Here is a 144,179-nt window from a genome sequence, read left to right on the forward strand (position 1 = left end):
GGGAGCAGTGGTAAGATAGTGTGGGACTTGTCACCCGTATGCACGCTTGCAAGCATGCCACTTTTTAGACATCTGTTCCTTCAAAAAATTGGCTGCTGTAGCACCATGCGACCTAATCATAGGGGATTCCCCCAATGGCTCGTTGACAACACACTTAGAAAGGGGTGAAAGCCTGTTTGCGGAATGAACTACTAGCAGTAAAATGGAAGGAAAACGTAATGTATTCATCTTTTCTATTCACCCAGTCCTGAAAATCCAAATTCACATGGTGTCTGGTGTTGTTAAAAAGCCTGCTTGCATTTATAAATTATAATCTAAATAAGGGAGGTGTAGACTTCAATTGCCAAATTAAGCTGTATTTAGCCTCCCACAGAGCTAGACACTGGTACTAACAAAGTGTCTATATATTTATTTCAATTGGCTCTATACAATTCATTTGTTATTTACAAAGGTACTGGAAGAACTGGATCATTCCTAAAATTTCAAGAAGAGATCATCTCATACCTTTTGTATCCAGAAGGTGCAACCACTTTAACAGTGCCAGAAAACAGGGACTCAAAGCAATATAACTGGTGGCTATAAAGGAGGCTGTTGTGGGTTGGGCCAGTTAGTTGGTACCCAATATGGAAGAATGGCAGACAGAGACCAAGTAAGGTGGCACAATTATTATTTTGATAGATTGATTCATACTCTGAATGGTCTAGGGTTGTTAGTGGTGTATCCCAAGGTTCAGTGTTGGGACCCTTACTTTTTAATATATTTATAAATGATATAGGGTCTGGGATTAAAAATACTGTTTCATTCTGTGCAGATGACACCAAGCTTTGCAGTGATATAACATAACAGGATGTCTCCAATTTATAAGCTGACCTCAATGCACTGTTTAATTGGGCAACTAGGTAAATGAGGTTTAATGTTGATAAATGTAAAGTTATGCACTTGGGGGCTAAGAATATGCATGCATCATACATACTAGGGGGAGTACAACTGGGGGAATCAATCTGGGAGTTCTGGTAGATCATAAGTTTAATAATGACATGCAATGCCAAGCTGCAGTTTCTAAAGCGAGCAAAAAATTCTCTTGTATTAAAAAAAGTATAGACCCTAGAGAGAGAGATATCATTTTACCCCTGTTCAAATCATTAATAAGACCTCATCTGGAATATGCAGTTCAGTTTTGGGCACCAATTCACAAAAAGAACATTGAGGAACTGGAGACAGTGCAAAGAAGGGCAACCAAACTGAAAAGAGGAATGGAGGAGCTAAGCTATGAGGAAAGATTAGAGGAACTGAATTTATTCTCTTGAGAAGAGGATATTAATGGCATAAATACATAAGTGGTTCATATAGTGAACTTGGTGTAGAGTTATTCACCCTGAGGTCATCACAGAGGACAAGGGGGCACTCTTTACGTCTGAAGGAAAAGAAATTTAATCTCCAAACATGGAAAGGTTTCTTCACAGTGAGAGTTGTGAAAATGTGGAATAGACTCCCTCAAGACTTGGTTCTGGCCAGCTCAGTGGATTGCTTTAAAAAAGGCCTGGATTCTTTCCTACATACACAGAATATAACTGGATACTAACATTTATATGTAAAGTTGATCCAGGGAATATCAAATTGCCTCTCGGGGGATCAGGAAGAAATTTTTTCCCGTGCAGGAGCAAACTGCACTATGCTTTGCTGGGGTTTTTTTGCCTTCCTCTGGGTCAATTTTTTTTTTTTATGGTTGAACTGGATGGCCTTAGGTCTTTTTTCAGCCAGGCTAACTATGTAAGATGAAGGCAGCAAATAACACTTGAAGAACAGCAGCAAAGTAACAGTTTCAACACTATGGTGTAGCAATACAGTCAACACAGGTGTAGAATTTCTCAGCAATGTTAGGGGCACATTGCAGTAGTTCAAGATGCAGGCTTCTCTTTAGTAAGGCTTATGCTACCAGAGCAACATTTGAGAAGAGGTAGGCTCTAAGCAAAGTAGCGGTACTTAAAGAACAAATCCAGATCTTGTCACAGCGCCAGTCCAGGAGATAGCAGAGTCGGCATAAAATTCCTAGTCTGTCCCTCCTCGTCAGAAACCTCTCCCTAGGGCTAAATAATCTGTCCGTATCCAGCAAGGAACCTGTCCCTACTCTATACACTTCGCATCTGTGCACCAACTGCAGTGGGGCACTGTTATTTATTAGCTTTGCCTTCACTAAAGATGTCTACTGAGGTTATCCACTGTTGCATTGTTCAATCAGACCACTGCTCCCTTGATGACACCTAAGATAGCTGCAGAGGACAGCGTCAGCAACCCAGTGCCACCTACACAGGGGAGGGTAAACTACACCTACCTACACGCTAAAGGGAAGATTTTAACAAGAGCCAGTAGCCTGTAGGGAATGAGATACATACATACGCTATATTGCCAAAAGTATTGGGACACCTCTCCAAATCATTGGATTCAGGTGTTCCAATCACCTCCATGGCCACGGGTGTATAAAATGAAGCACCTAAGCATGCAGACTGCTTCTACAAACATTTGTGAAAGAATGGGTCACTCTCAGGAGCTCAGTGAATTCAAGTGTGGTACCACGATAAGTTGCCACCTGTGCAATAAATCCATCCGTGAAATTTCCTTGCTACTAAATATTCTACGGTCAACTGTTAGTGATATTATAACAAAGTGGAAGCAACTGGGAACAACGGCAACTCAGCCACCAAATGGTAGGCGACATAAAATGACAGAACAGGGTTAGCACATGCTGAAGTGTGCAGAAGTGACCAACTGTCTGCAGAGTCAATAGGTAAAGGTCTCCAAACTTTGTGTGACCTTCAGATTAGCACCACAACAGTGCGTAGAAAGCTTCATGGAAGAGATTTCCATGGCCGAGCAGCTGCATCCAAGCCTTACATCAACGAGTGCAATGCAAATGCAAAGCATTGGATGCAGTGGTGTAAAGCACACCACCACTGGACTGTAGAGTAGTGGAGACGTGTTCTCTGGAGTGACAAATCACGCTTCTCTGTCTGGCAATCCATTTTTCAGGGTTTGAGCTTGGCCCCTTAGTTCCAGTGAAGGGAACTCTTAAGGCATCAGCATACCAAGACATTTTGGACAATTTCATGCTCCTAGCTTTGTGGGAACAGTTTGGGGATCGCCCCTTCCTGTTCTGACATGACTACTACCAGTGTACAAAGCATAGTCCATAAAGACATGGATAAGCGAGTTTGGGGTGGAGGAACTTGATTGGCCTGACCTCAACCAGATAGAACACCTTTGGAATGAATTAGAGTGGAGACAATGATCCAGGCCTTTTCATCCGACATCAGTGCCTGACCTCACAAATGCGCTTCTAGAACAATGGTCAAACATTTCCATAGACACACTTCTAAACCTTGTGGTGGACAGCCTTCCCAGAAGAGTTGAAGCTGCTATAGCTTCAAAGGGTGGACCAACTCAATATTGAACCCTGCAGACTAAGACTTGGATGCCATTAAAGTTTCCCATGCGTGTAAAGGCAGGATTCTCAATACTTTTGGCAATATAGTGTATATACATAACTGATGTGTTCGGTGATGTATCCCCCAAAAAATAGATTTGATTGTAGGCTGTAACGAGCAGGGCCCACTTATTCTTCCTGTATTCAATTGTATTGTAACTGTACTGTTTGCCCTCAAATTGTAAAGTGCAGCGCAAAATTGTTGGCGCTATGTAAATCCTATATAATAATAATAGCAATTTTTTTTAACATAATTTACAAATATAAGTAACATATCTACTAAGATTATGGGGATGAACTTAAAGAATGTCCCAAGTGTCACTTACCTTGAGTGATGGAGTTGGCCATGCATTTCCTTTCTGTTTATCGGTGCTAGTGGCCATGCATATTTTCACCTGCCCCCACAAAAATGTTGCCCATTTGTTGTGGTTTATTAGTTGTAACAGGAAAATCATTCAGCTGTAAATTCAAGCAATGCTCCTGAATGAGTGGGTTTAGGAAAGAACTCTTGAGAAGAATGTTGTGTTTTCTGTTAGAAGAGATGCTTGGATATCTACAGGTGAAACTCGAAAAATTTGAATATCGTGCAAAAGTTCATTTATTTCAGTAATGCAACTTAAAAGGTGAAACTTAAATATGAGATAGACTCATTACATACAAAGTAAGATAGTTCAAGCTGTGTTTTGTCATAATTGTGATGATTATGGCTTACAGTTCATGAAAACCCCAAATCCACAATCTCAGAAAATTAGAATATTGTGAAAAGGTGCAATATTCTAGGCTCAAAGTGCCCCTCTCTAATCAGCTAATTAGGCCATAACACCTGCAAACGGTTCCTGAGCCTTTAAATGGTCTCTCAGTCTGGTTCAGTAGGAATCGCAATCATGGGAAAGACTGCTGACCTGACAGTTGTGCAGAAAACCATCATTGACACCCACCATAAGGAGAGAAAGCCTCAAAAGGGAATTGCAACAGAAGTTGGATGTTCCCAAAGTGCTGTATCAAAGCACATTAATAGAAAGTTATGTGGAAGTGAAAAGTGTGGAAGAAAAAGGTGCACAAGCAGCAGGGATGACCGCAGCCTGGAGAGGATTGTCAGAGTGGACTGAGGCTGGAGTCAGTGCATCAAGAGCCACCACACACAGATGGATCCTGGACATGGGCTTCAAATGTTGTATTCCTCTTGTCAAGCTACTCCTGAACAACAAACAACTTACCTGGCTAAAGAAAAACAGACCTGGTCTGTTGCTCAGTGGTCCAAAGTCCTCTTTTCTGATGAGAGCAACTTTTACATCTCATTTGGAAACCAAGGACCCAGAGTATGGAGGAAGAATGGAGAGGCACACACTTCTAGATGCTTGAAGTCCAGTGTGAAGTTTCCTTAGTCTGTGTTGATTTGGGGAGCCATGTCATCTGCTGGTGTTGGTCCACTGTGCTTCATTAACCTCCCTGGCGGTATGATTATTTCAGATTTTTGGTGCTGAAAGCGGTACAATCATTTTGCATGGAAATATGTAGTTTTTTTATTGTAGGCCTGTAATTTTTAGGAATAACTCACTGAAATCTGTCCGAACAAGAGTCTAGTAAACATTCCGGATATGATAAAACTTGAAACACGAAATCATAAATTATAATTTAATAAATAATCATAAAAAATAATATAATAATACATTTAATTCAATAATATAATCAAACCAAAAACACTGAAATTTGAAATATAGTGCCAAGTTCGCACATCGCTGAGCAAAGTCGCAAAATCGTTTTCAGTGTCTGATGACGAATTTCCCCACAAATCATTACCACTCAATTCTGCAAGTAGTTCTGATTTACTATCGCTGTTCTCTAGCCAGTCTAAAATCGCTGTTGACCTAACAGGACGCTTTTTGGATGCCATGGACTTTTCTAAGTTTCCAGGCAGAAAGAACAGTCAAAAGGCAGGCAGGCAGGGCACAGGCCAAAGCACTAGGGACAAAATGTATGTGAAATGCTTTGAAACAGCAATGTTTTGCTATGTAATGTTTGTTTCCAAAAAAATGACAGTTTTTAACATTTTTAAATTTGCCGCCGGTTCCGGCCCCGTACGTCCCGACGTCACAGGGACCGGAACACAGAAGCCGGATGCCGGCATCAGCCGGTGGAGATGGCCGGGGATGCTGCAGGAGGGACATCGCAGGAACAAAGGACAAGGTAAGCCCTGCAGGGAATCCCTGAGCAACGCCACATGGTAAGCCCGAGTGTAGCTCGGGGTTACCGCTTTTAGTACTGAAACTTTACCTGGAGCTACACTCGGGAATACCACCAAGGAGGTTAAGTCCAGGGTCAACGCAGCCGTCTACCAGGAGATTTTGGAGCACTTCATGCTTCCTTCCGCAGACGAGCTTTATGGGGATGCTGACTTCATTTTCCAGCAGGACTTGGCACCTGTCCACACTGCCAAAAGCACCAAAACCTGGTTCAATGACCATGGGATTACTGTGCTTGATTGGCCAGCAAACTCGCCTGACCTGAACCTCATAGATAATCTATGGGGCATTGCCAAGAGAAAGATGAGAGACATGAGACCGAACAATGCAGAAGAGCTGAAGGCCGCTATTGAAGCATCCTGGTCTTCCATAACACCTCAGCAGTGCCACAGGCTGATAGCTTCCATGCCAGGCCGCATTGAGGCAGTAATTGCTGCAAAAGGGGCCCAAACCAAGTACTGAGTACATATGCATGCCTATACTTTTCAGAGGTCCGATATTGTTCTATGTACAATCCTTGTTTTATTGATTGCATGTAATATTCTAATTTTCTGAGATTGTGGATTTGGGGTTTTCATGAGCTGTAAGCCATAATCATCACAATTATGACAAATCACAGCTTGAACTATCTTGCTTTGCATGTAATGAGTATCTCATATATTAGTTTCACCTTTTAAGTTGCATTACTTAAATAAATGAACTTTTGCATGATATTCACCTGTATATGTAGCAGCAATGAGGTGGATTTACTAAAAGCAAATAGACTGTGCAAGCGCAGTTGCACTCATTTTCCTCAAATCTTAGTAAATGAGGTAAAGCTCTGCTGCTTTCCATCTTCCAATCATGCAAGCCAAAATGCTTTATTTTTTTTGCATCTGATTGAGTATTCATTACAAAACTAACCTTTATCACATTTACTAAGGAAAATTAGTGCAATTGCACTTGCAAAGTGCACAGTATATTTGCCTTAAGTAAATCATTTTTGAAAATCGTAAAGCTACTAATAATGTTATCTTCTAAACCATGCAAGCATTTTTTGTTGTCTGTACTCACCTTACCTTAATGCACTGGAGCCAGTAGATTATCTATTCTTTACTCTTAACTGACTTATGGACATTTGTTGCAGTTTTTCTATATTAGTGCGTTTTCTGTTGTCATTGTGAGTGGCACCCCATCACATTGTACAGCACCACAGCACACTAAAACAGATATACCATGCATTGCGGTGTGCTGCATTTTTTTAGATACTCTAAAGGGTAGCCTCAAAAGATAGTGTAGCGGGTCTAGGGGAAGGGTGACATTAAGTACTTGCTCCAAGACCATTTTAACCGTAGCCCAATAACCCGCAATCTGTGGACAAAACCAAAAGATGTGTGCCAAGGTGCTCACTCCTTCCATGCACCTCCAGCACCTGTCAGACAGATTTGGGTTAATCGTATGAAGCACTACAGGGGTCTTGTAACAATGCATCAATATTTTATATACATTTTATTTATACACAACATAACGAGAGGCCTTAGTAACAGAGTCTCAAATCATCTGCCAACGTTTCAAAGAGACTGGGCATTGAAGTACGTCTTCCCATAACGGTGAGGATTATCAACAAGAGAACCTTTATTGAGGAGTAGCTGATATAAACTGCTAATAAGATGTTGTTGGGAGGGAGGGACCTTTAGCAGCTATCCTCTCGAAATCGTGAAGAGCATATAGGAGCATATAGTACAGAGGACAACACCTGAATAGGGAAACCTTTTTTAATAAGAATAGCGACACCTGCTTTACCAGTGCCATCCATAGCGGAATAGGCTATAGCAAAATACTTGAGGGCAAAGTTAAATGAGCTTCCCTTTTTGAAATGTGTTTCCTGAATAAGAATAATATCGACTTTAGACTGATGGAATTCCCTTAGAGCTATCAACCTCTTCCTCATTGAATTTAAACCCTTATCATTACAAGAGTATGGTCGTAAAGACATGTTGGTGTGTTCTGAATATGAAGCAATTGTATGAAGGACAATATGACAAATAAACTATGCTGTTCTAACAAAGAATAGCACAAAAAACATTGACTAAAAAAACGCATCCAGTGCGTCGCAAAAATGCTAGTAGACACAGAATAAACAATTCCAAAAAAAAATTTGCAGACATAGTAGGATACCAAAATATTCGGGAGGCCTGAGCAACAAAGGCTGCCCAGGTATCTACAGCAATAGCTGTAGATGTTTGGGGACGACATAGGGAGGGTGAAAACCAGGCGGTAACTTCACTCCTCTCTTCCAAATTAAACAGCAAATTACAGGACAACATCTGAGAAGATCCCAATAGGGTGTCGGAGTTATCCTAAAGGGGATATCAAAATTGACAGGGAAAACATGTCTATAGACATTGAGTCTTAAGTGGCATCAGCTGCATTTCGCGTGTTGTCATCAGGTAACAGAAGATAACCGGGAAGCAGGAGACCGTTGAGGAATCGGGAGGTGCGTCTTGTTTCTGGTTCTTGCCAGGGTCCACATCTTGTTAGGAGTGTTGACTGCTCTTGGCTTGGGTAGGGGTAGTGCTAAGGCTTCATCCGGGAGAGGGGGTAGGCCTAAGGTAAGCAGAAATGCCTCTCCTTCTTAAAGATCTCTGATTGTGTGTTGAGTGGCATCTTTGGTTACAGTTAACCTAAACGGGAAGCCCCATCTGTATATAATGCAATGCTTCTGAAGGTGGTGAGTAAGTAGATGAAGTGTGATAGGGGACTAATCACTATAGATTTGAATTTTTTCCCCCCTCAAGTCAACCGAGGTAGTGTTACGCATAGAATTCAGCAGAGATTCCTTACCAACATAGTAATGAAACTGGACAATGATGTCTCTTGGTCTCCCGCCCAATGGAGGTTTTGGGGCAAAAGAGCGGTGGGCCCTATCCATTCGCCAATCTATGTCCAGAACCGCCAGGGCCAATGAGGTGAACAGACCCCGTAGATAATCTTGCAGATCCGTGTCTCCTATTGATTCAGGAACGCCTCGTATACGGAGATTCTGTCTCCGCTCCCTATTCTCCAAATCTTCTTGTAGGGATTGTAACTGGGACATCTGTTGTTTCAAAGTATGATTGTCTGCCTCCAGTATATGCACATACTGCACCAGATCATCATATTTGGTTTCTAGGTGATCTGTACGTTCTTCCACCAATGCTATCTGCCCACTGAGTTCCTGTGCTATTTTCCCCACTGCCGCAGAAATAGTATGGGACAAACTCTGCAGAAGACCATGTAACTTGTCATCCAGAATGTCTGCTGTAAGATAGGGGATAGGAGAAGGGGGAGATAAAGCAGTGTGATGTGTTACCTCCGCCTCACGACCTGCTGGATCATCCGGTTCTGCCGCTGGGAGTGCTGCGTTTTTAAAAAGGGTCATACCCTTTTTTTTAATCCGTTATGGTGCATTATGAATGGACTGCCTTAACGCAATACACACGCACCGACCACTTTATTAGGTACACCTTGCTAGTACTGGGTTGGACTTCCTTTTGCCTTCAGAACTGCCTTAATTCTTTGTGGCATAGATTCAACAAGGTGTTGGAAACATTCCTCAGAGGTTTTGGTCCATATTTATAGCATCACGCAGTTGCTGCAGATTTGTTCTCCCATTTCACCACATCTCAAAGGTGAGATCTGGTGACTGTAGAGGCCATTGGAGTAAAGTGAACACATTGTCGTGTTCAACAAATCAGTTTGAGATGATCTGAGCTTTATGACATGGTGCATTATCCTGCTGGAAGAAGCCATCAGAAGATGGGTACACTGTAGTCATAAAGGGATGGACATGGTCAGCATCAATACTCAGGTAGGCAGTGGCATTTAAAAGATGCTCAATTGGTACTAAGGGGCCCAAAGTGTGCCAAGAAAATATCCCCCACACCATCACACCACCACCACCAGCCTGAACTGTTGATACAAGCCAGGATGGATCCATGCTTTCACGTTGTTTATTCTGATCCTAACATCTGAATGTTGCAGCTGAAATTGAGACTCATCAGACCAGGCAATGTTTTTCCAATCTTCTGTTGTCTAATTTTGGTGCGCCTATATGAAATGTAGCCTGTTCTTAGCTGACTGGAGTGGCACCTGGTGCGGTCTTTTGCTGCTGTAGCCCATCTGCTTCAAGGTTTGAAGATTTGTGCATTCAGAGATGGTACTCTGCATACCTTGGTTGTAATGAGTGGTTATTTGAATTACTGTTGCCTTTCTATCATCTCGAACCAGTCTGCCAATTCTCCTCTGACCTCTGACATCCACTAGGCATTTTTTGTCCACACAACTGCCACTCACTGTATATTTTCTCTTTTCGGACCATTCTCTGTAAACCCTAGAGACGTTTGTGTGTGAAAATCCCTGTAGATCTGCAGTTTTTGACACTCAGACCAGCTCGTCTGGCACCAACAACCATACCATGTTCAAAGTCACTTAAATCTCCTTTCTTCCCCATTCTGATACTCGGTTTCAACTTCAGCAAGTCGTCTTCACCACATCTAGATGCCCAAATGCATTGAGTTGCTGCCATGTGATTGGCTGATTAGCAATTTGTGTTACCAAGCAATTGGACAGGTGTACCTAATAAAGTGGCCTGTGAGTGTATGTTTATGCATATCTATTAATGTGCTGCAATGGAACACTTAAATGTGAATGGACACTCCTTCCCACTGCAGCTGTCACATGGACAGTTGTATATAATGGATTGCTTCCTTTCATGCCATCCATTGTATACAAGTGTGTCTAGCTGTGAATGGTAATCACATGCACAGGCTGTGCCATTCAGCTTTTTTTGTTGTGATTAGCTGTGGTTGGCCACGTCTAATCACATGACACAGATGGGCTGTCATCTGTGTCATGTGATTAGACGTGGCCAACCACAGCTAATCACAACAAAAAAAGCTGAATAAATCAATTTCATTCAGTTAAATGCTTGCTTATAGTGAAAAAAGTCTTTGCTATAAACAATCAAATTGTGTGAAAAAAAAAATACACTGATCACTTCCCCAAAGTAGTACAATATTACTATGGTAACATTATACTACTTTGGTCATAGTGTAATATGAAAAAAATCTTAAAAAAAGAAATATATATATATATTTTTTTAAATTATCAATTTTTTTTGTTCGTGCTGTCACCAGTCAGGGTCCCTGATCACCACCACACCAGTTATATGATGATGCTGTACTGCACTGGCGTGGTGACAGTATGTAAAAATAAATTGTGAAAATAATTTTTTTAATTTCTTCATTTTCCGAAAAATTATGCCAAAAAAATTACAACTTAAAAAAACTCACCATGCCTCTTATGAAATAAGTCGGACTGTCTACTTTGGTCGTCAGTACTTCAGGATTGATCAATTTTCAGATATATACCATAGTTTGTGAAATCTATACATTTCCAACAGACTACGTAAATAATAAATACTGATTTGGGTTATTTTCACCAAAGAAATGTAGCAGAATACATCTTGGCCTAAATTTATGAAGAACAATTATTTATTTGCAAACTTTTATAACTGAAACAAAGAAACGTGTTTTTTTTTAAACTTTCTGTCTTTTTTAGCAAAAGATCAAAACCCCAGTGGTGATTAAATACCACCAAAAGAAACCGCATGACCGCGCAATTGTCATTCAAACTGTGAGAGCACTGAAACCTGACAATTGGCCTGGGCAGGAAGGGGGTAAAAATGGCCAGTATTTAAGTGGTTAATAAATCCTTAGTGTAGTAAGCACCTGTGTCAGTATGTTAACATGGGGGAATCGCACGCCAATAGATTTGTATTGTTTCACATGTGGGCTTGCGCTGCCAGTAGGCCGGGGGCCAAACTAGTTTATGGGACCTCACATACAGAAAGATCATCCTGTACCTTGCCAGTGACACCTGCCCTGGCACTGACTACAGAGACATTTTGAGGGGAATAGTGTTGAGCACTGATTTCCCTCTCTACAGGATTCTGTTCTGAAGTGGGCCTTAAGATAGGGACCCAACCACTTGGTGGGGTGCATCAAGAACCAAGTCAACACTACCTACAGAACCTCCATCACTGGCCACCACTGCTCCCTCTTCTGAACTGACTTCTCTTTCTTATCACTCTTCACTTCATAAACTTTGTTCCCCAGTTCATCAGTGCACAGTGAAAGCACATTCTGGTTCAGTCCTCAAATGTAAATTAGACCAGACATCTTCTCTTAACCAGTAACGTGTTATACTGTAGAAATTTAGTTGCCGTTTAGTCTTCAACAGTTTCTATAGAGATACATTTAATGTAACATAGTAGATAGTCATCATATTTCAACTCTGAAATGCTGTACAGGGTTCAGGCTATGCTGTAACTACATTTAAGTATTTTTAGAAGAACAGGTGTTAATTCAATGTAACATCTAGTTACAGAATACTCTCCTATCTTCCCTTCCTTTTGTAAGTGTTGTGCTGTGGTGCTACCTTTCAATACATTAAAGTGTTACTAAACCCAGGACCCTGCATTCATTATATCTGATTCCCCACAATACACAGAACATGGAAATGCAATTATTTTAGTAAATATAAACTGCTATATACCTTTTCTCATCAGCAGTTAGAGCAGTATTGTGACCTCAGCAGAGCACTGGTTAAAGCTTGTAGGAGGAGTTTTCTTTCTGCTCTAGAAGGATGTGAAACCCCTGACCCTCTGTCTGGACAGTGCTGATTGGCCCTGTGCTGATCACATAGACCCTCCTAAGAAAAAAATGCACCTCTCTAGCAATACACACCTAACTGAGCATGTGCATGTGACCACATGTTCAGTTTGGTGTTCAGTACTGCTCTAATGTAACTGGCAATTGCACAGTCATGCAACAATGTATACAACTGAAATTCATATCATTTTTTTCACACAAATAGAGCTTTCTTTTGGTGGTATTTGATCATAAATTTAGGCCAAAATTTATAATGTTACATGTATTTGCTAAAAAAAAAACAATAAGTCTACTGTATATTACCGTATTTCGTGCTCAATAAGACGCACCTAGATTTTAGAGGTGGAAAACAAGAAAAAAAATATTCTGAACCAATGGACTGCAGACATAGTACAGGAAATGACCAGAGACTGCGGACATAGTACAGGAGATGACCAGAGACTGCGGACATAGTACAGGAGATGACCAGAGACTGCGGACACAGTACAGGAGATGACCAGAGACTGCGGACACAGTACAGGAGATGACCAGAGACTGCGGACACAGTAAAGGAAATGACCAGAGACTGCGGACACAGTACAGGAAATGGACCAGAGAATGCGGACACAGTACAGGAGATGACCAGAGACTGTGGACACAGTACAGGAGATGGACCAGAGCATGCAGACACAGTACAGGAGATGACCAGAGACTGCGGACACAGTACAGGAGATGACCAGAGACTGCGGACACAGTACAGGAGAAGGACCAGAGACTGCGGACACAGTACAGGAGAAGGACCAGAGACTGTGGACACAGTACAGGAGAAGGACCAGAGACTGCGGACACAGTACAGGAGATGACCAGAGACTGCGGACACAGTACAGGAGATGACCAGAGATTGAGGACACAGTACAGGAGATGACTAGAGACTGTGGACACAGTACAGGAGAAGGACCAGAGACTGCGGACACAGTACAGGAGAAGGACCAGAGACTGCGGACACAGTACAGGAGAAGGACCAGAGACTGTGGACACAGTACAGGAGATGACCAGAGACTGCGGACACAGTGCAGGAGATGACCAGAGACTACGGACACAGTACAGGAGATGACCAGAGACTGCAGACACAGTACAGGAGATGACCAGAGACTGCGGACACAGTACAGGAGATGACCAGAGACTGCGGGCACAGTACAGGAGATTGCCAGAGACTGCAGACATAGTACAGATGACCAGAGACTGCGGACATAGTACAGGGAAAATACCAGGGTCATAGTACAGATGACCAGAGACTGCAGACAGTGCCGGGGATGACCAAAGACTGTGGACCTTTGGGGAGGGAGGGGGAGCAGGTACCTGAATTTGACAGGTACCCGCTCCCACTTCCGCGGAGTTGTCCTTCCCTCTTCTTCCCCCCGCGGACCTGTCATGTGTCCCAGAAGACACCGGACCATTCACATAGCGCAGCGCTTCTTGCGCCTGCGCAGTGGGCACCCTGCTGTCACAGCGCTGGAGCGAGGAACAGGTAAGGTCCTGCAGGAGAGAAGAGCTGAGCGGCTGGCCCAAAATTCTGACATGGTGGCGGCAGAAATACCGGACCGGCCGCTTTATATTCGCTCCATAAGACGCACTGACATTTCCCCCCCTTTTTGGGGGGAAAAAAGTGCATCTTATGGAGTGAAAAATATGGTAATTGGTTTGTGTGAAAGTTATAGCATCTACAAACAATGGTATTTAGTGTATATTTGAAAATTTATCAATCCTGATGTACTGATGGCCTGATCTCTTTTCTTGAGACCCTTAAAATGCCAGGACAGAACAAATTTCCCCCAAGTGAACCCTTTTTGGAAAGTAGACAGTCCAAGGTATATGGTAAGAGGCATGTTGAGGTTTTTGACGTAATTTTTTTGTCACTATTTTTTTGAAAATGAAGACATTTAAATAAACTTTGTTTTTTTTTTACAATTTTTATTTACTTTCACAAGTGCAGTACAGCATTATTATGTGACTGGTGTGGTGGTGATAAGGGATTTTTAAAATCAATCCTGAAGTACTGATGGCTTATCTAATTTCTTAAGGCTCCTAAAATACCAGGACAGTACAAATTCCCCTTTTTGGAAAGTACACAGTCTTAGGTATTTAGTAAGAGGCATGGCAAGTTTTTTTGGAGTTGTAGTTTATGGCCACAATTTTTTGGAAAATGACGAACTTAAATAAAACTTTTCATTTTTTTTTTCTACATAATATCACCAGCACAGTATAGTGCCGTCATAATTATTCAATTGTTAAACTATTTGACATTTTTTAAACTTTTTTTTACATACTTTTATCTGAGTATTTCAGTGTCACCGTAATAACACTGTACTACTCCGGGAGTGTAATCAGGGATTTTTTTTTCCTTTTTTTTTTTACACTTTGCTGATACAATGAAGATCGTTATACAAGCAATGCTTTGAACTGTCATGAATCAGTTTCATGTATGGCCGCTGCTGTGATTATAATGATCTGTGGTTGGCTGCAGCCAATTACATGGTACAGGGTGCTGTGATTGGCCCAGGTACCATGTGATAGCTGTAGGCCAATCACAACTCACTAGTATAGGAAGCAGATCTGTTATGAATAAAATTTATTCATAACAGTTTTCTTGACATTGTGATCATGTGATCACATATCAATCACGATTGCCAGGCTTCTCAAAACGGCCTGGTACTGTAAGCCGCAATCCGCTGTGTCTGGTGAAGACAGCGGTTGCAGGGGGCGCATGGTACCCCCTTAGCCAATGCAGGCACATTGACATATATGTACATGATTGCGTCTGCATGTGCCGCCCCACTGCAGTATATTTACTGCGGAGGATCGGCAAGTGATTAAAAAAAATGCCATAAAACCCAGTTGTCCTGCATACATGCAAACATACACCCAGGGTGCGCACGCATATGTAAACTGCGGTTGCACCACACATGTGACATATCACCCTGAACATCAAAATGAGAGCAAGAATTCTAGCACAAGAACTTCTGGTTAACTCTAAATTTATGAGCTGTAAAGGCTTTTAAAGTGTGACTTCTGGGCACCATAGTTGTTTTGCAATATCACAGGTGCACGCATTTTTAAGATCTTTTATATTTTACCAATTTAAAAAAAAATGAAGATTTTTGCATGTGCGCAAAAAATGAAAAAAATTGCTCTAGAGCCAAGCTACTTAAAAACTCAAAAACATCTAGATATGTGTGGATTTCTGAAAGCATTTATTCTAAATAACATAGACTGCACACAAATGTAATATATACAAGCAATATGCAACTTTCATGGTTATATATTATCATTATCCTTGTTTATGCAAAGTAATCATCTCTATGACACACTGCAGCTTCTGTTCACCACATCTCTAAATGCATTACAACACCAGATGCTGTCATAAATGCTCCTTGAAACATTGGAATACATTTGCTATTATGGCAGAATTAACACTTTGTTGCATTTAACCCACTGTGTTCCCATCCAAATAGTCTTTGTAGAGCTCTACAGTATACTCTAAAGCAGTGGTTCTCAACCTGTGGGTCGTGACCCCTTTGGGGGTCGAAAGACCCTTTCACAGGGGTCGCCTAAGACCATCGGAAAAAACATATTTCTGATGTGTAAAGAGCAGCTACTGTGTAGAAAGCAACTGCTGTGTTGAAAGCAGCAGTATTGGAGGTAAAATGACACTTCATGAATTATAATTACTGGGTAAATAATGTTATGGTTGGGGGTCAACACAACATGAGAAACTGTATTAAAGGGTCATGGCATTAGGAAGTATGAGAACCACTGCTCTAAAGGTTCCTACTAAGCCATTCAGTGATCCAGATCACACCATCTGATCCCTTGCAATATAAAATGACATTGGGAACACACCACCTATCCGGGGAGGGATTGATCTAAAAGTTAGTTAGTTTGTTCCCCAAGACCAGGACGGGGGGGGGGGGGGGAGGCATGAGGGGCAACTGCCCCAGGTGTAGCAAAGGTTTATTGTAGGGATAGGGGTGCCCTGTTCCTTCTGCTACAAGGCTAACAAGAGTAATGAGAGCAGAAGCTCTGCAACCCAGTGCTGAAAGCGGTGAGGAGAGAGGGAGAGAGCCAGGAGGAGGTGTGGGCTGCGCTGTCTTTCCCCCTCCTCCTTCCTGTCAGTGAAGAGCTCCTGTATTAACCGCTTTAGGACCGCACCACAGTACATTTACTGCTACAGGGTGGCCAATGTGTGCAGGATCTATATATATGTATATATACGTGATTCTGCATTTTCGGGTAGGGATCCCAGCCGGTGATTACCCGCCGGTGCCCGGCGATCACCGACAGGGAGGAGGGCTGCATTGTTTACCAACAGCCCTCCTCCATGTCAGTTTGGGCACACTGAAGTGAAGCACCCCCCCTCCCACCCCCTAGTAAAACACTCCCTTCACACAGTTAACCCTTTGATTGTCCCTCATGTTAACCCCTTCCTGCCCAGTGCCATTAGTACAGTGCTTTTTTTAGCACTGATCACTGTATTGGTGTCACTGGGGATGTCAGTGACACCAAGTCAGTTCCCCCCAGTGTCAGTATGTCCGCCGCAATAAGTTGCTGATCACTGCCATTATTAGTATAAAAAATTCCTGTATCTATACCACCATTTGTAAATGCTATAACTTTCATGTAAACCAATTCATTTACACTTTTTGGGATTTTTTTTTAGCAAAGACATGTCGTAGAATACATTTTAGCCTAAATGTATGACGAAATTTGATTTTAAATTTTTTTTACTATTTCTCCTACTGACAACAATGATGGGGCACTTTTCCTACCACTGACACCAATGATGGGGCACTATTCCTCCCACTGACACCAATGATGGGGCACTATACCACCCACCGACACCAATGAAGGGGCACTTTTCCTAGCACTGACACCAATAATAGGGGAACTATTCCTCCCACTGATACCAATGATGGGGCACTATACCTCCCACTGACACCAATGATGGGGCACTATTCCTCCCACTGACACCAATGATGGGCACTATACCTCCCACTGACACCAATGATGGGGCACTATTCCTCCCACACTGACACCAATGATGGGGCACTATTCCTCCCACTGACACCAATGATGGGGCACTATTTCTCCCACTGACATCAATGATGGGGCACTATTCCTCCCACTGACACCAATGATGGGGCACTATTCCTCCCACTGACACCAATGATGGGGCACTATTCCTCCCACTGACACCAATGATGGGGCACTATTCCTCCCACACTGACACCAATGATGGGGCACTGTTCCTCCCACTTACACCAATGATGGGGCACTATTCCTCCCACTGACATCAATGTTGGGGCACTATTCCTCCCACTGACACCAATGATGGGGCACTATTCCTCCCACTGACACCAATGATGAGGCACTATTCCTCCCACTGACACCAATGATGGGGCACTATTCCTCCCACACTGACACCAATGATGGGGCACTATTCCTCCCACACTGACACCAATGATGGGGCACTATTCCTCCCACACTGACACCAATGATGGGGCACTATTCCTCCTACACTGACACCAATGAAGGGGCACTATTCCTCCCACACTGACACCAATGATGGGGCACTATTCCTCCCACACTGACACCAATGATGGGGCACTATTCCTCCCACACTGACACCAATGATGGGGCACTATTCCTCCCACACTGACACCAATGATGGGGCACTATTCCTCCCACTGACACTAATGATGGGGCTATTGATCTTTTATTGAAAAGAATCAAGCAACATAATTTTATACAAAAGTAAAAAAACATAACCATTGTACGGTCATACAACAGAAAACAAAAGGAATGTAAATTGGAGGCCTATGGAGGCCTCGTCTGGACCTATTCACCCAGACCGAGCGGGCGCAGAGGCGGAGGGGTCGGTATGCTCCTACCACCGCTGAGCACCTTCCAGGTCCTCCCTAACCCCCCCTCCCTATCCTTCTCCTCCTTCGAGGCCCACTGCATCCGGCTCTTCTCTCCCACCCCCCTAAGGATTGTGGTAATCTATCGGCCTCCTGGTTCCGCATCCCCCTTCCTAGACGACTTTGCCGCCAGGCTTCCCTTCTTCCTCTCCTCCGAGCTACCGACCATCATCCTAGGCGACTTCAATATCCCGATCAACGCCAACAGCCCGGCTACTTCGCAACTCCTCCTTCTAACCTCCTTCTTCGCGCTTACACAGCACACTCAGTCCTCCACCCACTCCAACGGAAACACCCTGGACCTCGTTTTCTCCCACCTCTGCACCCCCATGACTTCACTAACACCCCCTCTCTGACCACCACCTCCTCACATTCTTCATCTCCCCCCCCCTCAACTCCCCCCCCCCTCCGAAGCGTCTAACTATCACCCGCAACCTCCGCAATCTGAACCCGACCCATCTCCACCCGGCAGCTGACCGTCTGTATGACAGTATCCTCCCTCTGTCATGCCCTGACCTGGCCACTACTGCATACAACGACTCACTGTCAGCTGCCGTGGACTCCCTGGCACCCCTAACCACATGTAGCATTAGACCCCGACCGCTTCAACCCTGGCAAAACGACCACACGAAATGCCTCAAACAACGCAGTCGCGCGCTGGAGCGCTTATGGCGGAAAACCAGATCCCCTCGCGCGTTCTCCCTCTATAAAGCCGCCTACCTCGCCTACACCACCTCCCTCCACGCCGCCAAGCAAGCCTATTTCATAACCCTTATCAACACTCTCTCCACCTGTCCTCGCCGGCTCTTCTCCACTTTCAAATCCCTGCTCTCTCCCCCCCACCTCCACCCAGCACCTTACTCACCGCCCACGAGATTGCCAATCACTTCCAAAACAAGATTGACGCAATTTGTAAGGACATTGTCAACTCACAATCCACCTCCCCACCCAGCCTCCCGCCCACCTTCAACCCCTCAACTGTCCCCTCCCCCGACCTCATAGCCGCAGTACCCCCCACTATACCTAATGCCCTGCACACCATCACCTCCCCAACACTCCGCTCCTTCAGCCCAACTACCCCTGAGGAGGTCTCTAAGGTCTTCACTGAAGCCCGCCTCACCACCTGCCCCCTGGACCCTATCCCCTCACAGCTCCTCCAGTCACCCCCCCCCCTCCATCATTCGCTCCCTCACCCACATCTTCAATCTCTCCCTCTCCACCAGCACCTTCCCCTCCCCTCTAAAGCACGCACAAATCACCCCCATACTCAAAAAACCCTCCCTTGACCCCAGTAACCTTAACAACCTTAGACCCATCTCCCTGCTGCCCTTCACTTCCAAGCTCCTTGAGCGCCTGGCCTACAACCGCCTAAGCACCCACCTCACTGATAACTTCCTTGACCCCCTACAGTCTGGCTTCCGTCCCCTGCACTCCACCGATACTGCCCTACTTAAAATCACCAATGATCTGCTAACCGCCAAAGCCAATGGCCACTATTCTATCCTCCTGCTCCTCGACCTCTCCGCGGCCTTCGACACTGTTGACCACCCTCTCCTCCTTGCCAAACTGCACTCCCTTAGCATCAGGGACGCTGCTCTCTCCTGGTTCTCCTCCTTCCTTTCCCAATGCTCCTTCAGCGTCACCTACAACACTGCCACCTCCCCCTCCCTCCCCCTCTCTGTCGGGGTCCCCCAAGGCTCTGTCCTCGGGCCCCTCCTCTTCTCCATCTATACCTCCTCCCTTGGCAAACTTATTAACTCCCATGGCTTCAATTACCACCTCTATGCCGACGACACCCAAATTTACCTCTCCACCCCCCACCTCACCCCCTCACTCTCTGCCCGCATCGCCCACCTCCTAAACGACATATCAGACTGGATGTCGCTCCATTTCCTCAAACTTAACCTATCCAAAACCGAGCTCCTGGTCTTCCCCCCACCCCGTGCCCCCCCCCATCCTCTCCATCACTACTAACAACGCCACCATCTCTCCCACCCTACACGCCAAAGTCCTGGGTGTCACCCTGGACTCCCACTCTCCTTCCTATCCCACATCCAACTGCTATCTATATCTTGCAGGCTCCACCTCCGCAACATCTCCAAGATACGCACATTCCTCACCCTAGACACCACCAAACAACTCGTACACTCCCTCATCATCTTGCGCCTGGACTGTTGCAATTCCCTTCTCACTGGCCTACCCAAACGAACGCTATCCCCACTCCAGTCGATCCTAAACTCAGCGGCTAGACTCATCCACCTCACCAACCGCTCCACATCTGCCTCCCCCCTCTGCCAATCCCTTCATTGGCTCCCAATTGCCCAACGCATCAAATTCAAACTGCTAACTCTGACTACAAAGCCATTCACAACGCCGCCCCAAACTACATAACTGACCTGATACCCAAATACTACCCTACCCGTGCCCTCCGCTCCTCACAGGACCTCCTACTCTCTAGCACCCTGGTCTCCTCCTCCCACGCCCGATTGCAGGACGTCTCTAGGACTTCCCCTATCCTCTGGAACTCCCTACCCCAATCCATCAGACTGTCACCTACCCTCCTCACCTTGAGGCGCACCCTGAAAACCCTCCTCTTCAGGGAAGCCTACCCCAACCTCACCTAACACCTGACCTCACCTAACAACTAACCTCCTCCACTCCTCCCACCACTCCATCCCCCACAGCCATTTCCTCCTGTACCACCTTCCCCTCCCTCCTAGATTGTAAGCTTGAAAGAGCAGGGCCCTCGAACCCCTCGTGTATTGTATTGTTACTGTCTTGTCTCATGTTCTGTCCCCCTTACTACTGTACAGCGCTGAGCATACCCTTTGGCACTATATAAATACTGTATAATAATAATAATAATACATCCATGTCCAGAATATATACAATATATACATAGTTTACTACCAAAATTTTCAGACAATTGAAAACTATTTACATAAAGCAGCAGAGAGGGCCTAAGAGGCACGACCCATCACCTATGTACGCAGCCATTTTTAAAAAATTAAGCATCAAGGAAAAAAAAAACTAGGGTGATAAGATACAGACAGCCACACCCCAGAAAGAGACTCCTGGTAGTCAGGAAGGCTTAAAACCCCTCCATGCCGACCCCACTTCTCTCTCTGAAGCACCCGAATCTTCCCCACCCCATGCAAAATGTCACACACCACCACCTGAACAGGAATGATTTTACGCTGAGTGGTGACCTGACACCGTGCGTTCCAGGTGAAATAACGGACCACTAGACTAACTAAAAAAAGTGTATCCAAACAAAAAGCCCCACCAGTGCTGAATGCTCCGTACACCCAATCAGCATAACCCAACCTTGAGAGGAAAGGAACACTGAGGGCCTGCCCCACCTGCTTGTATACTTCTATGTTAAAAGGGCAATGAAGCAGAATATGGTCCATACTCTCCTCCTCACCTACACACTCCTCCCGAGGACAACTACGATCCATCTCACTGCGATATTTCAAATCGCCCCAAACATAGAGCCTCTCATGGAAGCACAGCCAGGCCAGATCCCTAAATTTAAGGGGGACTCTATCCAAATTAATCAGCCTTAACCCTTCCCTTATTATTTCACCTGGCCAATTCCTTAAGGCCAGTGGGTCATGAAAGACTTCGCTCAAGACCCAGCTCATAAGGACTTTCCTCGGAGTGGATCTGAGGTCTTCAGCCGACAATTGCCACTGCCGCAGTAACTTCAGGCACGGAGAGACGTAGGCTGGAAGCTGACCACGATGACCTCTGAGATTCTTCACTTGACCACCTTCTTCCCAAAGTCGTAGAATAGGCCTAAACCAAGATCTACACATGCCTGCCCATCCAGGTGGTTCCACTGCAAGCATATTACCAATGTTAAACTTGAGAAAAAGCAGTGAAAAGAAAAGAACTGGGTTGACCATACCTAAGCCTCCCTCTCTCCTGGAAAGATAGGTGACGTTCCCCTTGATGAGGTTCAGTCTGTTCCCCCACAGCATCTGGAAGAACACACTAGAGACCCTAGCATCGAGAGACACTGGCAAGATGCAGACAAAGCTGACATACAAGAAGATCGGAATCAGGTAAGTCTTAATCAAATCAACCCTTTCTCTCAGAGATAACTTCCATCTTTTCCAGCTGATCACCTTAGTATTGACAACTTCCAGCCTGCCTTCCCAATTTTTAAGTCCATAATTGCCAGGTCCAAATTCAATGCCTAGTATCGTAATTTTTTTCTGGGACGTTGGAAAGAAAACTTTACTCTTTTCCCTATTGATCTTGGAAACTGATGTTTCAGAGTACCGTGATGTCAGAGAGACCACCTCCTCTGCTTCATCTGTCCCAGTGACAATCACTGATACATTGTCAGGCAACAACCCTCAAAGGTGGCTTACCCGGGAGCCCCACTGGTACCCCCACAAAACGTGCTGCTCTCTAGCCTCCTGATGAAGGGGTCAATTGCAAACACATAGAGCAGGGGACTCAGAGGACAACCCTGGCACACCCCAAAGCCAACCTCAAAGGACTGCCCAACCCAACCATTAACAAGAGGAAAGCTTTCTGCCCCCTTATACAAGACATTCAACCAATCGACAAAACCACCTGGCAGACCGTACTTACTAAGGAGCAGCCACAGGTACTCATGGTTGACACGATCAAAAGCCTTTGCCTGATCCAATCCAGCAAATACTTTCCCCAGCCTACAGCCCTGCACTGCTCCAGGGCCTCCCGGACAGCTAACACCGCTGTGAAGGTGCTCCTACCCTGGACCGAACAGTGCTGATGGCGAGAAAGCAAAGACTCTGCTACTGACGATAAGCGCCAAAAAAATATCTTCGCCAGCACCTTTCTATCGACATTGAGAAGGCTGATGGAGCGCCAATTCTCAATCATTGAAGGATCCTTACCTTTTGACAGGAGAATCACAGCTGAGTGCCTCATGGAAGGGGGAAGAGTCCACTCAGCGAGGCAGCTGTTAAAAATCTCTACTAAATGCGGGGCCAGAATAGACTTGAAAGCTTTGTAAAACTCAGCCGTCAAGCCATCCGGTCCAGGTGACTCATCACCTCTTCAATTGTGATCTCCTCTGTCAAATTCATCAGTGGAACATCTCCACCATTTAGACCTGGAGTAGAGTCCAAAAAGCCTTCCATCTTGCCTTGATCAAGCTCTTTCCTCCCAAGAAATTCAGCATAAAAGGACCCCAATGTCACGATCATGGCGTCAGACCCCAGACCTTCTCACCATCTTTCATAATTCATATTCTGGTTCATAACTTTCCATCTGCACAAGCGATAGTCCACTCGCGGGTATATTATTACACAAACAAGTCTGAGGATTATTTAGATATGAATTATGAAATTATATATTGCACGGTTCATGAGTTCTATGTTTCGGCTCCCCTGATGGTCCGACATATGCGAGTGACCCATCAAACTGTTCGCCTGCTCATTGGCCATCTGACGAGGTGTCCGGTTTTTATGTAAGTCTTCCATATTCCAAGAAATGAGACACAGGGGAAAAATTGATTTTAGAAGTGTTCATCTAATTCTGTCACCTACGCTGAGCTAGGTTATTAGCTTAGAGTCCCTTTCAACCCTTGGGATGGCTCTGGTATCTTTTTATGAGGTGTGAAATTACACAGGTTCTCAGGACAGTGGGACTCCAACTCTCCTGGGGGGGGCTTTGTAGCTCTGGGCACCCTGCTGCTCTAACCTGCCAGTGACCCACAACCAGATGTCACTGTGACTGAACAGAGAGGAAGGGGGAAGGATGAAGGAAAAATATATTCAGGAAAGTTAACCCCTTCGTCAAGATGGAGATTGAAGCCAAAATGGTTGAACCGCGTCCATTGCTGATGCACACGTTTGTGACACCCACGACCTCCAGGATCCCTCACCTGGACTTTGTCAAGGAACCTGTACTATCCTTAAGGCCAACGACTATCTTAACCGCTACACTTTGTTAGCAGTTCCGGTAAGGGTCGAGCGAGTGGTACTCTCCAGAACCAAAGAGGCATGCCGATCATATTGACACTTCCTGAGGAGGAGTTTCACCTTAGAGATTGCCCCAGGATCTCCTCCTCTCGAGACAAGAATATCCAGCTTCCTCAGCAACCTTTGGTAGGTCCTGTGTGTATCAAACTGTTTTCTATTAGCTAGGCCCCTGAAGAATCCAGCGATCCTCTTTTGGTCAGCTCCCACCTGTCAGGAATGGACTTGCCAATAATGGTGGGACTCACCTGCCTTGTGGGCTGCAGTACCAGGGCTGGCCAGCGGGTGCTCTCAGCAATCAGAGACTCAAGCCTGCAGTCAGCCAAACACCTGAAGCTGATTACGGAGGTGTATTTAAGGGATGGCCAGACCTGCAGTCTGGGCTTTGGTGTGTGTTTTTCCATGGGCCCCTGTATCTTGTTACCTGCATTCCTGTTCCTGTTCCTGCCTGACTTACTCGTTGCCTACCCTGCCTGATCCTGACCTCTGCTGTCTTCTCCTGTTTGATCCTTGGCTTGTGACCCCGACCATTCTCTGCCTGACCCCCTGTTCCTACCTGCCCGATTGTTATTGACCCAGCCTGCCTGACTACACTTGCATTGTATGTATTGTTATCTGTGGGTGGTTTGGTTTGGTTCGTTTGCACTGTGTTTATGTTTTAGTATTGCACTGCGTTTTGTATTGTTAGTATTAATAAATTATATTGTTTATAACATATCTGAAGCCTGCGTTTCCCTGCGTCAGTCACACACCTCTGGTCATACCTGGAGCCCTGACACCACCACACAGCCTTGCTGCTACAAAAGTCCAGGGTGGTCACCTGTGCCTGAAAGAATTCCTCAAAGGATTGTCTAATGTGTTCTTCCTCGAAGAGAGTCAAATTTTTTTAAAAAAAACAAAAACCTATCTATCCTTTTCTGGCTATTACCTCGATGAAAGGTGAACCCTGTGTCATCTGGGAGGTGCTTAATGTGCACATACACAAGACCAGCATCCCTAACCATACTATTCAAAAAAACACTATCAAATCTCAGCTTGTCTTTGAAGTCCTTCCTGTCCTTGGGCCAATCACAGTATTAAAGTCACCTCCAAAGACCACTTGCCGGGATGTAAAGAGAAATGGCTTGATCCTTGTAAAAAGGCATTTCCTGTCCCACTTTGTGGGAGCCCCATAAACATTAAAGGTGCAGGTCCTGCCCTCTCACAAGGATGTCTAAGACCATACATCTCCCAACACTTACCATGCTGGTTTTAAACAACACAGCCACACCACTGTAAGAGACCAGTAAGATGGACCATACCTCCACTCTCTCTTGGCCATATGAATATCTGCTAAGGAGGTGAGCCTAGTCTCTTGGAAAAATAAGATTTCAGCATCTAATTGGCTGAACAAAAAGAAGGCTATAGAACAAGCTCTTACTGACTTAATGCTGGCGACATTTATTGTCTCCACTTTTAGCGGAGGGGGAACCACCATTTGGGTTATTGGTTGGATTGCTTCTTAGCTCCCCTTTGCTGCTCATCACCAGAAGCCTCTCTCTTTCTTGAGGCTTTCTCAAACTTCATTTCAAATTCTGAGCTACATTCAGAAGAAGTGCCTGATGGAGAAATATTTAAATTGGAAAAAACGGTTGGAGACAGTCACTGGAGCTTCCCATCCCTGTTCCGTCCCCACCGCCCGCCTCTTCTGCCTCACAACCTTCCTTCTCCCCTCTAGATACTGCTAGTCAGACTCAGAGATCCTCTCATCTCTTGCTTTTTTTTTTTTTTAGAATTCTTCACAGAAGACTTCTTTTCAGAAGAGATGGCAGCACAATTTTTGCCACCCTCCACCACTTCTGGTGGGGGGACCTTCCTTCAAGTCAGACTTGGGAGGAGAAGACTCACAGGAGATAACTGACTCAGGGGGCACAGGTTTGGAAGGCTCTGACACAAGGGGAGCAGGCACAGTAGGTTGGGGGGACACAGAGACAGGAACAGAAGGAATACTTACAGACACAGGAGGGGTGGCCAATGGAACTGGGGAGGGATCCTGAACAGAATCAGGGGAGTCAGTCGCCGGAGAGGAGGATGTTACACCAGGGGCCTCACCCTACATCCTGTCCAGCCTCAACAGTTCATCCATCACCTCTTTCTCCACATTGTGCCAAGCCTCAGGACATTGTCTGTAGGAGTGGCCAAAGCGTAGGCACAGGTTGCACCTTATCTGGGTGCAGTCCTTGGCCACATGACCCTTACCCTGACACATACATATCAAAGCTGAACAGGAGGAGCTAAAGTGCCCCTTTTCTCCACACTGGTGACACAGTTTTGGCTGACCAGGATAGAAAATAGTCATTCTGTCCATCCCTATAAAAGCAGAGTAGGCCAGGTGATGGACAATGTTCCCATCCCTGGCCAACCTGACCGTGACCGACCAACTTCCAGTCCAGATGTTGCGTTCATCATGAATTTTATCCGGTTTTGTCAAAACCTCCCCTTAATGCCTCAACCAGACCTCTAGGTCCTGAGCAGGAACACTCTCATTGCTGAGGATGATGGTTATTTGGTATGATGGTATGATGGTATGATGAGGCATTATTCCTTCCACTGACACCAATGATGGGGCACTATTCCTCCCACACTGACACCAATGATGGGGCACTATTCCTCCCACTGATACCAATGATGGGGCACTATTCCTCCCACTGACACCGATGATGGGGCACTATTTTTATGTCCTTTTCCATCTTTATAAAGTTCCATTACCCTGTTACACAGGACTTTTGATAAGTCTTTTCTGATCCCCATGGCTCAGTATCTAGCCTAGTCAGTGCTTCCACATAAGAAGCTAACAAGACTATTTATACACTGACACTAAGTGCAATTTAAAAAGCCACAGTTGTGGGACATTAACCTCTAATTGGCATTTTAACCCTTGTGTGTGTCACCTTGTGTGTCTGTACCAGGGCCAAACATTCCAGGGTATGTAAGCTTTTGATCATGGCCATTTGGGTGATTTCTGTTATCATTGTGATTTCAAAAGGAGCCAAACAACTATTTGATAATAAATGGCTTCATATGATCATCATCCTTCAATAAAAGAACATTTTTTGGCATGAGCAGTCATAGTTTCAATATCAATGCCAAAATTTCACAATTTCTGCCAGGGTATGCAAAGTTTTGAGCACAACTGTGTATATATATATATATATATATATATATATATATATATATATATATGTGTGAGTCCACGCAGGCAAGGTGGACCAATGTCTCGACTGCAGAGAAGGAGTAAGACATGGTCAACCTAGTCTCTCCTACAAAGGAGAGGTAAGATTCACCCATGACCAGGGCACTAGAGATCATGATAAAAATGGCCTACAGGTGAGACAGCAACAGTAACAGTGGTGCATGGACCAATTTCAAAACAGAAATGGTAATGGCCCATCACAGCTATGTCACCATAGGCCAGGAAACAAACAGTATGCAAGTTAAATAAAAGATAACTTACACACACTTGTTTTCTCTCTTTGGTTCTCAATTATTTTCTTTCAATAATTCTCTCTCTCTCTGTCTCCAATATCATTGCTCTTATTATTTTGAAGTTCATTTTACAATAATATCTTAAATTTATCCTAGATGTCATTCTTTATAGCTGCATGTTATGTATTGAGAGAGTTTAAAGCTTAGCTTCACCATCCCCCATCGGGTCTCCCTGTCTGAGCATATATTTTCCCTTTTTGTATAATTTTTTTTATCAAAAGTCTTAAGGCTGGTCCCATGATGTGCTGCATCCTCTGATGCTGGGTGATCCTAAATGATGCAGAGTACGTCACTGAATCATTATACTATTTATTCATCAATGAGCTGCATGGTAAACAGGACTCACCATGTAGTCATTTATAGAATGTTGAATGAATTTGTTAGGCCATTTATTGAAGCCAGCTAGAAGTGAACAGCCTTTGTCAGGCTTATAGGGAGAGGGAGTTTTGGTGGATTGAATATCATATAGACATTGTCCTAAAGTGACAGGAAATGCCTATATTTAGCTAAATGTTAAGTAGAGTGCATGAAATGATCACTTTTTTCAGAATAAATTTTCTCTTGTCTATTTTTCCTAATTTCACTGTGCTACAATGAAAATTTAGAGGGTAATTTCCCCCCTTATTTAAATGCATTTATTGGAAAACCGCTAGTTTCATTATGCAGTCAAGCTAGCCAAATTTTGTGCTCATTCTTATCTTACACTGTATATGTATACATTAGTGGCTGCATATCAAAAAATTTAAAGCAGAAAGTCTATACACAAGATGCAAGGAGAGGAGAATGGGAAGCAAAGAACAGAAGGCACATGAAGGGGTTAACAGTGAAATACATGGGCTAAAAACACAAAATCCGCTCACATTAGGATTATATCCAGGGACATACATAGACTACACAAATCAGCAGTGTACAGTAGCAGTCCCAAAGGAAAGAACTCTACTGATGAGTTGTCATCTGAAAAAGCCAGTCCTGGCATGCTGGACCCACTAAGTAGTAAGTAGGAGCAAAGTCAGGAAGCCTGGGTGAACACGTGCAGAATGAAAGACTGGAGAAAGGAACACATTTCAGAGCTACCACTCATTTGTCAAGCCTCCTGTGGAGTCTGCGCAAGTCTTTGCATACAATCCTAATGTGAGTGAATATTGTGTTTTTATCCCATTAAATGTATTTCACTATTAACCCCTTCCTGTTCTTTGCTTCTTTTATCAGCTGGATTCACTCTGGTCCTTCTGGGCACTGCAGGATCTGCCTTCTAATCTGATGGACTATTTGCTTTTTTTGGACTTGTAGAATCAATCAATTAATTGTGCTGCTCTATCATTGTTCTTTATGGAGAGGAGAATGGAATGCCTTATGCAAAATGCATATTGGGAAAATCATGTGAATGCTGAGGAGTTCTCTTGCCTTGAACTTCACCTCTGTGGGCATATTTATATAGATTTGGGTGTGCTAGTTACTTTTGCATGGTAGATACTGTACCTCTGACATAACTAGTTTCTCAACCAAAGTCATCATTCATTCAGTTTTTGTGGTTACATTAGGGTAAACCTTGTATGTTTATATCATTTTAATAGGGTTATAAAGTGCTACAGAATATGTTGAAATTATATAAATAAAGGTATTTATGACCACCAAGTATTATATGACACAGGTCTTGTTCCATAGCAGGTAAAGAATAAATACTTGAACATTTCTACATTTGTAGTGCTACAACACAAAATTATAAAGGATTTAATTATTGGGGTGTTACCATTTAGCTTCATAACATACCTAATACTTTGAGGGTCTAAAAATTAGATCATGCTCTGTCAGGTTGGATAGATACTGCAGCAATTTTCACATCTTGCCATATTCTTAGTAGGACAGAGGCCTAAATTTTGAATTTTTTGGTGATTCCAAGATATTCATATTTTTAGCTTAAATCCTACATTTTTAGCTTTGTATGTGTGTTTAGGGTCATTATCCTTATATATACCAGATGCCAGGATTATATAGATTGGCACCAACATCCCTGAAATTACTAATAGCCCAAGAACAATTTCTTACAGATATGGGACTTTTAAGGAGCCCAATAAAGCATGAAATATGCTACACTGTTAAACTGCAATCATTTATTGAAAAATCATTAAAATATAACTAATTTTGATTTGAAAATACTAGTTTCACAGCTCAGTACAGTCATGGTACATGCACTTTCACTTCTGTTTACACTAAAGACTATAGAATCTGGCCACTGGCAAACTTGTGATTTCTTTAGGCCTCATGCACATGCAACTCTCCTAGAAGCCCGCAGCGCTTTTGCAGAGAAAACACCTGATGCATGTAAAAGTGTCAGAACACTTTTACAAGCGTCAAGCTCTTGGGCATTAATTCATTTTATTGGCCAGAATTAATCATTTATTTTGTATATTAAAAGTAAACAATGCTCACGCGCTAAACTCTGCTAAAGTTAACACACGTTTAGATGTTTTTACAATGTCAAGCGGTTTTTCTGCCCAAACTTTGCTACGACTGGATGCACTGGCAGAGGGTTCTTTTCCTGCCTCTGAACTCTCCTGTCATTAAACTCTGCTAAAAGTCTGTATGCAGACCTACTGAGCGACATATCAGACTGGATGTCGCTCCACTTCCTTAAACTGAACCTCTCCAAAACCGAGTTTCTTGTCTTCCCCCCAGCCCGGACACCACCCCCCATTGACTTCTCCATCTCATCCAACAACGCCACCATCAAACCCGCCCCGCAGGCCAGAGTACTTGGTGTCATTCTGGACTCCAACCTATCCTTCCAGCCCCAAGTCCAATCTTTAACAAACTCGTGCAGACTCCACCTCCGCAACATCACCAAAATACGCACGTTCCTAACCCCAGAAACCACTAATCAGCTCATCCACTCCCTCATCATATCACGACTCGACTACTGCAACTCCCTCCTCACTGACCTGCCTTGCTGCTGGCTATCCCCGCTTCAGTCGATCCTGAATACGGCTGCCAGACTCATTCACCTTTCCAACCGCTCCATCTCCACCACCCCCCTCTGCCAATCCCTCCACTGGCTTCCGATTGCGCAATGGATCAAATTCAAAATCCTAACACTGACGTACAAAGCTGCCCACCATACTGCCCCAAACTACATCACTGACCTAATATCCAAGTACCACCCAAAACGCACTCTCCACTCCTCACAAGACCTCCTTCTCTCTAGTTCCCTGGTCTCCTCCTCCCATGCCCGCCTCCAGGACTTCTCCAGGGTGTCACCCATCCTCTGGAACTCCCTGCCCCAACCCATCAGATTATCACCTACTCTCCTCTCCTTTAGGTGCACCCTGAAAACCCATCTCTTCAGGGAAACCTACCCCACCCCCTGCTAACTTGCCGACCTCCTCCACTCTTCCTACCACTCCATCCCCCACAGCTATCTCCTCCTGTGCCACCATCCCCTCCCTCCTAGATTGTAAGCTCGAAAGAGCAGGGCCCTCGATCCCCTCATGTTTTGCATTGTATTGTTGTTGTTCTGTCACATGTTCTGTCCCCCTTTGTAATGTACAGCGCTAAGCGAACTATTGGCGCTTTATAAATACCGTATAATAATAATAATATATTGCACAGATAAGAAAAATATAAAAATATAGTGAGCGCTCTCAGTAATTTAGCAGCTGAACATTCAAGGAAAACGCATAAAAGTCCCAAGAAATATATATATACAAAAATGCAGCCCTATTAATATATCATGGATAATAATGATGAAACACAGTCCAAAAAAAGGTGCTCCTTGATTCCCGGTGCGAATGATAAGAATGCGCACTAACCAGAAAGCGTATAGGTAATACGCATGTGAATAAATATCCTGAAGATTCCCCTCTCCTTTCTGGTCTGATCACGGGAATAGCTGGAAAGAATGAAGATCAAGCGCCCTCGTGTGGTGAAGGAGTGGTCAAGCGGGTCAAAGAAAACTCAACCAAGATAAAGTTCCCCCTCTCAGGAGCTGACACAGGAATCACTCGGGGCTGTAAAGGTTGAAGAAGCTCCTCACAGGAGACACAGGGAAATACTCATAGTGTAGTAGGTAACAGACTTTATTTAGAAAAGCATGGGTGCATGATAAACACAATGGTGTCAAGTATGGGTGAACACATTGACCCTTTAAATACCAAGATGGCCGCCGGGCCTCCACGTGGCACCGGCGGCTTAGTGTCAACGGCGTCCTGGGCTCCATCTGACGCGTTTTTATAATATTATATAGACGAGGAGACGGTCATGGCGGTCCTATGCTCTACCTCTGAAGAAGTGTGTGCGCACGAAACGCGTCAGTGGAGCCCAGGACACCGTTGACACTAAGCCGCCGGTGCCACGTGGAGGCCTGGCGGCCATCTTGGTATTTAAAGGGTCAGGTAATACATGTGTATTACCTATACGCTTTCTGGTTAGTGCGCATTCTTATCATTCGCACCGGGAATCAAGGAGCACCTTTTATTGGACTGTGTTTCATCATTATTATCCATGATATATTAATAGCGCTGCATTTTTGTATATATATATATATTGCACAACATTAGTATATAAAAATCCTTTACATATATTTCACAGCGAAATGCTTATACATTCCCCTCCCTTTAACATTACTTGACTTCCAGATGAAATTGGAGTCAAATTGGGGAAAGCAATACAACGAATCACAGTCCGTTTCGTGGGTGTCCACCACCACTTCCTCAGGTTCTATGAAACTATAAATAACAGTCAGTATACACACCAACAAATTTTATAAATGTATACATAAACTATTTTTATATTTTTCTCAATACCTTATGTTGAAGAATATAATTATTATGTTGAAGAATATATTTATCCAGGCCTGGAATTATGGGCTGAACAATCCATCCTAGTATGAAGTCTCTTGAGAGCAGACTTTTCCTGAAGAGTTGCTTTTTGTTTAACTTTTGTTTAACTTGTTTAAATCTTACACCCAATCCTTACCAGTTTTCAGCTTCTGTCACTGAAAACATCCCAACAATGTAATGCTTCACCAAGATTGCATGAGAATGATATTCTAATTTGTTATGGTTTTTAGGCAATGGCTCACTCAGTTATAAAGCACAGATATGTGGAGTGGTTGGGTTATAGTTGCCTAAGCATCATTTTAAGCCATCTCAGCTGCAATCTCTACAGCTTCTTTACAGTTATCAATGTTCTTTTGTTTCTCTAATGTCCAGAGTTACGGTGGCTGGCTTTATTTAGGAAGAGTAGCAGTTGTGCACTATTATTTGCATTTTAACAATGGATTTAATACTACTCAAGGTGATATACAGTTTGAGACATTTTTATAACACAAAATTGATTAGCACTTCTCCCTATTTTGATAGCTCTAGGTCTTTGTTTAAAGGAAGAAAAAATGCACTATTATTTTGGCTCCCACTCCCCAGCCTAAAAGATCCCACCTTCCCCTCCATAGATACTCCTGTATTTGTTCACATCCAGTGCCGCAAATCCTCTTGCCCTGGCCACAGTAGAGCTTCATAGAAGTCTTTGGGTCTCGTCTCTCTGTTAACCACTTGCCTATCGGGCACTTTTACCCCCTTCCTGCCCAGGCCATTTTTCACCTTTCAGCGCTGCTACACTTTAAATGACAATTGTGTGGTCATGCAACAGTGTATCCATATGACATTTTTATCATTTTTTTCACACAAATAGAGATTTCTTTTGGTGGTATTTAATCACCACTGGGTTTTTTATTTTCTTGTACTATAAACGAAAAAAGACTGACATTTTTGAAAAAAAATTCTATTTTCTATTTAATTTCTGTTGTTATTATTATTATTATTATTATTATTATACAGGATTTATATAGCGCCAACAGTTTGCTCAGCGCTTTGCAATATAACGGGAGACAATACAGTTCAATACAAGAGGGAAAGGAGGGCCTTGCTCCTTGGAGCTTACAATCTAGGAGGGAGGGGCTAGTGGTACAAAAGGTAGTAACTGTGGGGGATGGACTGGTTGGAAGAGTAGAAGATTCCATTATTAGCTGAGGGCAGGATAGGCTTCCCTGAAGAGATAGGTTTTCAGAGAACGCCTAAAAGTGAGCAGAGTAGGTGATAGTCTGATAAATAGGGGTAGAGAGTTCCAGAGGATGGGGGAAGCTCTGGAAAAGTCCTGGAGATGAGCATGGGAGGAGGAGACAAGGGAGCTAGAGAGCAGGAGTTCTTGCAAGGAGTGGAGAGTACGGTTTGGGTGATATTTAGAGACAAGATCGTTGATGTAATTTGGGGCAGAGTTATAAATGGCTTTATATGTTATTGTTAATGTTTTGAATTTTATCCGTTGGGCAATGGGAAGCCATTCGAGGGATTGGCAGAGAGGGGTGGCAGATACAGAAAGGTTAGTAAGCTGGATAAGTCTGGCAGCAGCATTCATGATAGACTGAAGAGGGGATAGCCTGTGATGAGGTGGGCCAATGAAAAGGGAGTTACAATAGTCAAGGCGAGATATAACAAGGGAGTGAATAAGTTGCTTACTGGTTTCCGTGGTTAGGAACGGCCGTATCTTGGAAATGTTATAACAATTTGCAAATAAATAATCTTTCTACACAAATGTAGGCCAAAATGTATTCTGCTACATGTCTTTGGTGAAAATAACCCCAAATCAGTGTTTATTATTTGGTTGGTAGGAAAGTTATAGACTCCACAAACTATGGTATATATATCTAAAAATTGATAAATCCTGATGTACCGACGGCTGATCTCATTTCTTGAAGCCCAAAAAAGCTAGGACAATACAAATACCCCCCAAATGACCGCTTTTCAGAACGTAGACCGTCTGAGGTATTTAGTAAAGGGCATGGCGAGTTTTTTGAAGTTGTCATTTTTTTGTCATAATTTTTGGAAAATTAATTATTATTTTTTTTATATATACTGTCACCATAAATGGTGTGGCGGTGATCAGGGACACTGACTAGTGACAGTAGTAACATTGTATTACTCTGGGCAAGTAATCAGGATTTTTTTATTTTCTATTTTTACACAATATGATTAGTTATACCAACAAATTACATTAGTATAAGCAAGCATTTTTACTGAATGAAACTGATTCATTCAATAGTTTTTTTTGTGATCAGCTGTAATTGTCCATAACTGATCATATGCTACTGCTATGATTGGCCCAGTCTGTACATGTGATCACTGTGACCAATCACAGCTCGCAGCACAGTTGTAAACAGTGAATGGCATGAAAGGAAGCCATTCACTGTTTACAACTGTCATGTAATCTGCTGTGATTGGTCGCAGTGATCACGTGACACTGGCAGTGGGCCAGTGTAGTGATCTGTTATTAGCCATGTCCCGTGAACACAGCCGGTGACAGATCGCGCTGGAGCGCGGCCCGATCCTGGGAGGATATCATATGACATCCTCCCAGGATAATAGGGTTCATTGTATGATAGGCTGGGTGGGAAGAAGTTAAATCAGCCAGAACTCAATCTGTGGGCAGCCTTGCTGGCACTACCTGGCCTGAAAAAGTTCAACCTTGCTGCCGAACAGTGACTGCAGCCAATAAGCTGCACTTACTGTTAAACTATTACAATAGCCATGGCCACCAGCTATCAGAACACAATAGCTGGCAGGGGAGAATCATGCTTCTGTGCTGTTTAGCATGGATGGAGGAATCTGTTTAGGTGGTCATACACACATAGAAATCTTGTTCAGTCTGCAGGCTGAATGAGAGAAATCTAGCAAACTTTTAAGCCTTCCTGAAACTAATTAAAGTGTTTCTAAAGCCATGACCCTGCATTCACTATAACCAGTCTTCCACAGGAAATGGAAATACAATTATTTTAGTAAATATAACCTGCTAAATACCTCTTCTCATCAGCAATATATAGCAGTCTTGTGACTTCTATCAGTGTCCAGCCGAGCACTGGCTAATCATGTAGGAGGAGTTTTCATTCTCCTCTGACTGGCCTATGAGACTGCACAACCCCCGACCATCTGTCTGGACAGCGCTGATTGGCCCTGTGCTGATCACGCGCACCCTCCCCCCCAAAAAAAAAACCAAAAAACAATACACACTTAACATAGCATGTGCAAACACGCTGCTACTGCTCTAATTATGGCAGATGGATTGGGGACAGCAAAAGAAGGGGAGGATCAGAGGAGACAGGACCAAACAGCCTTTTTACACAGTGTGGAGGATTAACCCCTTAGGTTCCACAGTGAGTATAAAAAACATGCTTAGCGGCATATACTGACTGATTTTACTGTTGCGGGTTTAGTAACACTTTAATTAGTATGAGATCATGTGACATGTTCATTGCACAAAGATGAACTCTGTTCAGTGAATTATGTGACCCATGAAAGTTACCAATTGCCTCAGAGCTTTTTTTTTTGGGGGGGGGGGGGGGTAGTTGAAATTGAAACATCCTTATTGCATTGTTCAAAATGCTTTGGAACAATATTGTTTTTCCACTTTAGAATTATGAAATATTTTTATATAGATCTCCTAGATTGTAAACTCCGAGGAGCAGGGCCCTCCTAACCTTTTGTATTGAACTGTATCGTTGTTGTATTGTCTCCCGTTATATTGTAAAGTGCTGAGCAAACTGTTGGTGCTATATAAATCCTGTATAATAATAATAATATAATAGATCAGTGACACAAAATCTGCTAAAAAATCATTTTCATCACAGGCTGGAATGCTACTATATGTTGAAATGACCCAGGGGTGAAACATTTTGTAACTGTAACTGCTATTTGTTTGCTCATAAATCATGACCCAGGTCTTTTTCCTTGAAAGAAAGAAATGATACAAGCAGCCTTGTGCTTCAAATAGTTATTATTCTTAACTGTTAATAATTACATTTTAGTGCAATCATCCTTTCACTAACCTTCTGGTCCCCCCCCCCCCCAAAGTCTTATACTCATCTGTTCCTACTCCTCCAAGATCCTCAATGGGAGTTGCATGTCTGCCACTGCAGAAGTGTCACGTGTCATCTATAATGCAACTCAACAGAAGTCCAAAGGAATAAATGGGGAATGTTATTTTGAAGGAGACCCTGGCCAGGAGACTTATGCAGCTGCAGCCACACAGCTTCTAAAGGCCTGCACAGTGAAGATCATAGAGGGGTGAGGATCAAGAAGTGGGATTCATTTAAAGAATGACTGGACTAAAAGTAAACCTTTAAGTACAGTAATACATAAAACGCAAGCTGAGAATTCATTTTAAACCAATCTGGAATTGGAAACATTGAATACTGATTGGTTGCTATGGTTAACTAGACTTTAGTAGATACCTCTTTATGGAATAAAGTTTAGAGATGCTTTTATGGGCTTTTGTTAAAAAAACAAAACAAAAAAAACCTTTTACTGTACAGTAGATGGCGGTATGAGCAATATCAGTGTTTGGAAATTTGGGAAAGTATGCTGCTGGATAACATACATCTATTGATAAAATATGCCCAAACCCAAGCTTCTGACAAGGAAAACTCACTTGTCTCTCTTTTATGTAATTATTGTTGCATTTTGTTTTGTTGTGAAATGCAAATGAAACACTTTTTTCAAGCAACCTAGTAATACTTTATTATTCATCACACAGTGGGATATATATCTGACAGCTTTATATTTTGTTTATGTTTTATTACAAAAATTGATTATACAGATAAAACCTTTGTATAAACATACTAATCAATACACATACCTGGTCTGCTAACCATGCATGTTAAAATCAAGAACAATGCATTTACAGCTTTAGGTTTATTCCTAAACCTGAATATATAATCTATATGTATGGCATCTTGTATTGCTTTAAACTACAAATATATACTGCACTTTTATTAAAGCTGAACTCAGATTCTATTTGATGTTTTTTAGTTTCTTATAGAATATACCCTCAGCTGAAAAACAGTAAAATATTTATTATCTGGCTTGATCTACAAGTATCCAATAATTCTAATGGAGCCGTTGATTCTACAGTTGAATATGTCTCCCTTTGCTAATCCATAACAAACAATTTTTGCAATTTCACAAAAATTCCGATACTGGCTACCCATGTATTATAAAATCATCTTGATACTTTGCTGAGACGGTAATACTATGTCATTCAAGTATGGTTACCTAATTCTTTACAATGTTCTTACTATAGATTGAAGGAATTCCACCTCAAGTGATATCACATATTTATTTTGTTAAATGCCCATAATTTGTACAAAGGAATACATTTATATTATCAAGATGATACAGAACATCCCTATTTTTATTGAAACTTTCGCAGTTTAATATCTCAGTGTACTCTGAAAATAAAGTATAGTATAAATACTCAATTTGACATAAAAAAGAAATCATGAAATTGTTTTCTTTAACAAAATATAATATAAATTTATGATTAATCAAAGTAGCCACCTTTTGCAGGTATAACAGCTGAACACATTTGTGGTATTCTTTCTACAACAGAAATTAAATATTATTTGAAAAGTTCTTCCAACACTGTTGCAGAAGGTCCCACAGATGTGTTGCACTTGTAGGTTGCTTTGCTTTCACCCTTCTCTCCAGTTCATCCCAACCAGCTCAATGGGGTTTATGCCTGAAGACTGTACTGGCCATTCCATGATTTGAAACCTACCATCTTGTTTTTTTCTTCTAAGTTAGTTCTGACACAGCCTAGAGGTATGTTTTGGGTCATTATCTTGCTGTAGAATGAACCCTGACAAACTAGGCATACTACATGGCGTTGCAAAATGATGTGGTAGTGGTTTCGGTTCAGGATTTCACTCACTCTCTGCAGCATGCTGACTTTGGATCCTGCAAACGAACCTCAGACCATCATCCATGTTTGACAGTTGGTGTCACACACTAAGGAACCATCCTTTCACCTACTTGATTTACAAAAACCATGTGTGATGAACTGAAAATCTCAAACTTTGATTAATCGCTCCATAAGGCCTTCTTCCAGCCTTCAGTAGTCCACTGGCAGTGCTTCATGACCCAGGCAACCCTCTTTTTTTATTTTTTATTTTGCCATCTTAGCAATGGCTTCCTTACAGCCACTCACTCTGTCAAACCTGCAGTTTGAGGTCTTCTCTTCACAGTTAAAACTGAGACTTGCTTATTTCGATCAGTGTTAAGCTGTGCTTGAAGCTGTTATCCTGTGAGCCGCCTGTCATGCAAGCTATTGATTCTGAGAAACTTGTCTTCAGATTCTGTTGTGGCTTTGGGTCTGCCAGATCTCTTCCTGCCAGTTTCCAAGAGCCTTCTGATGGTGTAGGAAACTGTATTCACTGACACCTTGGATTTCTTTGCAATTTCTCTAAAGGAAATCTACACTTTTAAGGATTATAATGTTCGGTCAGTCCTTCCTTTGGTAATTGTCTTTTTCTCACCATTTTGAGAGCAATATACTACTTCCTGCAGTACAATACTATCCAAATATTGCTTAAGAGGGTCTTTTATACAGACAGAGAGCTTTTAAGTAATCAACAAAATCTGGGACACCTGTAGGAATTGTTGGCATAGTCTTTTAAGCCATAATTTTCTTACATTGCTGCAGAAGAATCCATAGCTACTTCCCTGAAAAAGGCCTTTTTGTATAAATTTGAAATGTACATTATTATTCAGTTTTTGTTAACCAAAACTTTTTTTCACCTTTGGCAGTTTATCACTTACCTATGTGCCATTTCAGGTTATTCACTGGACTTTAACTGTTTAAATTTCAATAAAAACTGTAGAAATTTGGATGTTCTAAAACTATATATATTAAATTTGGACTGTGCTCCCTTACACCTAGTTACTGTATATAGGAATGAACCCAGTATCTTAATCCCTTTGGCATCCATACCACAACAATGAATAAGATGAACATTTCTAATCTAATTTCTGTTATTGACATTATGACATTATGATCTAGATTTACTTAAGGCAAATAGGCTGTTCACTTATTGCTCGGTAATTTCCATCTTGCAATGGAATGTTCCCTTACCTTAGTGAATGAGGTGAAGTTCTGCTGATTTCCATCATACAATCATGTACAAGCAAATTTTTATTAATTTATTATTTTTATTCCAGGCAATTCGGTATACTTCGCCAAAGTAATTGACACCACATTCACTAAGCTAAGGGAAAATTCTCTTGCAAAGTGAACTGCCAATTTACCTTTAGAAAATCAACCGCTATGATTCATCCCCTACCCATGGAACTATTTGTTTGTCACTAGCCTAAAGGTGGCCAGAAAAGCAAGTAACAGACCTATGCATAGTTATGAGATTGAGTCATGTCGGATTAACTAGTGGGCAATTACATTTTTTAGTAGCATAAGCACTGGTGATTCTGCACAGATTTGAAACTATCTGCACAACTAGATCTTAAATCTTCACTTTTGTATCTATAAAAAGGAGCAAACCCTTCAAAAGACACAAGAACATATTGATCAAGTTACAGTTGCTGTCTGTATCCAATTTGGTTTCTCATCAACTACTGCCCCCCATTGGAGGATTTCCCCTCTTGTTGCAGTGAAAGAATATAAAATGTTTAACTTTCAGCACTTCCTGTACCAATGACAATCATGATCAGGAGAGATACAGGAGGCTAAATCTCTCCAGCAGACACCCACACAGCAATAAAAAATATGATAGGGAATATAACACTTCCCCCTCAAGCCAAAAGCTTTGGCTTTAGATATATTATAAATGCTAGTTTGACCTTTCGCAGCTATGCCAAAATTGGTTTTCGATGCCAGGACCCACAAAGCAGTGAAGGTTTTGCAGCAGAACTATCTTGCCTCACGCCACTCAAAATGCAGAAATCTGTAATCAATGGAGCTGCTCTTTACATTTTATATTGTGACATTGTTCCTAGCTCATAGCCAATCGTCAAAAAAAACATCAAAATAATTTATATTAAACAAATTTGTCTGTATTCCTTTTACATGGTTAGCAGTCTAAGATCATATAGATAATCTTCTGTATACCAATGCTCACTATTCTACTAGTAAACAATCTGATTCCCTCAGTATAGCAAAAGCGGTGCTTTTTCAATCTCTCAGCTAACAACCACATTACAATACATAAACTTTAGTCAAGTCTCCACCACACTCAGCATTTCTACAGCGGAACTAGGGACCTGGTTTACTCCTCCTATTGCATACAATCTATTTTTTAGGACAGTACAGGCACAGGCACACCGTGGCGTTGGCATCGGGCTTAGACTTTCCCACCGATTCTTCAGAGGATGGAATATCTCTGCTGTTTCCAAGACTGTTGGCTGGTTTCCTGTATGAATTGATCATTAAAGTTATAAAAATTGTGATAATTTCTTTTGTTGCTCATGAACCAATGTTAGTCAAATTAAAATTAACTTCTTAAACCACCTAATTATATTCATTTCTGTTTTTATTAACAGTGTAAGAAGAATGTTATTAATTGCCTCTAACATTCTGCTTGTATTGCAGGTGTTTAACATTCTGCTTCATTTACCAATTTTAATGGCAGAATTTAGGAATTTTAATAAATTTTTGCTTGTTTAAATATGGGATCTTTAAGGAGGAGCTGCAGTCTGATTTTTCAACATTAAAAGTGAACAGCTACAAAAACTGGAGCTTCTCACTTTTGATAAAGAGATACTCACATCTTCCATGATCACGCACTGTGCTCACCTGAGCCCACCCGTCTTTGGTCCCCAGCGATGACATCTTGACTGTTGGCCCCCAGCTGTGACATTTTGCAGCTTCACAGCCAGGTACCCACTGTGCATGCGCGAGCTGCGCTGCACATTGTAATTGGTCCCACAGTCTACTGGGACCTCTGACATGTCCCAGAAGACTCCAGGGAGAGAGGGAGGGAGGAGAATGCCTGCATGATCTGAGCAGAAGTGGAAGTGGGTACCTCAAAAGCAATCATAAACCAGCAGAAATAAATAAATGTATCACTGGTCCGAAATAATCTGTAAAGTGATAATGGTGCTTATAAAGTGACCATAGATAATGACATATAAAAGTCCATAAAGTGAGAAAGTGAATGATATAAATCAACGTAATGCCACTCAAGGCGGCTAATAGTGCTTAATATAGTGACAAAGTCCAAAAAGAAAGGTGAAGATCCAATGTTAAGATCTCAGGGTATGGTGATCCACTTCCTATCTCCAATCATATGGTGATATATCAGGTAATAGAAGAATTGCGCACTCACCAGATGCGCAATAACATCACACATTTGAGAACACAAACTTCTCAACAGGTCAGCCAGATCCTCTTAAGGGCATGCACAACCTGGTCTGGACTCCCCCTCTAGATCATCGGTGGGCAGCAGCACCTCTGCCCTCCTCCTTACACAGCTCTGTGGGTGGTTAAACTCACAAGGAGCCCAAAGAAAGGATGCCAAATAGTGTGATTAATATCAGTGCAGTTCCTTATAATTCTAAGAAACTGCCCTTTAGGATATTAATATTAATACTTACTATTCCCAAGCATCTATTTTGAAGGATAGATTTCTGGAGAAGGGATATGATGAGTCTGCATTGAACTATACTTTGGAAATGGTGGCCAATAGTAATAGAGAGGAAATGTTGGGAGATGTAATGAAACAAAGGCAATCTAAAATATATCCTTTTATTACCACTTTCTCCAGTCAGCATAAAACTGTCACTAAGATTATTAACAACAATTGGAAGATTTTAAAAGCAGATCCCGTTTTGGCCAAAATGTTACCCGACAAACCTGAGATTACTTTTAGAAAAGCTATGCCTTTGAGAAATAGGATAGCTCCAAACGTGGCCAACCCCTCGTTAAATACATCTTTCTTTGCTGAGATGAAAGGTTTTTTATCCTTGTAAAAGATGTGTAATATGTTTGTGCAATAACAGCAGGACAAAGAAGGTTGAGAATTTTACTTCTTCCACAACAGGGAAAACATATGACATTGATAGTTTCATCTCATGTAATAGTAGGTATATTTATTACAGTGCCCGTGTAAAAAACAATATATTGGGCGCACCATGAGCAGACTGAGGGACCGTTTAAGAGAGCACGTGTATAATATTAAAAGGGGCTACAAGGATCACTCTCTTTCTAAACATTACAGGTTATGTCACAACAGGGATCCATCTTCGTTAAGATTCATAGGCATTGAGGTTATTAAAGCACATTGGAGGGGAACCAATAAAAGAAGGGCTGTTTCTCAGCTTGAGTCCAAATGTATTTTTGAAATAGGTACCCTATATCCTAAAGGGCTTAATATTGAGATGGACATCAATTGTTTTATAGACAATAGCTGAGCTGAGATATTTCTTGTCCTCCCACATTTTATATTTTATATATGGCTATTCTATTGTATATTTTGGGCTTATTTTATAATTTTTTAATTTTTATTTTTTATTTATATTTAACCATTTTTTGATTATATTAACTGGATTTATCTTAATAAAGTTATTTTAGTTACTCACAGAGGTTTTTAACATATGATATAGATCATATCTGTGTTATTGATCATATATGTTGATTATTCCGTGATTGTATTGTGATATCTCACTTTTAATTGTATTCATTTTAACTGACCATACCAGGATAGAAGTTACATGGATTGTTGATTTACTAATTTCAGCATGTTATCATCCTATTAATCAGATTGTAATATCATAATGCCGCTATGCTCACCAGGAGGAATATTTATATTGACCTCTCCCTCTTTTTTCTGGAGTACATTTACTCTGAGGGTATACCCATAACCTTATTTTAAAAAGTCTAACATAAGCATATGAATCACAATTCAATAATATAGATTTGTTACATATGCAAAATGGGGTTGCGTTGACTGCGCATTCACAGGTAAAAGCTACTTGAGGGATTACGTTGGTAATGTGGGTTTTATATGAGTATGATGTTTGCCCCTCTTTGCAATTCATTTTGTACTGCGAGTATCCCATATCTGGAGTTTTTGAATTGATAATGTTTCTGTTTGGTCAATCCCTGGTGATCAATGTGGCATTCAGATACAATATCCTTAGGAAAATGGCGCCCATATGCGCATGCACTCTGTCTACATAAAGATGGCTCTTGTGCTTTGTAAATGATCCACAACAAAATGGCACCCACGTAATGCGCAGGTGTCGAAGTCGACAAAATGGCGGGCGCGGACGCGCCTTTTACACTATAAATAGGGACATGAGACGTCAGATGTTGCAGGCACACCCCCTATGAGTATGTGCTAGAGCAAGAAATGTGTCTGGGAGGAGCTACAACGTCGTGACGTCACGCCGCCGAGGCCTCTTGCAGGTCTGACGGCCATCTTTGGATAGACATGGTCAGTTCTGTTTTCATTTGTATTTACCTGTGATGGAAACAATAAACACCCTCTGTAGCAGTATCACACTATTTGGCATCCTTTCTTTGGGCTCCTTGTGAGCTTAACCACCCACAGAGCTGTGTAAGGAGGAAAACAGAGGTGCTGCTGCCCACCGATGATCTAGAGGGGGAGTCCAGACCAGGTTGTGCATGCCCTTAAGAGGATCCGGCTGACCTGTTGAGAAGTTTGTGTTCTCAAATGCATGATGTTAGTGGGCATCTGGTGAGTGCGCAATTCTTCTATTACCTGATATATCACCATATGATTGGAGATAGGAAGTGGATCACCATACCCTGAGATCTTAGCATTGGATCTTCACCTTTCTTTTTGGACTTTGTCACTATATTAAGCACTATTAGCCACCTTGAGTGGCATTACATTGATTTATATCATTCACTTTGTCACTTTATGGACTTTTATATGTCATTTATGTCATTATCTATGGTCACTTTTTAAGCACCATTATCACTTTACAGATTATTTCGGAACAGTGATACATTTACTTATTTCTGCTGGTTTATGATTGCTTTTGATGTTTGGTGGATTTATTCCACTTTATTTTGTTATTCGGATCTCAGCGCTGCACCTACTAGGATTCGGAAGGTTTTTTGGTACCTTTTTGGTATCACGGCAGCTTGCCTGTAGTGCTCACTTTATCTTTTGTGCTTTTATCTGGGAGTGGGTACCTGTCAAAAGTAAATACCTGCTACCCCTCTCCCCCATAAAAAGTGCCATTTATTATTGAGGAGTGGGAGAGGAAGCCTTAAAGCAGAACATTCCCTTTTGAGTGAAGCTCTGCTTTAATAAATGTCTGTCGGTACCTACCTTTCATTATTTTATTTACATGCCAAAATAGGGGGGCCTGTTTGTACCATTTCATGTTAATTATAAAACCGTATTTAAATATGTTTATTATCCATCAATTTCTTAGAACAAAAAGCAATTGTTAAAAATATATAAAATTCTCATGTATCATTTTTTTTAAAATAAAATTAACGATTTCTAAAAAGGCAGGTTGTGACTCTTCATAGCTTTTTTAACATGTTTTCTGTAAGTTCTCTTCATTAGAGAATATAGTCTTGTTAGGGCTGTTTGCCACTGCTGGTTTGAACGAGCCCTAAAGAAGCTTCATAACTGATAAAGGTCCTTTTTTCAAACAATATCTACTGTATCCCCACCATCTTTTTCCAAATATCCAAAAACTACCCCAAGGCTGAGCTTGCTGCACAATACGGATGCTTATTTGTTCCCACGTTAAATGTACAGTGGTGTACTACCACCACTGAGAGGAAACCATCCTCAGTTTCTCCTCCTCTTCTTTACACACCACGATAGGGAATTTGAGGGTACAGGTGAACCCACTGTAACCTGTCCCCACCTTGTGAGAGTCACAAGCAGGCTGCCTTTAGCCTACATAGGGTTCATCAGCTAAGATAGTCCTCAGTTGTTTGGGAAAAGAAAGTGGGTGGAGAAAAATTAGAATTTTAGGGAAAATCACATTCTCAGATGATAGGAGCATAGAAAATTATAACAGTATATGAATCAAAATTACATTTTTTCTATTAAATATTTTTTAACTCTTCACTAAATAGTTTAAAATTTTAAATGTAGAGAGGCTTTGAACATATTTTCTTCGCTAATATGCATGCATACAGCATACAAATTTCAATAGCTTGCACTAAACATTTACATGATTTACAGGCATAAACATAACAAAAATGTAAACAAAACTTATATTTTCCCTGCATCCAACTGTATTGAAACATTATAGAATGTTTAAAACTAAGTTACTTACCAAGACCCCCTGAAACGATAACTCTTCCATGTATTGCACCCGAAACAAAATCAGCTCTTCTTTTCCTTAGAAAGCAGGAGCGATCTATTTTCACCCAGCCTCCTAAAATAATAATGATAATTTACACATAGCTGGAGTATTGTAGGTGAGGTGAAGGTTAATTAAGATTTAGGTTTTAATATTACCTCTGTGCAGGGTTCTACAGTTCTAAGTCCCACTGAGTACAATTCTTTTTGCAGTTCTTCAGTTATAGTAAGTCTGGCTTCACATCTGTGGCCTGGGGTAACATGCAGTAAAAATGCATGTTTTACATGTTACTGCATAGTACAGAAATGCACAATCACTGGTGCATTGCAATGCCATTAATTTGTAAATGCATCCTGATACACCGTGCAAAGTTTCCCCCAATGCATATGCATTGCAGTGCTCCACAATGAACAGATGTACTGAAAAAAATGTACATGTTCCTTTTTGTATGTATGGTGGTGCACTCATGGCCCATTCATTTTGAATAGGCCAGAGTGCAATATAATGTACACAAAAAATACACATCAACACATAAAATACTACACGTTAACAAAGAGTAAAGCACTGCAGTAAGGGGGCCTAAATCTCTAATACCACAGCAGGTTAAGCTGCAAGGGGAATGAACTTGATAGAAAACAGGGCTTTAGAACGGTGACCCACATGACAGAGGACCATCCCATTTAATCTTTACCTTAAAACATCTACATACCGTTTACACATCTATGTCTAACTTAAAGCATGGGGTATAATTACATTATCTTTCAATACCTATGTGCTATAAACTATCTAAAATATCAATATACATAAAGCAGAACACACATAAAAAATAAAATTAATAATAAATTAAAAATCTCTACAAAACACTGTAACTTTATAAGAAAGCTGTAATAAGCAAATGCAGGTTAGCTTGTCCTCTTATGCCTATGGATACCTGATTACATGTTATATATCACACTTGCACAATACATTGTGTGCACAATTATTAGGCAAATGAGAAATCTGACCAAATCATCATTTTTATGAATATTGTCCAACTTTAAGCTGTATAAACTTGACTGCTTATTGGATTTAAGTATATCAGGTGATCCAAAAAAGAGATTTAACTGACTCTGAAAAGTCAAAAATTGCAAAAAGAGGGATCGAGGGGTGCAACACTCTTGAAATTGCTAAGATATTGGGGTGTGATCACGTTTGCAAAATAGTCAACAGGGTCAAAAAAACGTGTTGAGAAAAAAAGATGCAAATTAACTGCCAAAGATTTGAGAAGAATCTAACGTAAAGCTACCAGGAACCCATTATCTCCCAGTGCTGTCATATTCCAGAACTGCAACATACCTGGTATACCCAGAAGTACAAGGATTTCAGTGCTCAGAAACATGGCCAAGGTAAGGTAGGCTGAAACCCAACCAGCACTGAACAAGACACATAAGTTGAAATGTCAACACTGGACCAAGAACTATCTAAAGACAGATTTTTTAAAGGTTTTATGGACCAATGAGATGAGATTGACTGTTGACGGACCAGATGGATGGGCCCGTGGCTGCATCAGTAACAGGCACAGAGCTCCACTTTGACTCAGACTCCAGCAAGGTGGAGCTGGGGTACTGGTATGGGCTGGTATTATTAAAGATGAGCTAGCTGGACCTTTTTGGGTTGACTATGGACTCAAAGTCAACTCCCAAACCTACTGCCAGTTTTTAAAAGACACTTTCTTCAAGCAGTGGTACAGGGAAAAGTCTGCATCTTTCAAGAAGACCATGATAGCTATGCAGGACAATGCTCTATTGCATACATCGAACTACTGCACTGCGTGGTTAGTCAGTAAGGGCCCTAAGATAAAAGAATAATGATATGGCCTCCTTCAACTGACTTAAACCCTATTAAGAACTTGTGGGCCCTTCTTAAATGGGAGATTTACAGAGAAGGAAAACAGTACACCTCTCTGAACAGTGTCTGGGAGGCAGTGGTTGCTGCTGCACAAAAAGTTGATCGTCAACAGATCAAGAAACTGACAGACTCCATGAATGAAGGGCGTATGACTGTTACTGAAAAGAAGAGGGGATATATCAGTCACTGATTTTTTTTTTTTAAATATCAGAAATGTTTATTTGTAAATTTTGAGTTGTTTATTGATTATTCTATTTTCACTTTAAGAGATGAAAATAAACAAGTGAGATGGGAAAATAATTGTTTTTCATTTAGTTGCATAATAATTCTGCACACTATTAGTTACCCAATAATTGTGCACACATTCTCCTGAGAGTGCCAAAACCTCACTTTAATTTCTTAAATATTCAGGTTTGAAGTTTATTAACAATTTGGATTGACCAAGAGCACTGTAGTTGTTCAATAATGAAAATAATCCTCAAAAATACAACTTGCCTAATAATTGTGCACATGATGTATAGCTATAATCGAGCAAGGCTAAGAAAAGATCCTCATTTGTTTTTTTTAAATGCAGGGGAGGGCTTGTAAAGAATGGCCATAAAAAGTATACTGTATAACCCTCCAACATTGTTATGACGTAGCAATTCTTTATAGTGGAGATGCGAAGTGGACTCCATCACAGTGGATTAAAGTAAAGAAGGAATGTTGGGGGCGCTCACGAGCAGTGAACCAAGATGGCCGCGTGTTAATCTGGCTCCTCGCTGCCCAGACACATCTGCCATCTGCTTGCCCATCTGTAGGGCGGTCTGGTAAATTCCCAAAGCACCTGATGGGGAAAAAGACAGTCACTACCCGGATTTCCTGCACACAGAAATCAGATCAGACAGTAGACAAGGCCTTCCCGCCGAATGCCATCTTTGAAGTCCCGTCCTCGAGCCCAGATCCCTTTGCATTTCTGCTCCTGGAATCTGACCAGCTCCTTGCCTTGAAGGATGGCCTGGAAGGGGCCCCAGAGCCTCCACAACCAGTACTGCGGGATGCCGACTTTCTGCTGCATTTTAAGGCCTTGCTGCAAACGGCACTATTGACCACAACGTCCAAACTAGCGGTGCAGCTAACGAAGGAGATCAGGGACCTGGGCTCGTGCACTAATGACCTGGAGGAAAGAATGGACACCATGGCCTCTGTCATGGAGAACCATCAACAGGATTTGTCAGACCTCCATAAAGAGCTGGAAGTTGCTCTTTTGCGCATGGAGGATTTTGTGAACAGATCCCATAGGGGGTAACTTGCGCCTTTGGGGTATCCCTGAGACCATAACTGATCTCATCTCCACAGCCATGGCCTTATTCTAAGAACTAGTGCTGGCTATACTCATAGATCAATTGGAGTTCGACCGCATCCGCCCCAAGGTCCCAAGAAATCTAATGGTCCTCCACGTAATATCATAATCAAGTTTACCTTCTATCAAACCAAGGAGACCCTTCTTTGGGCAGCCAGGGATAAAGTGGACCTCACCTTTCAAGGCCATCGGTACCAACTATTGCTTACCCAGCCCTGTCCACCATTCTAAAGCACAAGCAGAGGAAACCATATACATCGGCACTGTTAAACCACCAAATACGGTACTAATGGAGCTTTCCCTTTAAACTGACTTTCTCCTACCGAGGCCATACCCACATCCTACACTCTACTGATGAAGCCAAGACCATCCTGGAATCACTCCGACTCTTACCGTCCAGTGAGTCCGCCTGTTCCCCAGCTGGATCTTTACCTCCCCGGTCTCCATCCAACCTCCTGGGATGAGCCTGGGAGAAGGCGAAGGGCCACAAGCAATCTCTCCCTCATACACCACCAATGGCCGGCTCCTCCAAAGATGACCCAGGCTGACTGTAAGCTTTCGGGATCCTTGTACCCGCTGCAGACTGGACATTTTCCTGTTGGTGACCACTCACCGGTAGTGGCTGGGGGATAATTTTTCCCCCTCATTGTTCCTGGTTTGTGACATTGTTGGGCCCCTTGGTTTCCTCCCCTGCACCTCGCATGGTTGAATTGCAGGATACAGAGTAATCCCGCCACTAATATGTTGGGCTCGCAAGACCTAATCTCCCCTGCTTCCTGACCCATAACACCATTTCAGTGGACGAGCTCTCCTATGGACCTAATTTTGTTTACTTTTATGTGTCTACAAGAGCAGGACGACTCTTTCTGTGCTATAATTAGCCAGTCCTATGCTCTCCCCTATACCTCCAGGCACCCACAACTTATTTTTCACAAGGGTTCTGTTTCAGTGAACCTATGGCTATGATTGACTAGATCTCTATCCTGTTTATCCCTCTCCACTCCCCTTTTCTTCCCACTCCCTTCTTTTCCCTTCCCCATCCCTCCTCTAACTACACCCCCAGTCCCTTACATTTGATTGCTTCTAGAAACTCATGCCCCTATATTTGTTCTGACTGATATAGCCTTTAACTGTATGTCTTCTACAATACATTTGATAGCTACCATATTTGATGTTTGCTTTCCCAGACTCCTGCCTCCTTGGGTTTAGTTTGGGGGGTGCTGGCCTTCGGGTACCAGCTCAGCTTGGTGCGCCCCAGGCCCCCCGTTGACCGGGAGCATTCCCTGCCGGGCAAGTTTACTTGACTGTACAAGTTTTCATTTTGGGTTACGTTATGATATTATCTGAACTGAGCATTCTTACTGTTCAACTCTCCATGCCCATCTTTTGGTCTCTACCCAGAGATTTGGGACTCCCCAGTCTCATCTGTGTTCACCTTTGTTTCGCAACAAACCTGCATGCTCCTACTGGAGCTGGCAGCGGAGACCTGTACTCCTCCCCCACCTCAATTGGCACCCCCCCTTCTCCGAGTACCCCTGCAACAGACGTCCTACATTTTGGGATGTTGTAAACAATCCATACCTCCTTAATCTTTTAATTTTTTTCCTTTCTTTCTGCCTTTGCTTTCCTAGTTCTCCCTCCCCCCTTTCCCCTATCTCCCTCAGTTCTGCAAGCTTAAGTTGCTAACATCCTTACAGCATTCCCAAATTTGAGCCACTCTGAGTCTGAGCCAGGGTCATCACAGCCCGACAACTCCCCTTCACCATGGCTAGCAGAAATCTGAAAATATACTCTCACAACATGCAAAGGTTTATTTGGCCTGTCAAGCAATCAAAAGTCTTTCACCACCTCAAAACCAGTCAGGTTGATATTGTGTGCTTACAGGATACCAGTTTTTCCTTCACATCTTCCCCTAAGTTTCTCTCCTCGCTTTACCCTACTTAGCTTTAGCTCCAGAGAAGTACTGGGGAGTGCTGATAGCGTTCATCTCCTATTTCAGTGCAATAAGGAACTGGCTGACCCTACTGGCAGATACCTGTTACTTTAGGAAATGTTTAATGGCCAGGAAACCACCTTGGTGTCTTATTACACCCCAAACAGATTCCAAAACAAATTCTTCTCTCACCTTTTGCAAGCGGTTGCACAACACACTAAAGGAACATTAATCCTTATGGGGGATTGTCACCTTACATTCTTCATTGGACAGACGCTATGCTCCAGGCTCATCTCATGATTCCACTATGGAACCCCAGATGCGGACCCTCCTTTAGTCCCATAGCCTGCTGGATGTCTGGAGGGAGCTCCGTCCCAGGGGCCGTGAATACACTTTTTACTCGAACCCCCATCATAGCTTTTGTAGAATTGACCATGTCTTTATGCATTTACTCTGCATTTCCCTGGTTGATGCAATCACCATACCCACCTCTTCATGGTCAGACCATGATCCTTTAATTTTTTTCTCTCACACTTTCCAGCCTCACCCGCCCTTCTTTTCAATGGAGGCTCAACGAGTCTCTCCTCACCTGTTCTGAGATTCAGTCCCGCATCTAAACCTTTTTTTCTGATAATGTCAGCTCTGTCTCCTCAGCAGTCACTCTGTTGGAGGCCCACAAGGCTACTCTCCAGGGCCAATTGATTCAGCTAGCTTCTGAGAGGAAGCGAACGAGAACACAATTCAAGGAACTATCCCAACAACTTGCCTCAGCGGATGACGTATGGAATTCCCCTCAATGACCTCCAACCAGGAAAAGTGTGACTCCTTAGAGCAGAGCTAGACCTTTTAGCCACTGACCAAGCCAAAAAGGACCTTAGATGGGCCAAGCACAAATTCTATATCTGTACCAACAAACTGGGTACAATGCGAGACGCTCTTACAACCCGATTCACTTGCATACAGCTTTTGGTCTCGGGACTTCAGGCTCCTACACACATTATTCTATGTACCTATCCGAAAAGATGCTAAACTGGCACTACTGCATTGTCTAATCCCTAGCTTATTTTCATATCAACGGAAACTTGCCACCTATTTGTTTATTGCCACAAAGCGTGCCATAGCTATGGCTTGGAAGACACCCTATGTCTCGTTTGCAGTGGTGAAGGGCAACCTTACCACCCTTATGATACATGAAAAGATGTCAAGCATCCTTCATGACTCCCGTGCCAAATTCTTGAAAGTTTGGACTCCTTTGTGGTCGTATGCCCTATCCTATTTGCATCCGACCAGCCTTGGCAGCTTTTAACTGCTGATACTACTATCCAAGCCTGCAGGAACCCTCCCTTCCCTCTTCCCCTCCTTCAGTGCCATCCTCTCCACATTTTTCTTGGTATATCCCTGGACCCTTGGGCCCAGGGAACATATGTAGACCGACGACCTTGTTCGTGTGGTCGCCCACTAACAAACCTAAAGGTAAAATAATTGTTGCACACCATTTCGCTCATGCCTACTTAATTCCATTCTTGTTGCATTTCCCCTGGGTTGGTGATCTACTGTACATTATATCTTTGCTGCAACAATAAAAAATGATTTTACCAGAAAAAGGAAAAGTTGAATAAAAAAAAAAGAAATTAGAAGTGACAGTAGAAAGAGAAAGCTAACTAGCTGTGGAAAAACTCAGGTACACATTATGGGTCATTTGACGCGGGTGACATTGTTTCCATCATTATTAGTTATTCTTTATTAATACAAGGTGTTCAGAATTTCTCTCTTCAAAGTACAGTGAACCCTTGTGGTTATGGTTGCATTCCTGTTAATTTTGTAATTTTTGGTTAAATATAATAGTCACATGTAGGCTAAAGCATACATATATGATACAATGGACTTAAAAGAGGAGAACAGGGTACAATATTTATTTCCTCTGCACATTTCTATTTACAACCTATAGCCATTAGTTGACACTTAACTCTGAGCAGTAATAAAATTATTAAAATTGTCCCATCACCACCAGCTGATGAAGAATACAATCTAGGAATAAACTGTTGGCACTGTATAAATGTTGTATCATAATAATAATATTAACACAGAATAATATTTATCTTATTCCATGTGACTTGCTCCCCACCAGTTCAGGTTTTGACAACTGGTCCCCTGAAGCCACTTTCCTGCAAGTCTCTTACCAGTCTTGTTGCTAGCCCTCTTGCTATCATCATTACATACTATGCAATGACCAGTGGTCATGTCCAATATTGGTGAAGAGGCAACTGGTCCTACTTTCTAGTGCTGATAAAAGGAGTGCCAGTCCACATTTCACTTATGGAGAGCTGAGGAATGGCCTTCCAGCTGTTATGGGATTGTAAAGTAAGCCAAGTATTACTCTGTTAGAAAAACATGAGCAATATAATAATCAGCGTTAGGGGGTTGGGGTATTTAAATTTATCACTACTCAGAGTAAGGTTTTAAAATAACACAGAGTGGCTCATATATGTCCTTTCTTGGTTAAGGACTGGCTTACTAGTCTTACTATTCTGCACAGAAATAGTAGTAACACCTCTCAGCAGCCAAGATTATCCAACGCCTGATGTAATGGCAGATCTGAATTATTATATACAGTATATGAAACTAGCCCTTGTTTAACAAAAAAACGTCCAAATGAGTTAAAATATCTGAGTGAGTTGCTATGAAGCATGAGACTTGTGCTAATATATACAATTATACCTCTTTTAACTTATTCATGTTTGTGTAATTTGAGCTTCAGTTATTTGACTCTGGAGCCAGGCTTTTTTAAACATAGGAGTTAAAGCCCATCTTAGTGGCCATATGACACTTCAGCACTGAATCTTTCTCCTCTTCCATTTACTTCCTGCATAAGTACTTTTTCAGGTGTCCACATCACTGCCTGCAAGATATGGGAATTTTCTATGCATATTTTACAGTATGTCAGCTGCGGGTTCCAGAAGAAGGTTGATGTTAGCCTTTGGGGAGTGAAGGGGACTGGTAAATTCAAGCCCATTTGTGGCACTGAATTAGAGGTCCCCACAGCCTGTAATAGTATCAGCAAAGAACCTGGATGGGGGGACGTAGGTGAGTAGAATTTCTTCACCATGCTTCACCAGGTAAAAAAAAATAAAACACCTTGTGGAATGGGTCAAATTTCTGGACTTAGGGTTCTCGGCAAATAATGAATGTATCGACACTGGTTATTTTTTGGTAATTTAACTGTACATACATATATTGATTGTCCTATGTATACTTGAAATTTAAAACAGTATTTTTATGATTATTACCCAGATATTCTAATAGAAGTTTAACAAGGCAACATTTAATGCCATCACTTGCAAAAAAAAATCTCCATTACTTGTTGTTGGTATCCTTATCTGACAGTCAGATCAATGGTAGTACTTGAACCAAAATAGCAGGGAACAAACTGTGTGAGCATTCTATATGTCACTTCCTGCAAGACAGAGCAATCTCCATCATATCAATAAAGATCACTCTGTAGAAGGGCAACCTGAATTGATTGTGCACAATTCATTCTGCAGCACTCCTTTGCTCTCAGTACTGCCTTTCACACTGTGCTGCAATGTAATCCCTTGGTGACAACAGTAGTTTCTTACCTTGCTCCATATCAAATATATCCACAGTCTTGGTAAATTTTGGCCTGCGATATGTACCACCTTGTCGCAGTCCTCCTAAACTGTAGACGGAGCCATCATTTAGGACATATCTTGAATAGGCTCTTTTGTTTGGTATATTGGGGAACTTTGTCCAGGAACGAGTTTCAATGTCAAAGACTTCAAAAGCATTTACTGCATATTTAGACTGCCTGCCACCTGTAAGCATGGAAGCTGTTGTCAGAAAATGTAGCTTATTATTTTAGGGAAAAAGTAGGAAAAAAGAAGAAGCACAAGAGAAAACATGGAAGGCAGAAAAGGAAGGAAGGAAGGAGGGATGGACGGAATGGTAATAAAAAAAGAAAAAGAAAAGAATGGGGGAAAAATGAGAGATGTCAGGCTGAAGATCTGTAATTTTTTTCTTTTTCTATGAAGGTTTATGTACCTACCTAATTACCTCTTCTACTTACCTAGTGAAACAAATTAAAATTGCAGACAGAAGACTGGTTTATTCATTTCTGCTCTTGATATCCAATTCAGGCCTCATTTAAAATTTAAGGGATTACTTGACTTTTATATGCCCTAACTATTGACAGTCATGACTTGGAGGAGATGTGGTTTTTCCTTGTGTATATGAATGTTAGAGATATTGAGATCCTAGAGTTGACAGTTTATTTTGCAAAATAACAGTTTCCCCAGCAAATAGACAAATTATATATTTATAGGTGTAAACATTTAATTAAATATAATTAATCTTCAATTAAAAAACTATAGATTTTTTTTTACTTTGAAACCTTCTCTTGAAAATAAATTAAATATAAAACAAGGGGGGAATTAAGCAGCTGTATGACAGAAATAGCTCATGCAAAGATGTAGCTGAGTCTAGGTTTCTTTCAATTAGGCAAACTATGAGCTTGCAGTTTATTTTTGTAAATTCTCCCACTAGTGATCAGAAATGGTGTTATGCCAGCTGCTGATACAATGATACATTTGTCACAAATATTTACCTGTAAAGATTAAAATGATGGAATGAAGTAGTTACAAATTAAAGAAAACAAAAACAACTAATTACTATACTAAGGCAGGCCATACATTATACGATTTTCTTGTATAATTTTCATTTAAATTTACCAAAACCATATAATATTAGCTCAAACTTAAACACCTTCAATTTGTATGCAATCAAGCAGGCCCTTGCACTACATAAGCTATATTGCCAAAAGTATTGGGACAAACCACCAAATCATTGGATTCAGGTGTTTCAATCAATTCCATGGCCACAGGTCTATAAAGTCAAGCAGCTAGGTATGCAGACTGCTTGTACAACCATTTGTGAAAGAATGGGCCGCTCCCAGGAGCTCAATGAATTCAAGCGTGGTACTGTTGCCAGCTGTGCAATCCAATCCATGAAATTTCCTTGCTACTAAATATTCCACAGTCAACTGTAAATGGTATAATAACAAAGAGGAAGCAACTGGGAATACCAGCCATGAGGTCGTAGGCCACATAAAATGACAGAGCGGGTCAGCGCATGCTGAAGTGCACAGAAGTCGCCAACTGTCTGCAGAGTCAATAGCTAGAGACCTCCAAACTTCATGTGGCCTTCACATTAGCACAACAACAGTGCGTAGAGAGTGTCATGGAATGGTTTTCCATAGTTGAGAAATTGCATCCAAGCTTTACATCACTAAGTGCAATGCAAAGTGTCGGATGCAGTGGTGTAAAGCATGCTGCCACTGCACTCTAGAGCAGTGGACATGTATTCTCTGGAGTTATGAATCACGTTTCTCTGTCTGGCAATCCAATGGACGTGTCTGGGTTTGGTGGTGCCAGGAGAATGGTACTTGCCCGACTGCCTTGTGACAAATGTAAAGTTTGGTGGAGGGGGAATTATGGTGTGGGGTTGTTTTTCAGGGGTTGGCTTGGCCCCTTAGTTCCAGTGAAGGGAAATCTTAAGGTGTCGGCATACCAAGACATTTTGGACAATTTCATGCTCCCAACTTTGTGGGAACAGTTTGGGGATGGCCCCTTCCTGCTCCAAAAGGACTGTACACCAGTACACAAAGCAATGTCCATAAAGACATGGATGAGCGAGTTTGGGGTGGAGGAACTTGACTGGCCTGCACAGAGTCTTGACCTCAACCCGATAGAACACCTTTGGGATGAATTAGAGCGGAGACTGCGAGCCAGACCTTCTCATCCGACATCAGTGCCTGACCTCACAAATGTACTTCTGGAAGAATGGTCAAACAATCCCATAGACACACTCCTAAACCTTATGAACAGCCTTCCCAGAAGAGATGAAGCTGTTATAGCTGCAAAGGATGTGCCATCTCAATATTGAACCCTACGGACTAATGGGATGCCATTAAAGTTCATGTGCGTGTAAAGGCAGGTGTCCCAATACTTTTGGCAATATAGTGTAATTTTAGGTAAATCTAAAGGAAATTGAATAAGAAAATTGTATAATGTATGGCTGCTTTAAAACTGTTCTAAGCCTAGCCTAGTTGCTAGTTCACATTATGACTCTTCATTGTACAGTGTATTTTAAAACGTAAAGAAAAAATGGTTTAGAATGAGCAAACCAATAGGAAAACAGTTGGGGATGCGGTGCAAATTATTTCACAATCAAAACATCTCACCATTTCATGGAATGTGGAAAAGCAGGTTTTGGTTGGATTGTACAGCCGTACCTCTAATTGATCACCTGAAATTCTGTTTTATAATAATTAACACTAATGTCTGGCAGCTAACAGGCCCTAGGCAAACACATTTTATTAGTATTCAATGTACTAGACAACAAACCTACCGCCTGATGCCATATATCTCACGTCATTTGTGTACTGTAGCATTCCATTACAACAGTGACCCACAGTTTAAATAATAAGACCAGGACAGCAGATTCAATGTTAAATAGGGTATTGCATCAGCAGATCTTCTACATTCCATTGAGTATAAGCTCATTCTGTTTATTATTGGAAAAACAGCACTTGGTCTCTCCCTCTATTGTCAAAGGATACCATGCATTTTTGTAAAGTTAATTATAATAAAAGCAATATGTTTTCATTTATTATTCAGTTATTAATTAATATTTTGTTAAAAGCAAACAGATGGTTCCTTTTCATTTATCTAATTTTATTTTGTACATTAATGGTTAATACACTTCCCTGTCCTCACCAATTTGCTCAAGCTGTGGGTATTGAACAATGAGGCTCATTTAATAACATGTTTGTAAATCATCTGGGAACTGAATTCTGGAAATATGAAATAAGATTGGAAGCTATCTCACCCCTTATCATTACCACTGCCTGTAGTCAACATTTGTTTGCTAATGATTCCTGCGCAAAGCAATTTAATGTAAAAGCATTTACATGCCAAACATATTTATTGAACCGTGGCTTAAAATAGTAAATTGTGGATTGAAATTCTTTTCTAAGTATACATCTGTTTCTGTCATCTTGGAAACATCTTAGAGTTTCTCAGGATAAATTTGAATTGGTTGGACACTAGAGAGCCTGGGCTGGATTGCTCAGCCTGCTCCCCTGTGATGCCAGCTTGACAAGCAGCTGCTGTGTCCTTGACAAATGCCAGCCATGACTCTTAGCTCTGTAATATACAGATCATACTTTGCAGAATGAAACAGACTGGAGTTTTAGTAATTACAGTGTTGGTGTAGGCAGTTATGAAAGACCCCTATTTAATCCAGTTATATATTAATATAAACCTCTGCGCTTAAATGTATTTTAATTATTACGTGATCTATCTTTGTAGCAGCTTAATGTAATGCCCTGCACATCAGCAATCCAACTGACAGTGAAAGGAGCAAGGAGGCTTTACTGCACTGCACTGTTCTGTAAATATAACAAATGGCACTTGCTGATTGGAGGAAAAAACACAGATATTACCACTTTAGTGAGCTGCTGATTTTTCCCTATCTAGTCACAGCTTTGACCAAGCTCTATTGTTATTATAGTGGGGAGCAGAAAACTCTTAAAATTTGGCTATAGCTTCTGGTCAGGGATGGACTTTGGGGTGTGTGACCTGTAGAAGCCTGTTTTGCACATTTTTATTTGGTGGATTTGCTAGGGGGATACTTTTTCTGAGGCCTGGGGAGAGTTTTGCTGGGTGGAAGTTTTATTATTAAAGTATTTTTGCTGGGGCTGACTGAATTTGTGCTAATAGAGCTGTCTGTATATTGTCACAGTTGCCTGATTGTTACCAGCTTATTTACACCATTTCTCATTCTGCCTGCATATCATAATGATTGCCCATTTGTTGACCCTGTATTACAACAGTTGCCTGTTTGCTGCCTGTGCATTATAATTGTTGCCTCTTTTGATAAGCTCCAAGGAGCAGGGCCCTCCTAACCCTCTTTTATTGAACTTTTATTGTTGCTGTATTGTCTCCCTTTAAAGCACTGAGCAAACTGTTGGCGCTATATAAATCATGTATAATAACAATAATGTATTGTAAATATTGACTGTTTCATGCTTGCTAATGATTGCCCATTTGTAGCCCACGTACTGAAGATTATTTTTCCTACATATTGTCAGGTTACTGCTGCAATTGTGCCATGTTTGGTATCTAATTACTCAATTCAAGAAAGTGTATTTTTCCCCAACAAATTGTGTTTGACTTTAATTCTCTACTTTAAAATATATATACTGTTTAGGGGTTCTAAGACATTTTCTAGCAAAAAATATTGATTGTTACATGTAAACAAAAAGTGGCACAAAAGGCTTGGTCTTCAAGTGGATATTGTAAGGGTGGCCCATTTGTTACCCTGTATTGTACCAGTTGCCCATTTGCTGCCTGGTATTATGATTGTAGCACTATCCCTTCAGGGGCCGCTGAATAGTTTTTGAGTTCCCTGTTTTTATTGATCCCACTCTGAAAGCCCAACCCCTGCTGACACCACCTTAAAGCTTTGGCCAGAAGAACCCTCTGGCTGTAACCATAAAACAGACTCACACAGAGTTTAGAGTGACCAGATATTTTGATTGTATAGAGGTAAACTGTAAGCACAATATAGCAGCATAGGAATATGTGCATGAAATGACAACTCTCACTCTCAGTAACTTCAAGTAAAGTTCATAACACAGGAAAATCCTGCAATGTCCTGCAATTCAGAATTTAAACGATAGCCCCAGTCCTGAGATGTTTCTTCCGCAGTGAGCCAAAAAAAAAAAACTACTAACAAAGAGGCTAACTTACTTTGAGCTCCCAGTGGCTGATGGCTGGGTTTAATTCTGAGGAATGCAGAGCTCTTCGATTAAATAGGCCAATGTCCCTTGAACTGCAATGTCTGATCTGCGTGCTTGATGGGGCCCTAGTTGGTGCACATAAGGATGCAAATCTTCCTTGAGGCAATGTTAGAAGTTCTTCAATGAAGGGTAAACACAAAGGAAGGGATCTGTCCCTTTAAGTGATGTTGAACTTAAATGGTACCCCATTAACACACACAGGGTGAGATGCAAAATTAGGCTGAGATTAACAAAAAATGGACACAAACACACTTCTGCAGGGATTAGTTCTTCCTTGGGCCTCAGTGGCAACCTGCAGCAATTCAGGAGCTCCTTAGCGAATGGGGCAGACTGTAGTGGGAGCAATAATACAGCTTGATCTGCGAAGGGCAGATATTTCAGTAGACTCTTGTGATTGGATATGCTGAAAGTGTAATAACTGAACAACTTGGGCCTTAACATGTGTAACTTAAGAAACAATGGTAGTCAAACTGAGTAGAAAGTAACTGCATTAGGTAATGTCATGTGCAGCTTGAGTATGGATCTCTCTCGCCTGCACTCTGGTCTGCCTGCTTGCAGGGCTGTTCGCCAGACTTCTCAGTGGTGTCAGAGGTCAGCAATTTCTCCTTTCTTCTCCATTTTCTGCGATCTGCCCAGCTTGGATCTCCAGCGTTCCACACGGTCTTCTCCTTACACCTTCTCTCCTGCGTCCACTTCCTGTCCTCTGGTTGCCGGGCTTCTGTAAGTATCTGCCTCCACTTATTAGTTAGCTTTTCTGGGAAATGTAGTTTGTTAGCTCATTATTAAACAGGGAAATCCTGCTATCAGCCTATAAGTCCAGCAAAGCTTTTCTCTGACAGAGTCTGTATAACTTAGCTGCAGAACACTGACATCTTGTATTTATTTAACTTCCTGCAGTCAGTATTTCTGCAGGGTGTTACAGATGACTGCCCCTTTGTTGCCCATGTATTGTAACGATTGACTGTTTGTTGCTTGTTACTAATTTTCCACTTGTAGCCCATGTAAGGAAGATTGACATTTTTTGCCTACATTGTCAGGTCACCCGTTTAGAAGATTGTTTTACTACCATTTACCACTGTCTTATTTTTTAATGACCATTTTTATTATTTAACTTCATGATTATTATTGAAAATACTTTTGACTATAGGGGAGGAGGTGTTAAAAAATAACCTGCGATGGGTGTCAAATATGCTAGGTATGCCAATGCCTGTAGGTGATTTACTGGTTATATTATGTCATTGGTTAAACTGTATGATGTATCAGTTAGCACAGGATGCAATTAAAGTACTAGGCATGATATTCTAGTTATTTTTCTGTCTAATATGTTGGCTACTGTTGGGTATAACATGCAACCCATCGCAGGTTATGCACCTTTAGAAATATATTAGAAAAATGGTGACGTGTTCAATACTTATTTTACCCACTTTCTATGTATTGTATTTCAAAGTGCCTATTTAGCTTTTTTGCCTGCAATATACCTTAAAATGTTCTGTTCTAAGTAAGTTTATGTTTTAAATTGGCAGTGGTTTATTTAGCTTAGATACAGAATTAACAAGCCACTTTCTATAATATTGGAAAAATAGCAACCATTTCTATTAAAACTAGTTTGTTATTTCTGCTTTTCACTTTAAACAACCATGTACTGTAGATAGGTTTGATTTTTTTTTTCTGTTTATGGACCCAATCAGAAAACCAGGGTCTATAAATCTAAAGCAGAAACAAATGTAAATTGCTAATAAAATGACCTGATTTGGAGGTGTACATAAACAAAAATAGAGGTCAGGTCCTGGACTATAGGTTACAGGAAACCTGTCATAAGAGGTACACGCTGACTGGGATTCCTAAGCTCTCCTTTAGCTGTCTTATTGACACTGTGGCTTCAATGTCTCTCACTTGAAAAGTAAAATATGCAAATGAGGACTCCTGACTTTCCTGATCTGCAGCCACCTATTTCTCTCATGATATGTTAATTTAACTGCTCTTCTGTTGCAAGGAAAGTAAGTTAAAATGTTAAGTGATAGTATTTATTACATTTAACAGGTACTCTGTTTAACCATACTGGTGATTTTGACCAGAGTTCTTTTTTAAGACAGAGTATAAAGCATTGGTGTGCACTTTTGATCAGTTTACAGTAGTCAGAACAATGAAAGATAATTGTATATTAATATGAATCACTGTTCTTACATAATACATTTTTTGAATGCATAAAATCAGATCTGAAAAAAGCAGCTTAAAACAAAAATGGTGAAAGTGCTTACCTAGTACATAAATCTTTGTTCCTCGTAGGAAGGAGGTAGCACCATACCGAGGTGTTGGCATTGGGGCAAGGTGGACCCAAATGTCTTTTAGCATGTCAAATTGCTGAAGGAAACTATGTGGTCGCAGATCTGAACCCATGCCTCCTGCTGCATAAACCCTGCAATCTGAAATAAAAATAAGAATTACAGGATATAATTAGGCATTGGTTCCACAACAAACTGAACATAGGCTCACACGTAAGTAAGCCCAGATTCAAATTAAACAGGCCTTGTCTTGGGAGGCAACCTCTAGTGATGTCACTTTAATTTCTGGCAACAAGCACACAAACTACCGGAAATAGACAAATATGAAAAGGTGATCACTAACCATTATAAGATGGAAAAGCTTTCCAACTATATTTAATAGATGTCTGCATGATTTTTGTTACCAAATGCTTGTACTGTGAGGACCAAGTCAAGAAGGACCAGGGGTAAAATAGAATAGTTCTCAAAATGGTTGAGATACAATTAGGTCCTTTCTTATAAAAAAAAGTGGGCTCCAAATGTTTTTATCTCCAAACATATTAAGAAATATATGTCTATGGATTATAAATAAAAGTTTTAATTCTTTCGATAGGTAGATACCTGAAAGTACAAAGAAAGTTAGCAAATACCGTATATAGTATGCAATGAGAGAAGTTCATTAACATCCAAGGTGTGCTTTCAATTGAATGACCTCTTGGCTGTCAATAGGTTGCTGGAATTAAAAAAAAATACAAATCTTGTCAAGCTTCTTGTTTCTCTACCCCCATCACAGATATTACTTAGCTCTGGATGGCATTTCAAGGACATTTATTGTGAACATGAACAATTTTCACATTTTAGCAACAATATAGAAAGGGCATACAGGCAGTACAAGAGAATTCAATGCTTTACTCAACTTCCAAGCTCAGCAACTGTTGTGATGAGATGCCAGACACATAGGGTGTTTACTGTTTTCAGTGGGATGACAGAAAATACTTTACATTTTAAACAATAGCCATTTTCTTGTTTATTTACAGAAATATAAAGCTTCTCAGCAGCGTATGTAGTTGCCCATATTAGACACATGAAAGAAAAAAAAATAGATACTTCCTGACAGTTACCTCTCACAGTGATTGATATACCCATGGCTGGCTCACGAAGGGAGCTCTTCTTCTTCCACTTGCCGTCATCAATATTGTAGACCTCTACCACTTTTAAAGGTGACTGGTTTTCTCCCACTCCTCCAACTACCATAATTCTCTTGCCCAACGAGACCACCGCCACCCCTGCTCTAGCAGATGGCATTGGCGCTAGGCTGGTCCAGCGGTTGGCTTCTGGAGAAAACAGCTCAAAAGTGTTCATTGGATTTCCTGCCTCATCACATCCTCCCACAGCAAAGATCTGTCCTCCAGCTTCCACAAGAGAACAGTACACACGTGGGCTGGAAAGCGGTGCTAGTGTTTGCCACTGGAAGTCTTTGGCAAATGGCACCTCCATGCTTGATCATCCAAACAGTAGAAGTTCATCTGTGTGTGCAAAACGTGGCACCCTGAGCACAAAATAAAAGGGGAAAGTTCAATTTAATTTTGGTCTTACTTTTTTCTACTTCTAAAGGATCAATCTAAACAGTTTTTGTAACTTTACAGCAGATATTGGTGGCCTTAATCACCCACAATAGTTTCCAACATATAACATGCATGTAATATTTTGGCAGGGACAGCTCTGAACCTGAATTTGTGAACTTACAGCAGATATTACATGAGTTTTGTACTCCCTGATTGTTAATAATTTATTTTAAACAGAAAAGTAAAAATCTTTCAGAGTAAGCCCCCGGTCACATCAAAGCTGATTTTTAAATCATGCTGCTTACAGTGAAGTTGCACGATTTCAAAATCGGTTGACCTACCAATTTCAGTTGCGATCTGCCGATTTCAGTTGCAATCTGCAAGACATCTAACACAGATGTCTATGCAAATCGCAACAAAAGTAGTGCATGCACTACTTTAGAAATTGGTGCTCCGACCAATTTGGAACCACACCGATATGACCACTCTAATAGCAGACAATAGGGTGCAACTTGGCAGACGATTTGCAAGTCGAACCGATGTGACCGGGGAGTACATTTCCTGGACAAAAAACAGACTTTTCATAAGGTACAAAGTATTGTACGCTGTCTTTAGTGCTGATCCTGCACTTGTAGGTTTCATTTTTATCTTATATTAAAAAAGTGTATGCACCCTGCGATGCTACCAGATTGACACTGTAAGCAGGGGCATCAGCTGTGTGGACTCCTGTCCTTTAGTAAAATAGTGGCACTGAAGTATCAATGCTCATGTAGGTGGACACTAGATTCTTCACCACCCCTTGCCCATTCATTAAAGGTTACCGGCATGAGAGGGTATGTGTGCAACCTACCTGACTGCAATTAAGGACAAGAAGACTGTCAGCCTTCTCCTTGGTATAATGATCAATAAATCATTTGGACATCTTAGTCATTCATCACTGTTTGATATAAATGATTCATGTTCCCAATTCAGTTATGAATAATGTTCTCTAGGGACAACCTTGCTGCATTACAGGCCTTCTCTTCAGCTGCGGCAGCCAGGCTCTCCCTTCCATGCTCCTCAGTCTAAGAATTATAAGGACTCCTTGCAAGAGTATGATTTTAGTGCCTGAGTTTTGGGGTTCGTGATCTCTTATGTTTAAAACCTATAGTATATTAGGTTTCAGCATTGATCAGCGCTTGTAGTTTTTTGGATTTAAACCCCTTGCACTAAAAGTAATGCCATATACCCTAAGAACCCCACCTCACATTAGCCCTAACACTAACCCTTCATAACATAAATGCACCTTTTTTGTGCTGGCATCTTCTGTGCCAAAAACCGCTTCCTTTGTTAATAAAGATACCAGAGCTGTATGCATGGTGTGTAAATATATATTTTCAAGTATTACAGGCCATCAATGTCAACTTGAAAATGTCAACTATTTATTTCAGTAGGTGTGTTTTTTAACTATTTACAAAAAGGACCCCATTATTAGAGAGCTGAGGTCCGCCATTCACCTTTCCTAGGTAGATTACCTATAACCTTAAATGTAGCACCACCTTGTGGCCACCAAGGGTGTTTAAAAAACCAAGACCTATCTGTTTTTGTGAATGAAAGGTAGATGAAAAGTAGCCAGTATGTCACTGGGTTGTGACATAGTGCCATTACAACCCTCTTCTAGACTCATGTGACTACAGGCTGAAAAACAGTGATTTCATATCATTGATTAGTGACCAAAATGCTACCCAAAGAATATATAAGTGCCTGGAGGTAAGCTTTAATAAAAGATGATACACCATTTCAGTTTATGGGATGAATTGCACCTTTCTATGAAAATATTTACTGCACATCAGATATTAATAAATAATTCACAGGAATGTTACAGATCACTTTACTTCTTGTTTTGTGTATATTTACTGGTGTTGCTTCCTGCATTGCTTTCTGCACACTGAAGCTGTGTAGAGTCGGAATTTCCCAGGCTGCTTGTCCTCACGTTGAAAGGGTAATTATATTCAGTATTTTTGCTCCTATGTGATACAGCACTCTTTTAGCCTGAGTAGACTCATGGCAAGGTTTTTACTATTGGTGTACCTGCCTTCCCTCCGAATATTTCTCTCCCTTAGCATCCATGTGCCTGGCTCAGCTTGGAGGGGATATTGCCAGAGAGGTTTATCTTCAAATGGCTTTTAACCTCTTCCTCAGCAATTTTTTATGAGTAACTCAATACAAAGAAAATTTAATGTGGAGGGAGAAGGGTTTTAAAGCTTTTCTGACATAACAGCTATTAGGGACTACTAATTTAAGCTACATTTGCACGAGCATTTAGCCACAGTGCGAATGGCAGCAGCAGGAATCTGTGAGCAGTTAGCTGCAGCCGCCAAGCCTGTACAGTACACTATAGTGACAGGTTACTGGGTGCTACAGCTATTCCTGACTGTTCACACAGTGATTACCCGCAGTTCATAGATTCCTGCTGCTCCTGTTCACCGTGCTGTCTAAATAGAAGAAACTACTACTTTAAAACAAGGTTTGGTAACAACTACTTTAGAACTTCTATTAGGAACTACAACTTCCGAACAGATACTGTTAACTACCACCTTAGAAAAGGGAATTAGGGAACTGGGATTCAATTCTCCAATTCAAGTGCATATTACAGGCGGTAAAAAATATGTAAAAAACTTTTCGCGCTGCTACTAGAAAAGATGAGACTATTGGGACAGCAACACACACCTGGCTATACCACTAGCAAAAAACAACAAACAGAAATCGATGTTGCGCTAATCACAATAATGCCACAGACATTCCAAAACAAATAATGAGATGAGAAGACAATAGATAATACACCATAACATAATCAGTAAATGGAAGGAATATGGGTGTGAAGGGAAAAGTGAAATAATAAAGGTCCAAAATGAGGACCAAAAGGTGTAACAATAAATCGGGACCGTGGGCAAAATGCACGGAAATGATCAGGGAGAAATAAAATATTAACTAAATCACAGTAATAGTGGGACATATGAGTCCGTCACAACATAAATGAAATAACGTGAATACAACTGATGAGAAAGTAGAGCAAAATGTGAAAAATACAAAATGAAGTGCTTAATATTAAAAGTGGACAAACCACTTATCACAGAAGAATGACAATAATAACGCACAGTGAAGCCAAAAATTGTGACAATGTGACTAAAGAGTCATACCACATAGGCATCAAAAGGCCATGTGACATAAAACGACTAATAAGTGACCATATAAATCCCATAAATTAATGTGGCAAACATATATAGAGTGCAACTAGTATAAAACAGAATATGGTGATATAAACGCACAGTGAAACCAAATGAATGTATTACTGTGCACCGTAAAATACAATAACACAATGAAGAAATAAATAACATGTGACTAAAATAATCATAAATACGACATAAAGTCTATATGCAAAGACGTCCAACAAAAATGATGAAAAAAAAAAAAAACACACAACGTGGATAGGTAAATGATTGTTGAATCCCACACCGGCTAAATTGCCTCAAGGGGCCTCAAGGGGCCAAAAGGCTTTCAGGACACTTTCAGGGCGATCTGAGGTGTGAAGGTGCAGGCATGAGGGCTGATTTAGGGTCTGAAGGTGCAGAGACTGGGTTTTATCTGAGAGAAATTTATTACCTCACATTTCATTTCCAACTGTATATTTTGCAGAAGTCCTCGGTTGACATATTCATTTCAACTCTACCATACTTGCCTCACAGCACGTGTTCTGGAAAAAGGGTAAATTACCATTTACCATCCTTGAAAGCGCAATGTTTTCTTACTAGTATTTTTTTATATATACAGTGAAGGAAATAAGTATTTGATCCCCTGCTGATTTTGAATGTTTGCCCACTCACAAAGAAATGATTTCTTATTTCTTTCACTGTACCTGGCACTCTTAATTTCATTTTTCGGCATGCAATGTTTGAAAGGTTGCCTACCCCTGCTACAATCATTGTAATTGTTCACAAATGTACTGTAGGGTAAAGTTAGGTTAGTGCCAATTGAGCTTGTAATGTTTTGTACTGTGGGAGAAACCTTTTTATATAATACTTGTTTTATTATGCAAATTAAAAATAAGCACAATGTTTCTCATAGAGTCTAAAGCTAACTTTGTAATTAAAGCGGTTTTAAACCCAAAACCAGTAATGTAATATATTGCAGCTTACCAATTATGAGATGTGGTGGCTGCATAAGTTTTCCTTTTTTAGGCTGGTTTCCCTGGTGATCTGGCCAGTACCAAACTTCCTGTGTTAGAGTGCCTACACTCTGGATTAAAGGAGTAACATAGACAACTTTTGGACAGCAGCATTATCAGTCTGGGGGAATTGTAGCATTAGAATAACTACCAGATTTAATTACACTAAGCAAATTGAAGCCATGTTATAAGCAGTTACAGCAACAGTTTTGTTCCTTTTGGGATAAAGTTTTTACAAAATTAAATAAAAGCTGACCATTATAAGCACCCGTCAGCGGTAAATTGTTTCTCCCAACCTTCTAATTTCTACATTTGCAGTATATCTTGTTCATCTGAAAAACAACAGGGGTTGCCGCCTCTCATGTCCCACGCCTCTCCATTCTTAAAAACCCAGCATTTACCCATTGTTTGTTGCACCTAAGTAATTTCATATCTAAACTACTCTTAACTCCGCTACATCACCTGGCTGCATCTTTTGCCCTGAAACCAACACAAATTGCCAGCTTTGAAATATTGTGTTATCTCCAAATCAAACATTTCATTGACAGCTTTGACTTTTGTGGTTCTTGATCAGATGACAGTGTTTGACAGTGCCCCAGGGCAAATATCAAAATTATATTGACATCTGGTGTCTTACCCTGCTAAATGTGCACCTTCTTATGCAAAGCGTTGGGAGGCTGACCTTAACGTCACTTTGGAGGAGGAGGATTGGACAAATATTTGGTCATGGACACAAAATGTATTAGCATTTATAAGGTGTTGATCCACTGGTACCTAGTTCCAGCACATATATCTAAATATATACCAAACTACTCCCCATCATGCTTTTGTGCTGTGTGGACCCAAGGACTCACCTACACATCTGTTACACATCTCACAGCTGCTGGGCTTCACACTTCTCGCGGTGCACACACAGGAGGTGAGTGGCGGGAGTAGAAAGAGCAGATCGTCTCTCATCTGTGTGAGAGAGGAGGGAGGGAGGGGGGAACTGCCAGTGCAGGCTCTGGGCTGTATGAGAGACCTTCTCAGTTCAGAGTCCTGCTGAGGAGGCACTAATGAGGAGGCACTGATAGGTAGCACTGATGGGTACTGATAGCCAGCACTAATAGGCTGCACTGATAATCAGGGTACTGATACAGGCTGGAGGAAGGTAAATCAGGGTTTCCAGAGCAGAGATCCCCTTTATATTCCAGAATCCACAGAGATCCCCCTTATAGTGTAAGTGGATGACTCTGTAAGGGAGAACTCTGCATACTGTGATGTAAAGAAGAGCTCTGCAGACTCTGATGTTAGGGGGTCTGTGGACTCTGATGTAAAAGAGAACTCTACAGACTTTGATATAAGGCAGGCTTTGGGAACCCTGATTAAAGGGGAATACTGGGAACTGTGATGTAAGTTGGAGCCCTGGTTACCAGAGTCTACAGCATTTCCCCTTGCATCGGAGTTCAGTCCATACATCAGAGTTCTCAGTGTTCCCCTTAGAGTCCCCAGAGTTCTCCCTTATATTAGAGTCTGCAGAGTCCCTCTGTACAATGTAAGGGAACTTTGCAAGTTCAGATGTTAGGGGAGCAGCACAGTGGCTAAATGATTATCACTTCCACCTGGCAGTACTAGGATCATTAGTTCAAATCCCAACTACGGCACCACCTGCCTGGAGTTTGCATGTTCTCCCTGTGCTTGCGTGGGTTTCCTCCGGGTACTCTCACACTCCAAAAAGAGATGCTGGTAGGTTAATTGGTTCCTGTCTAAATTGACCCTAGTATGTGTACGTATGAATGTGTGTTCGGGACCTTTGATTGTACGCCCCTTGAGGGTTAGGGACTGATGTGAATGTACTATATATATATATATATATATATATATATATATATATATATATACACACACACACACACATACATACATGTAAAGCACTGTGTAAATTGACTGCGTACCTGTAATGAAATAAAATAAAACTCTGGGGATTCAAATGTAAAAGGGAAATTCTGTGATGTAAGGGTCCCCCTTGTAATTAAATTCATATGATTAGAAAGGTTATGTAATCACATAAGAACTATACAAAAAACCATGTGGAGGGAGAGATGACCTGCAAGCTTCGCCTTTGAATTTCCATTGTATCAACAGCTGATTTTGGCCACATCAAGCATTAACATGGAGACGGCTCTGGAGTGGTAAGACTGTACCTTCTTACCTGTCCTGACCAGCATCGAGACTATTACTGCCACAACTGGTAACATTGAGCAGACCTGTTCATTACTGGCCATGTGGATAATGATTGCCTCAGCTCCTGGGATGATTTAGCACCATAAGTGAGCTTGAAAATTATACACATTGCCACTGGCCTTATTAAACTTCTGTATGGACATTGAGGCTGAGTTTTTGTGCCCTCTATTTCAATGCTGACTGGCTATGAACTTACCGATTCACTTTGTATATTCATTGCTGTATCAAATGGGCAATCTGCTATTCCCAGAGTCCGCCGATTTGCTTTATATTGGCCAAGCCAATGACTTTATTTTTGACCAAATTGGATTGGGGTTATTGGCTGCACCTTAGATGTATTATACGTCAACCGCTATCTTACCAACCATTTCCTGATCCTTTATAGCTCTCACTTTTTGGGTCACTGTTGGTGACCTTGGGACTGTTTCCAGTATCCTCGTGATATTTATTTAGCAGGGAGAAATCCCCCTCCATAGAGTACTATCATTATTGGAACCATCTATTGCTTATGGGCCCTAGGGCATGTATGTACAGTTGTGTTCAAAATAATAGCAGTCAGACATCACTAACCTGATCAATCACTGTTTTTGGTAGAAATGATATTTCTACATGGCAAATAATTTACTAGCAGGTGTAGTAGAGTAATAGAAATCCAACAGACGCAACAATCATGACATGCATGCTGCTGATTCTGTGTAATTGAATCACTAATTGAAAGGGGCTTGTTCAAAATAATAGCAGTGTGGAGTTCTATTAGTGAGGTCATTCATTCTTTGAAAAACAGGTGGCAATTATTGCCCTTATTTAAGGAAGGAAGGCAGCAAATGTTGTACATGCTGGTTACAGTGCATTTCTCTCTGAAATTCTGAGGAAAATGGGTCGTTCCAGACATTGTTCAGAAGAACAGCGTACCTTGATTAAAAAGTTGATTGGAGAGGGGAAAACATATAAAGAAGTGCAGAAAATGATAGGCTGCTCAGCTAAAATGATCGCAAATGCTTTAAAATGGCAACCAAAACCTGAAAGACGTGGAAAAAAGCAAAAAACTACTATTCGAATGGATAGAAGAATAGCCAAAATGGACAGGAATCAGCCAACAATCAGCTCCAGGAAGATCAAAGAAGGTCTAAAAGTTACCTGTGAGTACTGTTACAATTAGAAGACACCTATGTGAAGCCAAGCTATCTGCAAGAAGCCCCCGCAAAGTCCCACTGTTGAAAAAAAGGTGTGCTGAAGAGGTTACAATTTGCCAAAGAGCACATTGACTGGCCTAAAGAGAAATGGTGCAACATTTTGTGGACTGATGAAAGTAAGATTGTTCTTTTTGGGTCTAGTGGCCAGAGACAGTTTGTCAGACGACCCCCAAACACTGAATTCAAGCCACAGTACACTGTGAAGACAGTGAAGCATGGTTGCGCAAGCATCATGATATGGGGATGTTTCTCATACTACGGTGTTGGGCCTATTTATCGCATACCAGGGATCATGGATCAGTTTGAATACATCAGAATACTTGAAGAGGTCGTGCTGCCTTATGCTGAAGAGGAAATGCCCTTGAAATGGGTGTTCCAACAAGACAACGACCCCAAACACACCAGTAAACATGCAACATCTTGGTTCCAGACCAACAAGATTGACGTTATGGAGTGACCAGCCCAATCCCCGGATCTTAATCCAATAGAAAACTTGTGGGGTGACATCAAAAATGCAGTTTATGAGGCAAAACCAAGAAATAGAGAAGAACTGTGGAATGTAGTCCAATCATCCTGGGCTAGAATACCTGTTCACAGGTGCCAGAAGTTGGTTGACTCCATGCAACACAGATGTACAGCAGTTCTCAGAAACAGTGGTTATACAACTAAATATTAATTAAGTGATTCAAAGGAAAGCAAAATCTTCAAACATTTTTCAGTTTATATAGTGAATGTTTGAGTTTGTAAAGAAGAATACAAACACTGCTATTTTTTTGAACAGTCGAATATTCACTTTTCTTCAATTGTTTTAGAGGAACAACACAAATTTGATATATTTTTCTTCATGTTTTGATTTGGAATAGAATGTGTAGTGTTCCCAATGCATTTGTGTGTATGGAAATAAAAGCTATTAGAAGGATTTTGAGCTTTATTCACTTTTTTCAACATACTGCTATTATTTTGAACACAACTGTATATATGTCCTGCAATGCAATTTGTACTGAACTACTGCTAGCCACAAATGTGTGATGAGTATCTTGCAGGGGATATATACATACATTGTATATTACATCTGGATGTCTTTACATTTACGGTACATTATTTTTATAATTTTGTTTTATGCATTGCAATTTTTTCTGCCACGAATAAATAATAATTTTTAACTACAATTTCTGATACAAGCCTGGTTTGCTGTCAGATTAACCACTTGTCTCATATAGGGGGCTTTGCCCACTGTATGTGACCTTGCTATATTTATTTAATCACATAATATACACTATATTGCCAAAAGTATTGGGACACCCCTCCAAATCATTGGATTCAGATGTTCTAATCACCTCCGTGGCCACAGGTGTATAAAATCAAGCACCTAGGCATGCAGACTGCTTCTACAAACATCTGTAAATGAATGGGTCGCTCTCAAGAGCTCAGTGAATTCAAGCGTGGTACCGTGATAGTTTGCCACCTGCGCAATAAGTCCATCCGTGAAATTACCTTGCTACTAAATATTCCACGGTCAATGGTTAGTGGTAGCATAACAAAGTGGATAAAGTGAAGAATCTTGTTTGATGCTATGCCAAATAGTGATACAAAATAATAAATGGAAAATAAAATATTGATAGAAAATGAAAATAGAACTGTGAATCGCTCACACCATTCACATTCCCATACAAAATGTGTTATATAACATAAATATCAATCAAATGACTGATTTAAACCAAAACAATCAGCATAAGCGTCTCTTAATAAGTGTCCATGCATTGGTGTTCTGCATGGATGTATGTCTTCACAGATTCTTGAATAGCAAATAACTTCTTAGAACACCTCGTGCAATTATACACTGCAAACCAATGTGTGTACATCTTCACCAGATGTGCCCTCACCTGGTGTATATATCCAAAGCACTAAGTGAGGTCATATATAGCATGTGTCTCTAATATGGACTGATATAAAATGTCCGATAAGTCCAATAAGCATGAGTCTCCTCCAGTCTCCTAGCTGTCCTCCTCCATAAGATAAATGCCAAAAAGAGATGACCAAAACATGGTTCTTACAAAACATTTATTGATAAAACAATATCCAGTATTCCACTCACATGTATAATGTATAATATCTCGTCTTACAAAGTAACTCCAAAAAGGCACAGCTACTGGTATAGATCCTCCAAGCACTAATCTGCAGCCAGATGCACTACTCTCTCCTTTCCTATGAGCGTTGTGACGTCAAAGCCCCTCCCCTACGTGTTACGCCACCGGGTCACGCGGCTTCATCAAGGAGAATGATTGGACAGCACAGCGCTCATCCTGTGTATGTGTATATATTTATATATATATATATATATATATGGTCTTCCTGGGTGCCATATTGTTGTAGCCTAAAATGTGAGTAGCCATATGCCCTTAGTCTGCTACCTTGTTTATGGACGCTGATAAAAAAAATTCTATATAAAAAACGTATTTTAACCACTAGCCTACAGGGCACTTCCTGCCCAGGCCAATTTCCAGCTTTCAGCGCTCTTGCACTTTGAATGACAATTGCGCGATCATGCAACACTGTACCCATATGAAATTTTTATAATTTTTTTTGTGACAGCTAGAGCTTTATTTTGGTCGTATTTAATCACCTCTGGGTTTTTTTTATTTTTTTCTTAAACAAACCAAAAACCACTTAAAATTTTGAAAAAAAAAACTTTTTTCTTAGTTTTTGCTATAACATTTTGTAAATAAGTGATTTTTCTCCTTCACTGATATGCGCTAATGAGGCTGCAGTGATGGGCACTGATAGGTGGCACTGATGGACACTGATGAGGAGGCACTGGTAGGTGGCACTGATGGGCATTGAAAGGCATCACTGATGGGCACTGAAAGGCAGCACTCATATATGGCACTGATAGGTGGCACTGACTGGCACTGATAGATGGCACTGACTGGCACTGTTAGGTGGCACTGATAGGCAGCACTGACAGGCACTGATAGGCGGCACTGATACACACTGATGGGCGAAACTGACTGGCACTGATAGGTGGCACTGACTGGCACTGATAGGTGGCACTGATTGGCAGCACTGATAGGTGGCACTGACTGGCATTGATAGGTGGCACTGACTGGCACTGATGGGTGACACTGAAAGGCAGCTCAGATGGGCACTGGTATGTGGCATTGATGTGCACTGATAGGCACTGAAATGTGGCATTGATGTGGCACTGGCAGGTGGCACTGATGAGCACTGACAGCTGGCACTGATGGACACTGACAGGTGGCACTGCTGGGGCTACACTGATCAGCAGGGCACACTGATCATCAGTGCCCTGATGATCAGTGTACATGTCCCCTCTGAGGGATGCCGATTACCAGCTCTCCTCTCCTCACGAGCTGTCAGCATGACAGCTTGTGAAGAGAGAAATGCCGATAACTGGCAATTCCCTATTTACATGCGATCAGCTGTGATTGGACACAGCTGATCACATGACCGAGCCAGCATCTTCGGCTCTTTCTGTTGATCAGTGATCTGCTGTGTCCAAGGGACACAGCGCACCACCGATCGCTGCGTGCTCCCGGAGCCGCGCATGCGCAATTAGAATGGGAGGACATCATATAACATCCTGCCAGAACGAGAGAACCGCCTTGCGCCCATCATTGTACTATATGGCGGGCGGCGGTTAAACACAAATTATGAACCTATGTAAGTTGTGCTCACCAGCCACGTAAAATGAAAGAGCGGGTCAGCACATGCTGAAGTGCACAATGCGCAGAAGTCGCCAACTATCTGCAGAGTCAATAGCTAAAGACCTCCAAACTTTGTATGGCCTTCAGATTAGCACAACAGTGCGTAGAGAGCTTCATGGAATAGTATTCCATGGCTGAGCAGCTGCATCCAAGCCTTACATCACCAAGTGCAGTGCAAAGTGTCGAATGCAGTGGTGTAAAGCACGTTGCCACTGAACTCTAGAGCAGTGGACACGTGTTCTCTGGAGTGAGGAATCACCGGCAGTGAGGATGTCCGCAGTCTCTGGTCATCTCCTGTGCTGTGTCCGCAGTCTCTGGTCATTCCCTGTACTGTGTCCGCAGTCTCTGGCCATCTCCTGTACTGTGTCCGCAGTCTCTGGTCATCTCCTGTACTGTGTCCGCAGTCTCTGGTCATCTCCTGTACTGTGTCCGCAGTCTCTGGTCATCTCCTGTACTATGTCCGCAGTCTCTGGTCATCTCCTGTACTATGTCCGCAGTCTCTGGTCATCTCCTGTGTAGCAATTGTGCACACAGAGATGGACATTGTTATCAATCTTGCTAAGGATCCTCCATCTTGTATCACTCCCCCTCCAATCCCCACTCCTTCTCTGTTGACTGACACGTGGTCCCTGTGTATGGGTTCAGAAGTGCACAGGCAATCAGGCACAGTGGGACAGCTTCATGGTTATAAATCCCAAATTAGCTGGTGCCCGGGTGTCTGTTAGCTTCTCTGAGAGAATCGTAAAACCATAAACCAGTCCTTCACTGGGCTTCAAAGACATTCCAGCTAGCCGTAAAACAGACAACACATTTAAAACCCACTTTTCCATATCATTTTATATCTGGAGATGGGAAATAATTACATAAAAACCAAGCATATATTCGGATAGCTCAGTTTAATGCGAGTCGACTGATATCTTACACCCCCTAGTTGAAGTCTACAGGAGAGCAGAAAGCCATATAGTTCTAGCTGAAATAGTGAACTATGCCATGTTTGATATCGAGACATTCAGCATATTAATTTACCTGTGGATAGAATGTTACATGTACCTAGGGAAGGTTATGGCCCATGGTATAACTTGGGAGGGATTTTGGTTCTAGTCTGAGTCCCCCGCCTACAATGCCCCTCCCCAAATGAGGCAATTGGTTCTCTGCTGTAAGGAGACACCCTGCTGAGTTCCTAGAAAAAGGCTGTTATGCATGGAGCAGTAAGTTGAAGAATTCTCCCCTTTTAACATCAGGAACCAACTTGGGAGATGGTACCCTTTGCTCTGAAACTTCATCTGCTTAACCCAGGACTTTTGGCAAGTACTCTACCTCTCCAAAACGTCTTTCTGTTATCTCTTTGCTGTGTTATTGCTCTCTGTATTTATATATATATATTGGCTACATCTTTTTCTGTAAATATTGTTATTGCACCCTTTTGACCTTTTTAGTAATAAATCCTATTATCTGAAAAGTGTTGAACTGTTTCTAAAGCTTTTTAATGCAAACTAAGAACCCCGGTCTCTGAAGAGCGCTACTGTGTGTTTTAAACCTCTATATATCTCTGCCTGTGGTGACAGTGGTATACAGATGATTATTCAAACACCATAGTGTTATTGCTAATATTGGCGAGTTTCCTCCTTTTCTCTACAAAACGACGGTGGTGGCAGTGTGAAGGGTTAATTGCGTAATTAACCTGACCCAGTAACAATCGCTCTCAGGCTGCAGGTACATAGATTGTGGTCCATTAGCTGGAAAATCATTGAGCAGGGTGCAGCTGAGCGTGGCATTGTTGCGCACGTGACAGCTCAGCTTTAGATTGGCTAGCCCTTCGATCACAAGTTGGTGAGAAGGGCTGGGGTCTGACGCCGCGATTGTCACATCCTGTACTATGTACGTAGTCTCTGGTCATCTCCTGTATTGTGTCCGCAATCTCTGGTCATCTCCTGTAATGTGCCCGCAGTCTCTGGTCATCTCCTGTAATGTGTCTGCAGTCTCTGGTCATCTCCTGTAATGTGTCCGCAGTCTCTGGTCATCTTTTGCACTGTGTCTGCAGTCTCTGGTCATCTCCTGTAATGTGTCCGCAGTCTCTGGCCATCTCCTGTACTATGTGATGTGTGCAGTCTCTGGTCATCTCCTGTACTGTGTCCGCAGTCTCTGGTCATCTCCTGTAATGTGTCCGCCATCTCTGGTCATCTCCTCTACTGTGTCCACAGTCTCTGATCATCTCCTGTAGTATGTCCGCAGTCTCTGGTCATCTGTAGTATGTCTGCAGTCTCTGGTCATCTCCTGTACTATGTCTGCAGACTCTGGTCATCTCTTGTACTATGTCCGCAGTCTCTGGTCATCTCCTGTACTATGTCCGCAGTCTCTGGTCATCTCCTGTAGTATATCTGCAGTCTCCGGTCATCTCCTGTAGTATGTCTGCAGTCTCTGGTCATCTCCGTTAATGTGCAGTGGGTTGTGTAATGTGCAGTGGGTTGTGTAATGTGCAGGGGGCTGTGTAATGTGCAGGGGGCTGTGTAATGTGCAAGGGAGCTGTGTAATGTGCAAGGGAGCTGTGTAATGTGCAAGGGAGCTGTGTAATGTGCAAGGGTTTGTGTAACGTGCACGGGGCTGTGTAATGTACAGGGGCCTGTGTAATGTAAATCTCTGGTCATCTCCGTTAGTATGTCTGTAGTCTCTGGTCATCTGTAGTATGTCTGCAGTCTCTGGTCATCTCCTGTACTATGTCTGCAGACTCTGGTCATCTCCTGTACTATGTTCGCAGTCTCTGGTCATCTCCTGTACTATGTCTGCAGTCTCTGGTCATCTCCTGTACTATGTCCGCAATCTCTGGTCATCTCCTGTACTATGTCTGCAGTCTCTTTTCATTTCCTGTTCTATGTCTGGAGTCCATTGGATAAGAATCTTTTTTTCTTGTTTTCCTCCTCTAAAATCTAGGTGTGTCTTATAGTCAGGTGTGTTTTATGGAGCAAAAATATGGTTAGTTACATAGTTAATCTGGTTGAAAAAAGACACAAGTTTATCCAGTTCAACCAACAGATTAGAAAAAAAAGACACACACAAATAGAAAACATCCACATACATTATCTTATACCCATAGTTGATCCAAAGGAAGGTAAAAAAAAACCCCCAATAAAGCATGATCCAATTTGCTCCAGCAGGGGGAAAAAATCCTTCCTGATCCCCCAAGAGGCAATCGGATATTCCCTGGATCAACTTTACCTATACATATTAGTATCCAGTATGCTGTGCCTGAGTAAGGTAGGAGGGGGCAGCGCTGCAGAGGTTGTATAAAGTGAAGGAGGGGAATAACTACAGGGGGCTGGGTAATGTGCAGGGGGTTGTGTAATGTGCAGTGGGTTGTGTAATGTGCAGAGGGCTGTGTAATGTGCAAGGGAGCTGTGTAATGTGCAAGGGAGCTGTGTAATGTGCAAGGGGGCTGTGTAATGTGCAAGGGGGCTGTGTAATGTGCAAGGGTTTGTGTAACGTGCACGGGGCTGTGTAATGTACAGGGGCCTGTGTAATGTAAAGTAGTCCAGAGGTGCAGGGGCTGTGTAACGTGCAAGAAACTGTTCAATGTGCAGGGGCTGTGTAATCAAGGAAAGAATAAAAGAGGGTGCACTCTCCTTGTGCATTACCGTGATAAAAAGGATATTTATTGTATTGAAACAAATAGAGGAAAGGAGTTCGACTCCCAAAACGCGTTAGCATTTTCCACTACAGGATCCCTGCTACATGGGACCGTTAATTGTGGCTCTCTCAGTTTTTACACCCATTGGTTTGTGAGTATCTATTTGTTTCAATAAATTTCCTTTTTATCACAGTAATGCACAAGGAGAGTGCGCCCTCTTTTATTATTTCTTTGCTTGCACCAAGATTTCTCTATCTTTGGAGGACTGCACCTTAGCGAGTGATGTTATCCGTGATCCTGTGTTGTATGAAGATTTGAGCGCTGGTTTTTGGAATATATAGGGGCTGTGTAATGTAAAGAGGTCCAGAGATGCAGGGGCTGTAAAATGTAAAGCGGTTCAGAGGTGCAGGTCCTGTGTAATATAAAGTGAACCAGAGGTACAGGGGCTGTATAATGTGAAGGGGGCCAGAGGCTGTGTAATGTAAGGGGGGGTCAGTGGTGCAGGGGGCTGTGTACTATAAGGGGGGTCAGAAGTGCAGGGGATGTGTAATGGAAGAGGGGTCAAAGGGGCAGAGCACTGTGTAATGTAAAGGGGGGCAGAGGTGCAGAGGACTGTTTAATGTAAAGGGGTGCCAGAGTTGCAGGGGGCTATGTAATGTGCAGGGGGGTGCAGTTGCAGGGGGTTGAGATGTGAAGGGGAGGCAGAGGACACAGCTGTGGGGAGGTGCTGTGAAGGGGGCCAGAGGACCATTATTTGTGATATGAAGGGGGACTGAGGAAACTGATGTAAGAATGGGATGGTGAAGCAAAAGAAGGGACTGTGATCTGATGAGTCATCACACAAACATGCAATTTGGACTGGAATAAAATTTTACTGATCGGACCTCCATGAATTTTAATTCAGTACTCCTGCTCTAAAACCTTTAACGTTGCCATGACTGTGGAGTGCCCACATTGCTTCTCCAAAGCTTCAAGCTCTGCTCTCTTGTGTGCAGCTTCTGCTTCCATTTGTGCTTTCTTGTGTGCAGTTTATGCAGCTTCTGCTTCCATCTCTGCTTTAATTAGTGCATCCCTGCCTGCAGTTTCTGCAGCTCCTGCTTCCATCTCTGCTTTCTTTTGGGCAGAAACGCTTGAATTTTAGAAGCTTCAGCATCGGCCGGACTTTATTAAGTTGTTGTCTGAGAGTGGAATATCTTGACTTGGCAGAGCTGGAGCAGTGACTCAAGATGTAGAGCAATGAGATTTAGATTCATGAAGTGTGATTCATGCCTTTTTCTTTGTATCACTAAACTATCTGTAGATTAAGCTCATCAAATCGATTTTAATTCGTTCTATGACTCTTAAGTGTTGTACTGCTTTAAAAGATTAGTATATTAAGGTACAGTCTTTGATATCTTTCCTAGGTAGTAATGAACTGTTTAAGAACATCCTTTAGTCGCAGTACCTCATGAAAATTCTGAGAAAGGTATGACATGCAATCAGCTGTTTTGTACCATAGGTGGTTAACCTCAACCAATAGTTTGTCTTTATCAGCTTCATAATTCTGTTGAACCTTCCAGATTGGTTTAACCAAGAATTTACCTTGTCTGCTTACTTCCTGATATGGAAAAATTCTCTCTTGCTTTCAGCCTCCACAGAAAATATAATGTCTTGTTGTGACTTTATGCTAACGATGCTTGAGGTCATTGTAGCCATGTTAGTGCACTTGCTCCAGAAACAATTGAGTACTGTCCGTGATTTTTGGATTTGTACTAACACATCCCTTGAAATTTCCACTTGCCCACTCGCATTGGGCGAGTGAAAATAAGGTGGGGGCAAGCAGCGCTGGGACTAGAGGTGTGAGGGGGAGGGGTGGTGGTGAGAGCAGTGACAAGCAGCGATCTCCTGTATGTCTTTCAATGAAGCAGCTGAAGGCCGCGTGAGAGAGAGGAGGAGAACGGTTTCCAGATACTTAATTGAAAGACATACAGGAGATCGCTGCTTGTCACCGCTGCATAGATCGTACCTGATCATTCCGTTTCTTTCCTGCCCCCCCCTACCAGAACAATCAGGTATGATCTGTGCAGTGGTGACAATCAGCGATCTCCCTGTATGTCTTTCAATGAAGTAGCTGGGAGCCGCTCTCCTCTCCCTCCTGAGGCTTCCAGCTGCTTCATTGAAGAAGGAGGGAGGAGAAGAAAAGGCTGGATCTGCTCTGCCTCCCCCTGTGCCCGCCCATACTTCAGTCGTGCAGCTTCAGAGGATGTTTGGGCAGGAAACTGATAACAGAGCATCCGGCAGCTCTGATGCTTCTGAATAAGCATCATACTGACCTACCTTCCTTCCTTCCTTCTACTCACTCCTTCCTTCCTTCCTTCCTTCCAACCCACCCTCTCTTCCCCCCACCCACCCCTTCCTTCCACCAACCCTTCCTTCCTTCCACCCACCCCTTCCTTCTTTCCACACATCCTCCCTTCCTTTCACAACCTCTTCCTTCCACCCACCCCTCCCTTCCTTTCACCAACCCCTTCCTTTCACCCTATCCTCCCTTCTTCCACCCACCCCTTCCTTTCTTCCTTCCACCCATCCTCCCTTCCACCCCTCCCTTCCTTCCTTCCACTCACCCCTCCCTTTCTTCCTTCTACCAACCCCTCCCTTCCTTCCACCAACCCCTTACTTCCTTCCACCAACCCCTCCCTTCCTTCCTTCCACCCACCCCTCCCTTCCTTCTACCAACCCTTTCCTTCCACCCACCCCTCCCTTCCACCCACCCTTCCTTCCTTCCATGCACCCCTTCTTTCCATCCACCTGCCCCTTCCTTCTTTCTACCCGCCCCTTCCTTCCACCCGTCCCTTCCTTCCACCTGTCCCTTCCTTCCACCAACCCCTCCCTTCCTTTCACCACTCCCTTCCTTTCTTTCACCCCTCTCTTGCTTTCTTTCACCCCTCTCTTGCTTCCTTCCTTCAACCCTTCCCTTCCTTCCACCAACCCCTTCCTTCCTTCCACCCACCCTCCCTTCCCTCCGATCCTACCTTCCACCCCTCCCTTCCTTCCATCCACCCACCCTCCCATCCTTCCTTCCACTCACCTTTCCTTCCACCCCTTCCTTCCTTCCACCCCTCCCTTACTTCCTCCCACCCCTTCCTTCCTTTCATCACTCTCTTCCTTTCACCCCACTCTCCCTTCCTTCCACCCCTCCCTTCCTTCCACCCACCCCTCCCTTCCTTCCACCCCTCCCTTCCTTCCACCCCTCCTTTCCTTCCACCCACCTCTCCCTTCCCTCCGATCCTTCCTTCCACTGGAATATTGCTTTCTTGTAGGCTGTATGATGCTGTAATCAGGTTGCAGTAGAGACTTGTATGTACTACCCTTAGCTTCAGTATATCCAGGGTGATATCATATTTTACAGTATATTTCAGAGCTATAGATGATTTTTTCTTCACTGGAACTAGAAAAGATTTATTGCTGATGCAGCCACTATGGGTACTACCATGACTGTGCCAGTGGCTGTAACACCAGATGGACTTTCCAGCCAGCTGACTCTGCCAATGTAAAAAAGAGGCAAAGAGGATACTAAAAAAGCCAGAAAGCAGACACAGGAGGTGAACCTAACTTCTTTATCTTCTAAATAAAACTACAATCACAGAAAATGGCTTGAGCAGCACAAGGTTTAGAATGAAAACAACTTTCTTATACAATCATTGTGGAATGTGGAGAAGAAGGCTAACGTAGGCAGATGTTATAGACCAGGGCTTGAAAAAGCTGCTCGCCCACTCGCCAAATGCGAGGAGAAATTCCTCTGAGGCGAGCAGCGAGCACAGATGAAGCATGGAGAGACTGCACCTGTGAAGCCAAGTTCTGGTTTACAACTTCCGGTTTCTGACACCGCCATTACACTGGCAGCACCGCTGAGGGGACAGGTGCAGGAGAGGTCCGCTCTCCTCCGCTGAGAGGAGACACCCTCTCCACCGCCGCGGGGGACTCGGAGGGACTAGGAATAAGTACTGTATACAACATGTCATATCACTATAATGGAGTATAGGGGAGCTGGGATATACATTACTCAGTAATGTATATCCCAGCTCCCCTTTACTCCATTATAGTGATATGACATGTATACAGTAATGTATATCCCAGCTCCCCTGTACTCCATTATAGTGATGACATGTATACAGTAATGATTACTGTATACATGTTATATCACTATAATGGAGTACAGGGGAGCTGGGATATACATTACTGTATACATGTCATATCACTATAATGGAGTACAGGGGAGCTGGGATATACATACTATATACATGTCATAGCACTATAATGGAGTACAGCTCGCCTGTACTCCTTTATAGTCATATGACATGTATACAGTAATGATTACTGTATACATGTCATATCACTATAATGGAGTACAGGGGAGCTGGGATATACATTACTGTGTACAGTTTTATATTTTGGACTCTTTATTCTAAAGAAAAATGTAATTTCATAAGCTTTAAGGGGGTGTGGTTGGGGGCAGGCAGGGCGTGGGGTTTGGGACAGGGCAGGGGTGGGGTTGGGGGCGGGCCTGGGCAAGATTGGGTGGGGCAACTGGTGGAGAGTAAGTTTTGTGACCGGCTAGTAGGTCTGGACTCGAAAATTTTAACCCCTGTTGTTATATAGATTAATATTTCTGCATTCTGAAAGTTGGTGCAGAATTTGCTCAAAAAACACAATTCTGTTAGTAGAACTTGCAAGGAAGAAGGAAGCTGAGCACAGCAGGACCCTCAGTCACCTGTCCACCTTCTGTGCAGGTTGTACTAGCCAGTCCCTCAATGTTTCACTTTAGCCTTTACTTTACTCATTAACCTTTACTAATTAACAAAATTGGGATTCTTCTGCCCCTAAATTTGCTTAACATGGCACCCTACAGGGTGGATTTTAGGGCACTCTTTATTTAACCATGTTACTGAAAACAAACAAGAAAAGAAAGCAAAACTCAAAATCTCACAAAGCCCTGTGTTTATTAAGGACACAGATTACCAAATGGCCCATGAAGTCTATGGTAGCAGATAGTTTTTATCTGCTCCATGTTCCTTCAATGTTCCGCAACAGAAGCTCCACAAATATGGCATGTAGTGCTGACTAATGGCTCTACTAGGGAGACTGAATCAGGTGATGTTGGTGGCCATCTGACCTCAGTGTCATGCCCATCAAACCGACTGTCAGTCAGAGCACAATGGGAAGCTTCCACCAGTATTGCCAAATCCACTGCTGCTTACAGATGCCCCTTCTACTGGGGGCATGAAGATACACCAATGTGCCCACAAGCATATTACAACAGGTACCAGGTACCAAAACTAGTTGCTTTTAAAGTGTAGCTGCACTTTCACGCTTAAAGCTGAACTCCAAGCGAACAGCTAAGTACATTGTTGGCAGTTTTAAAAAAATACATTTAATTATGTATTAATGAATAGGGGGCTACATGTATTTGTGTCTTTAATGTCTGCCTGGAGTGCAGCTTTAAATAACTGTACTCAGAATACCCTGTAACAACTTGTAGAGCCGCTCAAGGTTGGCAAACAAAAAAAAAACAGATGTGTCACAGCAATGAAAGGGTGCAGGCTCTCTTATGTTTGATCCAGAAAGCAGTGCAGTATGAAAGGATGAGAGACACTGCACACCATTACCTCAACAGGTGGAGAGGAATGTGAGCAGCCTTAGCTTTGAACTTCTACTATGCCATGCACCTTGTGGGAGGAGTTCAAGGCTGAGGCCCTTCACATTCCGCTCCTCTTATTGCGGTAGTGGTGTGCGGTGTCTTTCATCCATATAAATAACTGTAATTTAGCATTTTTGCCAGACCATCCAAGGCCTAATGCCAATACTGTGCCTTTAAGCAGCAGCTCCATCTCTTCCAGTGCTAATACTGTGCTTCTGCTGTTGTATTAAGTATCATTCAGACGGGCAATTAGGCAAAGCTGCTAGCAAATACATGTTGATCCATCTTGGAGCTGTGTCCAGTCAGCCCATAGAAGTGGATGCACATGTAGCACCAGCATGGATACAATTGTATGTCAAAGTTTAACATGTAGGCAGGAGAGGGTCCATGGATTCGAAGGCAGAGCCTCTGCCTTTGGATCCATGCACCTGTTCCTGCCCGCATGTTAAACTTTGACATGCAATTGTGTCCGTATCAGCTCTGCATGTGCACTCACACAGCTCTGAGGTGGATGCACAAGCATCTACCAGTGGCTCTGTCCAGAGGACAGGCTTAATCGCCCATCTGAATGAGCCTTTACTGTGAAAAGTCTCATTGGTGATTCACTGTTTAAATTCCATACAGCTTATTGCCAGAGGAAAAAAAGGCAGAGAGCTTATGGGTTTCAGATACCCCATAGCACCTATTCCTACTCACACAGGCAATAAACAAGCAAGCAAAGGTTCATGGCAAATATATAGGTGCTTCACAACTCTACCAGCCAACATAATGTAAATGGAATAAAAAAATTAAAATGGCGATTTCAAAAGGAATTAATTTAGTTTATGGGGAAAGAATGACATGAAAAAGATGTACAGAAGAATAGGTTCTAACAAGCTCTGAATCACACAGACAGTACTCTGGTAAGCCAATCCAGGTTTCCATTGTTTTGACAATGCACTGTGCAGTTACACTGAATATTTTAATAACTACTTAACAAGAGCACATAGTTCCCCCCTCCCTTTAGTCAGCACCTTCTTCTGGGCACTGGGTGCCACAGGCTGTGTGCTGTCATCTACATTTTTCCACTACCTTGCTGTGGCTCCCCTCTAATTCTGTGCTACAAGCTGTGCACTGTCATCCTCATAAGGGATGAGCAAATCAATTTGCGCAAGTCAGAATCTATGATTCCAAGATTTGTGCCATTCGTAAGGCACGTGTCTGTTTGCTATCACAGTACATTAGCATTTCTTCTGATCAAAGCAGCAGCTTCCTGCAAAAGGGGTGAAATGCATCATACTTCCCTCAGCAAGCAAGTATAGCCTGCACTCTACCTGGGGAATTCACAAAGGCTAGTTTTTGACAAGAATAGTTTCTAATACATATAAAAGATGGAGTAAATTGTCCCAGATTCTTGGGCATGGTACAGACACATCTGTGAATCTGTCTTAAACTGACAGAACTGGTGCAACAAGTCAAAAATAACATTCAAATATCTACTAGTAAATAGTCCTTTTACATTAATAGTTTATCATTTCTGCTGTTAGGAAAATTGTTATTTTTTCCCCTGCAGGAGCAAATTGGATCATGTTTTGCTGGGGTTTTTTTTGCCGTGCTCTGGATCAACTGTCTGTATAGGATTATAACTTTTCAGCCAGACTATGCAACTATGTAAATTAATTTCAATATAAAAAAGGATTCAATGACACAGAATATTAATACACATGTATTGTCATAATATGTGTTAAAAACAAATAATAAGAAATGAAGCATCATTAAAAGCCAACATGTATTAGGTAAAATTGTATTCCATACTTACCGTAATTTTCCTTTCCTGGATCCTCCCCATGTCAGCCTACCATGGGCCAGCTCTGCCCTCTCTGACCCCTCCAGGACAACCTCTTTAAGAGCCTATAAGAGCGGCTGTCTCTCCTGACTCAGCATTCAACATATCGCTCCTCACGATGGAGACTGGGTTGGAATCCCCGGCTGACATGGGTAGGATCCAGGAAAGCAAAATTACGGTAAGTATGGAATACAATTTTCTCTATTCCTGGACCTCCCCATGTCAGCCTACCAAGGGATGTACCAAGCAATGCCAAAAGGAACAGAGGGAGGGGAAAAAACGAGACACAAACTGAGTGCTGCATATAAACCTCTATTACTGACTGCACTGATGGAAAAGCCATACTCATTCTGTTGTGGCAGTAATGCATTTGCCATGCTCCAGCTTGCTGCCCTGCAAACCGCCTTTGCTGGCACTTTAGCATAAGCTGCCCATGAAACTGAAACGCTACTCGTTAAATTAGCTTTCACTTACAAAGGTGGCAGTAAGACTAGGACTTTGTGGACAATCTGAATGGTCTTGACAATCCAAGAAGACATGACCTTGGGTCATCCCTTCCTTGGACCTTGATAAAAGGATGTCCTCCGTGCATTTCAGATATACTGAGAATGAATGAATCAGATATAACTTCTTTCACTCATCCTCTGACCCATCTTCCAGAACAGGTGAAAGTATGGACTCCCAACTTATATGGGATGAAGTTGAAATTGTTTGGAAGAAATTTGGGACCTGTTTCAGAATGACCTGTCTTGGAGGATCCAGCAGTATGGCTCTCTAGCTAAACATGCATACATGTCAGATACTCTCCTTGTGGTAGCAATTGCCATCAAGAAATATGTCCTCAGAGCCACATGGAATAAGGAACACAAAGTTATCGGGTAAAATGGTGGTGTCAGCAAGGCATTTAAACCAAGTGACAAATTCCCACTAGTGATCTAATCTTCACTGCTGTCTTCAGAAAATGAATGACCAAAGGGTTAAAGGCCCATCTTTTACTTGTCATGGCCGAGAGGACTGAAACTCAAATCTGAAACTAATTATAAGCCAGGCCGCTTTTGAACTGTTTTGCAGGAATTTAAGAACATTAGATATCGAAGCATTCCAATTTTTGCCAGAATGAGCTCCAAAAGAAAGGCTTTCTATACCCGATGGAAGGTCAAAATAGTTGACTTTTTCCTAGCTTGCAACAAGGTGTCAACTACGCCCTTTGACAGCTCCAGATGTCTTAGAGACCACCTCTAACTTCCGAGCCATTAATTTCTGACTTGTGGGTTTCAGATGCAACACCCCGTTCTGAACCAGGAGATCCAACAGAGAGTGGAATTGGTTGTTCTAATCTTATCCTCTATACAAGGGGAAACCAAGGCCGGCTCGGCCAAAAGAGCAGGGCTATTATTGCCACCACTTTGCGTTGTATGTTCAGGAGAACCCTTAGAATTGGAGGGATTGGAGGAAAGATGTGCACTATGCGAAACCTCCATGGCCTGGAAAGGACATCTTGGCCCAAGGTTTGCAGGTCCTGAATTAGGAGAAGTAGAGGGAAACTGGAAGTTCATTGCTGACACCATCAGATTCATATCTGGTGTCTCCCAGGCTTTTTCTGCAACAATTTTGAATCGAGGGCCTTGTGAAGGTTCTGGGAGCGGTGCAAAGCCCGAATGGCAAAGAACAAACTGGAAAAGTTTCCCTTTGTACGCAAACCTGAGAAAGCTATAACGAGCCAGAACTATAGGGGCATGCAGATAGGTGCCTGCCAAATCCACTGAGGAACACTTGTCTTCACCCCATTCTTGTCTTGTTACAAGAAAAATAGCTTAAGCTGTTAACAATTCCTTTATATATGTGTGCAAACAATTCAGTTTATCTGGACACATTGGTACCCGAATCCCCCCGAAGTAATACGGAGGGGCCTTTTTGCAAATCCTAGCAGGTATCCACTTCAGATGATATCCAGAATTCAAGCATCCTCCACTTCTTCCACCCAGACATCCCTGAATAGAGCCGATTTTGCTCCCACTTGAGAGGGCTGGATGGGGACTCCTTTTGAAGGCCTTGTCAGAAGACCTAATTGGCTGGCTTGATTTGGACTGGACTCCCTTGGAAAATGCTGCACTGACATTCTTTCAATGTCTGAAAAATAGCCCACCAGGCCTGTATGTACTGGCTTCTTTGAAACAATTCTTAACTCTTCTGAAAGAGCGAAAGGACTGACGCTTTAAAGGTCTTGACAAAGAGGGGCTTCCCATCAAACAGAATTGAGCCAAGGCTGTGTTTAGAGGTACTGTCAGCAGACCAATGCTTTAGCCATAAGGCTCTTTTGGTGTTACTGTGTGAGCCATCAACTTTGCTGTCTTTCTGACTAGATCCACTACCACTTTAGCAATGAAGTTCACAGCTATCCCGAACCACAGGACTCCATTTCTGCTACCCAAAGTTTGAGGGCCATAGGGGATGGTCCTGCCACGCTGTACATCCTCTTCAGATATGTATCAATATTGCAGTCCATTGGATCCCTAAAAGACACCGAACCTTCAAGTGGAAGTGTTATGTGGCTGGCCAATCTCTGTAAAGAGGTGGCTACTTTGGAAACTATATTCAATCATTTGCCATCCCTTTGACATATTTTTTTTTTCTTTTGAGTGGAGAACTCTTTTTGTTGCATCTCTAATGTACAATTTTACTTGCTGTGCGTTTGCAGCTTTGGCATGTGCCCCCTATCTAAGATAGGATGTGCACACCAATTTGACCACCAATTCGCCTGGCAATGCCTCAGCTGAACACCCCAACAAGCCACCACTTCAGGGTGGGTTGGAGAAGAGGCTCTGGAAGAGGTAGAAGACCTTTTCCTGTAATGGCCAGATTATTTACTCTTCTTAGAAGCGTTTTGGTGACTAGATTTTCCTTGTCCCATTTCCATGCAACTGCAATGGGCCACTGGCAATGGCATCCTAAAACAGCCAGTTGGATGTTTAATCCACCCTGGACTGTTCTGGTGAAGCAACTTGTGCTGCGCAACAGGAGACAGGATTGCTTAGGACCGAGCTCTTGGTGGACACTTTATTCCGTGCTAGAGGGATTGTGACCGTTGAAGGAAAGGGTCCTTTAGCTCCCTTTAATTCTCCTTTAAGTTATAGTGAATTAGGTGCACAGATAATGTGTAGCTGAATAAGGACTCGTTCACAGGGGCGTATCTAACGGCTAACTTCACCTTTTTATTTTTTTCCTAAATACCAGCTTTCCTATGTACAAGTATACCATTAATGTACTGTACCTCTTTTGCAAAAAAGAAAAAGCTTTCTATTTTTCCTACACCAGCCCTTACCTCAGCCTCCATATTGTTGTATGGAAAACTTCTCCATTACTTCCTGGATGGCCCTTAGGTTGAGAAAATCGTTAAGACACAAGAAGGAGTTCACCAGCTGACCTCATTAGCACATGCCCAGCCCTCTCCTTCCAGGAGATCGTTCCCACCCACCTCTGTACTGACATACAATCAATATCAATGGACAAGATTCATACTGAATACACTAGCCGTAGCCAGGGTCTTCCTCGTTTTACACCTTACCGTCTTCTTGCTCCAGTCTCAGAGTGTGCATTAGCTAAGTGATCACTGAAACAGAGGTTTAGTATTGAAAGCAGGAGAAGTGTGCCTTATAAGTCTGTAAAGCTCACCATACATTATGCAATCCGATTCTACAATCTCCTTTAGATCTACCACCACTATGTAGTGCAATGGCCTACCTGATTGGGTATAAAGTGATTGGACAGATGTGTGTCCTCATATTATATAGTTTTGGTAAATCTAAAGGCGATCATACAGAGACTGTACAATCAGATTGTATAGTGCAGGGCCACCTTTATACATCTAAAATTAATTAGTTACATTTTCAGTGCCATTAATTGTTAGCGGCACCCCAAATGCAGAACCAAACATTATGCCACTTCAAAAAACGAGCTTGCTTGTGTTGACATTACATTTTAATGGTACCCCAATTAAAGCAGGCATGCATTTGCCATGTGACAAATGCGCTGCTAACACATCAAAAAATGCAGTAAAAAAGCATCACGCTCCTGTCCAAAAAGAGCTGGAGCTTCTTTGGGCGATTGTTGCGCATAGTGTAGCCCATTCAAATAAATGGGCTGCCGTATGGGTGACGAGCAAAAATGCTCCAAAAAAAAAAAAAATGAATGTGAGTTCCCGCAACATGGAGATGTGAAAAAGACCTGACAGCTTAGTGTCTCCATCCACTCCCTCCTATGTATTTGTATAAAGAAGGCCATACACTATGTAATCTGGTTGTAGAATCTCTGTACAATTTGCTTTAGATTTACCAGAACTATGGAATAGGAGGACCCACTTTAACAATCCATTCAATTTGTATCAAATAGGACAGCCAGACTCTTGCTCTACAGAGCTGATGGTAGAACAAAAGGAGATTGTACATTCAGATTGTACAGAAAGGAGGTGAAAATAAAAGAAGAGAACGTCTAGTGATGAGAGAGGTCAGTGCAGATGTTCCGTGCATCCACTTGTAGGTAGTATCATTCATGTCAATTGGGATGCAGCTGCTGCGCAGACACAGCCGCTGCTCCAAATTTGACATCCATGTGGGCGTGGGTGCAGATTCATGAACTCACTCTGTGTTTGGGGACAGAGAGCAGGATCTCTGTGAGGGCCATGTTTTGTTTGCATGGGACACACAGGTGCTCTGTGCATCTGCAAGCAGGCAGTCCCATTCATGTCAATTGGCATGCAGCGGCTGCACGGAACACCTATGCATCCCGTGCAGACAAAATATGGCCGTCACACTGGTGCACGCTTAAGTACATCCCTGTAAGCAAGGCCTAAGGCTACATTTGCCCACTCTGTAAATCCCTGTGGCATGACAGTTTGACAGGTGTGTGCAGCCTCTGACATTTAGACATTGCACTGTTTGGGCTCAGTGGCCACAGCTATCCACAAAGTGCAAAAAGTAGCTGCGGCCTCTGATAGCCTGTCAAAAAAATATTGCTTTTGAACTTTAACTATTTGCTGCCTGCCCACAGAACATTTACTGTGGGCGGGTGGCATGGGCAGGCTGGATTGCGTACATGTACAGTTGCAAGAAAAAGTATGTGAACCCCTTGGGATTACGTGGAGCTTTGCATGAATTGGGCATAAAATGTGCTCTGAACGTCAACTAAGTCACAACAATAGAAGAACACAGTCTGCTGAACATAATACTACACAAACATTAGATGTTGCCATGGTTTAATTGCACATAACATGTAAACATTCACAGTGCAGGGAGGAAAAAGTATGTGAACCTTTGGACTTAATAACTGGTTGACCGTCCTTTGGCAGCAATAACCTCAACTAAACATTTCCTGTAGTTGCAGATCAGACCTGCACAACGATCTGGAGTAATTTTGGACCACTCCTCTTCACAAAACTGTTTCAGTGTAGCAATATTCTTGGGATGTCTGGTGTGAATCGCTCTCTTAAGGTCATGCCACAGTATTTCAATCGGGTTGAGGTCAGGACTCTGACTGGGCCACTCCAGAAGGCGTATTCTGTGCTGTTGCAGCCATTGTTTTGTTGAATTACTTGTATGCTTTGGGTCATTGTCCTGTTGCATCACCCATCCTCTGCGGAGCTTCAGTTGGCGGACAGATGGTCGTACGTTTTCCTGCAAAATGTCTTGATAAACTCTGGAGTTCATTTTCCCATCAATGACAACAATCCGTCCAGGCCCTGAGGCAGCAAAGCAGCCCCAAACCATGATGCTCCCTCCACCATGTTTTACAGTGGGGATGAGGTTTTGATGTTGGTGTGCTGTGCCTTTTTTTCTCCACACATAGTGTTGTGTGTTCTTCCCAAACAACTCAGTCTTGGTTTCATCTGTCCACAGTATATTTTGCCAGTAGTGCTGTGGAACATCCAGGTGCTCTTTTGCAAACTTCAAACGTGCTGCAATATTCTTTTTGGACAGCAATGGCTTCCTCCGTGGTGTCCTCCCATGTACTCCATTCTTGTTTAATGTTTTCCTTATTGTAGATGTGTCAACAAAAATGTTAGCATGTGCCAGAGATTTCTGTAGGTCTTTAGCTGACACTCTGGGATTCTTCTTTACCTCATGCAGCATTCTGCGCTTTGCTCTTGCAGTCATTTTTACAGGACGACCACGCCTAGGGAGAGTAGCAACAGTGCTAAACTTTCTCCATTTGTAGACAGTCGGTCTTACCGTGGACACATGAACATCAAGGCTTTTGGAGATACTTTTGTAACCCTTTCCAGCGTCATGCAAGTCAACAATTCTTGATCATAGGTCTTCTGAGAGCTCTTTTCTGCGAGGCATGGTTCACATCAGACAGTGCTTCTTGAAACCAGTAAACCCAAAACTGGTGTACGTTTTTTAAGGGCAGGACAGCTGTCAGCAACACATCCAATATCATCACACTGATTGGAGTCAAGGTTGGCTCACTCCTGCCTCCAATTAGCTCTAGGAGAAGTCATTAATCTAGGGCCTCACATACTTTTTCCTCCCTGCACTGTGAATGTTTACATGTTATGTGCAATTAAACCATGGCAACATCTAATGTTTGTGTTGTATTATGTTCAGCAGACTGTGTTCTTCTATTGTTGTGACTTAGATGACGTTCAGAGCACATTTTATGCTTAATTCATGCAAAACTCCACGTAATCCCAAGGGGTTCACATACTTTTTCTTGCAACTGTACGTCCATTATCTGCTATGTGATTACATGGTCACAATGTCAATAAAGCTGTTACAAATTAATTTCATCACAGCTGTGATGGTACCTGGGACAATCACAGCATCCTGTACCATGTGATAGATGTGGGCCAATCACAGCACACAATAATAAACAGAGCTGTTATGAATGTAGCCCATTGCTGTTACAGTGATCATCATAAAAAATAAATATATTTATATATATATATCCCTGATCAGATGATGCCTCAGCAGATGCCCAGTGTAGTACACTGTCACTATGGTGACATTTAACTACTCTGAAGAAAGTATATTACAAAATTGTAAAAAAAAAAAAAAAAAAAAATGTAAAAAAAAGAAAGTTTAAAAATATTCAAATATTCAAAAAAGGTAATTAAAAATACATTTTTTTTTACTGTCACCAGTCAGTATCCCTGATCACCCCCACACCAGTCATATGACATTGTACTGCACTGGTGACAGTATGTAAGAAAAAAAAGTGTAAAAAACCCCCAAATTTTATTTAATTTATTCATTGTGCAAAAAATTGTGACAAAAAAATTACGATGTCAAAAAACTTGCAATGGTTCTTACTAAATATCTCTGCCGACTTTCCAAAAAGGGGTAATTTGTGAGGTATTTGCACTGTCCTAACATTTAGGGCCTCAAGAAATGAGATCTTTACATTTACAAAAAAAAGATCAATTTACAAAAAAATATATATACAGTATATACAGTATATATGTATATATATATATATATATATATATATATATATATATATATATAGGCTCTACAACTTTCACACAATTCACTTTCACCATTTTCCACCACCAAAGAACAACTTAATTCTCCTACTTGTATAGTATTTGTTGTTTAAACCCATAGTAGGGCCCAGAAACAATAGTGTCCATTTTATCCCACCTAAAAACACACTGACAATGAGGGGCCGGTTCACACCATGCCCACGCAGGAATCACACAGAAACATCTTCTGTGCAATTCACACCACATTCAAAACACACTCTATTTGTGATCTGCAGCGAGTGCCAATATTAAATTAATGACACCCCAAACACAGGTCGCAAAGACAGTGCATTTGTCCGCACCAATTTTGTACCACATGGTACAAAAATGTGGACATGGTATGAACTGGCCCTTAATGGTTTTTTTCACCTTTACACAAAAAATGTAAAGGTGAAATAACCCCTGACACCACCCTTCTCCGGTCCGGGGTTCCTGACCTATAGTTTTTTTTTCTTTGACATAAGCACCAAAATAAATATGTGCTGCCTTCTTCCCATTTTTATTGACAGCAACATTTGGATAGGAACTGCATGAACTTTTTTTCATGTCAGCAGACGGAACAATCATCTGTTCTTGCTGACCCTGCATCTTTTTTTTCTGCCAATTTGTTCTGGTAGCTGCCTTTTGTTTTCAGCACACTGCTGCATCTTTTGAAAGAAAAAAAAAAGAGCACAAAACTAAGAGCAAAATAAAAGTGCATTAAAATCACTTCACACTTTCACCCATGTTCACTGCAATCCCCTATAAAAGTGTAGGTATACAGTGGTTAGGCCTATTGTCCTTGATTAAAACTGTCCTGCTGCTTGCCAGTTGTACACTGCTGTATACTCTGCAGTACCTTTGCTCTTTGTCTTTAGTAAATTTGGGGTATAACCTTGTCATTACAATAGTTCTGCTGCTGGGAAAATCTACATTGCTGTGTCATCTGAGGTCTGTTAATTCTGGTAGTCATCTTCTGAACTGCATGTAGATTTATTTTGTGCTGAATGTTATTAGGCTATTTTTTCTCCAGGCTGAATGTTATTTATGCATAAACAAAGAATTGTTCAGGAAAATACCACTATATGACCACTAGATGGAGTAGACAATAAATAATAGTATAGATAGGTACCTGGTGACATTACCTGTGATGAAACGCGTAGGGTAGAGCCACACACACGCTACTGCGCATGCACGAACAGCCAGCGGCCATTTTGGAAATTGTTTATTTTTTGCCAATCAATACCCAATGATGTTTGCATACATGTGAGTGCAACCATACTTTAAATAAATGTTGTGATTATGGTTTTACACTATGTGGAGCGTTCTTTCTTTGCATGTTTTCCGCTACGAGTCCAAGCCTTATCCTAATTAAGGTCCATTGTTTGGAAGATCCTTATCTGCTGTTTTGGTGATCTAGAGGAGGATTCGAGTGACTGGCTTTCTGGATTGTTTAACAAAGCGCGATTGACCACTCTTAACGGGGTCATGCCTTTCTGGTAAGCCGTCTGTACTAGTGGTTGGTGACAAGACAACTGTCCGTGATTTTCTTTTGTTTCATCACAGCCTCTGGGACTTTTCTTTTATTTTTGGATAGATTATTTTTTGACAAATTTTTCACTGTTTTCTTATGATTATTTGTAACTTTTCAAGCGATGCACTTTTATGTATTTATTGTTGATTGCCCAGTATCAGGGTTTTTGTGTTCAGCTGCTATATGTTTTACACCTCATTTTTGGTTATTGATTATCTATTGTGGTTCTTATTAGCGCGGGTTTATATATATATATATATATTTATCTTTGTATAAATGAATAACATTCGACCTGGTAAGAAAGTAGCCTAGTAAAAATTGGTTTTGCCCCCTTTCACTAAATACTGCCCTTTATCGCTAATACATTTTGACCAATTCTCCCTCATTACAAATGTCCTACTGCTGACCAGTTTTTCACTGCTGCATAATTTTTTGTCTCTAAATTCATGATAAGAAGTTGATAGAAAAAAAACCTTTTTTACTATAACATTGGGGCAAAAGTGCTTTGTAGGTGGGGAAAAATGGAAGTTCAGATGGCTGCATTACTGTAGAAATCACCTTTATTTAGAACATCAACAAATAGGGTAAAAACATCAAGGAAATAGCTGTGGAGGGTCAGGGAGACCCTCTGACATGTTTTGCGCTACACTAGCACTTACTCATAGCAATCTGTCTTATAGCAGTTTAAGAATGCTATGAGATATTTTCCAAAGTATGATGCTGATTAATTTTCATATTGTTCTGGCTGGATCTTTGTCAGATATCTTCAATATGACAGTTAAATCCCAACTCCGGGAAATAAATCTGAAAATTCTCCCTTGCAATGGTGCTTTGCCTGTACTGTATGGGTTACCTGCTGATTTAGTCTAGAGGAGAGTATAAGCACCTTAGGCACCATTCACACCTGCATGATATGACACGTCATGCTATTGTGCGCATTCGTTGCTTGACAGCATAGTGCAGCAAATGCACTTCAATGGGCTGCCCTTCAACTGACAAATACCCCAAAGTAGATCCTGCACCTTTGCTTTGCACTAAGCATTGCACATTTTTTTAAATTCTTGACCGTGTCATTAAGCATTAATGGCATTGTAAGCACAATGCACATTTGGTGCATTTTTCATGTGTTTCCAGCAACGCACACAGAAATGCACATTTCTGCTCACGTTCCTGGAATGCCAAGGTGTGAATGGGACCTTACTTACCCAATCCTCCGCTCCCCCAGCAGACAGCGGTCCACTATTTTCCGGTAGTGAACTGACCCTGGGCTTCCTTGCATCCAGTGCAGGGCTATGAACAGTGCATTGGTTTTGATGACATCAGGACCTTAGTCCCCTGGATCTTAGGGGGAGAAGACGCTGCAGAAACCAGTCTAGCAGCTCAGACAGTCGTATAAGTAAATAATCTTTTCTCCCTAAATAAGCAGCGCGGGGGCGCAGCGCGGGGGCGCAGCCCCACTGCAAGGGAGAATTTTGAAATTTCTGAGAGGTGGCCTTTAAATATTTAGTTACATTTATTTTTATGTGTGAAAGAAGCAGGGGTAAAGGAATACTTCTAACCACAGTAACATAAAAGATCCCTGGTGGAGAACTGAAATATTCTTGAAAAATATTGTAAGTAACATTTAATTAATCATGAGTAATTATTAATTCTAAACTGTTTGCCTTCCATTAGGAGATATTAGGGAGATAGTGGGTTAATCACAGCATCGTGAGTATAGCACCTATTAGCACTCAGCTAGATGAGTTCTTGTTACCAAGCAACCAACGCCCACATGAACTAACCACGCGGTATAACAAGGAGAGCATGAACGAACAGTAACTGTGCCTTGCAAACAAATAAAAAAAATACTATAGCAATGTGTCAGCATTCCTAAGGCAATAATGATAGCTGGTATACCAAGTTTACTATGTAGGAACCTGGAATCCAGATGCTAGTGTAAATATCAGTGTGTCTACAGTAACTCTTCTCAGGCGTTACAGACGGCTGTGGCAGCAAAAGGGTTATAGGTGGCTGGAGGAGGAGAAACAGAATAAAAGGAAGCTTAAATCCAGGTCACTTCTGTATTGCTTAAAACCCTTGGGGCGACTGCTATGCTTTAGTCGCGTGTATCCTTTTGTGTTGTGGCATTAAATCAAAATCACAGTATTTTTATACTAAGTCCTAGATTCAATAAATAGTTTGGCCTAAAAACAGAGCTAAGAACAAGGCATCTTACAGCAGTGTTGGCCAAAGAAAGATACAGAAGCAGATCTACTCCTGAAAATGCCAGTTGCCTGACAGTTGTGATTATCCATTAACTTCAATATTTTGTGCTTTATTAACCTGGATTATGAATGCACTGACCGCCTGCTCTTGGTAGTGACTGAAATATTGAAATCATGACTTCAGCAAGACACCAGGCAGCTAGTATGTTTTAAACAGGTTCAGCAAATGCAGTCTATATACAGGAACAGAAGTATTTGAACACCCTGCGATTTTGCAAGTTCTCCCACTTAGAACTCACGGAGGGCTCTGAAATTCACATTGTAGATGCATTCCCACTCTGAGAGACAGAATTAAAAAAAAAAAATTCAGGAAATCACATTGTATGATTTTTAAAGAATTTATTTGTCTTGCACTGCTGAACATAAGTATTTGAACACCTAAGAAACAGCAAGAATTCTGGCTCTCAAAGACCTGTTACTGTGCCTTTAAAAAGTCCACCTCTACTGCACTCATTAATCTAACTTAGTAGCACCTGCCTGAGCTCTTTAAAGACACCTGTCCACCCCACAGTCAGTCAGATGCCAACTACTACCATGGGCAAGACCAAAGAGCTGTCAAAAGACACCAGAGACAAAATTGTGGACCTCTACAAGGCTGGAAAGGGCTACGGGTGAAAATAAATCAACTGTTGAAGCAATTGTTAGAAAATGGAAGAGGCTAAAGATGACTGTCAGTCTCCCTCGGACTGGGGCTCCATGCAAGATCTCACCTCGTGGGGTATCACTGATGATAAGAAAGGTGAGGAATCAGCCCAGAACTACAAGGGAGGAGCTGGTCAATGACATGAAGAGAGCTGGTACCACAGTTTCAAAGGTCACTGTCAGCATAACACTATGCCGTCATGGTTTCAAATCATGCATTGCACGGAAGGTTCCCCTGCTCAAGTCATCACATGTCCAGGCCCGTCTAAAGTTTGCCAATGACCATCTGGATGATCCAGAGGAGGCATGGGAGTCTTATGGTCAGATGAGACCAAAGTAGAACTTGTTGGTCTAAACTTCACTCGTCGTGTTTGGAGGAAAAAGAAGGATGAGTTGCATCCCAAGAACACCATCCCTACTGTGAAGCATGGGGGTGGTAACATCATGCTTTGGGGGTGCTTTTCTGCGAGGGGGCAGGACGACTGCACTGTATTAAGGAGAGGATGAATGGGGCCATTTATTGTGAGATTTTGAGCAACAACCTCCTTCCCTCAGTCAGAGCATTGAAGATGGGTCGTGGCTGGGTCTTCCAACATGACAACGACCCGAAGCACAAAGCCAGGATAACCAAGGAGTGGCTCCGTAAGAAGCATATCAAGGTTCTGGAGAGGCCTAGCCAGTCTCCAGACCTAAATCCAATAGAACATCTTTGGAGGGAGCTGAAACTCCGTGTTGCTCAGCGACAGCCCCAAAACCTGACAGATCTAGAGGAGATCTGTGTGGAGGAGTGGGCCAAAATCCCTGTTGCAGTGTGTGCAAACCTGGTCAAGAACTACAGGAAATGTTTGACCCCTGTAATTGCAAACAAAGGCTTCTGTACCAAATATTAACACTGATTTTCTCAGGTGTTCAAATACTTATGTTCAGCAGTACAAGACAAATAAATTCTTTAAAAATCATACAATGTGATTTCCTGAATTTTTTTTTTCAATTCTGTCTCTCAGAGTGGGAATGCACCTACAATGTGAATTTCAGACCCCTCCATGATTTCTAAGTGGGAGAACTTGCAAAATCGCAGGGTGTTCAAATACTTCTGTTCCTCGCTGTATTTCTTTCAGCACAGGTTTTCTTTTATACATCTCTTTAAAGCCCAGCTCCAGGAATATTGTAAAAATCCACCTTTAATTGTTCGTCATGTCTAAGGCTAGGTTCACACCTATGCAGTTTGCGTTTGACCATTTCTGCATTGCGTTTTTGTCTGTGTTTTTGATGCGTTTTGTGTTTTCTTTTTTCTTGTTGGTAGGCAGATTTAAAATGCAAAACACAGCAAAAACGCACTACATGCTTTTCTGCAGCATTTCCATTGAAGTCTATATAACCAAAACCTCAACTTTCAAAAAAGTCCTTGACCCTTTCCAAAAAATGCACGGGGTGGAAATGCGGAGATATGAATGTGTCCCATAGGAAATCATGTTAGATGGACTGTAGTGCGTTTCTTCAAAACACTGCAGAAAATGCTTAGGTGTGAACCTAGGGTAAGGGATTGCAGAGGAAGCTGTTTCACTTAGCTGATTCCTTGCCCTGGCTAGCTACACCGCTATCCTCCTCCACCCAAAGCTCCTGCCTTGGTGTCATTACATACAATACAGAGACGTTAACCCTGTATAGTACATTTAGGAGGGTGGAGTGCAACTGGAGCTGGTTACAGTTTACAGAGCAGTGGCTGGGACACGGGCATATCACTGAAGGAGCCTGCTGAAGTGAGAGAAAGGGTAAGTATTTGCACCTTAATCCTCTGCCCCTAGAATAAATGAGTAAATTAGATTAGGGCCCAACTGAATAAAAAAGCAGAAAGCCCACCCTGCAGTGTGTGTGTATGTGGGGGGAGTGATACTGTAAAGGTGGCTCTTCACATATTCCTGGAGTTGGGCTTTAACCTCTTTTCTTGTTCTTCAGTAAGGTCAGAGGCTACAATAAAGTGTAAAGTTAGGCTTTTTAACTTTTGCTTGTAGTAACAATATAACTAAAACTGTAAGATGTTCCAGCACCCCACTCCCTTCCCGATGATAGAAGCTGGGGGGTTCGTCTCCCCCAAAGCTGCTGTCACATTCAAACTGGGTGCGGTTGTTCAGGGATCTGTAAATGAAGAAACAAGCACTGTCTTCCACCGTGGCAGACAAAGGCCCTGTTCACATTATTGTGCAGCAGAAACAAACGTTCTTGCTATGCGATTTTGACACCACTATTTCCAAGAAGATCTGCATGTCACATAGTGTAGCTTATTCACTTGAATGGACTGCCCTATTAGCATTTGTCACCCAAAAAAGAAGCTCCTTCTCCTTTTCGGGTGACACGCTGTAAAGATGGGGTTTGCAGTGACAGTCATAGCAGAATCGCATCGTGTTTGGGGTGCCATTGAAGGATAATGGCACCCAAACACGCACAGCACATTGTGCTGCAATTGCCATGAGATTTGGGATCACAGGCAGAATTGCACAGATTATGCCTGTGATCCCAAATCACGAGATGTGAACAAGGTCTTATAGTTCTCAATGGACTGTGAGGGCATTGACAAGTGCTCTGGTAGTCCAATTGCACTTCCTCCTCCTTTCTAACAGAAAGCTTGTACAGCAGTACAGGAAATAATGATGATAGATGTGTCTGCAGGAGCCTGATATTGCACTCACTTTGATGGCTCCTGTAAGAAAAAAATAATAAATGCACATATTTTTTCACTTCAAAAATATGTTAATTTATTATTTTTTCCTAAGTTGAACTTAGCCTTTAAATATAAAAGGGAGGTATAAGGATTTGGCAACAAATTAGGGATTTCCCTGCAAAAAAGTGGCAGTCAGGGTATAAAATCATATATCTGAAACTGTCAATTACATGTATACCTCTTACAGTGTAAGTGAAATTATTTATAATTAGTTGCTATGGATTTCTTCACATTGCAGATTGTTTATTTATTCAATAACTGAAATGGTCTCTGACCTGACAGCTATTTATATACTGCAGTAACATTTTTTTTGTTAACCATTACACGTTTACATACACAAGACTTTCACAGTCTGACTGTGCAGTAAAGCAAGAACGTGTAGGCTAACATTCATTCCCAAAGGCACGCATTGTACGGAACCAGTGCATATCTTTCATATACCTAGTAGATGTTAATCATTTCATACTTATGATATGAAAGCTTGATTCAGAAGAAATGACATTGAATATACTGTATATCCCTATGAACTGAAATATTAGTATAAAAAAAAAAAAAAAAAATTGCCTTGAAATATATTCTCAGATCTGAAAACTATTGCACTAACACTACCCCCAATCCTGATCCCAAACATGTACTAAACTTTGTTTTAAAGTGGAACAATGGGCAAAATTAAAAATAATCACATATATAGTCTGTCACTATCATTAAAGTGGTATTGAACTCAAAAAGTGAGGATTTGCTATGTTATAGGGCAGGGAACCTTTGGAAATGTTAATTGTGCCTATGCAATATTTAGAAAAAAATGTACCTTTTTTTTTCTGGAATTCCTCCTAAAAAATAGCTGTGCACTTCCTCGAATGTGAGGATGCCTAGTGGGGATGAGTAAATGAGTTTGGTTTGCGGTGCGTTTGTCAAACCTATCATAAAGACTGAGAATTGCAAACTTATATCCAAATCCAATATTTGAAAAAGCAGGGAATGAAAACAACTAGATCCCCAGTAAAAGCAACACACAGTACAAACTCATTTTACACATATTTAACCCTTTGATCGCCCTAGATGGTAACCCCCTCTTGCCCACTGTCATTAGTACAATGACAGTGTATATTACACTGATCACTGTAATATTAGCACTGGTGATGTCAGTGGCAGTTAGTTCCCACAAAGTGTCAGTTAGTGTCAGATTGGCCGCCATACTATTGCAGTCTCGTTATAAGTCACTGATCTCCACGATTGCTATAATTAAAAAAAATAATAATAATTCTAGTATATATCCCATAGTTTGTAAACACTATAACTTTCACACAAAGCAATCAATATACACTTATTGGAACTTTTTTTTTTTTTACCAAAGACATGTAGCAGAATACAGTTTTGCCAAAATTTATTAAGAGATTTGATTTTGTTTTTATTTTTATGGAATATGTTGTATAGCAGAAAGTAAAAAATACTGTTTTTTTTTCAAAATATAATATAATACAAATCACAGAGGTGATCAAGTACCACCAAAAGAAAGCTCAATATCTGTGAAAAAATTATATTAATTTTGTTTGGGTACAGTGTTGCATGACCATGCAATTAGTAGCGCAGTGCTGCATACCAAAAAAAGCTCCAGGGTGTATTGTGCAAGCTCCAGCCAGTGGTCCACCCTGAACACACAATAGTCCTTCGGAGGCACAAGGAGGAGATGCTAACAATTTATGGAAATGTGACCAAGAGGTTCTTCAGCAGCACTTTATTTAAGTAGTGCATTATTTTGCTCCCTCTGTGATAGAAACATTAGCTATAATGTGTTTCTCTTTGTATCAGGGATCCAAAAGGGTAACCACCCAATAATGCTGCCCTCTACTTAATGGCCGAAGGCCTGGGATCCTTGGCATCCCAAGTATGTATTCAAGCATTTGAGTGTAAATGGGCCTGATTGCCACAAATTGTCTGTAACAGTCCCCAAGTCCTTGGTGTTGCTGAGGACAACAGTGTCCTTAATGATCTCATCCCACCCATGTATAACTGCTGGGGTTTGAGAGGAGTGAAACATCCCCGTGGAAGCCTATCCCATTTCTATCGCAGCACAGACCATAAACTGGAAGGAAAGGGGCTGATTCCACTAGTTGAAATGGCAGCAGCTGTAAAGCCAGCAGTTTTGTAATGCAGACATTGAGATGCTGGGCATGGGATTGAATAGGAGACTTTTTTTGCTCCAGTAGCTGCAGAAGAGACAACCGCCTAGTCAAGGATGCTGCTAGAGTCAGTGAGTTGGCCTTTGCTTGGCCCTGTGTTGTATGGCCCCATGCTACCCTCTTTCTTGATTCACATATGGGAAGGCTAACTCCTTGCCATTTGCCAGGCTTCCCTTCCTATTGCATGAGGCCACATATATTGCAACAGATTAAGATGGACGTTCTTGTAGAGTGGAAGAAGAGGTGGAAGGTGTGGGGGAGGTGGAATGCATTCCTTTTACTGCCGATCAATATCATCGAAGTCCTGTTCCTACCGAGCTTTGGTGCTGATTCATATGTCACCTCACTGTCAGCAACAGATATGTGAAAATAGGCCCAGACTCTGAGCTATGTGAAGTGGCCCTGGGATAGCAGTGACCTGTACCGATGGGACACTGCCACATGGTAGAATAGAACTACTGTTCCCTCCAGTCCTCGGCAAACTGCCCCTGCCTCTGGATAAAATCGTCCCCCACTGCTGTTCTGCCTCTTCCTCACTTGCCTCCTATACACTCTCTGGCACCCAGGTACAGTTTGCCTTCTCATCTCCCCCACCTTCTTTATCATTGTAGCCTACTTGGCTGTAAGATGTGGGAACATTACAGTCAATTGCTGCTCCCTGCCTGATGTACCCTCCTTCTACCCTCCTACAATATTTGACAACACAAATTCATGTGTATCCTGCAGTAAGTTACTGATGGTGTGCTGAAATAATTCACCAACATCTGTATGCCAGTTTGCAGGGCTAAGGCAGGATTAGCATTAGAGGTGGAGGAATAAAGAGAGCTTGCTGTGCCAAGATGACGAAAGCTTTGGGGAGCAACCAAAAAAACGTCCTCCTCCATGTGTTCTGGCTGGACAGCAAACCTACTTTCGTAAGGTGAGGCCCAAACACCCCTTTGTCCCAGAGATGAAGAACCTGCTCACCCTCTACTAGTAATATGTAGCCCATCCCTGCACATTGAGCAGTTATATGTGTAGTACTACTCCTTAGGAGTCGCTGAGTTTGGGTTCCCCAACAGTCCTGAACAGCCAGGCAACATGTAGGATTACTCACCCTCCCTGCTGCACAGGTGGTCCTTGCTCTGGGGGCTGATGAGGTCTGAGCTTTCCTCCTTTCCAGCATCACTGCCTAGAGGTGGGCTCTCTCCCAGGCTCCTGCACCTCAGATTTCTCACTCCATCTTCCACCCAAACTCTCCTATTGCTGAGCAGCCTCTAACACATTTAAAGGCTGCCCTGGCCCCATGCCAGGACTCCTGCTTGGGGGTTGGCCAGGGCCCCCTAAGTGGGCAGGTCAGCCCCCCTCACCCCCCCCCCACTGCTTCTAGAATCTTCTCCAAGATTCTAGAGCACAGGGAGGTATCAAGGAGCTAATCTGCAGAGCCTCTCAGCCTGAAATAACTCCTCCTGACTCAGCCCAGGCTGCTATTCAGCCTTCCTAGCTGAAAAAAACCTGAGCAAGCTCCCCCTAGCTACCTAGGTGGGTGCTACAAATGCAGTTAGGGAGAGATTAGCAGCCCTGTGATTCCCACCGCAGCAATATGCAGATTATTGGCGGTGTACAGCCCTACGTGGACATGCAAATGAGACCTAAAGATGGATTTTATGTAAGCAACAAACAAATTAAAGCCCCAATTCAGGAGTAATTTTAAGTAGTTGCAGGTACAATTATTTTCCTTTGGAATAAAATCTTAAACTATATGAATTATGGGTTTTGTATGGTTTGGTGTAACCGCTGTAACTGATACTTTTGCTGGACAACATCATTGGTGCAAAACATAAAGGCATAAAAAAGCACCAAATAAAAGGCATTAAATACCCACAGTTAGCAGACTACACGTTTTTTTTCTAGTGTGCCTTTATGTTCACATGGTGAAATGCTGCATTTGCAGTGCAGGGAGTGTCTGTTCTAGCTGGTGTTCTGGCCAGAGGTGTCAGTGCAGAGCATTGTTTACCCTTTTTTTCTAATTTCTATGCAGAGAAATGCAGGGGAAAACTGAGCTCACCTGAAAGTTGCATTCAAGTGTGAACACTGCATATAAAAAACAATTGTTTATACCTTTGCAGAGAGCTGCGATTTTCTAGTGCTCAAGTGCAAAAAAAAGCCTTTAATACCACCCCCAACCCCCGATTCTAACCTAGGACAACTCCCCCACCCCTATATTATCTGTCCAAACGTACATTTAGTCGGTACTCTTGAAAGAATGATTATTTTCCTGTAAATGTGCTAAAGCTTCTGATACATACTGTATCAGACCAGAGGATTTCGAGATAAACTCACAAAAATCTGTCAAGCCTGGAACAGCAGTGAGATTTGATACACTATTTAATCTCCCTGATATGATTCATGACATTGAGATATTGATACAGTAATCCAGCTTGCTCTGGTTTGGTAATTCTTTATAACCCATGACCCTGAAGGGTATCATTTCTTACCTACTTTTTCTCTTTATTGTTGTGTGTTTTATTTTTGTGCAGTTAACATGAAACTGAAGCTGACATTATGAAGCAGGACAGGAAGTGAGAGTAAACTATTTCTCTTCAGAGCCCCAGGTAGTAATAAAAGCTCAACAGGTTCCCTACTCTGTCCGAAACTAGTAAACATATTTTTTGGCTTGACATACAATTTATGGTGTGTATTTGGTGTGCTTTTCATCCTTAGAAACTGCATACATTCATTCAGTGAGAATGGGGGAAAAAATTATCAGTGGTTCTAAAGGCATAAGGTTTTTTTTTTAACCTAATGCATTCTCTGCAATAAAGTAAAAAATCTTCCATTCTTCCATAATCAGCTCCCCCCTGCCCCCTTCCACAAAATGCTTACCTAGCTCCTATTTTGATCCAGCACTATCCCATCTACAGCAGCCTTTCTCTCTTCCTGTATTCACAGGACACAGAGGCAGCAACAGGAGTCATTGGCTCCTGCTGCTGTCAATCAAATCCTTTGAGAAGGGAGCGGGGCCAAGTGCACTGTGTGTGTCTATGGACACACAGAGCCCGACTTGGGAGTGCCCATTGATTGAAACATTGAAAAAGCCAGGCCAAAATGTGTTTGCCGAACAATGGCTGCATCCAATCAACCATTGGCAGCTGTCAGAATACAATAGCGCAGCAGGGGGGTTGTCCATCCTCACCTTATTGTATGGATGGAGAAATCTGTTCAGGCTGAAAAAAAAATCTGATAATGTATGGCCAGCTTTAGCAACATACCAAAGACAATGTCATCAATGCACTTCGTGCATGTCAGATGTGACATTCTGCATAGACGGTAACTATGAAGTAAGTATGAAAATAATATTCTTTTTTACATAATAAAGAGATTTCTTAAATTGTAGCAAGAAAGTTTAACAGGAGGTTCAGCATTGTGTACAATAAAATATACAGTATGTATCTAGAATAGGACTAATGTTGACAAGAACCATATACTGTACACTTTCAACATACACATTTTAATTTTACTGTGTTGGTCAACTTGATTATTCATAGTCTGATGTATATTTGCTTGTTGTTCATTAATCTGTCTACATTTATATTTTCTTCTTAATGCAATTAAATAAAATGGATATAATTGTATGGTTATAAAACTATCCAATTTAATATAGGGGTGACTATCAAAATTGTGGCTTTGTTTTCATTCATATTTGCTTGTTTCAGTGCTGGTTCTGATGTAACAGTCTGATGTTTATGTGCTTCTTACTTTGCTGAGTCTGATGTAGAAGTCAGATGTAGATTTCTTTGTAATGTTGCTGTTTTCCACATTTGCACTAAAATGACAGCTACCTATTTAAACAAGCACTAGGGGGTTAAATGAGAAGCCATGGTATAGTAATCCACAACACAAATTATTTAATCAAAGCTCCCAGGCTCATCTGCAAGAGATAGGAACTCAGAGGAGCGTGAACAGAAATACCTGATTATATGTCTAGTTTTCTCTGATCCACCTATGAGCACCAACACAAACATATATAGATTCTTCTTTTCTTTTGTATTACAAAGTCCATAATCTGAACTGGAGAGATTAGAATGCCAAACTCACATCATAAAGGAAGCATATGGAAATATTTCAAAGACATCACAACAAGCGTGTAGGTGTTAATAACAATCACTCATACACACAGACCCTGATGGCAGATCACAGCAGCTTGGTCCCATCTAATCCGCTTTCATCCTAACGATTTAAAACATCCGACCATGTTTAATCCGTATTAATTCAGACTCGCTTGTTTTCTAGATTTTATTCATGAATCTATATCAACCACCATTAATAAGGCAACAGTTCTATAGAGCAGCCTTTCTCAACCAGGGTTCCGTGGAATCCTGGGGGTCCTCCAGAGGTTGTTAGGGTTCTTACAGAAAAAAGCAGTGACAGATTGATTTTCCGCATATATTGCCTATACATTAGTATACACTTAATTTCACTGATGAACATAAATTTGTCATATAGAGCACCCAGCCCATTCTTTATTCTTGCAAACTCTATATAACCTACTGATCACGTTGATGTAGGTATAATGTTTTGTGGGGGTTCCCTGAGAATTGAAAGCTATTACAAAGGATTCCTCCATGGGAAAAAGGCTGATGTAGACAGATTGAAATGATAAGCAATCATGATTGTGTAACACAAGAGTGGAAAACATCTGCCAAGTAAAACAAAATGGAATTATAGAAACGAAATATACATAATAAACACTGTCATGTGCCATTGCACTTTGAGCTTCACATACAACAGAGTGAATAACATTAAGCATGTCCTTTGTATTGAATTAGCAGCAGTATACATGTCTATACTAAATATTCTTTTCTAGCAACTTCAATGACATTTTTTTTTATGTCTAAAGCTGCAAGGTGGAATGAAATCACAATTCGTGGATTGCCGTCTATGGTCATAAACTGTACAGAGAAATAGTCTCCTAACCAAATGCTTTTCAGGCATCACCAAAGATTTGCATCCATTATAGTGAGCTCTGATGGTGGGGCACCAATGGACCAGAACAAGCATTTGGATGGAGTGTGGGAAGTCTTCAGAAGCAGACACTGAGATGTACTGTCTCCCAACTAACTGAACAACTCAGACTAGAGCCTAATAGCTTTTTTCTAACAACAAATTCCTGTACTCACCAATAGTTGCAGGATTAGCTGATCTCTGGCTGCTGCATGATGCCTTTTTAAGTTTGAGGCGGGTAACGTGGAAACATATCAGGGTAGCTTCCTGAAAGCTGGTGTCTCCAGCACTTCTCTTTCCTGTTCTGTCACAGCTAAGAACATGCCTGCTCTCCCTCACAGCGATTCTGCCTCTCATCTTTCCTGCCTGTCCCCCTATTTCTCACATGCGTACGTTGTCAGGCTGTGCTTTTTTCCCTCCCTCCTCGCAGCCTGTAGGGAATGACACAAGCTGTGATTGAAGAAGGCTTCTGAGGGGAAAAATACCTGGAGAGGAAAAGGATAGCAGTAAATGAATAGTCAATTAGTCATATGCACTGAGCATCCATTAAAAAACAAAGTCCCAAGAAGGATACAGCTGGTGATCTTAATATTATGTAGGATTTATTTAGAGCTGCATACAGGATTCTTAGATGGATATAGTAGAAATACAACCAAATTGCATGCATTCATTTTAGGGCTCATGTACACTGACGTATGAAATGTATGCGTTATCTAGCTGGCAGCAAGATTCTGCGTAAAATGTGGTCCACAGTGCATCTTGACTCGTATAGACTTACACGCGTATGTCCGTATAGAGTTGAGGTGCGTACTCTGTACAAAGTCATACATTTGGAATGAGTGAATACCGAGATTCCTTTGCACCACCTACACATTGTTGATGTTTTACATCTCCTCTGGCTCTGAATGAGTCATTTACTAGGCAGCGGTGACTCAGTCACAGAAGGTCCTCAACCTTCTGTAACTCTGAATGACTGGAGGCCGAGGTCATTCCGCGTCTGCACCAACGATGCTTAGTGAATGACTAAATCAGGGCCGAAGGGAGAGATGCAAACATCCACAATGTGTAGGCATAGGTGCAAAATGACCTTGGAATTTATTACAGGTACTTATATAGTACTGTCAATTTACGCAGCGCTTGTACATTCACATCAGTCCCTGTAAGGAGCTTACAATCTAAGGTCCCTAACTCACCTTCATACATACATATACTAAGGCCGATTAACCTACCAACACGTCTGAGTGGGGGAGGAAACCAGAGTACCTGAAGGAAACCCTCATGAGCACAGGGAGAACATGCAAACTCCAGGCAGGTAGTGCCGTGGTTGGGATCTCAACCAAAGCCCCTAGTACTGCCAGGCAGAAGTGCTAACCACTTAGCCACTGTGCTGCCCAATTTAGTCAAAGGATTGTAGGTGACACTAAATATCGACCAACCATAAATAAAAACACAACAACACTTCCAAATAGCATCAAATGGCAGTATCATGTTTACTGGTTTAATTAAATATAAATGTAATAAAAAAAATTTGAAGGGTAACTTATAATTTATTAACTTATGATAGCAATCATTTTCATTTGTTAACCAATTGCTCAGTCATAAAGGCTTGAGTAACATAAACATACAATCCAGAGTTAAAAAAATGGCCCCCCTTTAACTGAAAGAGGTGACAAATAGCAAGTGCTCGCAACAAGGGTAGGGGGGGGGGTAGCTCGTTGTGAGGTAACTGTCCACTGAAGTCTGTCAGTCCAGGAGAGAGTTTATATAAGGAATGCCAGAGAAACTTCCAGAAATGTCATGTGCAGGGGTGGACTGACCATTCGAGCACTCAGGCACTGCCCGAGGGCCCGGGGTCAGTAGGGGGCCCCATGAAATGCCCCTGGTACCTTTTATAGGCTTTTTTGGGTGTGGTTTGAGTGTGGGCAAGGACACAGGGGCCCCACGATCCCCTATTGCCCGGGGGCCCCATGAGTTGTCAGTCCGCCCCTGGTCATGTGCTCCACATTCCTGCCACACAAGCCAGGAACATTTGCTGGAAAGATTCAGGAATATAAATAGAATAGAATAGAAACAAAAGAGAAATGGTAAATAGGGTTGCCAAAAGCCCACGTGGGGGGGGGTTGTTAACACAAATAAATAGTACCCCTCATCTCAACCTTTCTGAATGGCCAAAGGCTTGTCCATACCAGACAGCTACGCTGATCAGCACACAGCACTGTTTACTAATTGCTCTTTTTTTAACCATAGTGCGGTAGTTTGCATCACAACCTGCTACATTGGAAAAAGCACTGCAAAGCACTAGTGTGAACAGCTTTTTGCCTTGTTTTGCCCAGCTCAGTCACAGTGCACATGGTGTGAACAACAATGAAGGCTGAGGTCATTCTGCACCGCCGCTGCTGTCCACACATTGTTTGCATTTATATCTCCCCCAAGCCCTGAATGACTAAGCAGAAGTGGCAGAACGTATGATAATGTCCATTTACTTGTGAAGCAGGTAAACGGTCGCACAAATCTTTACTTGCCATTGCATAAAATACCGTCAAAACTGGATCACAGGCACAGATTTTTCTTCTTTAGGTTTATGCAGCTCAAAGCTATGGACCAGAACACATCTGGATGAATGGGCCCATAACATACAATATTGCTGCATTCAGATCCAAATAAAACTGTACGCAGTGCATATCTAAATTCCAGTGTATTATACTTCTGCATGTGCAAACCCTTAGACTCTCCATGTTTTCCAGATAATTACAAGTTGGTAGACATCTATCAATCCTTAAACAATGGCAGGGTTGCAACACTTAGCTTCAGACTGACCCAGTAAAAAATAACAGAACATGTTGACTAAGGTGCTTCTTTTACCAACAAATCCAGTGAGTGGAGGCACTCATTAGGAAAATGCTAAAAGCATCACAGACCAGTCAATTAGGGGAAGGAATCAACAATTTATGTCCACAGTTATATAATGTAATCTTATTCTAAGGTCCCTTGTATGAAAGGTCAAAATTTTAATTCACTTTTATTTGTGAGAAATGTCAGTGATGACACTTCTGCTGTCTCCTCTCATGTTGCACCAGTTTTCAATAACAATAAAAATGATACAGCAATGTATTTATTTATACACAGTGCCTTGAAAAAGTATTCATATCCCCTTGACATTTTCCAAATTTTGCAATGTTACAACCAAAAACGTAAATGTATTTTATTGGGATTTTATGTGATAGACCAACACAAAAGGGTTTATTTACTAAAGCTGGAGAGTGCAAATTCAGGCTCACTTCTACATAGAAACCAATCAGCTTCCAGGTTTTATGGCCAAAGCTTAACGGAACAAGCTAAAAGTAAAAGCTGATTGGTTTGTATGCAGAAGTGAGCCTGATTTTGCACTCTCCAGCTTTAGTAGATAAACCCCATAGTGACACATAATTGTGAAGTGAAAGGAAAATGATAAATGGTTTTCAACATTTTTTACAAATAAATATCTGATAAGTGTGGCGTGCATTTGTATCCAGCCCCCGAGTCAATACTTTGTAGAACCACCTTTCGTTGGAATTCCAGCTGCAAGTCTTTTTGGGGATGTCTCTACCAGCTTTGCACATCTAGAGAGTGAAATTTTTGCCCATTCTTCTTTGCAAAAATAGCTCAAGCTCTGTCAGACTGGATGGAGAGTGTCTATGAACAGCAATTTTCAAGTCTTGCCACAGATTCTCAATCGGATTTAGGTCTGGACTTTGACAGGGCTATTTTAACACATGAATATGCTTTGATCGAAAAAAAAAAAAACATGTTTTTCTTTGTTTCTGTTATAAAAGTTTGCAAATTAATAATTGTTCTGCATAAATTTATGCCAAGATGTATTCTGATACATTTCTTTGGTGAAAATAACCCAAATTGGTATTTATTATTTAGTCTGTAGGAAAGTTATAGAGTTCACAAACTATGGGATATATCTGAAAATTGATCTACCCTGAAGTACTGACAGCCAATCTAATTTCTTGAGGCCCAAAAATGTCAGAACAGTACAGATATCCTCCAAATGACTCCTTTTTGCAAAGTAGACAGTCTGATGCATTTCATAAGGGGCATGGCGAGTTTTTTGAAGTTGTAAGTTTTATGTCATAATTTTTTGGAAAATGAAGAAATTAAAACAATTATTTTCACAATTCATTTTTTACATACTGTCACCAGTGCAGTACAGCATTATCATATAACTGGTGTGGCGGTGATCAAGGACACTGACTGGTGACAGTACGAAAAAAATTACAATTAAAATGTTTTTAATTTTTTATTTTATATTACATGTTTTTCTCTTTTTTTAAGATTTTGTTTTCTTATTACACTATGTCCAAAGTAGTATATTGTTGCCATAGTAACATTGTACTACTTTGGGGAAGTGATCAATATATTTTTTTTTTACACAATTTGATTGCTTATAGCAAAGAATTTCTTTGCTATAAGCAAGCATTTAACTGAATGAAATCGATTCATTCAGGTTTTTTCGTTGTGATTAGCTGTAATTGGCCACGGCTAATCACATGACACAGATGGGCTGGGATTGGCCCAGCTTATGCATTTGATCACTGTGACCATGCACAGCTAGACACACTTGTATACAATAGATGGCATAAAAGGAATTCATTGTTTACAATTGTCATGTGACCTGCTGTGATTGGTGATTTTTACAGGAAATAAAAGCTACCCTAAACGTGCTGCAATATATTATCTTAAATAAAGGGAAGCTAAAAAAGCAAAGTTTCTTTAAAGCTGAACTCCAGTAAGAATATATTTTTCCACATTTACAATCTAAGCATAGGTTATCACTAATGTGTGCCTGTATGATTGCTACTGTGTTAGCTAGAACTGTCAGTTTTTTACTTCCATGCACTACAGTAAATGTTGAACATTCAGCACTGAAATTTACACCATTTAGTTCTCATAAAGAGTCGCTCACTCTCCACCTCCACCATTCACAAAATGTCTTGTATTCTTTTCACTGAACAAAAGGCATTCTGTGAATGTAGGAGGGGAGTTTATGACATTCATCAGCACCTCCTCAATTCACAAAATGCCTTCATTATATTAACCAGACTGAAAACATACCTCATCCCTAATATATAGGAGAGAACAAAAACTGATGGGACTTTTCTGGTTCAAGAAACGGACAAGCTCATGTTAATGTATAAAACATGTTTGTTGAAGCACATCTTCCAAATACTTCTTATAAAAACAATACTTGGCTAGTAAGCCCAAAAGATCACAAAATGCCTTGTATTCACTGAAAAATATACAAGATGTTGTAAGGGGTGCTTGAGCTGTACAGCTCCAGCTACTGCTCCTGCACAGTAGATTGGCAATCTGGGGGAGTTTGGACCCCAACGCTCTCTATGTTCCAGCACAGAAAGAAAAATTCTGCTGTGAGACTGTGCAAAATACAAAAGACGTCCTGGTCTTGTGGGGAGAACAAGTGCAGCAGGTGGGTGTAAATACAACTGGCTATGAGCATGAGGGGTGTAAATAGCACTACAGCTGACCACCATTGCAGTTGGGGCTTAATAGTATTGCCCCTGATACCACTGCTTCATTTTGTATTGCAGTCTTTGATTCCAGTGATGGAGTTTATTATTGCAGTGTCTGATGCCAACGATGGGGGCTATTATTGTAGCTACTCACATCAGTGCTGGGAGATATTATTGTGGCTACTGAAACCAATGCCCGGGGGTTTTAATTGCGGCCATTGACATCAATAATTAGGATTATTATTGTGGCCACTGACACTAATGCTGTTGGGTTTAATTGTGGCCACTGACACCAATGCTGGGGTTTTTTATTGCAGCCACTGACATCAATATTTTGGATTATTGTTGTGGCCACTGACATCAATACTGGGGGCTATTATTGAGCCACTGACACCAATTCTGGGAGGTTTATTTGTTGACACTGACACCAATGCTGGGAGTTTTTGCATCCATTGACACCAGTGCTAGAGGTTTTGATTGTGGCCACTGACACCAATGCTGGAGGTTACTACAGTATAATTGCAACTGATGAGCTTAATTAATTCCTACTTCCTCTTTAGTGTGCATTGTGATACGCTGCAAAACATGCCGCAGGACTGAACTTTTGGGCATTGAAGTGCATTATAGCAAATTCATTTTGAATGGGCTGCCTAATTTAATTCAAGGCATAGAGAATGCATTGGTATCATGAGCCCCTCTCAAAGTTTCAGGAGCCGCACTTCAAGCCCTCTGAAATTTTTAAGTTGACCACCACTGATCTAGACATAAAATTAACAATTTTGTCTGAGCCTACTTTAACTTTTGCTCTCCAAAGGATTTTCGGACCAGGCCTTTTTTTGCTATTCAGCACTGCACTATTTCAACTTGTAATTGCATGGTCATGCAATGCTGTACCCAAATGAAATTTATGTCCTTTTTTCACACAAATAGAGCTTTCTTTTGGTGATACTTGATCACCTGTGTGCTTTTTATTTTTTGTGCTATAAACAAAAAAAAGACAACATTTTGAAAAAAGTGATATTTGTTACTATCAGCTATTAAAAATATATAGTAAACTCAAAGTTAGTCATAAATTTAGGCCAAAATGTATTCTGCTACATGTCTTTGGTAAAAAAAATCCCAATAAGTGTATATTGATTGTTTTGTGTGAAGTTATAGCGTCTACAAACTATGGTATTGATACTATAGCGTCTACAAACTATGGTATAGATACTGCAATTTATGCCATTTTTTGCTATACAGCGCTGCACTAGTTTAACTGATAATTGCGCGGTCATGCAATTATGTACATAAATTAAATTTATGTCCTTTATTCACACAAATAGAGCTTTCTTTTGGTGGTATTTGATTGCCTCTGGGTTTTTTTGCGCTATAAACAAAAAGAGTGAAAATTTAGAAAAAATAAAAAATATCCAAAAAGCTCACATTTTGTCACAAAGTTGGGCAAAAATGTATTTTGCTACGTCTTTGGTAAAAAAAATCCCAATAATTGCATATTAATTGGTTTGTGTGAAAGTTATAGCATCTACAAACTATGGTATTGATACTGTAGTTTACACAGCTTTTACTTTCTGACGTCTGACTCACATTTCTTGAGGTGCTAAAATACCAGGACAGTACAAACACCCCCAAATGACCCCTTTTCAGAAAGTAGACACCCTAAGCTATCTGCTGAGAGGCATGTTGAGTCCATGGAAGATTTTTTTTTTTTCCACAAGTTTTTTGAAAATGACAAATCATGTTTTTTCCTTTTTTTACACAAAGTTGTCACTTAAATGATATATTGCTCACACATGCCATGGGTATATGCGGAATTACATTCCAAAATACATTCTACTACTTCTACTGAGTATGTGGATGCGACATGTGTGAGACCTTTTGGGAGCCTAGCCAAATACAGGAGCCTGAAATCCAACGAGCCTGAAGGTGCGTAACTTCCTCATTTCACTTCCTCAATACCTATCACAGTTTCGGAGGCCCAGAAATTCCAGGATAGCACCCCCCCATGACCCCTTTTTGGAAAGTAGACACCCCAAGGAATTTAAAAAGAGGCATGGTGAGTATGTTGCAGATCTCATTTTTTTCTCACAAGGTTCTGAAATATAAAAAAAGAAAAGAAAAAATATGTTTTTGTTTTCTTTCTTCATTTTCCAAAAACTTGTGGCAACAAATGAGATCTGCAAAATACTCACTGTGCTTCTTATCAAATTCCTTGGGGTGTCTACTTTCCAAAAAGGGGTCATTTGGGGGGAGATTTGGGTGCTATCCTGGCATTTCAGGGCCTCCAAAACTGTGATAGGTAGTCAGGAAGTGTAATGAGGAAATAAAGCCCTTTAAAAGCCTGAAGGTTCTTATTGGATTTTGGGGTCCTGTACTTGACTAGACTGCCAAAAAACCTCTCACATGTAGTTGGGGAGTAATTCCACATATACTGATGGCATGTGTGAGCAATAAATCATTAAAGTGACAATTTTGTGTGAAAAAAATTATTTTTTTTGTAATTTTCCAAAAACTTGTGGTAAAAAAAATAAATTCTTTTATTGACTCAAAATGCCTCTCACCAAATAGTTTGGGGTGTCTGCTTTCCAAAAAGGGGTCATTTGGGGGGTAGGGGCATTTTATTCCAAGCATTAGAAGTTTATGCCACACGTCACTCTTCTAACCACCTGAAGACCAAGCCTTTTCTGACACTTTGTTCACATGAAATAATCTGTATTTTTGGCTAGGAAACTACTTTGAACCCTCCAAAAGTATATATTTTTTAAAGCAGACACCCTAGCAAATAAAATGGTGGGTGCTGAAAATTTTTGTCACATAGTACTTGCGCAGCGATTTTTCAAATGCAAATTTAAAAGAAAAATACACTTTTTTTTTTAAACAAAGCTTTATTTGAGTTTTTCAGTTTACATAAACTCAGCGGATGAAACACTCCAAGGATGCATCCTGGCAACAAAGTAACATTTGTAACAGTACTGATAGATTGACCGATATGAGCAATACAATATTTTGCATAGAAAACTGATCAGAAAGATTCACGATATGTCAGCAGTTAGAACCTCTGAACAGAAACTCTGAAGGCAGATGAGACAAAAAAGGGGAGGCATTGTAAGTCAGTAGAGTGCGTAGGGGATGTGTAATGGTGAGTATGATATATATCCAAAGATAAGAAGGTCAGGACATACCACTGAACTTTGTATGGGAACTGGGGTGCTTAGAGTATGTCAGTTGTCATGCGTAAGACGTGAATGTTGAAGTAGGAGAGAAGCGTATGGAGAGGAGATAATCAAAGAAGAAGGAGCAGAGAAGATAGGTAGATCTATTCAGAAAGAGAAGAAAGTTGAGAAGGAAGCTAGTATGGAGAAAAGAGAAAAGATGGAGAAGAAAAAAAAAAAGAAAGAGGTGGGAAAATGATGTTGGAACGGGCCAGAGGATCCCCTCCCAAGAAGTTGTTGAGAATATTTGGTAATGAGCCGAGCGCTGTGGTTTGAGAGAATAATAGAGCTAGAGGCGACTCCCTGTATCAAAAAGTGATATACGTGTTGTGAGTCCTCGCTGATTAAGGGTGGGGGGAGAAGTTATAAAAGAATGTGCGATGAAGATGAAGTATAAAGAAAATGGTAAAGGAAGTAGATGAAAGGAAATATGGCTTGGTTGCCTAGGTTGGCTAGAAGTGGTGTGAGAGCAGCAACAAACGAGTATTGTAAGTGTTTTAGATATAGTCATGCACACCTTAAATCCTCATAAATCAAGACAATAAGTCCTGGTTTACTGGAACATGTTTCCAGATTGGGGCATCACAGAAGAGCCATGAAGGAAAAACTGATGCTCTGTGGTTGGAAAGGATTTTTGAACATAGAGTCTCCATTTTCGATTATATTGATCCTCTCTGTGCTGGAGGGATGAGGTGAGGAAGTGGAGCTGGTCCAGATGAAGAAGTGCATTAAGAGCTGACTTGACATCCGAGATATTAGGAGGACTGTTGGAGACCCACTTTTTCAATATGGCTCTCCTCGCGACCATCAGGCAAGAGGAAGGCACGGTTTTGTGGCTCGGTGAATGGCAAGCTGAAGCGGATGAGCCCCTGTGGAGACCGATTCCAAATTGCCGAAGAGAAGAGGTAAAGGGTCCCTTGGTAGTTGTAGAGAAGTGATGAAGGCGATATAGCTGAGTAGTTGAGACCAAAAAGTAGATATTAGTTGGCAATCCCAAAATCTGTGTTTTAGCGAAGGTTTATAGTGTCCACACAAAGGGCAGGTAGAGATCGAGGGATTCCCACGGACATATAGGCATGGCATATAGGCATGGTGCATTAACTTTAATTGTTGCTCCCGCCAGAACTTATTGGAGTTGAAGGCACAGGTATTGTTGAAGCCAGTGATGATTTGATCCATTGAGAGTGTATTGTCAAAGTCTCTGATCCAAGGAGAAGTAGGAGTGGAGGCCTCTAGAGGGTGCACATAGTGTAGGTTTAATGGTCCATAGATGTGGGATATCTTGTATTTCCGATTTCTAACTAAGATATCTATGAACGAGGAACGGAAGCGACTAGATTTAACCAATGTTATCTTGTACAAACTTGCAAAACATACAGGAAATGATGAGGAGGTAGATTGAAAGAAGTTGAAATCTGAGAAAAAGATAAAGGAAAGCCAGAGGCCGTATCGTATAATTGGCTAACTAGTTTGAGGTCCCTTTCCAACCATAAATCATAAGCTGCGTGTTGTTGAGGGACAGAAAAAGCAGGATTACGATGTATGGGGAGGAAACGGGAAACCCATGGGGATACGCCTAATTTACGTCTGATCTCCCTCCATGTGATAAGGGTATCACGGATGAGTGGATTATATTTTAAGTGTGGAGGGAGTGAGTTAGGGTTTGAATGTAAAAGGGCTGCAAGATCGAAAGGATGGGCCATGGCAGATTCTAGTTGCAGATTAGAATAGTTGGAGGATTTGGTCAGCCAATCTATACACACCCGTAAGATGCATGAAAGATTATAGACTCTGATATAGTTGGAAGACCAATTCCCCCCTCACATCTAGGCAGATATAGCTTATGCAGGGCAATGCGTGACCGACATCCTTTCCAAATAAATGTAGAGATCGCTTTGTTTAGTCTAAGTATGTCCGTATGCTTAAGTAATAGAGGGATGGTCTGAAGAGGGTATAACAATTTCAGGAAGCTCACCATCTTGAAGAGGTGGGCTCTCCCTACAAGTGACAGTTGTAACTCTTTCCATACCTCTAGTTCGCCTATAATTTTTGGAATTGTTGGTGAAAAATTGAGCGAGTAGAGAGAAGAGGCAAGTTTTCCAATTTTGATTCCTAAGTATGTAATATGATAAGGGGCAATTTTGAAATGAGAATTATGAGCCCAGGAGGGAGTGCGTGCATGGAATAAGGGAAGGACTTCGCTTTTCGTGAAGTTAATACGAAGACCCGAACAGTGCCTGAAGGCTGTGAAAATATCCTGTATATAAGGCAGGTCATGAGTTGGGTTGGCAGTGAAAATTAAAATATCATCAGCAAACAAGGCTAAACGTAGATCTTGTTGAGCTATTTGGACTCCGTGCAGCTGTAAGTGGAACAGAAGGAAGCGGGCTAAGGGTTCTAGGGCCAAATTGAAGAGCAAGGGGGATAAGGGGCACCCTTGTCTTGTTCCTTTATGCAGTTTAATAGGGGTAGATGTGTGTCCTGCAGCAACCACCTGTGCTGTAGGAGCTGAGTACATAGCTTGGACTACATGAGTGAAAGGGCCTGAGAAGCCAAATCTATGTAAAACCATCTGCAGCCACTGAAAGTTAACATTATCAAAGGCCTTTTCAGCATCAAGAGAGATTATCGCTAGATCTTGGTGAGGATTGATTTTAGCATGATTTAACACTGCTAGTACTTTGCGGATGTTTGAGGCAGCAGAGCGTCCTTGTATGAAGCCCGCTTGAGAGGGATGAATGATGGAAGGCAAAATAATAGCTAAACGATTTGCGATAATTTTCGATAGAATTTTGGCATCTAAATTTAGAAGGGAGATCGGCCTATATGAACCTGGGTCAGACGGATCTTTGTCTTTCTTTGCTATCAATTTTATATGTGCCTGAAAGGCAGACGGATGATAGGCACCCCCATCTTGTATAGAGCAGTAAACTGATTGCACGGTAGGAGAAAGGGTTGTAACCATGAGTTTGTAGAACTCAGAAGTGTATCCATCTGGGCCAGGGGCTTTACCATTAGCTAGAGTTTTTATAGCGGATTGAATATCGGATTGAGATATAGGAGCATTAAGAGATTGGAGTGCTACGGGATCGATTTGAGGAAGAGCAATGTCGTCTAGAAAAGACAAAGCCTGTGATTGGTCAATAGGGTCGGGGCCATATAGTTTAGCGTAGAAACTTTCCAATATGGAAACAATTTCTTCAGGGGAGTGTTTCAATATACCCTGAGAGTCCTTGAGGGAGGTGAATTGTGTAGGAGTAAACGGTTTACGGCACAAGCGAGCCAGGAGTTTGCCCGGCTTGTTGCCAAATTTATGATACTGTAAGTCAAGATGTGATTTGTGCATGGATTCTTGTGCTGTTGCCCATGTTTCGAATTGGTGTTTTGCCTCTAGCCAAGCTTTCCTGTGTTCATGTGTGTTGGAGTCAGCCAAATTTTTTTGAGTCTGTCGGAGTCGGTTACTAGCTTCTGTGTATTTTAGAGCGACCTTTTTCTTATATGCAGATGTAAAGGCGATGATTTTACCACGTAAAACCGCCTTTCCTGTTTCCCAAAATAGTTTAGGATTGGATAAGTGACGTAACACCTCCTGGTTATTTGCTAAGGAAGAAGGAAAGCGCCACGTTTTGTGAGATTGTGTGTTGTTGAGATAGTTGAGGGTTATGGATATGGGAGAATGGTCCGAAATAACTATGTCATGTATATCTGAGGAAGATGCGTATTGCAAAGCAATAGAATTGCAAAAAAAATAGTCTATTCTGGAAAGCGAATGGTGTACCGGAGAAAAGAAGGTGAATTCCTTCCCATCTGGGTGGGCCAAACGCCAAATGTCTGTTAGTTTCATTGCTTCCGCAAATGTAGACAGTAGTGTGAGTGTTGATTGGGACTCCGCAAGTGGGCGGTGAATGTGTTCTAGTGATTTTGACTTATCTTCAAAGGCATTCATAAGTGAGTTGAAGTCCCCTCCGACTACTAAAGGTAGATGGATGTAGGCGGACAGCTTTGAGGATAGGTCCTGAAAAAACTGTTTTGACGGTGAGTTTGGAGCATAAATATTGGGGAGGACCAGTGATTGAGAGCCTACTTTGAGCTGTACCGCTAGGAATCTGCCTGCCTCATCGGTGTTTACCGAGATTATGTCAGGTGCGAGCTTTTTGTGCATCAGAATGAGCACCCCTGCTTTATTATTGAGTGAGGGAGAACCTATAACGTGTCCTACCCAAAGTTTCTTCATACGAACAAAGTCAGATTGGCCTAAGTGTGTTTCTTGGAGTAGTGCTACGTCTGCTCTAAGTCGGCGGAGATGGCGGAGAATAGCCATGCGTTTATGAGGTGATCTTAAGCCCTTGACATTCCAAGAATAAATACGTATCATTAGGTCACGTGATATGAGGTGAGTACAAAGGTAGTGGACTTACAGTTTAGTAGGGTGGAGCCAGCTATCCGCCCATTACCGCCCAATCTCTGATGAAGTATGGTCGACTCCCAAGGAAGGGGTGATTCTCCATAAAAATATAAAGAAGGAGAGCAGAAGAAAGGAGAGAGAGAGTGGAACATGGTGGCCCAACTGGGGCCTATCAGAAGAGCAAAACAAACAAAAAACCATAACAGTGTATTGGACTTCACATAAATCTGCATGCTGTCCCTGTACTGCGACCAACGTATCCGGAAAATAGTAGAGTAATGATCTGCAGCAGTGGCTCATTGGAGTGGTTGAGAGGGCAGGGGAGCATGGCCCCCTTGCCTAAATGGCATCGCCAAAGGGAGAAGAGGCTCAACAAATTGAATGACCAGAGCGGAACTGTGGTCGAGGCAAGGCACAGAGAAGGGATGACACAGTAAGTACATGTATATGCTATCAAGCAGAATGAGAGGAAAGTACCACAGGACCAACTAAGTTATTGCTTTCTAACAGCTGGTATAGCTATCTGTGGACTGAAGACGATAGCTAAAGGCACAAGAAACTTAAATTCAGTTAAATAAGGCAGGTGGTCCAATTCGTGGAGTAAACCGTATAGCGCCTGAGAGAGTGCGCCAGCTCAGGATTGGCGAGATTTAGAGGGCGCAAAGTTAGTACGTGGGCGTTTCGGTGGATCTTTGCGAGGGCTTTGCTGATCTCTAGGGCCTGAGTTGCGAGGGTGAGGAGATGTCACACCATCCGTAGCCATCAAAGAATCTTGTAAATATTGAGTGGCTTCTTCAGGGTGGATGAAAGACTTTGTATCGCCAGAAGGTGTAGTAAAGCGGAGAGTAGCCGGATAAGCCAGGGTGAATTTGTAGCCCCTTTGGTGGAGCGTGTCACATATTTCCTGAAAGGCCTTACGTTTGCGGGATACTTCTTGCGAGTAATCGGCAAATAGGAGTAATTTGTGACCGTCTACTTGTAGGGATCGAGAATTGCGGAAAGAATTAAGAATAGCCACTCGGTCAGCGTAGTTGAGATACTTGACTATCACCGATCGCGGTGTACGGCGGTCATTCGAAGGTGGCCCCAGGTGATGAGCTCTCTCGACCTGACACAAAGTGGTTAGACCTAGAGCTGAGGGTATACGTGTGGAGCATAATTCTGGAAGCACCCCGGTTGAAAATGATTCTGGAAGGCCCACTATGCGCAGATTATTTCTGCGTGAGCGATTTTCTAAATCATCCAGCTTGTCTAGGATGGATTGGTGCGTACGATTGGTTTGAAGTGCACCTGAGCGCAGCGAGTGAACATCGTCCTCCAAATCTGACAGACGCTGTTCCACTTCAGTTAAACGTTTACTATGATCACCTATGTCTTGTCTGATCTGTTCAATGCCTGTGGCTACTGCATGATCCACGGCTTGTGTGATTGTGGGCAGTAAAATGGCAGCGACTGCTTGTGCAATCTTGTCATACATTTCTGTGGAACTACAGGTGCCAGGAGTAGAGGTCAGGGCTGGTATAATATTATCAGTGTGTGCAGGGAGGGTGTGTACATCTGCACCAGCGTGTGTAACAGCCTCTGTGCCTGTGTCCATTGATATACTATGGGCGGCGGCCATCTTGGCTGCAGGAGGGGGAGAGCTGCATCCCTCTCCCCTCGTGGTGGGACCTGAGCCCTGCGGATTTGGCAGGAGGAATCGCTCCATGCCGGAGGGTCCGAGGATCGTGCGGGGGGGCCAGTGGGGAGCTCCTGAAGCAGCTGACAGAAGTCCCCTGTGCAGAATGCCGGCTTTGTATGCGGGGATCCCGAGAGCCGCGGGTCTCACCTCCTCACAGCATCAGCGCCGGAACCGGAAGCCCACTTTTTTTTTTACTTTTAATGCACAACACAATATATTGGCCACTTATTTGGTAAAATATAAAAGATGATTGTATGCCAAGTAAATAGCTACCAAACATGACATGCTATAAAACTGCACATGCCCCGTGTAATGGTGACAAACTGCATACATTTTTAATATCCATAGGTGACGTTTGAAAGCCTTTACAAGCTAACATTTTAAATTTACAGAGGGGGTCTAGTGCTAGAATTACTACCCTTGATCTGACGTTCATGGCGATACCTCTCATGCATGGTACAATCGCTGTTTACATACCGGCACAGGGTCAACGCTCGCGCAGGGGGGCGAGGGTGATTTTTATATTTTTCTTTAAGTTATTTTGATTTTTTTAAATTATTTTTACACTGCCCCTTTCATTTTTTTTTTTATCACTTTTATTGCTATCACAGGGAATGTAAATATCCCCTCTGACTGCAAAGGGCATTGATTATTATTTTTTGAGAAATCTAGGGTCTATTTGACTCTAGATATCTCCTCTGCCCTTACATCATCTAATCTCACCAAGATCGGTGTGATCAGATGCTTTCCCAACTTACAAATGGCGCTGTTTATATCCTGCGAAACTGAAGTGATGAAATGCTTGTAGCTTCCAATTTCTTAGACTATAGAGATGATTGGCACCATTCCGGTCTCCAATCAGCTCTATGGTCAGCTGGCAGAAACACTGGCTGCATTCTCAGGTTCCTCCCATGGCACGGGACAGCCTAAGAAGGCTGTGGAAGGCAGCGGGGGGCATCTTCTCCCACTGCTTGTAAAAGCAATCCTGCAGCTAATTAGCCACTAGGATTGCTTTTACATGAAAGCTGATTGCTGGCTGAAAAAAATGATACCAGGATCATCAAAGAATGATACCACTCAGAACCCAGTGATGTGCCAATACGTCGCTGGTCCTTGTTGGATATATATCCTATGTTTCTGTATATATATCCTATGTTTCAGCCTGTGGGCTGAATGAAAAAAAGAGAAGAACTCTCTGCCAGAAAAAGTGAGTGGTATGCCCACCATTGGAATATACCGCCCTGCATCCACCCACTTCTAATGGTGGGCACACATGAAACAGATTCCTCTATTCACATCGGTCGATGTGGATGAAGAAATCTGCCAAAAAATTTTTTTTAAATATATTCCAAAGCATGGGGCCATCCACCCATTGGCCACCCCCCAGGCCCCCATGCTTCAGCTCATATGCTCTTTTTTAAATCTTATCCAACAGCGCTGGACACACTTATGTATATTCTGAGAGCAAGACCCTGTTGCTGTCAGAATAAACAGGTCGGCGCTGCAGCTGAATGGCATTCCTGCAAAGAAAACAGCAATGGTTAACAAAAAACAGTAAAACCATAACAGTAGAACAGTAACTCAACAGCAACTTTTTTGTACTTTTAATTTTCATTTTTTTATGGGTTTTTTTTTACTTTTTTTTTTTACTTGAACACAAAACAGATTGTAGGGTCTCTCAAAATGCGACTGGCCCTGTGCAAATATGTACTCTGAACTGTGCTGTACCCTATACTAATACTCCACTAGTGTGTGGTAGCAGTCCTTGAGGCAGAGACCAGGTTGGCCAAGACAGGAGGGACAAAAAAAGCGAGTGTCATGCCTAATTCCATGTCTACTACAGACACAACATCTTTTTTGGGATGTCCTTTGGGTTGGGGTACCAGGAATGACATCGGGAAAATGCCTCTCATGCAGCTGGCTAACTGCATCTGGGAGAGGGGTTTGGGCCATAGTACCTTCTGGATACAGAAGGGCCGTGATGATCTCTTCCTGGAATTTTAGGAAGGATCCACTATGTCCAGTTGCTTTGTAAAGCACAAAAGTATTTTGTAGAGCCAATTGAAATAAATAAACAGACACTTTTTTGTACCAGCGTCTTAATTTTCGGGAAACTAAGTACGGCTTCATCATCTGGTGATTGAAGTCCGCCCCTCCGATGTTAAGGTTATAGTCGTGGCCACAGAGGGGCTTCTCAACAACACCAGCTGCCGTGGCAATTTGGATGGTCGTGTCTGCGTGAATGGAAGACAGGACGAAAACATCCTGTTTGTCCGTCCACTTAACTGTGAGCAATTCCTTATTTCTCAAGCAGGATTTCTTTGACAGGTATTTACAAGCCGTTGGGGGAAGCCCTGGCGATTAGGTCGCATGGCGCCACATGCACCAATTCCAAGATTGTACAAATGTGTAAATAGTGGCACGTTTGAATAAAAATTGTCCACGTATAAGTGGTACCCCATATGGAAAAAGGATGACACCAAGTCCCAAACTATCTTGTCACTGCTCCCCATGTAGTCTGGGCATCTGGGGGTTCCACGTGACTATCTTTTCCCTTGCAAATCTGAAACTTATATGTATAGCGTGTTGCCTTCTCAATGGTCTTATACATCTTGACCCCATATCTGGCACGCTTGCTGTGGAGAAATTGTTTGAATGCAAGGTGGCTAAAAAAACTAACGAGGGACTTCTCAACACAGATATTTTGCTGGGGAGTATAGACCTCTGCAAATTTTTGGTTAAGGTGATTTATGAGGGGCTGAATTTTGTGGGGCCGGTCAAATTCAGGGTCACCCCGAGGACAATAGAGTGTATTGTTGTTGAAATGCATGAAACGCATCATACTCTCATCTCTATGCCTGGCCATGGCAGCAGAGAACACGGGCATATGATGAATCAGATCTGTGGACGAGTACAATAGCAATTCATTTTATTTAGTAATGCCCAATCCATTGGATAACCCTGCCTTGTGCCTTGTTTTCTGCTGAATCTTGAACTCTTTGCTCCTCCCATGAACTTCCTGATTTAAGCCATGTCTTTGCACTTCCTGTTTGCCAGATTATTGTGCCTTCTCCAACCAATATCTTGCTCTTCTCCCTCCTGCTGCCATCCGTACTTTTGCTATCACTTGTTACCCACCTTTGGCTTGTTCCTTGACCACGCTCCTGCCCGATCCCAACCTGCAACCACATGTTACTGACCTTTGGTTTTTTTACGGACTACACTTCTGTTTGATCCCTACCTGCTACCTCCGCTACTGGACCCTGGCTTGCTAACCTGCTGGTGGGGAAATCCTGAGGACCACGACCTGGTACTAACACGCAGCAAAACCCATCTCCACCATCAGGAGCTCTGGTGAATACCAGTTAGTGCTTAGACCCCGCACCTCAGGTGAGGCTGCGTCATCTGCCAGAGTGACCTGCTTGTGAACCATCCTGCTGGTTGGTGAGAGCTTTATCTGCTACTGTAGCTACTGGTCTCTGAGCCTGACACCTGACCGTTGCATCAGGGTAATCCAGAGGATGACGTAGTGTATTGTCATTGAAATGCATAAAACACATTATATTCTCATATCTATGCCTGGCCATGGTAGCAGAGAACATGGGTATATGATGAATTCGGTCTATGGACCAATACAACCGCAATTCATGTTTTTAGTAATGCCCATGCTGAGGGTTAGGTAAAAAAAACCTTTAAATTCGGAATCCATAATAGGTTTCCATGCAAATGGTCTTGCAAGGTTTGAATTTGGGTTGGCGGCGATAAACTGTTGTGCATATAAATTGCTTTGATCTATAATCAATGCATACAGATCTTCCATGAAAAACAGCTCCAAAAAAATCAAGGGGGGTAGTTAAATTTGCTGTTTCCACCTGAATTCCGGGTTGGGCAGTGAATGGGGGAAGTACGGGGGCTGCCAATCAGGATTTGCAAGCACATCCGGAAGGATACTAGGGGTTCTATAGGTATGTTTGTGAATTCTTGGTGGCTGCAGGACAATACTTGTGCTTGCCACCGCACCAGCTTGTACTGCACTTATGGAACTCGCCAGGTCACCAAGTGATAATGCAGTTCTGGTATGTGAAATACCAGGATGTACTGGGCCCCTGGTTCTTGCCAGTTCACCAAAAGGTAGCGCGGCACTAGTACTGGCACTCTGCAGCATATGAGTCATCAAAATTTACCGGCAAGTGCTAACAGAGATCAGGACTGATTCTGCGAACACTGCAGTTTTGTGTGCAATGTATCAAGTGACAGTGACCTACTGACACTGCACTTACTGGGGTAGAAGAGGGGGGTAAGCGTAGGGGCCAAACAAAGGTGCTGGCAGGTGCTGAGGCTGATCCCGCTAACGCTGCATTTTTGAGGATGCTATACTAATGTGAACACTGGTATAGTGCTGATCTGATCAAAGATATTGATCCATTCAGACACTATATTAGCAATGGAGGTTTATTGTGTATGAGCGTGTTCCTGGCAATCAAGGGGTTAAATGTGATTACTGGTGTACTAACGGGCAATCTGACGCTGTATGGGAGGGGTGTCAAAACCATGGGAGCGTGAATCACGTATATATACATGATTTTGCGCACCCGTGCTGCCCTGCAGCAGTATTACTGCTATAGGGCGGTCAGGAAGAGGCTACAGAAGTGGTTTGTGTTATGGCACTGCGTTACTTTAACTGACAATTGCATGATCATGCAACGCTGCACCATAATGAAATTTACATCCTTTTTTCCTCATGAATTGAGCTTTCTTTTGGTGGTATTTGATTGCCTGTGCGTTTTTTATTTTTTGCGCTGTAAAAAAAATGTCATCATAAATTTAGGCCAAAATGTATTCTGCTCCATGTCTTTGCTAAACAAAATCCCAATGCATGTAAATTAATTGGTTTACGTGAAAGTTATAGTGTTTACAAATGGCAGTATAGATACTGGATTTTTTTTTTATACTTATAATAGCGGCGATCAGCGACTTATGGCAGCAATCAGTGACTTATGGCAGCAATCAGAGACTTATGGCGGGACTGTGGTGGACATTCTGACACTGGGGGGGAACTGACTTGGGGTCACTGACATCCGCAGTGACACCAATACAGTGATCAGTGCTAAAAAAAAGCACTGTACACTGTACTAATGGCACTGGGGAGGAAGGGGTTAACATTAGGAGGAAATCAAAGGGTTAACTGTGTGAGGGGACTGTTTTACTAGTGAGCAGGGGGGTGTGCTTTACTGTAAGCACACTCATCCATCCCGAGCAGTGTGCCCAAACTGACAGGGAGGAGAAGTGCATTGTAAACAATGCAGCTGTCCTCCCTGTCGGTGTTTGTCAGCAATCACCGGGTAATCACCCGACGGGACCCGGTGATTGACTCCCGGGGCTGCGATCGGCAGCGAGGGTAGGGCAGGTGCACTCTCCCTACCCATAAATGCAGGATCATGTTTATATACGTGATCCTGTGCACAGGAGCTGCCTTGTCTCAGTATATTTTTACAGTGGGTGGTCCCCTAGTGGTTAATGATCATGGTATCACTGTGCTTGATTAGCCAGCAAACTCGCCTGACCTTAACCCCATAGAGAATCTGTGGGGTATTGTCAAGAGGAAGATGACAGACACCAAGCCCAACAATGCAGGTGAGCTAAAGGCCACTATCAAAGCAACCTGGGCTTCCATAACAAAAGCAGTGCCACAGGCTGATCACCTCCATCTCACGCAGCATTGATGTAAAAGGAGGTCCAACCAAGTACTGAGTGCATACTATACTGTACATGGACATACTTTTCAGTAAGCCAACATTTCTGTATTAAAAATCCTTTTTTTATTGGTCTTATGTAATATTCTAATTTTCTGAGATACTGAATTTTTGGATTTTCATTAGCTGTAAGCCATAATCATCAGAATGAAAAGAAAGTAATGCTTGAAATATATCACTCTGTATATAATTAATCGATATAATATATGAGTTTAACTTTTTGAATTGAATTACTAAAATAAATAAACTCTGATGATTTTACAATTTTTTGAGATGCACCTGTATTAGACATGAACACATTTTTTCAGGTTGTCTTTTCCTTGTGGCCTTTACAAGCTGTCTTACATTTGACAAGATTTTGCTTGTTGGTTGCTCAAACCATAACTTCTTTTCTTCATGGGTACCGTATTTTTCGCTCCATAAGACGCACCTGACCATAAGATGCGCCTAGGTTTTACAGGAGAAAAACAAGAAAAAAAATATTCTGAACCAATGGACTGCAGACATAGTACAGGAAATGACCAGAGACTGCGGACACGGTACAGGAGATGACCAGAGACTGCGGACACAGTACAGGAGATGACCAGAGACTACGGACACGGTACAGGAGATGACCAGAGACTGCGGACACAGTACAGGAGATGACCAGAGACTGCGGATACAGTACAGGAGATGACCAGAGACTGCGGACAAAGTACAGGAGATGACCAGAGACTGCGGACACAGTAAAGGGGATGACCAGAGACTGCGGACACAGTACAGGAGATGACCAGAGACTGCGGATACAGTACAGGAGATGACCAGAGACTGCGGACACAGTACAGGAGATGACCAGAGACTGCGGACACAGTACAGGAGATGACCAGAGACTGCGGACACAGTACAGGAGATGACCAGAGACTGTGGACAGTACAGGAGATGACCGGAGACTGCGGACAGTACAGGAGATGACCAGAGACTGCGGACAGTACAGGAGATGACCGGAGACTGCAGACAGTACAGGGGATGACCAGGTACCCGCTCCCACTTCCGTGGAGTTGTCCTCCCTTTACTGTGGGCACCCGGCTGTGACAGCCGGGTGCCCACTGCGCATGCGCAAGAAGCGCTGCACTTTGTGAATGGCCCGGCATCTTCTGGGACCTGTCATGTGTCCCAGAAGATGACGGACCATTCACAAAGTGCAGCGCTTCTCGTGCATGCGCAGTGGGCACCCGGCTGTCACAGATGCTGGCACGGGAAGAAGCTGGCATGGGAAGACTGCGCAGCGCTGGACCGAGGAACAGGTAAGGTCCTGCATCAGAGAACAGCTGAGCCCCGTATTCTGAGATGGTGGCGGCGGAAATACCAGACCGGCCGCTTTATATTCGCTCCATAAGACGCACTGACATTTTCCCCCCTTTTTTTGGGGGAAAAAAGTGCGTCTTATGGAAGGAAAAATATGTTTAAATCTTCCAGGCCCTGAATTCCACTTTTAATTTCTGGTGGCCAGACCATTTTTGCAAGTTTTCCCTTTTTTTCCATGTACAGCTTTCAGTTTGATAAAGACCGCAACCCCCCACCATGCATTTTCTGAGAGCACAGGGCTGATAGTATAAAATGATTATGATACTGATTTTCATAGCTCACATGATAGTTATGTTTAGCAAAACAATATTTTCACTAAAACTACACTAAAATCATTATTAGCACAAAACAAAAGATAAAACTATATTGCGTTTATTAAATAAAACATATTTGTAAATTTTAGATTGTGCCTTTTTGAGAAACAATAAAAACTGAAGGTACATAAAACCGAAAATAAGCAACTTACATTAAAAATCTGAAGGTTGGCCTTCCACCTATGCATTGTGGTAATGTCCAATCCCCACTGCTGTGTGTGTGCTGTGTTGGTGTGTGTTATGATAAAATTATGCAGGCATGCATGTTATAGCAATGCGGCAACATGTTGCAATGCATTAAGAGTTAAATGACTGTAATTTTTAAAAAGTTACAAAGTTGCAAGGGGAATGTTTACTATGGCTTCCATTATGATTGAACTATTCCATTATTAAGCACATTTCAGTATGGATATAACACTAGTTACTCAAACTCAATCTGCCTAAAACTGAGCTTATAATATTTCCTTTTCACTGATTCCCCACTCATGACTTTATCATTGAAATTATTAGCACAATTGTTGGACTCTCCACACATGCCGCCTTAGCCTCAGTAACATTTTCAGAACTCCAGGACCACAAAACAACTTATTAATTCCCTGGTTATTTACTCATTGACTACTGCAACTCCCATCTCACTTGCCTACCTTTACATGAATGCTGCTGCTAGATTCACCCACCTTAGTAACCGATCTGTGGCTGCTGCCCCTCTCTGCCAATTCCTTCACTTGCTCCACTATCCCAATGTATAAAATTCAAAATACGAACTAAAACATACAAAGCCATCCACAACACTGTCCCCAGCAACATCACCAATCTCATCTTGAGATATTACCCAAATTGTTAACTCCACTCCTCTCCTCCCAAGACTGCTTGTTCTCTAACTCTAACCTTGTTATTTCCTCTTCCCATGATTGCCTCCAGGGTTATCTGTCAGGAATTGTTCACCTGCTCCTGGCACAGTGGTTCTCTGGGTGGAAAGCTGTAGTTCCAGTGACCGCCAGTGGGTGTCTCCCAGGTATTTATTATATTATACACATATACACAGTATATGTGTACTGATTTCCTCAGACTGTCTTGGAGGAAAAATATCATTGTTATATTTCAGTTGACAGTTGGCTTTTGTTCTGATTGTTCTGTAGCCATGGTTAACAATAGGTTGACCTTCTAACATATATGACCTATGACATGTATGGTACAACAGTGCCATCTTGAGGTCGAATTGGAGAATGTATCAACTATATAATTGGACAGTGTAATAAGGTAGCGGGACCACACCCATGTGGGATTGGCTATCTATGCTTTCTAAATAAAAGGCAACAACAGAAACTGATTAGGAGGGACTCTAAGATAACTTAACACCAAGGAAGATCTCTGACAGAAGAAGTTTCTTGCCTGATCTCCTGAAATTGCTGTAGAATAAGCCTGGGTCCTCGCCTGGGTCCTATGGAGATTGTGAACCCACTCTAACCTGAGTTAAGTAACCTTTTCAGAACATAGTTTAGCTAGGTAGTAGTTAGCATTTTGCTTGTTTTAGCTACTGTATATCAGTCAGTCTTGTATTGTATTCCTATAATTGTAATTGTGTCTATGTACAGCATTTTCATTTAGTAAAAAGCATATTAATATGCTACGGAGGTCTAGGTTTCCTTCTAACGCAAAATAACATTTACTGGACAGCAAGCAAAACAATTGGGGGCTCATCCCAGGATTTGTGCTAAAGCTCAACTGAAGCAGACCTGTTTTCTGTGATGTGTTCTGTGGCTTGTGCTAACTAAAAATGCTGCGTAAGCTGTTTAGGAAAAACAAAGCTGCAGAGGTTTCTGGAGACCAGGAGGCAGAATGTACTCTCCTGACCTGGGCCAGAAATAATGAGTGGGAGCCTCTTGCTAAAGAATTTGGAAAGTATACTTCTCCCTTGAATAAGACTTTAGGTGATAAAGTCTCAGATCATTTTGTAGATTTTAGCCTTGAGGGGTTTGATTTAAGTAAAGCAGAGAAGAGGACAGTGCCCAGAGTGGGTTGGTGCTTTCTTCATGCTCTCTATACTGAATCACAAAGGAGGGAGAAGGCAGAGGCAGAAATTAAGACATTAAAAGACCAGTTGGAAGTTGCTTTGGAGTCTGTACGTTCATCTGCTAGTCAGGCTTATGATTTGCAGGAGCGGTGTGCACCCCTAATGACCAAATCAGTTAATGCCTTTAGGGAAAATGAAGGGCCATAAACCTGTTAGTAAAGTCAGGGTGCGCGCCATTGTCACATCCCAAAACTGGGATTTTGAGGATGTGCTCTCCTCAAATGTTAGGATGAAGAGATAAAGTTGGATATTTCTGGTGATGATCTTGTAGTGGGAAAGAAAAAGTGTGCCATACCTCTCATTACTAAGCATAGGAAAAGGCAACATGATAAAGAGGATATTGCAGATGGGGAGGTGCATTACCGCAACCCCAAAGATGTGGAGTTTGAAGAAGTAAGGGAGTTTACACAAACTGAACTTTATGGGCTGGCAAAACAATACAGAGGTTTTGGGAACCCCTACTGAGTTTGCTCCTGCATTTGTGGGCTGAAGGGTCGGACAGTGTTGTTTTGTCAGACAAGGAAGCAGTGGCTATGGGAGTGTTAACCCATGATCCGCAATTGTGTCAGGCCATGTGAAAAGCCAGACAGTTTACAGTGAATTCTTCACTGTTAGACCTAGTGAGAGATGGGATACTTTGAGTATATGCTAATCCTAGTGATCTGGAAAATACCTACTCATGGAGAACAATAGCAGGTTATGTGAGATGGGTTGTATAACCGAATTACATAAGTTTCCAGAATGGATAGGTCCAGATATGGAGTCCTTTACGTCTGCTTTGCACTCTAAGCTGATGAATTCTGCATCACTCAATCTCAGGGCTCCTTTACTATCCTTGCTAGGGAGCCTGGGATTAAACAGCAAGATTCATAAAGCCATTACCCTTTTAAGCCAGTTGGGGGAGCTACAGGAGATCAAAACAAAACCTGTCAGGGCAGTAGATAAGGTCAAGGTCAGACAGGAAGAAAACAAGCAGAAAAGTACAGAGAAGAAAGGGAATGTGGCAGAGAAGACAGGAGGTGAACAGAAAACAGGTTAGTTATCTCTAGGAAACAAATATGGGTGCACCTATTAAAGGCAGGAATATCTAAAGATGAGAAAGATGGGATTTCTACTGCAGAATTGCTTAAAAGATAAATTCACCTTTTTTGGAGGTAAAAAATGTGCATTTATTATTTTTGTCTACAGAAGCCTGGAAAGCATTGAACGAGCAATCAGTAGATTGCTGAAGCCATGCAAGTCGTCTGCAGACCTGTCAGAATATCTGCTTGCTACACGGGATATATGAGCATGCAGATATTCTGAAAGGAAGCTTCAATGAACTACCACGGTGCTGTGGAGAATTGAAAACTACAAGCCCACAGCCACTAAGGCTGCCAGGACTCAAAGTTCATTCATTCATGGAAGTCCTTGAATGAATAACGTGGCGTGGAGGCTGAGCCCCGCACGGCCATGCTGTTTTCAAATTTGACAGTACGGGGAGACTTCTCCCCATATTATCTGTCAGAGGGAGGGGGGGGCAGTGGCTGCGGCTATGGGAACATGTAACGTGTTCCACCCTAAAAACGGGTGGAAAATGTAACATGTTCTCAAAGGTCAACTTATCCTTTAAGAGATGGAAACAGTTAGTGGGGAAACCTGTCTGGATTAGGAACACTACTCCTAGTGAAGATAACATAAACCTAGATATAGAGGAAACAGAACAGACCCTTCCTGTTAGCTCCAAACCAATTCCCAACACTGCACATGAACCCAAACCCAAATCCTTTATCGTGGGAGGCGTTAGAGAGACTCAGAAAGGGGGACTGGGAAGTTCCTCATCCTTTATGAAGCCAAGGTGGGTCTCCTGTGATAACTGTGAGGACAGTGACAGCAGGAGACCGACTCCCGTATGCACCTGTCACTGTATGGTGGAGGAAGTCATCTTCTCCAACACGTGATGGCTTCAGTTGATACTGGAGCTGAAGTTATACTTTTGCAAGGAAATCCTTCCCATCACAAAGGAGAAGTGATTCATGTAGGTTTGGGAGGGCAAACCACACCAGCAGTTAGGACACAGGTTAAATTTGCTATTGGCAAGGGACCATGATTTTGGACTAATGTTTTGGTATCAGAATTAACAAATATTCTTGGGATGGATGTACATTCACATTTGGGTATCCTGATAAGGCATATCTGCTTAGGACGGTGAAGGCTGTGGTCGGCGGTCATGCGAAATGGACCCCTGACTACATTCCTCCGCCAGAAAAGCCAGTCTATCTCAAGCAGTTCAGACTTCCTGGAGGCCACAGAGAAATTGGGGAGACTATTCAAGAACTGTTGAGAGCAGAGATCTAGACTTGCTGTAAATCCTTTCTCGTCTCTGGTGTTCCCTGTAAAGAAACCTGATGGGACATATAGAATGACTGTGGATTACAGAGGTCTAAACAAAGTGACACCTCCATTGAAGTCAGCTGTACCTGATATGATCTCCATCGTTGAGATAATTGCTAAAGAGGCAGGAGAAAATCATCCTGTGATAGACCTAGCTAATGCTTTTTCTCGATTTTGATAGACCCGGAGTGTCAGGACCAGTTTGCCTTTGTGTGGGATATCTGCCAGTACCCTTTCACTATCCTTCCGCAAGGATACCTTCATTCTCCAATGATTTGTCATGGACTGATTGCCCGAGATTTAAGTACACCGAATCTGAAAGTCGCTGTGTTTCACTTTGATGACATCATGATCTCTGGGACAAAAGATGTACAGTAACTGAAGCACTGCACCTGCTAATACAGCACATGGAGAATAGAGGATGGGCTATCAATAGAGATAAAGTCCAAGGACCTGCCACAGAGGTGAAATTCCTAGAAATGATGTGGACTGGGCCACAGAGGAAAATTCCAGAGACAGTTGTGCCAACTATCCAGGCACTGTTGCCCCCTACTACCAAAAAGGAGGCACAGAGGTTCATTGGAGTTGTGGGATTCTGGAGATAATTCATCCCACATCTTGAACTGATCCTGAGGCTTATATACAATGTTACCAGGAAAAAGTTTTCATGGGGTTCAAAGCAGCAGACTGCTTTCCATGCTGCTAAAGAAGCCATTTTGCAGCATCAGGGATTGGGACCCATGAGAGAAGGAGTACCATTTCAGCTGGATGTAGTGGAGCAGGATGGTACCATATCTTGGAGTCTATGGCAACCAAATGAAAAGAAAAGACAGAGCAATACCTATTGGATTTTGGTCCAAGCAACTGACAGGGGCACAGAAGAGATATGCGCCCCTAGAGAAGTACCTGTTTGGGGCCTACACAGCACTTCAACATGTAGAGACCATTACAGGAAAAGACCCAGTCACCATCCATACTGCATTGCCAATAGCAGGATGGATGAGAAATAACGGACTGACCACTAGGGCAACTGTGGGGGTATTGCAGCTGGGGATGTCAGAGACATTTTAAAACAGATGGCAGGGATTGTCACTTTTACCAGCACCCAACTAGAAGAAGAAATTCCTGTGCTGCTGTCATTTTCCATTCAAGAGGCTCCACCTTTTGAGTCTCTGTCAGAAGACATGAAAGAGTCAGTATGATTCACTGATGGTTCACCCTCGTCTGGGTGTCAATGGACAGCAGCATCCTACAACCTGAGTACAGACACAGTCCTGCAGGAGACCAGAATTGGAGGGTCCAGTCAGTATGCAAAGTTGAAAGCTGTAGTAATGACCCTTCAGGAGGATCTTTCTTCCCATGTCACTATCTACACTGATAGCTGGGCGGTCTTTAAAGGACTGACAACTTGGATGCCCACGTGGAAGTCCAGTGAATGGAAGATTCATGGAAAGGTTGTGTGGGGAGGTAAGGAAGTCTGGGACTACATCTAGAAGGAAGCTTACTCCCGCACCATAAAAGTGGGGCATGTTGATGCACATGTGCCCCTAGTCCCAGACTTCGAGAACTACAACAGAGTGGCAGACAAAATCGCCAAGGTAAATGCAGTTGTGGTAATTGATCCTGTCTTGATGAACTTGGCCAACTGGACCCAGAAGCAATCTGGACATTTGGGGCAGAAAGCAACATAAGAATGGGCTTAGCAGAGAGGATTGCTCATATCCATGGACATGATGAAGACTGTAATAGGGAACTGTACGATGTGTGGAGAAGTTTGACAGTGGCCATTGCAAAAGTACTCCACTGGGTTAATTAAGAGGGATGAGAGGCCCTGCAGAGATTTGGCAGATTGACTTCATTGGTCCCCTGCCCTGGGGAAATATTGTTGCACTGCAGTGGACACCTGTTCAGGACTTTTGCTTGTTCATCCTTGCAAATGTGCAGATCAAGCTGCAACACTTCAACTGCTTCAGAAACTTGTTGTTTTTTATGGCTGTCCCAAACAATTCCAAAGTGATAGCGGCTCTCACTTCACCAGATCAACAGTACAGCAATGGGCCAAAGATTCTGGAGTGTACTGGTTGTGCCACATCCCATACCATCCCCAGGCAGCTAGTTTGATTGAAAGATACAACAGGCTATTGAAGGACCAGATACGCAAACTTACACCCACACACACACTAAGGGGGTGGGATTGGGTCCTTACACAGGCAGTTCTGTTGTTAAATTCTAGGCCAATAGCCAAGAGAGGATGGTGGGGCTGGGGCACAGATTCCACAGCTGGAGTGCTGAGTTCAGTATTTACGTAAGGTTCCTGAAAGAACAGGGTTTAAGAGGTACCAAGTTACTGCTTCCCATGACATAGAAATCACAAAAGACTTATCTGAAGCTAAAGCTGGCTCCATAACAGGGGTCTCCAAACTTTCTAAATGAAGGGCAAGTTTACTGGCTTTCAGAGTATAGGGGGGCCGGACTGTGGCCATTGGAAGTGGAAATTGGCCTGCGTCATTGGGAGTAAACAATTGATCTTTGGCATAAGGGGGAGGAATAGTGCCCTATTCTTGGTGTAAGATGGAGAAACAGTGCCCCATTGTTAGTGTCAGTGGGAGGAATAGTGCCTCATGGTTTGTTTCAGTGATAGTTCCCAATTGTTGGTGTAAATGGGAGGAATAGTGCCTCATCGTAGGTGTCAGTGGGAGGAATAGTGCCTGTTGTTGATGTCAGTAGCAGGAATTATGCCCCATTGTTGGTGTCAGTGAGAAGAATAGTGTCTTATATCAGTGGGAGAAAAAGTGCCCCAATGGCCGGATAAGGACAAGCAAAGAAATGCATCCAGCCCCCGTGCCATAGTTTGGAGACCACTGCTCCATAACATCAAACGTTCCAAAATAAACAGAAATGGTCCTCTGGGAAGTATCAGTATATTTCCTCTCATCCCTATAGATGTTCTTTTGGAAGATCAGAAGTGGATACAGGCAGGTGGCAAAGTGTTGGTTGGAGATACAGGCAAGAAGCTAGTTAGAGGAGAGGTTGTAGCTGAAGGGCCAGGGTCTATTGTGTATGTATTATTAAAAGGAACAGATGATCTGCTTTGTTTTCCACTTCACAGGTTGTCCCTGATTTGATCCATAGGAAGACGAGAGAAAGTAGCTTCATGATGGATAAAATGATGGAAAACCGCAAGAGCTTTGAAGAGCAAGACCTTTGATGTGTTCCAAGCCTGGACCTGTTTATAATGTACATTATTATTATTATTATTATACAGTATTTATAAAGCGCCAATAGTTCGCTCAGCGCTGTACATTACAAAGGGGGACAGAACATGTGACAGAACAATACCAATACAATGCAAAACATGAGGGGAGCGAGGGCCCTGCTCTTTCAAGCTTACAATCTAGGAGGGGCATCTTATAATGAACATTTGCTAGAAACACCTTCAGTGTTAGAAATATGGGAGGGGTTTGCTTTCTAGGCAAATTATTGTTTAGTATGATTTTTTGATAGTAATTAAGTGATTTCCTATGTGGAGTCTGAGAAAATCAAGGGTGGAATGTGTTGCATTTGAGTAATATATACACATATATACACAGTACATGTGTGTGGATTTCCTCAAACTGTTTGTCTTGGAGACAGACATCAAGTTTCTTGGAGTTGAGGAGATACTTCTCAAACAAATGCCACTGGAAACAATAGTGACAAATTCCCTTGTGGTATTTCAGTTGACAGTTGGCTTTTGTTCTGATTGTTCTGTAGCCATGGTTACTAATAGCTTGACCTTCCAACATATATGACCTATGACATGTATGATACAATAGTGCCATCTTGAGGTCAAATTGGAGAATACATCAACTGTATAATTGGACAGTGTAATAAGGTATAGAGGAACCACATCTATGTGGGATTGGCTATCTACGCTTTCTAAATAAATAGGCAACAACAGAAACTGATTAGGAGGGACTCTAAGATGACTTAACACCAAGGAATATCTCTGACAGAAGAAGAAGTTTTTCACCTGATCTCCTGCAATTGCTGCAGAGTTAGCCTGCGTCCTCACGATGCCTATGGAGATCATGAACCCACTCTATCCTGAATTAAGTAACCTTTTTGCATAATACTATTATATACAGAACATAGTTTCTCTAGGTAGTAGGTAGAATTTTGCTTGTTATAGATATATTTGTCAGTCTTGTATTGTATTCCTATAATTGTAAATGAGTCTATGTACAGCATTTTCATTTAGTAAAAGCATAATAATACACTACATGGGTCTATGTTTCCTTGCTTCTAACGCAAAGTAACCTTTATTAGACATAAAAAAAACAATCCTGAAGAACCAGCCCAACCCCAGATCAATCTTCCTGTGTGCCTGCAGATAGGCAGCGGGGATGAAAGGGGAAGCCAGTACAGATAGGGAGATCAGAAGGATGATTAGTGCACACAGAGGGGGATTGGAGAACATGGGGGGAATCCAGGGACACATGGAGGTGAGGGAAAGCAGTGGGAATTAGAGAGGACATAGGCGCATAGTGGAAGGAACAGTGGGGAAGGAGGGGAGGGAATCCATCATTTAGAATAAATAACTGAGATCAGCTACTTGTTAGCAACTGTTCCCAGCTAATTCTTTAACTCAGCAGCATCTGGGGAGCACTTCTGGTAAAGGTTTATGATCAGTGAAGTGGCCATGAGCTTATAGCAGAAGTAAGAAATCCATGGATGTAAGACTTAATAACCTGGTCAGCTGGAAGTGATCTTGTTCAGACTGGCCAGTGGGAGTAGAAAATGTCCTGCTGTCAGTGGGAGTAAACAATGCCCCATCAGTGGTATTAGGGGGAGTAATAGTGCCCATTCATTGGTTTTAGGGGATTAATAGTGCCCCATTGTTTGTATCAATAGGAGGAATAGTGCCCTATCGTTGGTATCAATAGAAGGAATAGTGCCCTATCGTTGGTATCAATAGAAGGAATAGTGCCACATTGTCAGTGTCAATGGCAGAGGCCACATCCAGCCCCCAGGCTGAAGTTAAAAATAAAGAGTTCTTGCTGTCCTGTTAGGAGTGTTGGGATAAAACATTTACTACTGATAGGGGTACTTACAATGATCAGGTTTTATTTATTCATGTAAACCCTTTATCTCAAAACAAACAAAAAAAACTGTTGCTGTAACTACATGTGAAACTGCAGTGTAAGCAGGAGTTTGGCTTCAATTTGTTAGTGTATCTAAATCTGCTAGTCCACCTAACACTCCCCTTTTTTATCAGACTGAAAATGCTGCTGTCCAAATTTGCCCCTGTGCTCCTTAATGAAGGCATCTCTAATACAGGTGTATTACTGGTCAGATTATCAGGTGAAAAAATGGGGAATGCCTAAAAAACTAATGCAGCTTCCACATCTAAGAATTGGTAAGCTGCAATATATTACATTTTTGGTTTTGAAATTACCACTTTAGAACTCCTTTTCCCATTCATTCATACAGCTGACATCTTGTTAAACTGCCTGTTGTGGTTAGCTATGCATGTTTTCTACAAAGAAAGAGTATAAGGCTGTAGTACACACAATTAATTTGTATTTTTACTCCATTTTATTAAAAACTGTTCTGATTGAAAATAGATGTTGTAGCTCAGAGCCTGTGCCTCATCATGACTGTAGTAATTATAGTGCTGTTTAGCACCATCTCTCTTTTTTTTTCTTAAGGGCCCCATAAAAATGTTGCTATGGAATCCTGTGATTTCTGGTTATGCTACTGCTGACTTTGGTCTTTTTTCAACCTTCGTATACGACCCTATTAGTTGAAGACAGACGAATGTTGATGTTTGTGTAAGTAAATATTCCTGTAAAGCCTATTATGAATCACAGGATTATAGCTGTCTTGTACAGTTTACACAAAACATTATTTATAAGCCTAAAAAGGCTTCAATTGTTTCCTAATGCAACAGGAAGGATATACATACCTAATGCATTTACATAGATTAGGTTGGAAAAATGTTTTACTGTTTAAACACCAAGTTTCACCTTTACCAAAAAAAAAACATCTTTAGAAACTGTAGCTATTTAAAGCAGTAATAAAGCCTTTTTTTCTTAAAATAACAAACATGTTATACTTAATAGCTAATTGTATTGCACAGAGCACCTTCATATTTCCTCTTCTGTGTCTGCCACCATAGCAAGATGTGGGCTCTCTCCTGAGCCAGGCTGTTTGCATCCATAGACACACACAACACTGCTGGGCCCTGCCCCCCACTCTCTGCTCACAGCAGCAGGAGCCAATGACTTCCACTGCCTCAGCAAAGCCTGTGAGAGCAGGTAGAGGAGAGGGAGATGCTACAGACAGGCACAGCGCTGGATTGAGTGAGGACATATACATATGTATATGTAGATTGCGCTGGAATATGTAAACACCACCCATATGAGGTATCTCCACCCATATAAGGTATCATATGTGAACATTATAGCAAGAGGAATAATTCTAGCACCAGACCTGCTGTGTAACTCTAAACTGATAACCTGTAAAGGCTTATAAAGAATCACCTATATAGACTTTTAAATACCGTAATTTGGCGCCATTCCGCAAGCGTGAGCAATTTAAAGCAGGTATCTATTTACTTAGTGTAGCATCATATGTTTTATTTGACCAAACAATTGGGTATTATATTGTGTTTTTGTGCATTAAAATTCACTAAAGTATATTTTTTCCCAAAAAAATGCATATGAAAAACCACTGCGCGAATACTGTGTGACATAAAAAATTGCAACACACCATTTTATGCTCTAGGGTCTCTCTTTCTCTCTCTCAATATATATATATATATATATATATATATATATAGGCCGTTGTTGTAATGGGGTGTATTATCTCATGTGAATGGTTATGGTGGGGGGGGCATGCTGGCTGTGGGGGTCTCTGTGTATTTTGTTCGGGGAGCCAACAGCCGTAGTTGTAATGGGGTGTATCTCATGTGGCTATGATGAGGTCCAAATGTCTTGGGGGGAATATGCCAGCTGTGATGGAGGTCTCTGCAGTCTTTTTTTGGGGGAAAAATTGTCCGTTGCTGTGATGGGCCATAACAACGCCCGCTCCCCCTCCAAAAAAAAAAAACAGAGACTCCCCCATGTTGGCATCTTTCCCCCAGAGACAAGACCCCATCACAGCCATTCACATGATACACCCCATTACAGCAACTGCTGCTCAGCTCCCCCCCCCCAGCTGTGATTTTCCTCCCAGAAATCGAGATCTTGCAGAGGCCCCAATAGAAGCACTAGTAACATACCTCCCATAAATTCCCATTTGGCTAAAAAAAAATCAGGAGCCAGTAGTCACCTCCTGAATGCCTGCAAACTGCATATGTAAAGCAATCCACCATGGATTGCTTTATAAATGGGTGGTAGGGATTGCAGCATGTGTGAAAAAGACCTTTGAGGTAAAAGGTGCACTTTAAATCACAAAAGGCTTGTTCTGACTCTCATACACTCCATTCATTTTGTGGACATATAGGTTGGATTGAGCCTGCATCCCAGTGATGGTCAACTGCTGAGATTTTGAGGGCCTCAACTACAGCCCCAACACACCAAAGGGTTGTACATTTTCTTTAACACTAGACATACTACAGAAGATGGTTAGGGACTACAGACATGCTACAGGAACATGCTACAAGTGTGTCCTTGCAGTGAGCAGAGTTCTTCCAGTGTGGAAAAACACTGGCCACCACACTATATATGAACAGGGCCTTACACGATATAACAAAGTGACATAAAAAAAGGAGCAGTTCAAGTTTCTATCTTACTAACAGTCAATTGCTCAAGCACAGTTAGCACAGTAAATGGTTAACAAGTCTGTGAATCTGCTAGCCGGAACAGCCTAAATCCTGCAAAGGCAACATAAAAGGGAAAACAAAAAACACAAATCAGGCAAGGCTTACACAGAGGATTCTGGCACAAATTGCTCTATGTAAACAGCTGAAGATCATCACTGTGTCACCCACACACACATATAATGCCGGCTGCAGCGTCTTCCAGAAATCTAATTATCATCATCATTATTATCAGTGTGTTGACCTGTCCTGTGTGCAGTGTAAATAAATAAATAAGTAAGAAGAAGTGTGAGAAGATCAAGGGGAGTCATTCCCTAATCAGTGTGAGCATTGCCTGATCTGCACACAGGACCAGTGAACACACTGATGATGATGATTAGGCTGGAAGACACTGCAGCCGGCATTACCCCTGGTTCACATAGATGTGGCCTTGTGGGCCGCGATTTGTGCAGGAACGAGAGCCCATTCATTTGAATGGACTCCCGTGACATGCAGGGAAGAAGTCCCTGCACTTCTGAAAACGCAGCCCACATGGGAACCTCGGTTTCCAGTAAGGTTGCATTTTCCAGTGAGAGTGGTATGCCATTAGAAGTAATGACACCTGCCCAAAGGTCCACATTCCTTTGTGCAGGTAGTGCGGCTGCACGGATTTTCGTGCGGATCCGCAGCAGCACCACCCGCACATATGTGAACCTAGCCTTACGTGTGTGTGTGAGACACAGTTTAATGATGATATTCAGCTGTTTATGTAGAGCTGTTTGTGCCAGATTCCTCTCTGTTCTCTGTATGATTTAAAAGAAATGGCATCGGTACATTTTAGTAGAAAGTCCAAGGCTATACTTCAGAAGGTATTTTGTGTCTCTCCCTCCCACTCCATCCATCCGCCAGCATCTTCTCTTCTGAGTCAAATGTGGAGGGCTGAGGAAGGGGCTGCTCATCTAGAATTATTGTTTTTTTCAATGGACATTAATGATTCTGACTGTTCTGAACCCACCCAGCAGCACACAGTGCAGCTGCTTGCCCTGATTTGAATGTACTTCAGGAGCTGTCCATGAAAGACCTTAATTTCCAGGATGCAGCTGGGGACAAGGTCATGTTGGGACAACTACTGAAAATTTGTGAATGTCCAGGACAGATTGAGACAGTTGGCAACTATGGTGTTGGTAACACAACACATTTAAGGGCTTGTGTTGTTTGCGGGTTACACTATCTGCAGTTTCACTTTAGAAATGGAAGGGGCACCACCCCTTGGCAAAAAACCTCACAAACTTAGGCCTTGCTCCTTTTCAGGCTCATGGCTGACAGATGTGCAGTTTGAATACTAGGTAACAGAAATTGCTGGATCAAAACAAAATGCAAAGTGTCTGTGGGGCAAAAAATTGCTCAGCATAGTACATGGTGGTGTTCGTGATTTCTGTATTCATGCTGCAAGTTTAAAGCAAACTTAGGAATTGTTAATTTGGCAAAAAAAAATACCATCACCAGATCCAGCAGTGGATCTGGTGATGGTATTAAATAATTAATTTTCTTGCACA

General features: G+C 42.0%; 1 protein-coding gene across 1 annotated transcript; it reads right to left on the reverse strand.

Moving 5' to 3' along the window:
• Positions 1-37,415: 37,415 nt before the first annotated feature.
• On the reverse strand, positions 37,416-108,557 carry KLHDC8A (kelch domain containing 8A). Its single transcript, XM_089686351.1, has 6 exons — positions 108,345-108,557; positions 63,433-63,860; positions 62,309-62,473; positions 54,790-55,005; positions 45,984-46,085; positions 37,416-41,122 (listed from the first exon to the last, which is right to left on the reverse strand). Exons 2-6 carry the CDS (start codon positions 63,806-63,808, stop codon positions 40,929-40,931), a joined length of 1,053 nt encoding a protein of 350 aa, XP_089542477.1. The 5' UTR covers positions 63,809-63,860; positions 108,345-108,557; the 3' UTR covers positions 37,416-40,928.
• Between the last annotated feature and the right edge of the window lie 35,622 nt (positions 108,558-144,179).

Source organism: Staurois parvus, unplaced genomic scaffold (genome assembly GCF_062004578.1).
Source record: "Staurois parvus isolate SC_StPar_1 unplaced genomic scaffold, SC_StPar_1.0 ptg000395l, whole genome shotgun sequence".
Lineage (NCBI taxonomy): Eukaryota > Metazoa > Chordata > Amphibia > Anura > Ranidae > Staurois > Staurois parvus.

Coding starts and splice junctions, on each gene's coding strand:
- KLHDC8A (XM_089686351.1), bottom strand. CDS start 63,808: ATGGAGGTGCCATTTGCCAAAGACTTCCAGTGGCAAACACTAGCACCG. Junction 62,474..63,432: donor TATATCAATCACTGTGAGAG/GTAACTGTCAGG, acceptor TTTTTATTTCAG/ATTGCAGGGTTTATGCAGCA. Junction 55,006..62,308: donor AACAAAGATTTATGTACTAG/GTAAGCACTTTC, acceptor CCATGCTTACAG/GTGGCAGGCAGTCTAAATAT.